The sequence below is a fragment of the Schistocerca gregaria genome, chromosome 3 (genome assembly GCF_023897955.1).
Source record: "Schistocerca gregaria isolate iqSchGreg1 chromosome 3, iqSchGreg1.2, whole genome shotgun sequence".
Classification (NCBI taxonomy): domain Eukaryota; kingdom Metazoa; phylum Arthropoda; class Insecta; order Orthoptera; family Acrididae; genus Schistocerca; species Schistocerca gregaria.
The window spans coordinates 454,290,534-454,434,712 of record NC_064922.1 but is presented as its reverse complement, the minus strand read 5'-3'; the positions used below and the strand labels follow the sequence as shown (position 1 = coordinate 454,434,712).

The following is a 144,179-nucleotide window of genomic DNA, read 5'->3' as shown; positions in this document are numbered from 1 at the left end:
CCTTTGGACCGCACTAGAACGCCCGCTAATTGACTCGCACTCGCCCGCACGTAATAACTGTACAATCGCTGTGACGCCGCCCATTATGCGTCACACACCCTCTATACACGCGACGGACATAGCCTTCTGTAAATACCTGGAAAATGACTCTTTATTTCAGACATTACGGTCATGCAGGTGTGTCCCAACTGACTTCTACATGCTCACACAGCGACACTCCAGAGCGCAGCTGACGTACGCACGGCCGGCTGAGCCCGCTCCCTGGCTCTCTGACGTCAAGCACACCCCCACGGCCAACGCGCCAGGTAGGCAGCGGCGAGTAGCGCCTGAGGGTCCCGCCATAAACGGTCAGCCGCGCCCGCGAGCTCTTAACGCTGGACACGATGGAACCTGTAGACCGTGTGCCGTACAAAGGATACGTTTGGCGCCAGAGTTTGACCGACTGTGGAATTCACCATGACCGTATAACAGCACATTTGCTCGTCGCTAATTCACTCCCACCACCCCGCTATATTAAATAATTCCATTTACAATTTCATATACATATTCAAACGTGTTCAACTCCCTAATTTCAACTACTTTTCGAGGATCACATCGCAACCTCCTCCTCCTCCTAGGAACCAGTGCGAAGTTTGAAATCTGCCAGTAAACAAAGCTCACTTGCGCTTCCGCCACCAACCTAAGAAAATTGTTTCAAACTAAGCCACCAGCACTCAACCTCTTCCTACACGTTTCTGGTAAACGGACTCGCCCTGCACTACGTCCAGGGATGGAGGAACGAATTTACTTTATTTAGGAATGGAGTATTTGTATCACGCCGACATGTCCCACATCATACAGACCTGCAAAGCACTCCTCCATAACTCATTTATAATGTTCTAAACACACGCTTGCTAATTGTAAACAGTCTAAAATAACTCATAGCACAGCCTACAGACATGCAAACCGCTCGTAAATAATGCAAAACATTTACCTCCAAATAGCCAAACAACTGCTAATTTTCGGAAATAATTTTAGTGCATAGGCTAATGGAAGGAGGAACGAGTGTACTTTATTTATTTGCAACATATCTTTTTGAAACTTTTACTTCTCATAGGTTTCGATATGTAAGGCTGACATAAGGCAGTTTCTGAACTCCAGTAGTGCACTACACTTGGCAACACAACCACACCCATCAAGATATTATTCCAATCCAGACATGTAACTCCTCTACAGAAAAATTTGTTCAGTTATTTGTCTACTCACTCACATTCTGACCAGACTGCCGTTATTGCGCAAAAACAGCTCAAACTGCGCTGTGCTGCTCGGCGAAGTAAGGAAGGGCTACACTCTATTTATTTGGAGCCCTTTTTTTAGTCGTGGAGTATATTTGTCACAAAACACCCGCATTGATCCCACTGTGGTCATCTGATACAGGCCACAAACACGTAAACAACTCATAACTTCACGGTACAATACCAAACAGCTCTTAAATAATGCAGTACACAGTATCAGCAGACGAGGTCTGTACTCTTAGACTCTCCAAATAAAGCACCGCACAGTGCACAGACATGCTCGCAAAATAGTCCAACAGACGCGCCCAAACACCACCAGCTGCCAAACCAACTCTGCTCGGCCTTTACAACATTTTTTTAAAAAAATAAGATCTAATTTACACCTCCCACCGCACCTAACCTCACTCCCGTCCCACCATCAACATTCGCAAACGTCCTCAACCCTATCTTGACACTCATATATCACCCCACAAAGCATGCCTGTCAATCAATTTACCATTCTCATCCCCTCTTTTCGAATTACAAACGTAGCCTCTCTCTAAACACCAATCAACTCATATTTCTCGCACTTTCAACAGTAAAATTAATTTTACACACACCCAGAAATACCAAACGCAATCAAAGAGTCATACTGTTATACAGAGCATCAATCATATACGACAATATTCAAAGCCTGGTCCATATTTATCACCTCCACCTTCAATTAAATATTATTACCATTGCCCCAACATTCTGCCAGAGCTCGATTTGTACCTATTTTTCCGCTCTTAACTGTTGTCACTAGCGGTCGAATACCACCATCTATAGTTTGCATAAATTTCCACATAAAAAAAATCTCGCCCCGCCGTTTAGAGACTCCTATATCCGAACACATAGCATCATTCACTTATCACTTGCTCTTATCTAATAACTCATCCATCAGGTCTGGGGGCAAGGTCATCCCTTTCTTTCTTTCATTTCTTTCTTTCAGCAGCAGACAGCCTTTTTTTTTTTTTTTTTTTTTTTTTTAGGCGGCATCAACTTAACATCACCATTCGCGAAACATATCTTCAAATACGTAAACACACTTACTCAATTACACACTTACTCAATATTACAGTTCTTAATCCAATAACCACCGAAACAAGTACTACGTGCTGAAACAAATCAATAGCGCCTTACAAAGCGTGTGTCCGAACGCCGCCGGCGGCATGTCAAAGCCACATAGCTGTCCATCTAAACAGTGGGCTCTCCCTATACCTGCTCTCCAGCTATTGTCTAACGACATACAGTGCACAAATGGATTCCTGAATAGCGCAGATCACTGTCCCCCCCCCCCCCCACCAAACGAGTGATTTGCATGTCTATAGGCTGTGCTATGAGTTATTTTAGACTGTTTACAATTAGCAAGCGTGTGTTTAGAACATTATAAATGAGTTATGGAGGAGTGCTTTGCAGGTCTGTATGATGTGGGACATGTCGGCGTGATACAAATACTCCATTCCTAAATAAAGTAAATTCGTTCCTCCATCCCTGGACATAGTGCAGGGTGAGTCCGTTTACCAGAAACGTGTAGGAAGAGGTTGAGTGCTGGTGGCTTAATTTGAAACAATTTTCTTAGGTTGGTGGCGAAAGCGCAAGTGAGCTTTGTTTACTGACACATTTCAAACTTGGCACTGGTTACTAGGAGAAGGAGGAGGTTGCGATCTGGTCCTCGTAAATTAGTTGAAATTAGGGAGTTGAACACGTTTGAATATATATATGAAATTGTAAATGGAATTATTTAATATAGCGGGGTGGTGGGAGTGAATTAGCGACGAGCAAATGTGCTGTTATACGGTCATGGTGAATTCCACAGTCGGTCAAACTCTGGCGCCAAACGTATCCTTTGTACGGCACACGGTCGACAGGTTCCATCGTGTCCAGCGTTAAGAGCTCGCGGGCGCGGCTGACCGTTTGTGGCGGGACCCTCAGGCGCTACTCGCCGCTGCCTACCTGGCGCGTTGGCCGTGGGGGTGTGCTTTGACGTCAGAGGGCCAGGGAGCGGGCTCAGCCGGCCGTGCGTACGTCAGCTGCGCTCTGGAGTGTCGCTCTGTGAGCATGTAGAAGTCAGTTGGGACACACCTGCATGACCGTAATGTCTGAAATAAAGAGTCATTTTCCAGGTCCATGTCCATGTCCGTTGCATGTATAGAGGGTGTGTGACGTATGAGGGGCGGCGGCGCAGCAGTTGCACAGTTATTACGCACGCACAAGTGCGAGTCCATTAGCGGGCGTTCTAGTGCGGTCCAAAGGTGCTGTTATATAGTCATGGCGGTTTCCACTGTCGAGTAAAAGTGTAACATTGCGTTTTCGCTCGCACTGGGCCACGTGGCGAACGGCTGTGTGAGGTCGGCATCGACAGGTTTGAACGTGGTGCCGGAAATGTTGCAGGGAAACGGCCGACCGTTGTGCGATTCAGCTCCGAGATAGACAATTTTGGCGGGAAACGTGTGGACGCGACGCATGCACGTGGTGAGCTGACAAGGGGCCGCTGTGACGTCAAACTCGACAAGTTCCAGCGTTTCCAGCGAAAACATTTTTACGATGTGGGAGCGATCGCTGGGCTCGCCCCCCGCGCTCTTGGCCGGCCGCCTCATGTGACAGGCGTAGGCAGCGCCTTCGCGCGCTGGCCAGGGGGTGGCGAGGATTTTAACTAATTCAGTTAGAGGGTGGACGTCTTGGTGACTGTACTGCGATATCAAAGATGTGTGTGCTGGCTGTGTTGAAGAACAAGTGATGACCGTACTGCGTGAAATAAAGTCTTCAGTCCCATCCCCCTGCAAAATTAAAGGACATGAATTAAGTTACTATAAGTACAGTTTTTATTTGACGCGATCATGATAAGCTACCGGTGAAAAAAGAGATAAGTGATGGAGAAAGCTCGTACATGTGATCAATTATGGTATTGGGGAATTGAACTTGTGATAGATTTTTGTTATGGATGTAAGGAGAATGAATTTCTCACGGAGGAAATTGGACATCTTGAACAAATAATAAATGATAACAATACACAGAAGTACAGTTTCCGAGAGAATATCGTGTTGGAATTTGAATTTGGAGCAATTTTCTAGTGGAGGTAGGCCTATAATAATAAATTATAATAAATGATAATGAATGATAATGAATGTTAATAAATGATAATGAATAATAATAAAGAAAAATAAGGTTTTGCAGCCATTATCATGTTGGAATTTGAATTTGGAGGGAATTTTCTAGTGGAGGCAGGTCAATAATAATAAATGATCATAAATAATAATAAATGATAGTAAATGATAATGAATGATAATGAATAATTAACAAAAGTCAGGTATTGCAGCCATTATCATGTTGGAATTTGAATTTGGAGAGAATTTCCTTGTGGAGACAGGTCAATAATAATAAATGATAATAAATAATAATAAATTATGATAAATAATAATAAATAATAATGAATGTTAATAAATGATCATCAATAATAATGAAGAATAATAATAAAGATAAGTACGGTTTTGCATGCATTATCCTGTTGGAATTCAAACTTCCTGCCACTTCTTTTCTTCTGGAGGCTTAGGTTAGTGGATGTAGCAGAATTGGACTATTTTCCCGCCAAAATTCAAACTTCCTGCCATTTTTTCTGAAGGTTAGGTTAGTGGATGTAGCACAATTGGACTATTCTTCCGCCAAAATCCGTCATCTTGGATGACGTCATGCGATGTTGCCAAGTCTACATGCCGCCATCTTGGATGACGTCATCGCCGCCATGTCGAATAAATTTGTCAACAATGCAACGTGCGCTGGCGCGAAGGTTGTCCCCCTACTGTGGTGGTCACGAGAATATATGGTCGCAGGAAGACCGGACTCCGCTCGGAGAGGTGGCACTACCGAGCAGGAAGAATGTGTATGGCTCTTGCTCATCATACTGCATCTGCAGCAGCAATTTGAACAGTAGTTAGCACCACAACGAACTACAAGGACAGATCGGAGCAGGACGCCCTGTAGCGTACGTTACATTGTCCCCAAACCACCACCATTTGCAACTTCAGTGGTGTCAAGTGAGAGCTCATTGGATGGCAGGGTGGAGGTCTGTTGTGTTCTCTAATGTAAGCTTGTTCTATCTCGGTGCCAGTGAAGACCGTGAGCTGGTGAGGAGTAAGCCAGTTGATGGCCTGCAACCAACTTATCTGTACATCAGACACACTGAACCAACACCAGGAGTTATGACCTCGGGTGCGATTTCATATGACAGCAGGAGCACCCTGACCGAAAATTTGTTCTTCAGTCTGGTGATTCGACCTGCTGCGCAGCCATTCATGAACAGTATTCCAGGAGGTGTTTTCCAACAGGATACTGCTGTCCCACATACCGCAATTGTAACCCAACATGTTGCCTCGTCCTGCTCAATCACCAGATCTGTCTCCAGTCGTGCACATATGGGACATCACGGGACGACAACGCCAGCGTCATCCACAAATAGCATTAACTGTCCCTGTATTGACTGACCAAGTCCAACAGGCATGGAATTCCATCCGACAAACTAATTCCGGCACCCGTATTACATGGTGCTTACACGTTTGCTTGCTTGCATTCAACGTTTTGGCTGCTACACCGGTTATTAATGTAGCCCATTTCATATTTGCAATGGCTTATTCGCATTTATAGTAATCTGTGATTTAGTAATGTTAATCACTTCCCGAAGTTTCATTTATCTATATTAGTTGTGTTTCTTTGGCCAACATCGAGCACCTAAAAGTAATTCAGTCACAAAGGTCTGATTATTATTAGAGTAGCATATGTGTGATATATGTGCTGAAACACATATAGTTTCCTGTGTAAACAGCCTCGGCCTGTCTCGTTTGCCCTGATATCGGAGTGGCTGCTTCAGTCGCCAGTATCGCGGCCATCATTCCGACGCTAGTAAATCTGATGCAGTATATGTCAAAACTACAGAAGTATGAAAAAAACGAAACAGAAACTTAATGGGTTTTCATCAATTATTTAGGCGAATGGCGCCGTAGCCATAACAGAATGCTTGTACAGGCAGAAAACATTTCATTAAATGGATTTCCGGCATGCTGGATTAATTTCACAACAGAAAATTGTGTTAACCAGTTCGATATAGAAACAGCCAATGTCGCAAGATACCCTTTTTATTTAATTTACGACTAGTTTCGGTTTACCGGAACCCATTTTCAAATCATCCAGAGAGACAAAACATAATTTCCTGAAATAGCATACAAACCATGCCACGATTATACGTATACGAAGAACAAAGTCCGGTTTAACCATGAGTGGTGATGAGTATATACCGTTATGTCAATGTTCGTGGTCATTTCAGAAAATGCTGTTTTGTCTGTCTGGATGATTGAAAATGGGTTTTAGGTAACTGAAAACTAATCATAAATTAAATAAAAAGGGAATCTTGAGTCGTTGGCTGTTTCTGTATCGAACTGGTTTCTTTTAACTGTTTCTATAGCTCATGAGCCGAATCATAGAGGCTGATAATTAATAATGAAAACAGTGACATTGCAAGGGTAATGCCGGACTTAATTTTAATAACAACTGTACTAACAGCCCTAACAAAAGAACGCGTTGCTTCACCCTGTGTTAGTATCTTGTTCTCTATTATTCACTGTAGCTCTCTTATGACAAGTTTCGACTGGAGTCTTTCCATTTGTTCAGTTCTGAGCGTCTTATTGATCTGTACTCGTATTCGTCCATTTCAACGTAGTCTAATGACACTGTAGTGTTAGTCTCTAGCGTAGAGAAACTGTAAGAATGTATGAGAATTTGAAAGTAGTCTTGAAAATCAACGAAATTGCTCAAAATAATGTTCGTAGGTCTGCATCAACGCAATGACAGAATTTCTTTTTTTCTTGTTTTCGCTACTCTCTCAGTCATAATCAAAGGAAGTCGCTGTTTAAGGGCTGTAAGAGTAAAGCGGCATTCTCAGTGTACTTCAGCAGAGGATAACGTGTCTCGAATCTTAAATGGAACTTTGCAACGGTCTCGGCCCACACTGTTCAGTCTCTCAACATACATCGCTGGATCTTTTCAAACTTAGATTTTACATGCCTTTTTTGCACTACAGTAAGAAAGATTGTCAGTACAGGAAATTCACGTCTCACTGGTGTACACTACACTGAACTGATTGAAACTTTCAACCGCTATCAAGAGACATAAAACATTGAATATCGGCCTCATAGTGGTCGCCTGCGGTCAACAACACCCACAGATAACCTACAAATTATAGCACATAGGTACCATGAGGAGCATGGAACAGAGCTGCACATTACCAAATGGGAGGGATCTCTGAACTGAGACAGTGTACAGTTCCCCACAAGTGATGAACTTGACCTCTAAGAGGTCATCACGAACAAAAGTAGAAACACCTGTCAACATATTGGTGCGCAAAGAAAGTGACAAGGGAACACCTGGAGTGGAATCTGTATTAATGGAGTCGGTGTCTCTTCATCGTCGAGTGTTGGGTTTGTGGGAAACCTGATCGTCATCCTAGAAGAGCATGAAGACGGTCAGACAGAGTGTCCACAAAGTACTGGGTGGTTATAATTAAAGTGCAGCTATTCACGGAAGTCAAGTGTGTGCTATAATTATCGTATGGCAGCGAAACTTGGTAGATATGCTAGTGCGTTAATGCGGAACCGGTTAACGCTGGAAAGATTTACTTCCATTTTTCGCCACCAGATGCAAATCTGGCGCTGGACACTGTTTGTATGTCGATAAGATGTTCACGCTGTTATTTGACAAGCCATAATGTGAATTAACAGTATAGCTATTGAGAAGAGAGACCGTGCACTGTTAGTGAAACTGTTTTAGGTGAACAGCAGTAATTACAGTGCAGCATTGAGAGAGTATCTTAGGAGAGGCCCTATATTACAAATTCGTTTAAAGACAATGACAACGAAATTCGAAAACACGACTGAGCCTGATGCGGCACCTGGAAGAGGAAGGCGTCCTATCGCGGTGGAAGTTATTGACGATGTTGCTGTTGCTGCAACTAACCATGCAGTACGTGGTTTGGGTAGTGCTAGTGCTCGTGCAGTGTCACGATGATCTCAGTCCATATGAGTATTAGCTCTGGAGATGTGTAAAAGACGTATTTACAAGGGACACGTGCGATCTCTATCTGATCTAACGACCAGTATACAGTAAAACGTGCTCAGGTTCCACCAGAACTGCTACGAGCAACTGTTTAGCACGTCGTTTTACGGACCATCTTGTAGAGGTCTCCGGTGCTTATATTGAACAAACTGTGTAAGCGGTGATTGATAATAAAATCAACTTATGCCTTTTTCACTTATTTTACCTTTTCTGCCCACGTACCATTCCTAATCCATTACATGTGGAAACATCCCTATAGGTCTTTCTTGCATACACAGCGCCAGATTTTCACCTGGTGGCTAAAACTCCAATTTTTTCAGCGTAAATCGGTTCCACGTTAACATATCTACCAAGTTTCACTGCCATACGATATTTACAGCCCATACTGGAACTCTGTGAGTAGCTGCACTTTAATTATAACAGCTTGGTCCGTACCTGCACGGATGATGTGGTAGGGGATGCGATAATGGTAGTGATGGGGACTTCGTTGCGAATTATCACCGCACTACAGGAGAGGTCAGTTCGACCTTTAAAGCCCATGCGCAGAAGTATATCTTGCATAACTTGTAGGTTAACGCTAGCATCTGTAAAGAATCATGTGAACAGGTTACGTGAATACAATCAGTAATTCGACAAATATAGACGTTAAAAATCAATAGTTTCTCACTACAGCACCAAAATCGGAATGTAACTTAAACAAAGTATCAACCAAAGCATAGACAGTTCGAGCATCCTCTACCAGAAGGAAATGTCACAAAACAAAAGAAGGGTTAAAAATGGAACAAAAAAAGATTAAAAATGGAGTGTAGCAGACAACGTTGCTTACTACTGAGCTGTAAACGTAAACTAGAGAAGCCGCGAAGAGTGGCCGTGCAGTTTGAGGCACCATGCCACGGATTGCGCAGTCCCTCCCGCCGGAGGTTTTAGTCCTCCCTCGGGCATCGGTGTGTGCCTTGTTCTTAGCGAAAGTTAGTTTAAAGTAGTGTGTAAGTCTAGGGACCGATGACCTCAGCAATTTGGTCCCTTAGGAATTCACACACATTTGAACATTTTTAAAACAGAGATGTATGTAAAGTGTATATTATGTGTCAGTTCCCTGATAATCTGTATGTGGAGCACGGAGTGGCCGCTCGGCTTAAAGCGCCATGACACGGATTGCGCAGCTCCTCTCATCGGAGGTTCGAGTCCTCCTTCGGTCATAGGCGTCTATGTTGTTCTTAGCATAAGTTAGTTTAATTAGTGTGTAAGTCTAGAAATCGATGACCTCAGCAGTTTGGTCCCTTAGCAATTCACACACACACACACACACACACACACACACACACACACACACACACACAATCTGTCCGTCAATCTGTATAAGTAAAAATATTTTTTTCTTTATATGTTTGACCTCTATGCGTTAACCATTCATCCTATTGCGATGAAACGTTTGTGAGCTGTTCCGAGTACACCCGCGAAGGTTCCCAGCCCAAAATGTTCACGAGATATGACGTCATACAGTAAGATGTCGCGTGAAAATAGCCAGATTTATTCATCCACTATTTGAATATGAGAGCACTTAGCAACTGGCAACAAACTTAACGTAATTTATAATTTCAAACCATTACGAAAGCTTTACTCGCTGACACTCTCCGCAAAATGATGAAAGGAAAAACTGTTATCGCTTACCACATTTTCACTGTACCTACTGTAAGATTGCCGCATCAGGCATGACGTTTTAATGTATCACTTCGTCACTACTAACTCTATTCACAATATATTTTGATACAGTCCCTACATGTATCACTAAATATGTTGACAAACTGATACCATTGTACGACACATAGTTCAGGAGATACAACGTCTTAAATATTGAGATGCGTGGGCAAACGCCGCGTCAGGCCTGACGTTTTGTTTTATTCCTTCTGTACTACTAAAGCTATTCGCAACACATTTCGCAAATGTATTAAGGGGAGCTGGAATGATCCATCTCCTCCATCTTAATTTCAGCAAATAGAAGGAACATTTTTTCTAAAACCATTAAACATATTGCTCTGAAATTTGGACTACTTGTTCAGTGAATATTTCTCTACAAGGTTATGATGCCATTTTAAGAAATGTTTATTGGTTTTCGTTTTACAATTTTTTTCTAAAATTTTGCACTTTTTCTTCTATAACTCTCGAATTATACAATATTTTTTTACAATTTGTTATAAAAATGAAGGAAAAGAAGTAAACAATATTGTGTATAAATTTCATTGATATACTGTTAGCAGTTTTTGAGAAAATGTTCCTCAAAGATGAAAATTTTAAAGTTACTTGAAATGGCTTCCAAAGTTTTTTAACACATTCCTGCCCCATATGATGGGTTATCAGCATCCGCTTCTTTTTCCATTGTTAGTTTCCTTATCACTGGTCTTTTCTTCCATTTTGCTGCATGTTGTAGGCTTTTGTCTCTTCTTCCTACACCTCTGAGCTCTGAGCACTATGGGACTGAACATCTATGGTCATCAGTCCCCTAGAACTTAGAACTACTTAAACCTAACTAATCTAAGGACATCACACACATCCATGCCCAAGGCAGGATTCGAACCTGCGACCGTGGCGGTCGCGCGGTTCCGGACTGAGCGCCCAGAACCGCGATACCATCGCGGCCAGATTTCTTCATCAATTAGGTTCATTGTGGAAATGGTGTTGTGCCCCGGTTGGAAACCTAAGCGTTTCATCACATCACACTTGATAATGTTTTCTTCATTGTATTCTGCCACTGCATCATACACTCCAAAATGCAATGTTTTTATCTGTACAAACACTCTTTTGGGAATCCTAATCCGAATTAAAATATTTGCACTTTAATTTGGATTTTGTGTTTTTCCATGAAAATACTTTTCCAATAAACTTGGCTGTGATAAATCTCTGAATATGGGCTTAATTACATCAATTACAGCATTTGGCAAACTGTTTTTATGGGCATATTTCTTTCCTGATTGGTACTTACACCATGAGTCATCACCTGTGGGTCACAGTGCATGTTGTGGGTGTTCATTTGTTGATGCGGTATAAACGTTATACCCATACTGCTCTCCTCATATGCTCAATGCTTCTTGTAGTTTGCCTAATTGCACACCTGTAATAACCTCTGCAATCTATGGATTGCTTCATCTGTCAATCTTCCTCTTCCTCCAAGGGTCTTACCATCACTAAGCTTCTGGGATCCTAATGTCTACTTTAGTTTGCGCAAGCAAGCCCCCATGTGCTTCTGCATATGTCCAATGCACTCCTGTTTTTTAATGTAAATTTCGTTGCCATAAGGTTTGAGTTCCCCTAAAGCTTTATATCCCTTAGGATCACCATCTCCTAGATATTTAGTGTATTGTACATTATACCACTCCTGTGACCTGGAAAAAATTGCTTTCACTCCCTGTACTTCCATCACTCCACTTGTGCCGTGAAAATTTGCTTCAAAACTTTCACTATGTTCGTCCTTGGTATTGCCATTACATCTACAATGTTTTGAGAGAATAGCAAAATCAATTACTTTGCAACTGTCTCCACAAGTAGCTGTCACAACTACATTTAGAGATTCATGACCTCTACATTGCCATGATCCATCTAAAACAACAGTTAAATCTCTACAATTCCCATTATCTGTCACAGCTTCTTCAACTGCTTTCTTCATTGTTGCTTGAGCAATGTCTTCAGCAGAAAATCCCACCAATTCATTATAAAATCCAAACTTGGTTGATGGTTTTTGCAAGTTTATAATTCCACATAACATTGTCCCTGCAGCACTGCCCTTGCCAATGCAATGCAAGCCATATACTAGCCTAACACTTACATCATACACCTTCTTTCCACTGTTACCACTAAGAGGTGTTAGAATTAGACAACGAAACTTCTGGAGCACATTTGTTACACTTCAATTACATTTTACATGCCAAACCAATGTGTGAAGTTGTTTTCAACTCCAGTCCTCTTTCTTTGCAAACTTGGCATAATACATTATGTTTCAAAATGTTAGAGAGCAAGGAAATGTTAGTTATTTCAATCACATCATTACTGTCACTTTCATAGTTTCCAAATTTTTCTTTGCTTTCACAAATTTTCATGCTGGAAGAAGTTCTATCACATTCATTTGGAGTAGCCGGTGAAGCAGTCTGAGCAGCATCTCCCTTTGAAACGACAAAAGATTTCTTCTTCTACTCATTGTGTCTTTCCTTAAACACTCAATTGCTGAAATTGGGCATATTGATATCCACAAACCAAATACGTAAAACAGGTATGAGCAAAATTCATCAAATACACAAAATTGAACAGCTAAACAACACAAAGTAAACTCCACAAGTCAACACACACGGTATAGCGTTTATGTTCACCGATATGAACAGTTCCTTGTCACAGAGATAAAGCCATACAACGCTGGAAAACAAAACACTGTCTTATTCCGCAAAGATACCCTGCTTACAGGCAGTGAGTGGCTTCGTCAGAGGTGACACACCAAGTCGCTACAACCGTTTATGCGGCGCGTCAACTTTGCAGTGATAAAAAACACACTTAGAATTCACTTATAAGGGTGAAAAATGATTTGTTTTATTCAGGAAACTCCAAATAATTTTATAATGAAAAAACCCAAAAACCTTAATTTTGTCATTTTCATCATTCCGGCTCGCCTTAAAGGAAGTATATAAATGGCGGGCACATTCCAATGCAACTTTGCGTCAAAATTTCAAATCAATTGACCAAGAAACTTCCTGAAAGATACCATTAAGAGCAAATGAACAGAAAATATAAATTTCCTAATCGCATCCCAGTGATTCCAGTGATCTCAACAACAATAAGATAGCACGAGAGTTACAGTAAATTAGCAACTGTGCCTCGGAGACGGGTTATTTGACACCCAGAAGAGGTTCCATCGTGAGACTGGTGCTAAATTCCAGCAGAATTCTCATAGAAAGGTACTCACAGAAATACCCCAACAATGTCGACGATAGACTTGCAGTAAGCCCGCAGCAGTGTTACAGAGAGGCATAAATGAGCGCCAGAACGATTGTCATATTAAGGCGTCTGCAAAATGTCTATCGTACTGAAATGGCGAAGCAATTACTAAATCACAGGAGCAATGCGATGGGGAGAGAGTTACAGAAATCCGTGGCAAAAAAGTACTGGACACCAAGAAGAGATTCCATGGTGTGACCCTAGCTTGATTCCAGCAGCAGAATGATAGAAACAGGCATGCAGGATGACTCCAGCAGTCTGATACACACGCTCGGCAACTGTGTGATGGAGGGGCAATTCCTGGGGGGCCAGCATTAGTGTTCAAGTTCAAACGCTTGCAGATTTCGGTGCGACTCCCTCAACAAGGGGCAAGGACAATCACCACAAATGTGTGGACTAAATTTGGAAAAATCTCACATGGACATATGTAGCATGTTCAAGTGTTGGGAAACAGTTTGACTTGTTTGTGCAGGCACCAGATGGAAAAACCAAAAATATTGTGGATCCTGAAGCATTTCAATAAACAAACTGTAAAACGAAAAACACTTTTTTTTCTTTCCATGGCATTGCAACACATGTCGGGTACAGCTAGTATTACATACTAATGAAATGTTCTCTTTCCTCCGTGTTTTTCCTGAAGTAGTGAAGATTTGAGAACAACTTGTAGCTGTGATTTACACTGCCTTGTTTATTTTCTTTATTTGTAGATTACAACAGTTAATGTTTGCTACAACCCCCCCAGGCACAGTATTTAGTGAGAAATTTTTAACCTGCTCGCAGGGGAACCTCTTGTCTGGATGTACCCCAAAAAAGACCTTCTTTTCCTACCCATGACAACAGGTATTTTACCATGTGCGGGCCGAGGTCCACTCCCTATACATTCATGAATCCGCTGTACCAATCTTCCCTTCCCAGTCCTGTTTAGGTGTAGGCCATGCCTAGTGAAACACTATCTGCTGATAGTCCCAATAAGCACCAGAGAAACGAGAGCAAAGTTGGCTGTCCTCAGAGCCATCCCTAAACCCACATTGATTGGCCTCACAGCTCCATCAAGGTTTGGTCGATTATGACGCCGAAACAGCGCAACAGAGTGTATGTTGGTGTCATGAGTCAGGGAAGTTACCTTGTCCTGGTCACCACCTATGTCATATGCCCCATTCCTGTCCAAACTGTTTCCTGCCCCACTCAGTGTCACTACATGAGCCTCTTTTGTAAAGTCCTTACATAAAGACGTTAACTCCTCTATCACATGACTTAGCCCTGCATTTTGCTTGAAGACACTGGTGGCCTGGTACGCTGCCCCTAAACTTTCCTGTAACTGAGGGCCTACACCTCGCCCATGGCTACTATCTAGCAGCAGCACTTTCTTTTTCCTAACACCTTGTATATTCCTAGGTTTCTTGGCCTCGGTTGAAGTGTGCTGCACGTTTGCTGCTCCTCATTCAACCTGAGGCTCTTCTTAACTCTGGCAGTAGTAGGTACCTGTTTCTTGTGTTGATAATAAAACTGTTAGATCGGTTCTCTTTCTTCCTATCCTCCTACCAGCTGTCAACCACCCTCCTCCCCTCTAGCTCTGTTGATCCTTATCAGCTCCTTCCTTGCTAAGGCTGGTATTACACTATCAAATTTCTTTGTCAAATATCTTTATCAAAAATCTTTGTCAAAGATATTTGATGGTGTAATAGGAACTTTGTCAAATGTCGTCCAAGATTTGATCAAATCTAGGGCCTCGCTGTAGATTTGATCAAAGAAATAGCTTGTCTTCTGTTCACTGCAATGTGATATGCTACCACATGGGGCGCTAGCATCGCTTGCACCGTTCTGTCGTCTGTAGTGTTTTCATAAACATTGGCGGTAAATACAGTTGGTGTGTACCGACAACTACAAAATTAATAGAGATGTATGAAGCTGATGAGAGGCTTTACAGAGTTAGGCACCCTGAATACGAAAATAGGTTAAGAAGATTGGAGACCTGACGTAATCTAACCTAACATAACCATCTCCTGTAGCAAGGAATCGGAGTGTTACAGTGAGCCTGTCTTCTGAAGATGTAGCAGTTCTTAAGTAAATGTTGTGCTTTGTGATATGAGGATACACTTCACTGAGCACATACTGAAATGTATGCTCATCCATTCTTAAGTAATTGATGTACGACTTGACGTCTTCCACTGTAAGCTAACGTAACAAGTTTTGTTGAATGCTTTTATCGTGTCGTCGTAAAACCCACGGCTTCACCCACATTAGATTAATTTTTCGTTCCATAGATCCGTGCTGAGGAAATCCTCGTAGATGTGGGACATGTCAATTTTTTAAAACTGAAATAACAATACTAGTAGTATGAATAAATACAATACAACATTTGTTTCTATTAAAAATTTCGTCAATCGAGTAGCAGTTGGCCACTAGTAAGTCTTCCAGGCTCCTTTTAAACTGATTTTTATTTGTAACTAAATTTTTTATGTTTGCTGGCAAACTATTGAAGATGAGTGTTCCTGAGTAGTGGACCCCTTTTTGAACTGAAGTAAGTGCTTGTAAGTCCTTGTGCAGATCATTTTTGTTCCTGGTATTCTATGTATGAACTGAGTTGTTTGTTGGAAAAAGAGATATATTATTTAGGACAAATTTCATTAAGGAGTAAATATGCTGAGAGGCAGTAGTTAGTATGCCCAGTTCTTTGAAGAGGTTTCTGCAGGACATCCGTGTATTTACTCCACAAATAATACATATTACACGCTTTTAACTCTGAAAACTTTTGTTTGACTTGAAGAGTTACCCCAAAATATTATACCATATGACATTATGGAATGAAAGTAGGCAAAGTATGCAAGCTTCTTTCATTTTTATGCTGCCTATGTCTGCTAACACTCGAATTGCAAATACAGATTTGTTAAGGTGTTTCTACCCATGGTCTAGGGGTAGCGTCTTTGATTCATAATCAAAACGTCTTCTGTCCCAGGTTCGATCCCCGCCACTGCCTAAATTTTGATAAATAATCAACATTGGCGGCCGAAGACTTCCGGCATAAGAAGTCAGCCTCATTCTGCCAATGGCCTTGGCAAAGAGGGCGGAGGAGCGGATAGAGGTTCAGGGCACTTTCTTGTCCTAGGGGTGGGAAATTGCCCCTAAAGGCAGAAGAATCAGCAATGATCAACAACATGAGGATGCAGAAGGCAATGGAAACCAATGCATTAAAGACACGTAGCATGTATCCGCAGGACATGTGGCCTGTAGTTGAAGAAGTGTCATGATGATCTCTCCATTGACAAAAGATTCCGGAATAGTCCCTCATTCGGATCTCCGGGAGGGGACTGCCTAGGGCAAGGTTACCATGAGAAAAAGATTGAATAATCAATGAAAGGATAATGTTCTACGAATCGGAGCATGGAATGTCAGAAGCTTGAATGTGGTAGGGAAACTAGAAAATCTGAAAAGGGAAATGCAAAGGCTCAATCTAGATATAGTAGGGGTCAGTGAAGTGAAGTGGAAGGAAGACAAGGATTTCTGGTCAGATGAGTATCGGGTAATATCAACAGCAGCAGAAAATGGTATAATAGGTATAGGATTCGTTATGAATAGGAAGGTAGGGCAGAGGGTGTGTTACTGTGAACAGTTCAGTGACCGGGTTGTTCTAATCAGAATCGACAGCAGACCAACACCAACAACGACAGTTCAGGTATACATGCCGACGTCGCAAGCTGAAGATGAACAGATAGAGGAAGTGTATGAGGATATTGAAAGGGTAATGCAGTATGTAAAGGGGGACGAAAATCTAATAGTCATGGGTGACTGGAATGCAGTTGTAGGGGAAGGAGTAGAAGAAAAGGTTACAGGAGAGTATGGGCTTGGGACAAGGAATGAAAGAGGAGAAAGACTAACTGAGTTCTGTAACAAGTTTCAGCTAGTAATAGCGAATATCCTGTTCAAGAATCACAAGAGGAGGTGGTATACTTGGAAAAGGCCGGGAGATATGGGAAGATTTCAATTAGATTACATCATGGTCAGACAGAGATTCTGAAATCAGATACTGGATTGTAAGGCGTACCCAGGAGCAGATATAGACTCAGATCACAATATAGTAGTGATGAAGAGTAGGCTGAAGTTCAAGACATTAGTCAGGAAGAATCAATACGCAAAGAAGTGGGATACGGAAGTTCTACGGAATGACGAGATACATTTTAAGTTCTCTAACTCTCTAGATACAGCAATAAGGAATAGCGCAGTAGGCAGTACAGTTGAAGAGGAATGGACATCTCTAAAAAGGGCCGTCACAGAAGTTGGAAGGGAAAACATAGGTACAAAGAAGGTAGCTGTGAAGAAACCATGGGTAACAGAAGAAATACTTCAGTTGATTGATGAAAGGAGGAAGTACAAACATGTTCAGGGAAAATCAGGAATACAGAAATACAAGTCGCTGAGGCATGAAATAAATAGGAAGTGCAGGGAAGCTAAGACGAAATGGATGCAGGAAAAATGTGAAGACATCGAAAAAGATATGATTGTCGGAAGGATAGACTCAGCATACAGGAAAGTCAAAACAACCTTTGGTAACATTAAAAGCAACGGTGGTAACATTAAGAGTGCAATGGGAATTCCACTGTTAAATGCAGAGGAGAGAGCAGATAGGTGGACAGAATACATTGAAAGCCTCTATGAGGGTGAAGATTTGTCTGATGTGATAGAAGAAGAAACAGGAGTCGATTTAGAAGAGATAGGGGATCCAATATTAGAATCGGAATTTAGAAGAGCTTTGGAGGACTTACGGTCAAATAAGGCAGAAGGGATAGATAACATTCCATCAGAATTTCTAAAATCATTAGGGGAAGTGGCAACAAAACGACTATTCACGTTGGTGTGTAGAATATATGAGTCTGGCGACATACCATCTGACTTTCGGAAAAGCATCATCCACACAATTCCGAAGACGGCAAGAGCTGACAAGTGCGAGAATTATCGCACAATCAGCTTAACAGCTCATGCATCGAAGCTGCTTACAAGAATAATATACAGAAGAATGGAAAAGAAAATTGAGAATGTGCTAGGTGACGATCAGTTTGGCTTTAGGAAAAGTAAAGGGACGAGAGAGTCAATTCTGATATTAAGGCTAATAATGGAAGCAAGGCTGAAGAAAAATCAAGACACGTTCATAGGATTTGTCGATCTGGAAAATGCGTTCGACAATATAAAATGGTGCAAGCTGTTCGAGATTCTGAAAAAAGTAGGGGTAAGCTATTGGGAGAGACGGGTCATATACAATATGTACAACAACCAAGGGTGTAAGACAAGACTGTAGCCTTTCGCTCCTACTCTTCAATCTGTACATCGAGGAAGCAATGATGGAAATAAAAGGAAGGTTCAGGAGTGGAATTAAAATACAAGGTGAAAGGATATCAATGATACGATTCGCTGATGACATTGCTGTCCTGAGTGAAAGTGAAGAAGAATTAAATGATCTGCTGAACGGAATGAACAGTCTAATGAGTACACAATATGGTTTGAGAGTAAATCGGAGAAAGACGAAGGTAATGAGAAGTAGTAGAAATGAGAACAGCGAGAAACTTAACATCAGGATTGATGGTAACGAAGTCAATGAAGTTAAGGAATTCTGCTACCTAGGCAGTAAAATAATAAATAATACTGGCCTTAATTTGAGGAAGAAATTTCTGAGGATGTACGTCTGGAGTACAGCATTGTATGGTAGTGAAACATGGACTGTGGGAAAACCGGAACAGAAGAGAATCGAAGCATTTGAGATGTGGTGCTATAGACGAATGTTGAAAATTAGATGGACTGATAAGGTAAGGAATGAGGAGGTTCTACGCAGAATCGGAGAAAAAAGGAATATGTGGAAAACACTGATAAGGAGAAGGGACAGGATGATAGGACATCTGCTAAGACATGAGGGAATGACTTCCATGGTACTAGAGAGAGCTGCACAGGGCAAAAACTGTAGAGGAAGACAGAGATTGGAATACGTCAAGCAAATAATTGAGGATGTAGGTTGAAAGTGCTACTCTGAGATGAAGAGGTTAGCACAGGGGAGGAATTCGTGGCGGGCCGCATCAAACCAGTCAATAGACTGATGACCCAAAAAAAAAAAGGCGTTTCTGCAGTTCTGTGGTATGCTCCTCCCAACTCAATTTATTATAAAGTTGTAATCCCAGGAATTTAAGACTGTCAACCTCGTATGTATGTGCTCCTCCCAACTGAATTTATTATCAAGTTGTAATCCCAGGAATTTAAGACTGTCAACCTCGTATGAATGGTTCCCTTTTTCCCCCACTTCTTTTCCACATGTGCACACAATGCAATGGAACAATGATGGAATATTTGATCACATCTTTGATCAAATCTTTGACAAAGAAATTTGATAGTGTAATACGGGCCTAACTCCAACTGTGCCTGAAGGGCACAGATTTTCCTTTCCTGTTCCCCAATCAAAATATTCCTACTGCATACTCTGCAGTTCCAGGAGAGAGCCTCTTCTCTTCTCCCGAACATTCTCTCCACTGCATCTCCCCCAGTGAAAATATTTCCTACAAGTTCAGCAACGAATTCCTCTACTCACTCCGACATTTCTCACTCATAGTCTGTTTCGAAAGAATAATTAAGTTTAAAAAATGTTTTAAATTTGTCAGTGATGTGAGATTGGCACGACACAAAGGTCTTAAGTGTGGTTATTGTTTTTGTGCTGATTTAGAAATACAATGACAGAAGAATGAACTAGTAATTACTTTTCTTTCAGAGAATTTACGTTATCAAGCGTATTTGCTCAGGTTTTTAAACTTTTATAACTCTGAAAATATAGGCCTAGATCACGGCTATCTAACGAGTAAACAATACGAAATGTGTTAGTTAAATACGTTTAGAAACGTTTAATTACAAAGAAAATTTCATTTTGACGCTATTTCCTCTTAAATAAGTTCTTTTAGCGGACGAAGAAATTACCTGTGATATCACTCGGCGGTCATCTTGTCATGTCGTACTACCAGAATGTGTCCTATTTCAGATTCAGTTATCATTGTGCCTTCAGAAAAGCTATAAAAACCTTTACCGCACATGTGTGTTCGATCGTTTCTACACCAGTGTTGCAGTATTCAGACTCAATAGTAACTCTGTAAAGAAGATTTGCTTTCTCAACAACAGTGTGTGAACTGTGAAATATGGCGGGGTTTGGTAATTACGCGAAGTTAAATTAATCTCAACAGAAAAAAGAGTTGTAGAACTTTTATTCTGGAAGCCATTCAATTCCTAATGAGATTTACTACTGAACTCTGTGATCATGTAAAGGAATCTCCACAGCATTCTCACTTCACCACGGCAGCACTCCATGCGTCAGTTTCGTTATGTCCTTGCCATCTGCCGGTGGATCTAGAAACTCTGCCGCCGAGAGGGCAGCACCTTTCGCGCACGTATAACCCAGAACTTCTGCGAGCCCCCTGGTTAACAAACATTTATATGAGAAACATTAGTGGGTCTGGGTCGTTTAGAAATGACACCTCGGCATCTTCGGTGTTACTGAGATACAATATGGTTAGCTGGTTACTCTACTCTCAGTTCGCATTTAGTTTATCATCTGTCTTTCATATCGAAACTACTATAACCCTTTTAAAGCAGTTACGTATGCACTTCGTTTTGGCTTCTAATACTTCGTTAAAAGTGGAGTACTCAGATACAATAAATATTAATTTTCAATTTCATACTTTTTGTAAAATAGCTCGAAGGCCTTTGACCGTAGTCGCCTAGCACAATACGGCTACTTCATTTATTCACTGGTCTCACTCAATCGCGTTGTACTACAATTTCCTTTAATGGTTATTATTAAAGCAAAAGCATAAAATATAAAACTAGCTCAATACTACGCGATTACTATAGAATAAGAAAACAGATAAATTCAGTAAAACAGACAGTACAGTACTTGTTAGTGCCAGAATGATGTGGTTGAGGCCTACTATTTGAAAAGCCTCCTCCGGACAGTGTGGAGCGTCCTAAATGTATGGCCTACTGAAAAGCTCTAATGTAATACGTCGTTTGATTTTCAACTCATAATACTATCGCTTCCGTGGCATGATGGATTGAACTTAGGCATAATATCTTTCTTCATCCACATGCGCTGTGAGCCAATGTGAGGACAGTTCCTCTCGAGTGTGGTTCTTGGCTCAAGGAGTGTAGTCAATATAACGCAGAGGTGTTAATCTTGTGGTCATGATGCAGCTCTCCATCCTAGCCTATCTTCATCTGCGAATAATGACTACACCCTACAGACATTTACACCTGCTTACTGCACCCACACAAACTCACAAACACGCACACCTCTCATTACCAAATTGATGATTCTTTGATGCCTCGGGATGTGTTCAGTCAATCGATTCTTTCTTTTAGTCAAGTTGTGCCATCAATTTCTTTTCTTCCCAGTCCAAATCTGTACATATTCATTATTTATCTTATGAATACACCACCTAAAATCAGCATTCTTACGTATCTAAAAGCTTCCAGTCTCTTATTTTCTGAGCTGTTAATCATCTGCGTTTCATTCCTGTACAAGGCTACACTCCAGACGGATATATTCAGAAAAGACTTCCTAAGACTTCAATTTATATTCGAAGTTATCAAATTTCTCATTTTCTTGCGACTGCCAATATGCAGTTTATATCATCTCTACTTCGGTCACAGTCACTAAGTTTGCTACCCAAAAAAACAAGATTTCATTACTGTAAGCGGGCGCTTCGCTAAACTGATTCCCTTAGTATCGCGTCAAGTGATTCCACTGCATTCCATTGCCCTTGCTTTATTTTAGTTGGAATCTTTTCAAGATACTATTCATTCCGTTCAACTGATCGTTTGCCGTCTCTAACAGGATCACTATGCCATCACTTACTCCTTGAAAACGTCCTTTTGCAGTACTCTTCCTCGCTAAGGTAACCACTGTTTCATTATGACGATTCCTAACAAAAGGCTTAGTCCGTATTAGGAATATGTTTCTGATAATTAATCTTGGCAATCCACATTTAATTCGAAATGCCAACTACATACTCATTAATTTGGCAGCAGTTGTTGTGATCGTTCAATGTATGAAGTGCATTTATTTGACCCATTAGCACTAAAATTTTTGGAAATGTAACATCCATATTCCATAGCTGCCTCTCTCAACAATATTTCAGATGTATATAAGGAAAACTACGTGAGGAAGACACACAGGATTAGTATATTTCAGTAGAAGGCATTTCCTACACCATTTTGGATGTTATGTCCATCGGTATACATTTTCGAAGGTGTTGCTAAATACAAAGTCTTTGGCAAAATAGTTCTAAGAACTGTTTTTATAGTCATACGGAAAAACTAGAAGATTACAACCTTGTAAAACAAGCTGTATAATATAATGCTAATGAAAGGATTTTAGCTAATAAAGGCACTCGTGTGGCTGATCTTCTGACTTTCTAGTGTAATATTATTCCCAGTTTTCTAATCATTGTAAGTGCAGGTTTATTAATAACTGTGGATTTTGTAGAACAAATTCGTAAGGCAATAATTTTCGTCATATAGCATGCGGCATTTCTTTCTATGCAACGAGTATGACGTTAACTGGTATAGAATGCATTACACTGAGACACAACCTAACTGTTCTAAATTGCAGTTCGTCCAGTATACATGAACCAGATGGGTTGAAATATCAAATTAAATACGGCCATATTAAGAAAAATTTATGTAATTATACCCAATTAGACAGTTAGAAGGACCACGGATTTGTGTCACAACCTACACGTGGCGCAGCTCGTAATAGAATCGGTGATCTTCCAGTCATTGTTATCAGCTATCGACGTAATCACCAAAATTAAAAAGAATTTATTTCGGCTGGATTAAATAATGACCCAATGGACGATAGGTGACGAATAAATCATTTGATTTCTAGTGCCTATGAACACTGAGGACTTTACAGATGTATGTTTGGTTATTAGAGACCACTTGTCAAGATTATTTGTTGCGTTATCAAGAGGTCAAAGAGCAATCAATCTTCAGAGACAGTGATGACATATAATTGTGGTGAGGTATAAATGCCCCTGATAGGTGCGCGCTTTCTCATGTCGCTTGCGGAATTTGGTAAAGCACGTCGGCTTCAAATCGTATCCTCCCGGCGGATTAAATAATGAGGGCAGGTGTGTCAGCCAGCTTGTGCGTGGTTTTCAGATTGTTTACCGCATCTGACTAGGTAAGTATCGGGCTGGTACCCACGTCCTACTTCAGGAAACCTACCAATGACCTGTTGAGTTTATGCCACGCACAATCACTGCTGTATTGCATTCCAGAGGTGGAGCAAGACACCATTACGTAGCCGGCCATAGTGTTTCAGCTCACCAAGATTTTATGATTGAGAAAAACGTGAATGTACAATCACATTGAGCAAGCACTCCAAAAGCTGTCTAAAACGATCTGTTTCCGAACTAAATTTTATCCAACGACAGCAAATTGACGATCTACATCTAGAGCTTGTAATGGTGCAATTTTTCAGTTTTTATAAGATTTTGAAGCTTTTTGATTACACACTAAATGTGCTTGTGCGTTTATATATTTCTCTTTGGAAATATGTTTCCCCTCCCATGTCACGTCATGTACGTGTTCTGGACCACTCCTGTACCTAAATCATAACCACCTGAAGGTTAGGCAGACAAACCTGAAAGCAGTAACAGTGCAAAAAAATGAAAAGTATGTACAAAGTGAGTACATGCAGCTTTCATACGTATTATACTCCCTAAAAAGTAATGTTTAGTCAAGAAAGAATAAGGTGTAATGTCTCGACGACACATGCCTTAAAAACAGCCAAAAGGATGAGATAGGAAATAGGCTGTTGTCTTCATGAGGTACCATTTCGCATCACGTGGGTAAGCCATAGTCATTGTAACCAGAAGGGGCTCTGACACCCACTGCTCCTAAAGAGGAGACCAGTATCTCAAGTCTGTTCTGTAAATTTTAAACTCCACAGACATGTTGCGGATGCCTCTGGAATGTTAGACGCCAAGGAATGAGCAGCGGTACGTACGTGCACAAATAATAGTGAAAGGCGATGCTCCGAGTCACAACCTCAGCAAACAACTTGTCTGTTATATATGACCATAAGAAGCTAAGAGCAAAGAGCGACTGTTGACCTGTCGAGATAAGGTCCAGCTCTCCTGCCTGTCAGTTAATTATACAGCAGCGTTAGATAGGAGCTTGGCACGACTGCCAGAAACACTGAACAAACGTCGCTGGATCAGGCAGCGGAAAAAAAACCACAGATATGTCAGCAGTGTTGAAGCGTTACACGAATACAAACAGGAGTTTTCATCGAGTTAAAGAATGGAGTACTATTTCGCAGGAAGAATTTAATTAGAACTTATCTCGTTAAATATTTTTTGCGCAGTAGCTACAGTAGAGAGTCGACTTGAAAGAGTATAACGCAACGATTAATATCGTACCTACACGGCCCTGAGGAGTCTGAAGAACTATGTGTGGTAAAATCGTTGCTGCGTGGATGTCTAGTGCATCTTCTTGCATAGGTACTCCCTTCCCGTGGAAACAGGAATGGTTTTGGCTTTGTTTCTTCCTTCACTCAGGGTACATTTTGATATTCATGGGTTTCTTTAGTTCATCTGTCATGCTCATACAGAGAACGCCTACTTTGGTACGTATTTTGTACCAGCGGCATATCACTGTAAAAGTAAATAACTCAAGAGTGTAAAGCATACACAGATCTCATTGTTACAGCACTGAGAAATTTAATTTTCATGTGTTTAATTCCAGTATCTCTATTGCGTTAATTCAGCTGTAAAGTAACATATAATTTAAGGTTTGAAATTTCTTTACCATCAGTACTTTGATGCAGCCGAAGATTATAATAGGTAGTATGTAACCTAAATCCTCTGCTAGATGTAAGTCAGAAATAATATTTGTTTAATGCTCTTATTTTTACATGAAAATCTAGTGTCTGTAACACAGTCTCAAGAGTGCAAGTAAAATTTAACAAGCCTGAAGTTAAAAAATATCTATGTATGGAAGGTTTATTGTATAGAAGGTTCTACTAAACGCTGTCATTCACTGGAAATAGTGTGGGGCAGGGTTTGGTTGGAGTTTTTCTGGGGATTGTGCGAGCGTCGGCTTATAGTAAATATATTTCTTCATCGCCTTAGAAAAGAAGTCTTTCAGGGGACCTGTGTCCATGTTGGCACTAATGGTATGCACTTGTCTTGGCCGCCGATATTTTTATTATTATTTCATTCTCAACTGACCCACATTCCCACCTAGCGCCACCTATCCACAGTCTCCGTCCATGCCCTCCATGCTCGCTACTTTGAGTCTGAGTTTCCCATACAATGTCAAATGAACTTGTGCATCCACACTGAAAGTGGAAAGTTTATTGCCCATCGAGACAAATCAGTTACATAAGTCCGTGGCATCCATTCTTTTGGATATGTCTGAAAGAACGGGCATTTATATAATCACATATTTTCATAGTGCTGTGAAGATATTTTTACTCTATATAAATCTCACAGCTGAACTGTAATCCTTGTAAAAAAATGTGAAACAGCGTTTGTAAAATGTGCAATAAGAATTGTAAGAAAGTGCAATGACAACTGTAAAAAGGCGCAATGACAACTGTCAATAAAAAGTGTGACGAAAAGTGTAAAAAGAGTGCAGTAACATTTATTAAGCATTCCATGGGAAACTTAAAAAAATTTACTGAATGTTAAAGCATCTAGTCAACAAACTAAATATTTTTCCTCATACATTCTTGTTCATATTTTACAAACCATACCTTGAGTCCAAAGCCCTATCACAATAACTTATAAACCGATGTATTATTATTAAATGCATATGCTACATACAGAGATGAGGAATGATGTGAACCACTTGAAACATGTAATGGGTGCTTGTTCAAACCAACTGGTACAGGACTATGGAAGTATGATGCCCACCCAGCTAGCCATGCGGTCTAACGCACTGCTTCCCGAGTGGGAAGGCGTGCTGGCCCCTGGTAAGAATCCACTCGGTGGATTAGTGTCGAGATCCGGTGTACGAGCCAGCGTTTGGATGGTTTTTAAGGCGGTTTTCCACCTGCCTCGGCGAATTCGGGCTGTTTCCCCTTACTCCGCCTCACATTATGTCAGCGATTGCTGCACAAACACTGTCTCCATGTATGCGTACACCATAATTACTCTACCACGCAAACACTGGGGTTACACTCGTCTGGAATGAGACATTCGGGGAGGGGGGGGGGGAGGGAGGGGGGGTCCACTGGCGCACAATAACCCTAGGCTCGGTGTGGGGCAGTGATGGGGTGAGTGGACTGCTGTAGCCTATTGTGGGGTTGTGTACCACTGGGGGCTACAGCAGGGACGAAGCCTCTCCATTGTTTCTAGGTTCCCAGTTCAATATATACATACATACGTACATTCATGGGAGTATGGTGGGATAGTGTGAGCAAGCTGAAACATGTAGCAAGCTTGTTCAAACCTATAAGTCCAAGAGGGGAGTGACAGAATATGACAGGTCTCTTGGGAAACAGCAGAGTTTTGAGAAAAAAATACCAAAGTTCTTTAAGGAAACAAAACACTGTCAGCATTGTAGACCACAGTTTCATAGCTTTTCAGCATATAATAAGCAAACTATCTTGGAATGTGTAGGCTTCGGAGGGGATTTAAACGTAATACAATTTGCAGGAATTGTTTTAACATGCTGTCGTACCATTTTATGCTTAGGGTAACTGGGTTAGGTCCACCATCTTGAATTCTAATATTACCTTAGTTGGGTAATTGCACATGGGGGATTTTCCCTATATTTTTAAAATTCCTTGCATTTTATACACAGCCCAATTGGGTTGTGATATCATAGGAATTAGGGAACTAATTTAGAGCCAGCACAGGTTAGCTGAGATTTCCTTGTGGGCAAGGTCTGCCATCTCATATTGCCAAAAAGGATTGTGACATCATAAAGGCCGCCATCTTGGTAGGACAATTAGGCTGCATACGCCATTTTGGCTCTACTATCTTGAATTGGCAGGTGACCTTGACCTTGGAGAGAAGGGAAAAAGGGAGTTCGAGAGGTTAAAAGATCATTCTGGGCCCAAAGTATAGCCCCATTGTACTCACAAGAGGTTAATAAATCATCTATTGTTCAGGGTGTCAGAGAGGGAGAGGGGAACTTAATCAATCTTCGTTCAGTATGACAGTTCATTTCCATAATTCTTTTGTCTGGCCTGGTACATACCCAGACACCCTGCTTCAGTCGTCTTGTCCAATAACTACACTTACATTCTCACAAAATGTGCACCTCTTTCGGTGTCCTTAGGATGCAGGTTCAGTAATAGTTTGAGTCTGTTCCGGATCCTCTAAATTTGCTTCTATAAACTCTTATGCAGTGTCGATGTCAACTGTCTGTAATGATGTTTGAACACTATGTAGAGATCTTCCATGCACTTTTTGACTGTATATTCACTTGCGCTGGTCCCTCAGCATACTTTCCTGGATGAATAATTTATTTTCTGTAACATTCCTACTCAAACCATCTTCACCCTGACGTCACTGGAGAAAGACAATGTCCATATTGTCAAATAAGGGTCCATCAACAAATGGAATGGTAGTGTGAAAACATTTCAAATTGTGGCATTCATGCCAACAACCGACGGAACGGAAAGTGAACGTCGTACCACACCACAAATACTTGGGAACAGTGCTTCGACGCTGATGGGATGGCAAAAAGTGTCGAATCCAAGACACACAGAACTGCTACTGAATTGCCTTCCAGGACTGGACTGACATGCTTTAAATAGGTGGCTTCAATGCTTTGGCTCGTCATTTTATTTCCTGGTAGATACTACACAGCTGGCCACTAAAACTTTCAGGATATCAGGAAGGACTGCGAATAACGAAATTTTACATGGTGTGCTTGCACAGTGTAGTAGCAAGCATATTTAGTTAAATTTGTAGATGATTCGACGTTGTAACGGAGCTAACTTAAGAACACAGAGTGTCAACTCTGGTTCTAGCCAAGCTGAGTATTGAGTCGACTGAGCTACAGCGGTACATACAAGTATATCTTCCAAGCTCCTTCTACTTCTTCCCTGAGTTCATCAATGGCAGGGGCTGGCGGATAGTGGTGTTTCAGTCTCTCAGCAGTCCATGAGCAGGTGTTTTCAGTGGGCGAGACATCTGAAGAAGCGCCAAGGCCAACAGATGAATCGTGGTAGATCTTGTTGAAAGATGACGTCATGGAAATTTCGATGATATGACATAGCCACCGGCCTTAATATGTCATCACTGTAGTGTCTGCCGTCGAAATTAATGTCCATAAGAACAAGAAGTGATCGTGTTAAGCACCCAGCGCTGTACCATTATGCCAAACGTTATGCCCATATGACAGTGACGAATACAATGCGAAGGAAGTATGGAGCCAAAAGTCACAAGGTCGACTATGTTAAGTCAATATGCGTAAAAACGTTTTTGTTGCTGATAATTCAGATGTATGTACGGGTGTGTAAGAATCACTTCCCCAATGTAGCAGGTGAATCAAATAAAAACTTAGCTTCTACAGGAATCCATTTAACTCTCATAGAAAATGCCTGTCCAAGACTGCAATACGCTTCTGTGATACTGACGATGGGAAGACTGAGTTAATGATTAAATCGCTGAAGACTCAGAATACTAAAGCAATGTGTTGCATATACTAGCCTAGTAAATAGCCATATTTGTAATTTCTCTTTTGGAATGGTCATTTTCCTAAACAGTTAAAATACCCAACAGTGAAACAGCCTAACAAAAAAATCAGAAAGGGATAATACAGACAAATTTAGATCTATTTCTAGGCCCCCAGCGTTCGTTAAAGTTATTGAAAAGGCTGTATCCATAAGGGTAATTTATCATTTTAGTTCACATAATTTGCTGTCAACCAAACAGGTTAGTTTCAGAAATGGTTTAACAACTGAAAATGCTGTACACTCTTTTCTCTGCGAGAACTGGACAGATTAAATAAAATGTTGCGATCCCTATGGGACTTCTTTGATTTAACTAAGCCGTTTAATTGTGTTTATCACAAAATATTACTGCAGAAGTTGGACCATTATGGAATAAGAACAGTAGCTCACAACTGGTTTGTCCCATACTTTGAGAACAGACAGCTAAAGCTCCTTCCACACATTAATGAGGGTATGTATGATGTGGAGTCTGATTGGGGCATAGTTAAGTGGTGTGGAGGAGGTCGTGGAATGGCAGTGCTGCCACAAGGTGAGTGTTGGAACCACTACTATTTCTTGTGTGTGTGTCTGTGTTTGTGCGCGCCTTCTAATATGACGGATGATCCTAAAATATTCCTGTTTGTTAATGGCACTAGCTTGGTAGTTAAGGATGTTGAGTGCATAATGGACGATGTATCAGATAGTGCAATTCAGGGCCTAAGTTCATAGCTAGTAGAAAATCAATTAATGCTTAATCACAGCAAGACTCAGTTTTTACAGTTCCAAACACATTAATCAACTAAAATGACATTTTGATTACACAGAATGGCCATATGGTTAGTGAGTTTGAACAATCCAAATTCCTGGGTGTTCAGATATACAGTAAGCTGTCGTGGGAAGCCCATGTATAGGATCTTCCTCAAAAAACTGAATGATTCTACCTTTACCATCATAACAGTATCTGCAGTAAATGAGAGCCCAACACAAAACACGGCTTTTGTTATTTTAATTCGCTTGTGACAAACGACATTATATTGTGGGGTAACTATTCCCATTCAGAAAGAGTAATTTTGGCTCAGAAGCGGGCAGCTCGAGGAATCTATAGTGTAAGTTCACGAAATTCTTGTCAACCCCCTATTCAGGGGTATGGAAATTTCGACATTAGCCTCTCAATATATATTTCCACTAACATCATTTGTTGTTAACAACTTGTGTTTGTTGCCAAGAATCAGCAGCTTTCACTCGATTAATACTAGGCAGAAATCCAGTGTGCATTTGGAGTTCACCTCCATGATTATTGTGCAGAAAAGCAAGCAGTATTCTGCTGCATTTATTTTCAATGAGCAACCATAAGAACTAGAAAGTCTTTGTGGTAATCTACGCATTTACAAGTTCAAACTGAGGAATTTCCTCATCGCTCACTTCTTGTATTCTATTGGGCAGTTTCAGGAAAAAATTAAGCAAAACTCTTTGTTAACTGGTTTATTATGCTAGTATGTACTCAGCAGCACGTCGTCTGCATAGGATTTGTGTAAATTTTATTTTATCTGTTGTTAACTTTTCAGGTGTTAACTTCGTGTGCTAACTCATTCCATAACCATGGAGGCTTGATTCTAAACCTGGTCAGATGATGCAAATGACTCTAATCTTATCTTCATGGTCTTTTCACGAGATATAAGCAAGAGGAAGCAATATATTGGTTGACTCCTCTTTTAAACAGTAGACCCTAACCATAATGCAGACCGAATCTCTTACAAAGTCTCCCACTAAAGTTTGAGCATCTCTGTGACGTTTTCGCGCTTACTGATTGAAGCAGTAACGAAATGTGCTGGTCTTCTACGGATCTTCTCTATTTCCTGTATCAATCCTCTCCCGTATGTGACACTGACTGAAGAGCAAAATTCTAGTTTTGTTCTTACGACTGATTCGCAAGCTACCTCCTTTGTTGATAATGATGTCACCTGGTTGTAACCTGAGAGCGTTTTTAAGTTGATAAGATGTTGTAAGAGAGGTCGTTATCGCTCATAGCATCTGTGGAGTAGGCGGTGTTTGTATACTGCGTCTTTTCTCCGACGAAAACTGATGAATATGTGAAAGCAGTTGAATGTGAGGGTGTGAAATGCTGAAGCTACAAGCTTGTTATAAATCAGTGCAGTACTTTTTTATTTGTTTATTGGATTTTGGTAGCGGCAGGTACCATCGAATGACGGAAGTAAATACAGAAAGCCCTAAAAAGTACGTAGGGACGTAGCGGTATAAGTCTGTGTGCAATGCCTAAATCTCAATTTTAATTATCCGGTAGTTGGCTGCCATGTTGGGTACGAAAGAGCTTCTGTGACCAAAACCTAATCCTTTGTTGCCATGGTCTGGTTCTTATCCTGGCGCTAATTGCTAGCAATGCGGTAAGAATAATTGTACAATATTGTCCTATAAAAGTTTATCTTGAAAAAAATCCATAGCTCAAGAAATAATGAACTTAAGAAGTTTAACTTTATTCCATCATGTGCTACGATGTATTGCCGTTCACGTGATCTATTAACATAACGGTATTCCTACAAATCGTTTCCACGTGCGTGCAAACGCTGCAATCGCATAGTAAGGTGTAAGCCTGCACGTTAAAGGGGACACAGTCGCGAGGGAACTCCCGTAAGGAATCAATGCTAAAACGAGCAAACGTCAGGTACACTTTCTGAAGTAACTAATGAAGATAAAGACCTGAAACTTTTACAGTGTACAGCTGAAAATCATTCTCAAATCACATAAAAATGGTTAATGTAATTTATATATTTCAAGAGTAATTAATTTTTTTTCTATAAGATAAAAAATTAAAACTTTTCTAAACACTTTGGCGCTTGTAAATCTGTTCTTTTTATCACCACTGGTCTATTTTTTATCTAATTAATCATCGTTGTATTAACAAGAGATACTGTAAGTCTGATGTCTGTAGCAGTCATAGTTTTTGAGAAAAGTGTACCGGAAGGTCAAAAAATGTAGTTTTGAGAAAAATGGTATTTAAGTTTTACATGCAAGAAAGTAATGTACAATGTCATACAGACACACTTTTAAAACATTCCAGGGCTATACTGTGGCTCAACTTCTTGATCTTTATCTTCTTTTCTTTGATCTTCTGGCTATCCTGGCCTCCTTGGTAGCATTTCCTGCACAAATATCAGCATAACGGATATGGTCCATGTCAATCTTTTTCAGTCCACTTTCAGTATTGATACCATCCTTTCTTCCCAAGAGTCTTAATACATCAGTCTCTTTGACACACCAGCATTGAAGCACATCACTGCATCGTGAACACCAAATATTAGTGATTCTTTTCTAACGAAAACAGTTTTTGGTAGCCTTGTCCAAATGACAGAATTCAAACTTCCATTTGGGTTTTGAGTTTTTCCATGGAGACACTTTCCCAAGAGCTCTTGTTGGCTAAGGTCTATGAAAATGGATTTCACAGCTAGCAGGATGTTTTCTGGAATTGTATGTTTGTGCTTATAACTGGAAAATGTAGCTGGGTTGTTGAATTTGCACCAGCTGTCAGGTTCCCGTGGGCAAAGGTTATGTTGTGGCTTCTCATCTGTTGAAATTTTATGAAAGAATATAGCCCAGATGGCTCTCCTCATTGCTTCTACATTGTACCATAATAAGTCTGGATCCTGTCTATTTCAGCCTTTCATATCTTTAGAAGTCGTGATCCCGTTCTTTTCTGTACATGTCCTACACATTCCAGTTTATTAATTTTGACTCTAGGCCCAAAAGGTTTATCTTCTACCACTTTCTGATAAGCCTTACTGTCCCCGTCCCCAAGACAGTCTGTATAGAGGATACCTCTTGACTGCACAGACCTTTTGAAAATGTTAGTAACACCAGCCACTTCCATGCTTCCACTAGAACCATCATAGTCCTTTTTGCACACATGTTGTATAGTGGGATTTTTGGTACAGATGTCACAGAACTTAGTAATAATTTCAATATCCAGAACCTTCCCAGTATCAAAAGAAGTTGTTGACACAATGCCATTTAGGGATGTATGCCCACGTTTCTGCCAATTGCAATCAAAACCAGCAGAAATTTGCCTTGGGTCAGATTTCGTATCATTCAACTGAACTGCTTCTTTGGCTGCTTTCAACATTGTAAATTCACTTACCTCAGCTACAACTGCACCAATAGACTTGTTGTAAACATCAATCTTTCTTGGAGGTGGAGGAATGTTCAGCACTGCACAAAGAACAGCACCTGCACTTCGCACTAATCTTATATTGTTTTCATACAATCTGATTCTTGTTACGTGGGATGACATTGTATTGGAAGTACAGCTACATTCCGAACATGTCAAAACTAAATTACAAACAATTCCCTTGGTTTTCACCACATCTTCGTTGCAAAGTAACGTTTCCACCACAGTTGTTACAATTTATGTTTTTTTTTCGGTAAGTTCACGTAATAACCTCATGGAGATCAGAACGTTTGTGTCAGTAACAACATAAACACTGTTCACACCACATATTGCACTGTCAAGCATTTGAGAGGCACTTGGAAAACCGGCAGCACCTAGAAGCTTCTTGCTTGAAGCACTGACACTCGCACTGACTTCACTTTCAATATTACTTTCTGCCCTCTCTTCAAAACTAGCAGTTTCGCGGTTTATTTTTACATATTTACTTCCACGAAACTTAGGCTTATATCCAAGCTTCCTTATTCTACCCATTGTGTTATAACGTTTCACAAAATCATTACATTCGTATCACCAAAACGTAAAAAACTAGTATGAAGAAACTGACAAACTATAGTCGACAATGCAGACAGGCTGGCAAACATCAGAATAACAATTCTCTCTTGAAACCCAAATAAAGAGTATTTATATCCGTGGAACATAAATGATTGTTGTAGTATAGTCAATGCTGACCACTTGCCAAGACACAGCAAAAATGGACGTGGCGCTAGTTACCACGCTTCACGAACAAATTAATAACTCCGAATCTAATAATCAGATTAGTATGGAACAAACGGCAGTTTGTAGCCAAATAATTGGAGCATAGATTAAGACTAAAAAAATTCGATTTTTTGAGCCTGTTCGCGACTGTGTCCCCTTAAGTGAGGTAGAACTGCGCAGTGCGTAATTCACAGTTGAAACCGAATCTCTCCAGGTCCAAGTACCTTAGACCCCCCCCCCCCCCCCCAAAAAAAAAATAATTCCTTTCCAAACAGAAAATATCTCCAAGACAGAAGAAAGGGAAAAAACCGGAAATGGTATCTGGAACTCCATAAAAAACAACTTCAATGTATAGAACAAGAAAGAAAGGAACCGAAGCGAAACTATTCTTACAATGCAAATCCAAAACCGCAAATGTATAATAAAAAATTACTGCCCATCTATAAGCCAAAACTGCAATAACCCACCCACAGAAGGGTGAATTTAATGTCTAATAGTGAGAAGTGGTGTCGTGAGGCTTACTCTTGTTATTTAGGTTTTGGACAATAATTTTTTCACGCCTGTTAAATATCATTTTTTCTTATTGGAATATTTTTCCATTATTTTGTGTGATTTACTCTATTGTTCACAAGCTTCAGTACTGTTCATTAAATAATTTTTTTTGATACCATTAACTATTATTCTGTGCTAAGAAACAAACAGAATCCAAAAGTGTACCCAAAACCAAACAAAGAAGAAAAATGAATAACATGCTTTTTTCATTTTAATAATAATGCGCCAATTTACCCTACTAGAAACACACCTTTACTTCACTGTTGTGTAAGACTGGGCATATACATCACCTTTTATTTTACTTAGTGTTTATTATGTTTTAAATTTTATGTATCACTTTCAAAATCTGTTGTGTAATTGTCAAAAATCAGACGAAGTATCAGTTAAAATTTTGTTATAATTCGCTAAGTTTGCTTCAGTATATCGCTTTTTATCAAATAATACCTCAGACATGGTTCTTGTTAATTTGCTGGTCAGAACAATCTGTTACATGCTATTCTATTTTCAACGACTTGTGTTTCTTTTATTCTTTCTATTCTATACAAATACAGAGTTTTGCAGATACACGGCCTTTATATGTAGTAGAACACACACATCACAGCATTGAATCTATTATTATTATTATTATTATTATTATTATTATTATTACGTTCTCGGTGTCAGTCATCAGACCGTGGTTTCTGTGATTGTGACATACACAGCACACATTGCGTTCTTATACCGGTTGTCCCCATTCCTTCACCCGCCTTTCATATTTTGCTCTGTCACTACACAACGTAGTAGTTGGTCCACCGAATGGTTCCAAGCAGCTCATCGGATTACTGTCCACCATTATCTTGCTTTATAGTATTTTGAGTTCCTAAAGCCATTTCGGTTCAGTCTTACAGACTCCAAAGAACGAATAATTTTGAATGTTCTGTGTGGGAACGGTCTCAATATACGCAGTAAATAACCCGAGCTTAGGGCTAAGCACGCATGTGCTACGCCATCACGTCCGACTCAGATCCCCATTGACAAGAAAAAGTATAATATCGATATTGGTTTTTCGACTCTAAGGAGACCGGTCAGTGAGGAATGGGGATGAATTTCATATGATATGCTAAGCATAGTGTTCGAAGTAATCGCCTCAAGCTTTTTGCAGGATGATTTACAGTGCTGTAAAAAAAAAAAAAAAAAAAATAAAAATAAAAATAAAAATTAAAAAAATCTGTTCCTCTATATTTTCACGTTGTTCTGTTTAATACGTCGTGAATTTTTGTAAGTGTTTCATGAATAAAATCGCAGAGTAGTGATTGCTTAGCACTGTCATAATAAACTTTTTGTTCTGATATTTCATATTACGCCTTTCATAGAGCGCCGATAACGAGGAGTTTCAGCCTCGAGAATATGAGCAGCACGTCAGAGACCTGTTTATAATTAAATAAATTTCAGTATTATAAAACTGGTGGTTCCATGAGAACGCATTTTCTGCCGTTCTGATGTCACATGGAAAGAATTTTGTCTACGTAATCTGCTATAATCCCTAGAGCAGCTTCTGCATATCCATAATCCGATTAGTTCTTCATAATCTTTATAAGCCGATTGCCTTTGCACGCTGACGCCGTGACGTGTTCCCTACTGATGACAAACGCTGTTGCTTGCTTGTGAAACTGAAAGCGTCGGGTGGGACGACATTTATTGCTCCGCGACTTGCTTTAGCCTAACTCTCAAATTACTTCCGAAGCTGAATAATTTCATCGCTTTCTTCATTGGTAAAAGTTCATTCTCACTATCGTTTTAAGCGTCTTTGTCAGAGACCTGACAGATTCTTGCAATTTGCTTACACGTCTAACGGAGTCGCTGCCACCTTTTATCTCTTTACTGTGCATACTATAGCCCTTTCCCTTAGCTTAAGATTCAAGATATCTTCCACCACCTATCTCTAACCTCTAACACATTGGGTGATGATTCTGGGTTTGTTGTATCTTCCTACTGCTACGTAAACATCGACACATTTCTTTCACTACTTTGTAATTTAAATTTTTGACGAAATTTACCTTACATAATACAAGAAATTACTCAAGACTATTAGTCAATATGTGAACTAAGATACTGTTGACAATGTGTTTTACAAACGGACTCTTTTTATCAGCTGCTACTGTAGTTGGATTCGCAGGACCACAACCCCTAGTAGTCACATTTGTAATTGTTACGACAGTAATACGTGTTTGGTTTTGAACCTTTTGTATTCCCACCTTACGAACTTTGACTTTTTTTTCTTTTTTTTTTAGTTAAGTGTCGTTCACACAGCTGATGAGATGACTAAGTCTACTTCGCAAAATGCCATCAAAATATTAAAATGATTATAAAACTTTACTTTTCACATAAAACTCGTTCCGACACCCATCACAGATTATTTCTTGAAGTAATAATGATAGTTACTGAGCTCTGTAAACTGACAAATCGTAAGCACATGTACATCTACATGCTTCAGAGAAAGATCTGATACACCAAATGCACACAATCATTTCATTTACTCCAAGGTTGTGTTTGTCTATACATCTCCATTTAGGTCCATAATTAACCATGGAGAAATGAACGCATAACACCTAGAAGTTCACCCATTACTATGCCATTTGTGGCCAAGCCTCTTTTCTGTGTTCTTTTCTGTAGTCTTCTAACCCTTTTCATGTTCTTTATTTAATTTTACTCAGTTTACAAGACATTCTTGTATTTGTACTGCTCACAACCTCTGTCTCCCTCTCTGACTCTACATAGATTGTCTATTTTGCAACTTCGTACTCGTCGCAGAATATTGGTGAGTGATACCCACTGGGGTAAACAAATAAGACAAAAACACTTTTAGAAGAATTTGAATTGTACATGCGAAACAACTGCGTAACCTACTCTTATGCCGTCACCAGACTGTAGGCGATCATCGGTGGGCGACTGTCTTGTTCGTCATGTATTTGCCTTATTTGAATGGTAAGTACTGCTGCATTCAGCAGGTTCAGACGACCCAAATCGCAACTGCACAACAGCCCTCTGATTTTCCCCATCCACCCAATGACCACACAAATCCAACAGAAATCAGATTGATTTAAATATTTACGCTCAGTGAATACGACTTATGTTGACATCAAAACGAACAAGATGTTATGACAAAGCGTGGCTCTCTGGCTGAAGTAATAAATACAGCTGTAACAGACTCTATCCCACTAAGGAGACACAAGCATTGGAATCCCATTTCTGTGGTGTACAAACAAAAAGAGGTGGTGGAGGTAAAAAAAATCGCTAAGAGGCAAAATAAATTAAGCTGGAAAAATGCTGTGAAAGTCTGCGAGAGAGAATACCAATTTCCAAATGTGAAAAGATAAGTTCTCTCGACCCAGATCCGTCTACGTGAGCGCAGAAGTCAAATATGATATTGCACCTGTGACAGCAAAGCAAGACCAATTCACGCCGGATGTGGACGTAGTTTACAACACGTTTCGGCAATACCTGTCGTCGGTCACAGTTAACTGTAGTTGAAGGCCAGGTGGCAATGATCGTTAGAACATCACAATTAACTACCACCATCATCACCATTTGGATTCAGGAGAGGAAGAAAACTCTTCACAGTATTAATATTCGCACTTCTTAAATTTACCAAGTGCATAATGAGATCTTTACCAGCTGTTTATTGTGAAACAGTTGTAACCTCATTCCATTAGCCTCATCTCAGTGTCTGCGCCCTTCGTCAGGACACTTGCACCTTCAAGAGCCATTATAGATTTCATAAGTCCTCCACTGTCTTTAGTAAATCATTTCTGTAGGCCGAGAAGCAATGCAGCTTTTCTGGGAGCAAGATAAGACATTTACATCTACATCCACTATCTGGAAACCACTGTGAACTGCATGGCAGGGGATGCTTCCCATTGTACTAGTTATCACGGGTTTCCCCATTTCATTCGCGTATGGAAAGCAGCAGGAATGATTGGTCAAACGTTTCTGTGCACGTTGTATCTTGTGTAATCCTGTCCTCATGGCCCCTACGCGAGCATGTCATGGTTTGCGCCTGTCTTCAAGAGTCTGCACATTCAATTCTTTCAGCATCTCCGCGAATCTCTCCTATGAGTCAGACAAACCTGGGACCATTCGTGCTGCCCTTATCTGTATAAGTTCAACACCCCCTGCTAGTTTTATTTGGAACGCTCCCATCCACTCCATCAGTATTCTAGGATGGGTCGCAGCGAATGTTTTGAATTGTTAACTAGTTTTCGAGCGACTGCAGGCTGATCAGCTGGAGGCGTTACGGGACGATATATTCTGGACGCTGTGCTGCTAGACGCTAATGTTGTCCACGCAAACACATAGCATTTAGGTGCGTCTAAATACTGTGTGTTTCTGTGTGTGTGTGTGTGTGTGTGTGTGTGTGTGTGTGTGTGTGTGTCTGAACCATTAAAACCAGCATCTCAACTTTTCTCTACTTTTTATTAATTTCATCTCGAAGTTTTATGGACTGAGGAATTATTCTGAGCAAGTCTCTTCATCTCTTAATAACTGGCGCTTACATTAGTAAAACCGAGCTGGGTGGCGCAGTTGTTAGCACACTGGACTCGCATTCGGGAGGACGACGGTTCAAACCCGTCTCCGGCCATCCTGATTTAGGTTTTCCGTGATTTCTCTAAATAATTTCAGGCAAATGTTGAGATGGTTCCTTTGAAAGGGCACGGCCGATTTCCTGCCCAATCCCTCCCTAATCCGAGCTTGTGGTCCGTCTCTAATGAACTCGTTGTCGATGGGACGTTAAACACTAATCTCTTCCTCCTCCATTAGTAAACTAGCTTTTCCTTCATGCCTCAGGATGTCTCTATCAACCGATGTCAATTCAAAGTATTCACTTTAAAATACTCTACTATCTATATACTTTCAAGATGGTATGCTAGTTCCTGGAAGAAATGCAGCAGAAATCAGGAAAAGTGTGTGTTCGACGTATAAAAAGTCTGTCTGTGTTGCACGTAAAGTATGTTTTATTGCAAAAAAGAGTTGCGTTGCGGAAAGAAAAAAAATGCTGTGACACAAAATCACGAAAAATTAAATCGCAAAAGATCAAGTGTATTGTTGCTACTGCAAAACCTGTGCTGTATTTCACATGTGTTAACATAAATCCAACGGGTAAACTACGATCTTTAAAAAGGTGTAATCAGTAAAATCTAGAGAAAACAATACACCAGGAGGACAGCAAAATCGAAATTATCGCCTCGTGTTGTAATGTAAGAGGTGTCAAAACTCCGTACCTCATTTATCAGTGGTAGCTCAGCGCGTTCGGTAAAGGGACTGGCCACCTTCTGTAATAAAAAGAATTGAGTAAGGGTGCCAACGTTAGAAAGTGAAAGATTTTACTCGACGTCCACATAGAATCGATCACCGTGCAGAAGAAAAACAGCGAAGAAAACGACCGGAAAAAAGTGGTCAGCTTGTCTGGCTTCTATAGAACTGTTCGCTTCCCGGTGCTATCAGGTATTTTTCCTCGATGGGAAGACTGGAAAGGGGTGCACTCACCCTCGTGATGACAACTCAGGCGGTATTTGAATGAGAAGTCGGGGCTCCAAGGTCAAGAAAGCTGACAACAACTGGGAGTGCGGTGTGCAGACCCCACGCCCCTTCATACGGCATCCGAACGACGTCATTGGCAGAGGATGACACGGAGGTCGGTCAGTCCCACCTGGTGCGTCTGGGCCAGAACTCAGAGCTTTGCTTTGCTTTGCTGTTAGGAGAGGTAAGGGTTGTATAATATAAATGTGACGAACTCGATCAGTAAAGCAGTCATGTTAACAATAAAATAAACAATGAGCTGTTGTTGGTTACAAGGACTTGTGAAAACAAATGTGGTAACCTTTGTAAGGAAAAGTGGGAAAACCACGTCAAGGGTTACTGTGTTCGCCACGTACGACACAAAATTTGAATTCCGATGTGGAAAGATCAACCTGTCATCAGAAGGACACGAAATATTTGTGATAGGATAAATATAGCCACCCCGAGAGACGTCACGGTAAAGCAGGGTTTTCTTAGGAGCCGAACTGGAAAGGTCGTTTTGCGACAGTAGGGAGACGAAATTTAAATACGTTGCGCATTCGTGTTTTCCCAAAAAATGGAACTACGAATGCATTAATTATTCAGTCCACAGATGCTGTCTGGGAAGAGCGTTCAAAGTGCTTTTACCTTAATGAAAGCGCTAATACCGGTTGATCAAAAAGTCAGTATAAATTTGAAAACTCAATAAACCACGAAGTAATGTAGATAGAGAGGTAAAAATTGACACACATGCTTGGAATGACATGGGGTTTTACTAGAACAAAAAAAAAGTTCACAAAATGTCCGACAGATGGCGCTGGACAGCAAAACGTCAGTGGCTGCGCATGACACTTTCGTCATGCTTGGCCTTCCAGGTCACCAGACCTCAGTCCGTGCGATTATTGGCTTTGGGGTTACCTGAAGTCGCAAGTGTATCGTGATCAACCGACATCTCTAGGGATGCTGAAAGACAACATCCGACGCCAATGCCTCACCATAACTCCGAACATGCTTTACAGTGCTGTTCACAACATTATTCCTCGACTACAGCTATTGTTGAGGAATGATGGTGGACTTATAGAGCATTTGCTGTAAAGAACATCATCTTTGTTTTGTGTTACTTTGTTATGGTAATTATTGCTATTATGATCAGATGAAGCGCCATCTGTCGGACATTTTTTGAAGTTTTGTATTTTTTTGGTTCTAATAAAACCCCATGTCATTCCAAGCATGTGTGCCAATTAGTACCTCTCTATCTACATTATTCCGTGATTTATTCGTTTTTCAAATGTATGCTGACTTTTAGATCATCCGGTATACTGATAGTATTGGTGGATCGTGTGTGAGGAAACAAACGCAAACTCTTGGGCTTGCTGATAGCTAATAATGTGCGATGAAAAAGTGGCTTCTTTGCTCAACACTTACGCAATGTGCAGAAAAATTATAAGGGGCATTAAAATGAAACCCTTCACTAGAGCAAAGTAACGTTAACGGTTTTATTAACTCAAAAATGTAGTTGTTCACAGTTAGCATCCTCAAAAATAGTTGCCAAAACTGTTGACACCTTTGTCCCATTGCGACACTAGCAGGTCGATTCCATCCTTGAAGAAGCTAGTAGGCTGCTGTCGGATCCAGGCCTCGACCCACTCACCCATTTCGTCGTCCGTTGCGAGTCGATGTCGGCGTATAGCTTGTCTTAGAGGTCCAAACACATGAATGTCGCACGGTGAATCACTTCCGCAACCATTTCCGGTGTGATAACACGACGAGCCAACCAGGACGAGCATCGTCTTCCAGTGACTCACGCCGCTCAAGGAATCGTTTGCGCCATTCCAGAACACTAGAACGACTCAGACTGTACTCACCGTACACAGCCTTCATCCGTCGGTACATTTCACGGTCTCCAACTCCCTCCACCGCCAAAAATCGAATCACTCCTCTTTGTTCCTGCTTATTCGCCTGAAAATTCGGTAGTGGACGATAACTTGTGTAACCACCTTCTCTTCGGCGTGAAACCACACTGGCGCTGTTCCACCAATAGATGGCGCCACCATACCCACAGTTACGTGGTGCCACCTTACATGTAAGGCAAATGTAGACACACTGACCACGTTTCGTTTGAATAAACCTCATAGTAGCAATGTATTTCTGACGCAGTTTTTCTTTCTCAGCACTGTCGCGCACTTCGTAGCCATTTGACGCACGAACTTTATCTGACTTGCAGAAATTGCTTCACTAGAACGCAGCGTACAACGCACTAGACCCGTCCGAAAACAGCCGGGGCTGTTATGCCTGATGTGAAGCGCTGATGCACTACGCACTGCGTTCTGTTGGAAAAGACCTTCACTACATTGTCGCTGTCGAGGGGACGACTCACTACGACGGGCGCCTCACGTATTACACGGCGCAAAACTCATGGTCCTAGGAAAATCCCGTTTAATATATGAGTCTTCATAGTACCCTCAGTTCAGCGAGGAACCGAGACATGTTCTTTGGGATGTGTGATTAAGATGACCAGTCGAGATGCAGTAGATTCTCTGAGTGTTAGTCTATCCAGATACTTAAGTGTGCAGCCCTGTGAATACGACTTTTCATCTTGGAAGATGGGAGTGTCCTCGCCATACTCATCATGGCGGCACAGAAAAAGGGCAGCGCATGGCAGCTTTACACCCGTTCGGAAAGTACATTCGTTTTCAGAAAAAAAAAAAAAAAAAACAGAATAGCTTGAACTACTAGAGGTAGGAAGTTCATATTGGCAGGACATGTACATTGGTATGTTCTGCAAAAATGATTAGCAATTGAACCATGTCAGCCCGCGAGTTCAAGGTCAACATTGATATAGCGGCACAACACCTACCGGTAAAATGTGCCTAGGGCTGGCTCTCGTTATCGCTGTAAACCGAAGGCAATGGCTCAATATGACTTGAGCAGAGGGACTGATGACCATGGCTGCTCAGAGTGCTCAGAGCCATTTGAACCATTTTTTGACTTGAGCAGATGTGCAGGAGGCCTCACAGAAGTATGCGCCAAACGTATCGTCAGATCAGTGAGTGTGAAAGAGGCCGCATTATCGGCATGAGAGAATATGATGCTTCCACCCGGGAAATTGCTGCTGTGTGGGACGTGTGTTTCGGCTGTGCAACGGATGTGTGCAGAACGGTTCATGGAAGGCCGAAGAAAACAATGAGATAGATGGACCAGTGTATCACGTTGTACGCTATCAATGGTAACAGTCTGTGCCGTTTATTATGGGAAGGGTTACGTGCGTTTCGTCCACTTGTCCATCTACGTTTGACAAATGTGCAGAAAGATATCAGATAGTGTTTTCGGACGAATCCATTTTCTGATTGTTTGAAAATGATGGTCGCATTTTGGTTCGCCGCAGACACGGGGTGTGGATCACAGTGACTGCATTCGCACAGGACACACAGTGCCAACTGAAGGCCTTATGGTGTGGGTTGCTATTGGCTACAACCACAAATCACAGTTGGTGCGTGTTCAGGGCACTGTGACCAGTGTGACCTACGTGAATGACATCCTGCGACCTGTAGCCATACCCTTTTTGAACAACACCCTAGACGCCAGTTTTCAGTAAGACACTGCAGAATACAAGAAATACAGTAGAAGAAGAAGGGTAGCTTTGAGGGATGAAATAGTGAAGCCAGCAGAGGATCAAGTAGGTAAAAAGACGAGGGCTAGTAGAAATCCTTGGGTATCAGAAGAGATACTGAATTTAATTGATGAAAGGAGAAAATGCAGTAAGTGAAGCAGGCAAAAAGCAATACAAACGTCTCAAAAATGCGATCGACTTGAAGTGCAAAATGGCTAATCAGGGATGGCTAGAGGACAAATGGAAGGATGTAGATGCTTATCTCACGAGGGGTAAGATGGATACTACCTACAGGAAAATTAAAGGGATCTTTAGAGAAAAGAGAACCACTTGCATGAATATCAAGAGCTCGGATGGAAACGCAGTTCTAAGCAATGAAGGGAAAGCAGAAAGGTGGAAGGAGTATATAGAGGGTCTATGCAAGAGCGATGTTCTTGAGGACAATATCATGGAAATGGAAGAGGATGTAAATGAAGATGAAATGGGAGATACGATACTGCGTGAAGAGCTTGACAGAGCACAGAAAGACCTAAGTCGAAACAAGGCTCCTGGAGTAAACAACATTCCATTAGAACTACTGACAGCCTCGGGAGACCCAGTCCTGACAAAACTCTAGCATCTGGTGGGCAAGATATATGAGACAGGCGAAATACCCTCAGACTTCAAGAAGAATATAATAACTCCAATCCCAAAGAAAGCAGGTGTTGACAGATGTGAAAATTACCGAACTATCAGTTTAATAAGTCCAAATGGTTCAAATGGCTCTGAGCACTATGGGACATAACATCTGAGGTCATCAGTTTCCTAGAACTTAGAACTACTTAAACCTAACTAACCACAGGACATCACACACATCTATGACCGAGGCAGGATTCGAACCTGCGACCGTAGCTGTCGCGCGGTTCCAGACTGTAACGCCTAGAACCGCATGGCCACTTCGGCCGGCGTTTAAGTCATAGCTGCAAAATACTAACGCGAATTCTTTACAGACGAATGGAAAAACTAGTAGAAGCTGACGTCGGGGAAGATCAGTTTCGATTCCGTAGAAATGTTGGAACACTTGAGGCAATACTGACCCAACGACTTGTCTTAGAAGAAAGATTAAGGAAAGGTATACCTACATTTATAGCATTTGTAGACTTAGAGAAAGTTTTTGACAATGTTGACTGGAATACTCTCTTTCAAATTCTAAAGGTGGCAGGGGTAAAACACAGGGAGCGAAAGGCTGTTTACAATTTGTACAGAAACCAGATGGCATTTATAAGAGTCGAGGGACATGAAAGGGAAGCAGTGGTTGGGAAGGGAGTGAGACAGGGTTGTAGCCTCTCCCCGATGCTATTCAATCTGTATATTGAGCAAGCAGTAAAGGAAACAAAAGAAAAATTTGGAGTTGGTATTAAAATCCATGGAGAAGAAATAAAAACTTTGAGTTCGCCGATGACATTGTAATTCTGTCAGAGACAGCAAAGGACTTGGAAGAGCAGTTGAACGGAATGGACAGTGTCTTGAAAGGAGGTATACGATTAACATCAACAAAAGCAAAACGAGGATAATGGAATGTAGTCGAATTAAGTCTGGCGATGCTGAGGGAATTAGATTAGGAAGTGAAACCCTTAAAGTAGAAAAGGAGTTTTGCAATTTGGGGAGCAAAATAACTGATGATGGTCGAAGTAGAGAGGATATAAAACGTAGACTGGCAATGGCAAGGAAAGCGTTTCTGAAGAAGAGAAATTTGTTAACATCTAGTATCGATTTAAGTGTCAGGAAGTCGTTTCTGAAAGTATTTGTGGAAGTGAAACATGGACGATAAATAGTTTAGACAAGAAGAGAATAGAAGCTTTCGAAATGTGGTGCTACAGAAGAATGCTGAAGATTAGATGGGTATATCACATAACTAATGAGGAAGTGTTGTATAGAATTGGGGAGAAGAGGAGTTTGTGGCACAATTTGACTAGAAGAGGGGATCGGTTGGTAGGACATGTTTTGAGACATCAAGGGATCACCAATTTAGTACTGGGGTAAAAATCGTAGAGGGAGACCAAGAGATGAATATACTAAGCAGATTCAGCAGGATGTAGGTTGCAGTAGGTACTGGGAGATGAAGAAGCTTGCACAGGATAGAGTAGCACGGAGAGCTGCATGAAACCAGTCTCAGGACTGAAGACCACAACAACAACAACAACAACAACAACAACTGCACAACCACATTTTGCTGCAAGAACACGTATCTTCATGGTGTCACATGACGCCAGCCTTTTGCCCTGGTCCGCTAGATCACCAGACTTGTCGCCAATCGAAAATATGTGTGATATGGTGAAACAAAGGGTGCAGCACTGTGACCCAGTGCCAATCACCACAGATGAACTTTGGAACCAGGTGAATGCAGCACAGATGGCTGTACCACAAGATGTCATTCATGCCTTATACCCGATGATGCCATCACGTGTGGAACAACTTATCAGGGCCCACAGCGGACCCTGTGCCTTTTAGGCAACAGGACACATGCTGAACTGCGATGACTGAAACGGTAATCATTTCAGCAGAACATGTCCTATGAATATGAACGTCCTGTCTTTAATCGTTCAAGGTGTTCTGTTTTTCCAAACCTGAGTGTAGTTGAAATGGAGCTGCATTCCCTGACAGCAGCAATTCCCTTCTTATCTGAAGCGAATTGTCAATGACAAGGCGACACATTTGTCTCCAATCCTTCTCCGTTAGAATCTTTCACGGCCACCGATTTCACGCCGTGATACAAGGCTGCAAGTGGTACCCCATTCCTTGTAGACATATTGCTACAGCAACAAATCGGGCAACTTCACACACAGTATGGTCGTAGACACGTCCAAAGAGGATAGCCCCTTTCTGTCGTTCTGTCACGTCTCCACGTCTACCCTCTTTAACATAACTGACTATTTAATACACCTGACTGCCATGACATACGTAAGCGGTGTAGGATCATATGACCACTTGATACTAGCACTACACCACATATAGCAGTCCGATGCGACCAGTGTGCTCTTTGAAAAGGTTGACCAATATTTCCCCGGTAAAATTAACAATCAGGTCTACAAAAAAATATTTCGTTAACAAACAGATACGAAGTACTCAGTGACATTAGTGCTTCTATAGGTCGTGCTGCAGATACCCAAATACGAGTTCCAATGGTACAATTGGTCTCTGATTTTTACCATCCATCCAACGACTAAACAAATCCGATAGAAAACAGATTGTTTTAAATATTTACGATCAGTGAATAAGGCAGTCCGTCCCCGGTAGCTGAGAGGTCAGCGCGACGGAATGTCAATCCTAAGAGCCCGGGTTAGATTCCCGGCTGGGTCGGAGATTTTCTCCGCTCAGGGACTGGGTGTTGTGTTGTCCTAATCATCATCATTTCATCCCCATCGACGTGCAAGTCGCCGAAGTGGCGTCAAATCGAAAGACTTGCACCAGGCGAACGGTCTACCCGACGGGAGGCCCCAGTCACACGACATTCACATTTAGTGAATAAGGCTTACCTTTGGTTCGAAAAGAATGAAATGTTACAACAAAGCGTGGCTCTCTGGTTGAACTAATAAACACAGCTAATGAGACACATCGAGAAGTGTTTCTAAACTTCAGTATGAAGATATTTGATTTTCGCAAGTTGTCATTTGTGTTCCCCGATACATCCGCCAACATTGCAGTCGCGTGAGAATGTTTGAGTCTAACCGATACTAAAGGTCGTGGGTTCTCTCTTACAGTGTGAATGAAGCGGCAGCTGTGAGGGAAACAGGTGCCGTCAAGTCTGGCGCTTCCCTGTCTAAAATAAGAAAGCGAGTTCATAAATGAGGAGATCAGCAAGTTACCATCGAATGATTTCATTGTACTATTTGGTGGCTCAGACGGTATATTCAGTAAGAAAAATTCAGTAGCCTTTTGAGCGCTTAAGAAGTGACTGAGTTATTCGAGTCACACAAACGTTGCCTACGTGTGCATTCCGTACTGATATGATCTAGCATCTTGGTCACGTGTGAAGGAAGAGATTAGTGCAGCAGATGAACAGTTCTCATATATTCACGATCAGTCTACGAAATTGAGTCTTCCGGATATCAGTGGTGTTGGCCGAAGAAACTACATTACGTATGATGTTCATCTGAATGACCTTGCAAAAAGTTCGTAACACAAAAAAGTAGTTGAAAGAATTACATGGAATCTTCGTGTGTCAAATACAGGAGAAGCAACAAAAAATGCTATGTCACCAATAAAATCTTGTTGTGACTTGAATCAATGCAGTGCCTTTTTTTAAGATACGTTTCATCAGAAACAACTAAAATTAATGAGAAATTGTCATCTACAAATAAGTATTCCAGATTCTTAAAAGTATTAGACAACATTGTTCAGTCCGTGAAAAATAAATTACCGCAATTTGAATTAGTGAATCTTGAATCCAGTTTGATATTCTATGTCTAGCTGAACAGTAATTCGACAAAGAACAACGTGTGTCAACTGCGATTTCTTTATACAATCTCACCAGTTGTTACTGGAAAAGCAATAGTAAATGTAGTGAAGCTGCTATTTTTCTGGAGCGCCACTTTATAACAGCAGAAAAGTATCACAAATTGCCTAGAGACAAATATTTTGAAATGTGTACAATTGATCTTTTTAGATTTTAGTACCTTAGCTCTAACACTTTAAAGGTCTCTGTCTGGAGACTGGAAAATTCCACTGCAAATTTCAAACGACATTTAACAATATTAAAGTAATGTAAATAATCTCGTTATCTGTGTAGACTTCTCGAAGAGGTATGCTGTTGCAGACTTCTACAAACGTCTCCAACTAGAATTACTGCTAGAAGAAAAACTGCTGGTGCCAAATTTTTGAAGATCACATGACCTTAATTGAGACGGTAACGTACTGAATATTGGTTTCAATAACCATGAAGCTCAGATTCTGACAAATTAAGCTAAACATTGACCTGAAATTATTAAAAATAAAATCTTCAATGATAACCAGAGGAGAGTATTTAATTTAATGCTATCGAAGGGAATATGGGAGAATGTCTTCAGTAAAATTGAAGTAAATGAGAGTATGCTTCACAGCTTTCACAATCACATTATTTTGTTATAGCATCTCCAATAAAAAAGGAGAGGATTAAGATAGAGTTAAAAGTAAATATTGGATAGCAAAAGGCAGTATAACTGCCAGTCGAAAAAAAAAATTCCCTTTACTCATTCCTCAAATACAATAATTCTACCTCAGAATTTAGAAATTATGCGAAAATAGAATTAATAATTTAACAAGGTGACAAGAGAAGCCAAAAACTGTAATGATGATAACTATATTTCAAGCTCAAAAATAAAATTTTACAGCAGTAAAAAAGTATCAGAACTTGACTAGATACAAAGCTTTAGAGCTGTACGCAGACGATTTGTCAGATTTTAATACGAAGGCAAGTCAAAAAATTACCTACACTTTTAATTCTACCGTTTATTAACATGAAGATAGGGATGTACGATGCACATCATTTTTCTACGTAATCTCCCTCTTTCTCAATGCACTTGGCCCAACGAGCCTTCCAAATAAAAGGTTTTCGGATGGTCGTGAAGTCACTTTTGCACCGCATTTCGCACGTCCACATCTGAGGCAAATCGGCGACCACGCAAAGCATCCTTGAGTGGCCCAACAAGTGAAAGTCATTTGAAGCAAGGTCTGGGCTGTAGGGAGGGTGTTCCAGTACCTCAGATTTCATCTTGTTGGTGGTTTCAATAGTCTGACAGGCCGTGTGTGGCAGTACATTATCATGCAACAACAAAACCTTCTTCGACAGCAAACCTCGGCGTTTGGTGCGAATTGCTGTCTTCAGCTTCTTTTCCAACAATTCACTATGCCCAGCACTGTTGATAGTCGTTCCCTTTTCCATGAACTCTGCCATTATGGGACCCTGTGACTCATAAAACACGGTTAACATAACCTTCCCTGTGGATGGCCTCGTCTTGATTTTTTTCCTCTTTGGCGATCCAGGGTGTTCCCACTGTATGCTCTGGCGCTTTGACTCAGGCTTGTAGTGATGCACCCATGTTTCATCTCCGGTGACAGGTCTGCTCAAAAATGCATCACCTTCGTTGTTGAAGCAAGTGAGTAAGCGTTGACAGACCCTAACACTGGGGAGCTTATGACCATCGGTAAGCTTTCTTGGTACCCACCGAGCAGACGGAATGGAAACCGAGCTTGTCGTGGATGATGTGATGGGCAGACCCATGGACTATCTCATCGATAGTGATTCACCTATTCGCCAGAACCATCTCTCGAGCTTGCTGAATGTTGTCATCTGTAGTTGAGGTTGATGGCTGTCCCGCTCCCTGTTCATGCGTTACACTTGTTCAACCACATTTAAACTTCTCGATCCACAAAAACACAGCTTTACGTGATAGTGCTCTTCTCCCATAATGCAATGATAGTCTGCGATGAAAGTCTGCCCTTTGACACCCAACCAATAGAGAAATGGGATCACCGCCCATTGTTCTCTTTGGTGCACACTTTTAATGGAGCTGCCATGCTATATCTGCAATAGAAGGAAGAATGATGGTGGAAATAAGATCAGACAGTCACAGCATTACCACAACAGTATAACAATGACATGCGAGGACAGAAGACAATTTGTGCAATGTAACATACATTATGGCAAATAATTTTTGACTTGCCCTCGTACTTTAGTTGTAACACTTGGTAGGTCTCTATCTGGAAGGTAATCAAAGGTAATCATATCAGAAACAGACACAACGAGGTCATTATCGAAACACGCTTCTCTTCTGGTCTTTATCAAAAAACATATTTCTTCCAGTAGAACATTCCAGACTCCCAGACCCAAGAGAATCCAAGGAAACGTTATCCACAGCGACGAGTTTATTAAATGGCTCTGAGCACTATGGGATTCAACTGCTGTGGTCATCAGTCCCCTAGAACTTAGAACTCCTTAAACCTAACTAACCTAAGGACATCACACACATCCATGCCCGAGGCAGGATTCGAACCTGCGACCGTAGCAGTCGCACGGTTCGGGACGACGAGTTTATTAATCCTAAATACAAAATAGTCTTTCCAGGTCGCTGGCAGCTCAGTCGGACCGGCAGTGGACGATGCCAGTCTGTAGCAACAGGCAGCGGTCTGCATGGCAATACTGCTGTTACGTCACGCTCAGTCGGTGTGGCCCAAGGATGACGACGAGCTGATATCGAAACACTGTCGTTGACTTCGAAGACGAGCGCCAGGATACTCGCCCTCCAGCACAACATCACTTATTCATTGTGTAGAGTTCAACCCGCGCGCTCCGGTTTGGAGACATAGGCCGGGAGCATCAGTGTTTACGATTATGGTTTTGTCAGCAAACGTTATCCGCAAAGCTACGTGACTTCGTTGCGAGATAGCAAAGTCCATTTTCGACTAGATAAATTAGCTATTATATAAGATTCAGACGTTTTGTGCTTGATTTATAGCTTGTCTTTACAGTCTTGTGAAAAGTTTATCTAACAGCCGAAATGCTTGCGTGACATGTGTGTAACGGCGTCCAACCGTGTTGGAATCCGTACTGAATAGACGGAGTGTATCTGTATTCGTGTTTTGATCTCCGATTAGGGAAGGGCCACTTAGTAGTAAAAACAAACATACAAATGCGATTGTGTTTGCTTTTGTTGGTGGGTGGTATAGGGAAACTGGCGCAACAAAACGAGGTAAACCGTTGAAAGTTTATTGAAGAGCAACTCAGGCTTTATGTACCGGTATTCAGTTGGCTTACAAATTAATAGGTCAGCACAACGTCTACACCCACCATCAACAATATTTTACAGATATGCTTTCGACTCACTGTAGAAAGAAAATGAACGATAGCGTTGTGCATAATAGAACCAATATTTTTGTGTTCGATGTACCGTGAATAAGAAATTGTTTAACTTCTCTTCAAAGAATGAAGAAATAGGGTTTAATTACCGGTACTACTCGAATGCTTAGAGTGATTGGTACGGATCAGACCACAAAGCTATAAGTATAAAGTGAATAAATTAACAGCGCACTGCAGTGGAGTTGTCGAATACAGATTTGTAATGCCGCCTTAATGTATCAACATTTATATGAGAAATATGCGAAGAAAACTAAACTTAAGAAAAATATTATTCAAGAGCACAAGTGTCAAGGAAGAATATTAACGAATATCTGACACAGGTTTTCAACAATGTTTAAGGACCTAATTTTGCATTAGCCGATTTGAAACAAGACACCGAGCGAGGTCGCACAATGGGCTTGCATTCGGGACAACGACGACTGAAATCCCCATTCGGCCGTACAAATTTAGGTATTCCGTGATTTTCTACGTCGCTCGAGGTAAATGCCGTGGTTGTTCTTTCGAAAAGAGCACAGTCGATTACATTCCCCATCATTTCATAATCAAAGTTTGTGCAGATCTCTCTACCGAGGGGTCGTTAAACTCTTAACTTTCTCCCTTCCTTTCTAACAAGACATATTTCTTTTTATATCGCAGTCTTACGGATTTTATATAAAAAAAAAGGAACAAAGAAGCTTAAACGTGGGAGTAGTAGGGCAGGGGATATATTTTGGGCTCTGGTTGATAGGATATGGCATGAGGTTGGCCTTGGACTGCCATGTTTACGCAGTGCCAACCTCAGCAAACAATTGCGCTGCAGCCGTTACCGAAAGCTTGGAGTGCCGTGCTTTTGTTTTGTATTGAGTGTTTTGGAATTAGCGAAGAGAGTAATCGTGGTCTGTCACGGGTTTCATGTTCGACTCCCATTATACATGAAGGGATCAGCGATCCATAGCCTATGACAAAGCATGCCTATCCATGCAAAGGTCGGTTCGTGACGTCTTCAGATCGCAACCAGAGATTATGGAGTCGCATCGATATGTATTATGGAGATTTCAGCGGGTTATGATAGCACAGTTTGCTTCATTTGGCATTAAGACAACAATTTCCCTAACCCCACGTTTCCTTGTTTTCTGTCAAATCATTATTATATTTCCGAATTTCGATTGCTTCTGTGTACATCCTAGCATAATATTGAAATCTTGGTAAAATTGCAGTATCAGAGAAACGTAGTGCATGATCAGCCACAGTAGGGATACTAGGTTCGGACCAGGATATTATCACATCCGATGTCAAGTTCCACATCCAGTGTCAGGTTACCAACTTGGGGGACTATATTCATAGCCATCCCCAGTCCCGTTCACCTGGGGAACCACAAATCATCGATAAAGGTCACCCAGGGGAGCCCTCAGCTCCTCCCCTCTGGAATAGGTAGAGTCCACTCTGCAACTGAGCAGCTATTATCCTGGCTGTGGCACAGGTGGATCCATCCCAAACATATTCCTGGATGTCTTGCTGGAGCCACACCTAATAACATTCCCCAACATATTGTGTTGTGGATCCACCATTAGCAGCATCCCACATCTAAAGCAAATGGATCCACCCTTTAAAAAATTTCATAGTGCTGCATTTTTTTTGAAGCCTGCCAGATTCCATTAGTCCTTTGAGATGAACCAAAATTGGAATTAGACAGTTTGGAACAAGAGAAAGTGCTTTCATGCACTCCCTTCAGTCAATCAGCTACCCCCTTAGTGGGTGTACATAAGCCTGGTTGCACCGTACACAGGTGTGATGACTTCAAACTTACGGTCAATGCCCAAGTGGAAATGGATACCTATCCCTTGCCCAAGCCTGCCAAGCTCCTTTGTTGCTTGTGGTTACTTCTTTTCAAAAGCTGATCACCAACTTCTGTTGGTCAAGGAGTCGAAGAAAATCGTAAGAATAAAAATGGTTTTTGGCCTTAACAGGTATAATAGACTGCTGCTTGTGGTCATGAATGCATGTGCTCCTTTTCAAAATTTTGATAGCACATATTCTCCAGTGCATCAACTATCTTGATGACAGCCTATGAGTGGTACAAATGAGGAACATCTATGCATTTACATAGAGTTTTTGTGGCCTATCTGAAAAGGGTCTTAAGCACAATTTTTCTGAATGTCAATTTTGTCAAACCTCCATCACTTACCTGGGATATATATCCTGTAGAAAGGGGTTACACCCCACACGGTACTATGTTGAAGTGTTCAAAAATAAGACTGTTTTCCAATCTGTGAGGGACCTTCAGGTGTTTCTCAGAAAGATTACCTGTTATATCTGGTTTATTGCTTGGATAGCTTCTGTTACCTATTATGTCTGGTTTATTCCCTGTATGTCATCCATTACCTTTCCTTCAAATCAGGTGCACAACAAGTACTTTCCTTTTCAATTGCTCACAGCTTGTCAGTAAGCATTACAAACTTTACAAACTTGTTTAAGACTGCATCAGGCTTGGTTTTGGCAAAGGATGCCTCTTCTCATGGCATGGCCCCTTTACCATTCGTATCTGAAGTAGTCTGAAAAGTCCATACCATTATTTTGAGGGTTAAAAACATTATTCAATAATAGAGAAGAAAACATTTGCTATCTTTTTGGAGTGCAAAACTTCCACATTTTCCTTCATGAAAATAGGTTTCATTTAGTTATTGATCAGAAGCCTTTGTTGTCTTTTGTTTGACTCCAAGGCCAAACTGCCACAATGAACAGTTCACCACATTCATCATTGGGCATTGTACATGCCCAATTACCAGTACTCTATACACCATTGCCCTACCCATTAACATTCTCATATACATGCACGGCAGCTCATCTGTGAGTCTCACTGGTGGACCAACAGTCGCCATTATGTGTATTGGCCACAAATGGACAACAATGTCAGATGTGTGGTGCAAATTTATTTGACGTGTTAAGCACATCAGACAGCATCCTCACAATCATATTCCCCTTGGCAGGAATCCACTCAGTCATGGGATCACTTGCAAGTGGATTTTGCCAGACATTTCTTGGGAGCCATGTGACTCATCATTTTTCTCATTTTCTATACCAGAACCCTTTACAATTTTTTTTATTGAAGATACCTCCTATCAGGTCCCCCAAGAAAGATTTTTCCATTGAAGGTTCCCCTCTGCACCTTAGTGACACATAATGGATCACAGTTTACACATTGAAGGTTCCCCCTCAGCACATTAGTCACATATAATGGGCCACAGTTTACGGCAGCTGCCTTCTGGCAATTCTGCAACTGTGATGGCATCAAATATGTCACCACTCCTTAGTTTCTTTCTGTCTCCAACAGCCTTGTCTAACATTTTGTTTGCACATTACAATCCAACTGTCAAAGGTTATGAGCCACATCCACATCAGCTCTCAGTGGTATCCTGGCGTCGTACAGAGTATGCCCATCTATACCCCTAGTCCAGCCAAGGATATCCCCATTGGACACTGCTTTACCTTTTGATAGCCCCACTTGTTCAGTTTGAAAAAGCTACATTTTCTTGTTTGGGCACTCCTGCCTGGATGCATACCTTTGTGTGGGCCCCTGGTTGGTTCTGGGGCTCATTTTCAGTTCAGCAAGGCCAGCACTACATTTATGTGCCTACTGTGTGTGGGTTGCTCCACAGGCATTGGAATCAATTTCAGATGACTCTACCACCCAAAGAGCTTCAGCACAGTTGCTGCCTCCGTGCAATGACCTCCAGTATCTCACAAGGAATGATGGGCATTTGGTCCTTTCAACTTCTCTGTGCCTGGTGGTACCCATGGACTTCCACCCCATTCCCCCACCAGTCAAGTCACTGGTACTTCCAGCATCAAGAACTTGGCCAACAGCTTCTGCCTTTTCACCTCCTATATCATGCCAGAGCAACTATGTCCCAGGCGTACCACCTAGGACCTTGTCTGGCACCAAACAGCTGTCACCATGCCATCCTCTCCCTGCTGTCCAGGTTGATTTTGACACTATGCACCAGTTCAAGGGGGGAGAGAACTTGTAATCTTCTTCGTCATACACTACTGGAAATGGAAAAAAGAACACATTGACACCGGTGTGTCAGTCCCACCATACTTGCTCCGGACACTGCGAGAGGGCTGTACAAGCAATGATCACACGCACGGCACAGCGGACACACCAGGAACCGCGGTGTTCCCCGTCGAATGGCGCTAGCTGCGCAGCATTTGTGCACCGCCGCCGTCAGTGTCAGCCAGTTTGCCGTGGCATACGGAGCTCCATCGCAGTCTTCAACGCTGGTAGCATGCCGCGACAGCATGGACGTAAACCGTATGTGCAGTTGACGGACTTTGAGCGAGGGCGTATAGTGGGCATGCAGGAGGCCGGGTGGACGTACCGCCGAATTGCTCAACACGTGGGGCGTGAGGTCTCCACAGTACATCGATGTTGTCGCCAGTGGTCGGCGAAAGGTGCATGTGCCCATCGACCTGGGACCGGACCGCAGCGCCGCACGGATGCACGCCAAGACCGTAGGATCCTACGCAGTGCTGTAGGGGACCGCACCGCCACTTCCCAGCAAATTAGGGACACTGTTGCTCCTGGGGTATCAGCGAGGACCATTCGCAACCGTCTCCATGAAGCTGGGCTACGGTCCCGCACACCGTTAGGCCGTCTTCCGCTCACGCCCCAACATCGTGCAGCCCGCCTCCAGTGGTGTCGCGACAGGCGTGAATGGAGGGACGAATGGAGACGTGTCGTCTTCAGCGATGAGAGTCGCTTCTGCCTTGGTGCCAATGATGGTCGTATGCGTGTTTGGCGCCGTGCAGGTGAGCGCCACAATCAGGACTGAAAACGACCGAGGCACACAGGGCCAACACCCGGCATCATGGTGTGGGGAGCGATCTCCTACACTGGCCGTACACCTCTGGTGATCGTCGAGGGGACACTGAATAGTACACGGTACATCCAAACCGTCATCGAACCCATCGTTCTACCATTCCTAGACCGGCAAGGGAACTTGCTGTTCCAACAGGACAATGCACGTCCGCATGTATCCCGTGCCACCCAACATGCTCTAGAAGGTGTAAGTCAACTACCCTGGCCAGCAAGATCTCCGGATCTGTCCCCCATTGAGGATGTTTGGGACTGGATGAAGCGTCGTCTCACGCGGTCTGCACGTCCAGCACGAACGCTGGTCCAACTGAGGAACCAGGTGGAAATGGAATGGCAAGCCGTTCCACAGGACTACATCCAGCATCTCTACGATCGTCTCCATGGGAGAATAGCAGCCTGCATTGCTGCGAAAGGTGGATATACACTGTACTAGTGCTGACATTGTGCATGCTCTGTTGCCTGTGTCTATATGCCTGTGGTTCTGTCAGTGTGATCATGTGATGTATCTGACCCCAGGAATGTGTCAATAAAGTTTCCCCTTCCTGGGACAATGAATTCATGGTGTTCTTATTTCAATTTCCAGGAGTGTATTAATGGTTGATGCCATATAATTGATATGCCTCATTACACTTACATCCAGAAGGGTCACTGGGAGTGGTTAACAGTAGAGTATCTCTGGCTCACAGGTCATAGGGACCTGTCAGCAGGCAGATTTAAGGCCAAGTGGCTGCAGTCGCAGTTCCACTTCTGTTCACTAACTAGTGTGTTCCCCTCCACAGCTGATTGAAGTACTGATGACAGCTCTGTACTATTCCTTGAACTGAGGTTATTTGCTCATGACAACTGGAACTGTTTAGGATCTGAGTATCGTGACATCAAACTACACTATTAATTTCTACTTCAGCGGACTGTGATGCCACTTTTACCAAGAGTTTGAATTCACCCTTAAGTGTGAAAGGTTTCCACCACCATAATTAACGTTGTCATCTTGAAACATTCATAGCACAGTAACCATTTTGAACTATGCATAATTTATTCTGTGTTTCGGTGTTTTCAAAAAGGTTTTAACTGACGCTTTCTGATCTAAATTGAGAACTACAATATTACTGATGTGAAAAAATAATATTTTTCCTATGTAAAAGGACACTTTTGAACTGCTACAATATAGCACGTTCTTCCACCAAGTAATTCATTAATTCAATAATTTTCTGCTCTGTGAGACTGTCCTTTCTATCTTCATTTCTACCAGACTATAGTTTCTTTTTTCAGCTTGTTGTATTTGCTACCTTCCTTCAGATCATCCACAAGATCCACAAGCTGAATTCTTTGTCTCTTGGATTTTTCATTTTCCCTTTACATATCCTCAAATAGCTGCTTCAATCAGTAATGAAGCGTATGTAATTTATTTTGTTCTTAAGTTTTACGATTGATATCATGAGGCCAAGACTGGGTATATGTCTGGCCATGTTTGTAGTGATAAACATAGACAAAATATAAACGTGTACGATAGCTGTGCATAGCCACAACTTAATCCATCAACTTGTACAGTATGTAAAATGTTAATATACTAGGTGTACAGCTTTGTTTCCACCATTTTTCTCGAAGTTCGGGTCTTTATCTGAAAAACTTACAAAAAAATTGATTCATAGTATCTCCCATTGCTGGCCACTACATCTTTCGGATAGCATATGAATCCTGTGGTGGAAGAACTGGGTGTCTTTTTGGGGATCCATGAATTTATTCAATTTTGCACTTGTTCATATGACCGGAAGTGCTAGTCAGCCAGACTGTATGCCACTGATCGAAAAAATATGGTAGTCAGAGAGAGCAACACATGGAGAATACAGCGAGAGGGATAGGACTTCTCATTTCAACGTTTCTATGTATATTTTGACAGGTTTTGTGACATGGGGTCGAGCACTGACCAGCTGCAAAATTACCTTCACGTGTCTATCGCTGTATTGTGGCCATTTGTGTTTCAGTGCTGGGCTCTAACGCATCACTTGCTTTCGATAATCATGTTCTGTGACTGTCTTCATCTGTTTCAGTAGCTACAAAAACATTCTGTCTTCCACCACCATGCCCGTCTTTGGCATCAAAGTCACTGTTCCTAAGGCATTGAAAATATTCTCTGCACATTCTTCCACTAATAGTTCTCTCACCACTGGTCTTACCCAGCATTTTAAGAGCCACAGCCGCAGATTTCTTCATGTTAAAGAAGAAAATTAAAACTTCCAGCAAATGGCGAGAAATGGGTACCTAAGTTGACATAAGTAATCGAGAATAGCCTTATGATGCTATCACAAATCAACTAATATTTTTATGGCATTATGTTTACAGATGCCCAAGCTTATTGTATTACACCTTTGACCAACCACCCAAACCCCACTTGCCGTTACTGTGGTCTATTGCAAAATGGCAGAAGCAAAGTTATAGACCTAACAGAAATCATTACTTTTATGCTCTTGCATGTGTGTGTGTGTGTGTGTGTGTGTGTGTGTGTGTGTGTGTGTGTGTGAGAGAGAGAGAGAGAGAGAGAGAGAGAGATCAGTGCTCTGTGTGTATGTACATATTCCACATTTTTATAAGGAAAGGTGGTACAAATATGGTTGTCGGTACAGTACCTTTATTTCTAAGTGTGTGCCTCCAGTCCACTATCTGACAACATTTGAATATTTGTGGACAACATTTGAATATTTGTGTGGTATCATTTTTCAGCAAGAGCACATGCACCACTTTCTGCTTTACATACTAAGTTTTACGAGGAGATGCTTTTTAAAAGTTAATGTTGGAAGCTCTGAATATAACCTGACCTACCAGTATTTAGTAATGCAATTATTTGATATTGTACACTCCAAAGTAAAGTTACAAGTCATCTGATTCCAACTCCCAGGAACTTCTAGAACATATCTTGAAACTGTTGTTGATCGCAACATGTGATTCATTTATGTTACTAAAAGTATCTGTGTTTTATTCGCTGCCATGCATTTTTCAATACATTCAGTCACTTGCGTGTATCAAGTATTGTAAAGTATCCCACTTTAGCCACATTTGAGCAGTTATTCACCCACCCACCCACCCACACACACACACACACACACACACACACACACACACATACATGCACGTTTTAATAATTTTCACATTGCAAGGATCAGACCTGTATGCCCACTGATATTTTTTTCATGATTAATATGGCTGATTTTGTTTTCAAATACCAAACAGCCTCGCCTTGTAAGGTAGCCAATTTACTTTTACAACTGAAATATCTAATAGTCAGACAAAATAATTTGTCACATGAGTATAAATTATTTAACATGCTCTCTCTCTCTCTCTCTGTCGTCTGACAGCTCACTACCAGGTGCAAGTCTTTAGTGGACGCCATTTAGGCGATTTGCATGTTGGTGATGACGAAATGATGATAAGGACAACACAACACCCAGTCCCTGAGCAGAGAAAATCCCCAACCTGGTCAGGAATCAAAACTGGGATCCTTCAGCTGGCTCAAGCCACACTGATCCCACAGCTACCAAAGTGGACATTTAAAGTGCTGATAAATCATGTATCCACAAGGACTACTCATTTATCATAGTCAGTTTGCTAAAGTTGGCTGAAATCTGGAATTTTTAAATGAGATACAGTCCATTACCCAATAATATAAAAGTTAAAAAATATAATATATGAAACTCTTTATTTGCGTTCCTTGAACAAACAAGCAGAGAGTCAGCAGAAACATTTATGAACTCCAGCATAGATAATCCTAAAATATGAATCCAGGCACAGTGTCTAGTGTCCAGGATGTGAGGTCAAAAAGCATCTTCTCGAACAGATACCAGTGCTGCCAGGACTCTCTTACATCGCTCTCATATAGAGAGTTTGATGCAACAGTGTACAATTAATAATATACAACACTGTGGGTCTTTCCAGAATGTTCTCTTCATATTTGACAAGGAGTAGATGAGAATTAGAACTTTTTTGCTCAGTTTTTTATTCAGTATTTATTTTTAATTTCACAATAGAAAGTGGTTAATAAATTACAATAAATAGACACACCAATGCTACAGTTTTCTCTAATCAGTGAAATCTGTTTATAGTATGGAGATGTTTAATGTCTTCACACATTGTGGAAGATTTGAAATGACTGAAACACAACTATAGTCCATTTACACCCACACAAATGAATATAATTACTGAAGTTTCACAGCCAACACTGAAAGTTTTCAGAATTTTCAAATATTGTGGAAGAATATTGATTATAAAAATATACTAGTGTTTTCAAGAATGAAAAATAATACCACATGTCATATCCAGCTTTTGACAATAGCTTCCTACTCACATTTCTGTGTAAATTTTGGATACATTCAGAAAAATCAGTAAGTGAACAGTTCAGATTTTGCAGCTTCTCCTTGATGTATATTTTTGCAGCAATGTCTGTGCAATGTTCCTGTAGCGCTTCATATTTTCCCACTCATATGGCCTTCTCCATAAAGTCTGATTTGGACTGATATCTTTACGATGTTTCACACCTGGAGTGTGTACGAGGAATGCACCGTCAAGTATTACGAAGTTATACTGCATCAGGCACATTTCAGCCATCTGTCAACAGTAGATAAAACATCAGAAGTAAAAAGGGACTCAATCTGTATATAATACAATAAATACAGCGTATCTGCAATACATGCCCTCCTTTTTATGCAGATTCCCTCTCACTCACTCACACTCACTCTCACTCTCACTCTCTCTCTCTCTCTCTCTCTCTCTCCCCCCCCCCCCCTCTCCTACTCTCTCTCTCTCTCTCACCTCACACACAGTGCAAGATTCAGAAACAGTAAGTCATTAATTACAAAATATTCTCAGTTGAAACATACTGCTGTCATGCATAATAATGCCAAACAAATGACATCTCATGTTTCTTCAGTCTCACCGTGATGTGCATGACAGAGGGTACATCCCATTGGTAGGGAGGACATTGGGATAGTTTATATCTATCTTCAAGTGTCTTACAGTTCAGTTCCTTCAGTATCTCTGAGACACTCTCCCAAGGACTGAACAAACCTGTGACCATTTGTGCTGCCCTTCACTGTATAAGTTCAACATCCACTGTTAGTCCTATCTGGTACAGGTCCCACACACTGAGCAATATTCTAGAACTAATAGCACCAGTGATTTGTAAGAATCTCCTTTGTAGACTGATTGCACTTGCCCAGTATTCTACCAACAAACTGAAGTCTACCACCAGCTTTATCCATGACTGAACCTATGTCATGATTCATTTCATAACCCTACAACCAGGTAATTTGTATGAATTGGCCAATTCCAACAATGACTCATGAATATTACAGTCACAGGATACTAAATTCATGCTCATAGATTAAGGATAATGCTGGTACATGGTGAAACAATGCTCTGGTGGGCGGTTTGATGGTTTAAATCACCTTGGTGCATTTGACCTGTGGCCGTCGCACAGTGTCACTGGTAGCACTCCACATACACAGAAGTGTGTTGGTGCATGTCAGAGTATGGTGCAGCGGGTAAATGTGCAGACGTTTTCAGATGTGCTAATGGTGACTGTGTGTTGAAAATGGCTCAAAGAACACATATTGATGACGTTATGAGGGGTGAAGTACCAGGGCGACTGGAGCCTGGTCAAACACAGCAGGTCGTAGCAAGGACTCTCCATATGCCACAAAGTGTGATCTCGGGATTATGGCAACGATTCCAGCAGACAGGAAATGTGTCCAGGCCCTACAGTAGGGACGTACACAGAATACAACACCACAAGAAGACCGATACCTAACTATCAGTGCCCACAGACAGCCATGGAGTACTGCAGGTAACCTTGCGCAGAACCTTACCGCAGCCACTGGAACAGTTGTCTCCAGACAAACAGTCTACAGATAACTGAAAAGACGTGGTTTATTCACCCAAAGACCTGCTAGGTGCATTCCACTGACCCCTGGTCACAGGAGAGCCTGTAAAGCCTGGTGTCAAGAACACAGTACATGGTCATTGGAACAGTGGTCCCTGGTTATGTTCACAGACAAGTCCAGGTATAGTGTGAACAGTGATTCTTCCTGGGTTTTCATCTGCTGTGAACCAGGAACCAGATACCAACCCCTTAATGTCCTTGAAAGAGACCTGTATGGAGGTCATCGTTTGATGGTGTGGGGTGAGATTATGATTGGAGCATGTACACCCCTGCATGTCTTTGACAGAGAACTGTAAGATGTCAGGTGCATCGGGATGTCATTTTGCACCAGTATGTCTACCTTTTCAGGAGTGCAGTGGGTCTCACCTTCCTCCTGGTGGATGATAAAGCACAGCCCCACTGAGCTGCCATCGTGAAGGAGTACCTTGAAACAGAAAATATGAGGCATGTGGAGTGGCCTGCCTGTTCTCCAGACCTAAACTCCATTGAGCACGTCTGGGATGCTCTCAGTCAATGAATTGCTGCACATCTTCAAACCACTAGAACACTTCAGGAGCTCCGACAGGCACAGGTGCAAGGATGGGAAACTATACTCCAGCAGCTGCTCGACCATCTGATCCAGAGTATGCCAACCCGTTGTGCGACCTCTGTACGTGTGCATGGTGATCATATCCCATATTGATGTCAGGGTACATGCACAGGAAACAGTGGTGTTTTGTAGCACATGTGTTTCGGGACAGTTTTCTCAATTTATCACCAATACTGTGGACTTACAGACTTGTGTCATGTGTGTTCCCTACGCTATTAGTGCCAGTTTTGTGTAGTGCCACATTGTGTGGCACCACATTCTGCAGTTATCCTTACTTTATGAGCATGAGTGTACATTCTTTTTTGTTTTGTGAAGTGTAAAATTTTACATTTTTGTACATTTAAAGCAAACTGCCAGTCTCTGAACCACTTTGAAATAATATCATTATCCGAGTCAATTTTTATGTAGCTTCTTTCAGAGAGAAGTTCATTGTTGTTGTTGTGGTCATCAGTCCTGAGACTGGTTTGATGCAGCTCTCCATGCTACTCTATCCTGTGCAAGCTTCTTCATCTCCCAGTACCTAGTGCAACCTACATCCTTCTGAATCTGCTTAGTGTATTCATCTCTTGGTCTTCATCTACGATTTTTACCCTCCACACTGCCCTACAATACTAAATTGGTGATCCCTTGATGCCTCAGAACATGTCCTACCAACCGATCTCTTCTTCTGGTCAAGTTGTGCCACAAACTTCTCTTATCCCCAATCCTATTCAATACTTCCTCATTAGTTATGTGATCTACCCACCTAATCTTCAGCATTCTTCTGTAGCACCACATTTCGAAAGCTTCTATTCTCTTCTTGTCCAAACTACTTATCATCCATGTTTCACTTCCATACATGGCTACACTCCATACAAATACTTTCAGAAATGACTTCCTGACAATTAAATCTATACTCGATGTTAACAAATTTCTCTTCTTCAGAAACGCTTTCCTTGCCATTGCCAGTCTACAGTTTATATCCTCTCTACTTCGACCATCATCAGTTATTTTGCTCCCCAAATAGCAAAACTCCTTTAATACTTTAAGTGTCTCATTTCCTAATCTAATTCCCTCAGCAGCACCCGACTTAATTCGACTACATTCCATTATCCTCGTTTTGCTTTTGTTGATGTTCATCTTATATCCTCCTTTCAAGACACTATCCATTCCATTCAACTGCTCTTCCAAGTCCTTTGCTGTCTCTGACAGAATTACGATGTCATCGGCGAACCTCAAAGTTTTTATTTCTTCTCCATGGATTTTAACACCTACCCTGAATTTTTCTTTTGTTTCCTTTACTGCTTGCTCTATATAGAGATTGAATAACATTGGGGAGAGGCTACAACCCTGTCTTACTCCCTTCCCAACAACTGCTTCCCTTTCATGTCCCTCGACTCTTATAACTGCCATCTGGTTTCTGTACAAATTGCAAATAGCCTTTCGCTCCCTGTATTTTACCCCTGCCACCTTTAGAATTTGGAAGAGAGTATTCCAGTCAACATTGTCAAAAGCTTTCTCTAAGTCTACAAGTGCTAGAAACGTAGGTTTGCCTTTTCTTAATCTTTCTTCTAAGATAAGTCGTAAGGTCAGTATTGCCTCACGTGTTCCAACATTTCTGCGGAATCCAAACTGATCTTCCCCGAGGTCGGCTTCTACTAGTTTCTCCATTCGTCTGTAAAGAATTCGTGTTAGTATTTTGCAGCTGTGCCTTATTAAACTGATTGTTCGGTAATTTTCACATCTGTCAACACCTGCTTTCTTTGGGATTGGAATTATTATATTCTTCTTGAAGTCTGCGGGTATTTCGCCTGTTTCATACATCTTGTTCACCAGATGGTAGAGTTTTGTGAGGACTGTCTCTCCCAAGGCCGTCAGTAGTTCCAATGGAATGTTGTCTACTCCGGAGGCCTTGTTTTGGCTCAGGTCTTTCAGTGCTCTGTCAAACTCTTCACGCAGTATTGTATCTCCCATTTCATCTTCATCCACATCCTCTTCCATTTCCATAATATTGTCCTCAAGTACATCGCCCTTGTATAGACCCTCTATATACCCCTTCCACCTTTCTGCTTTCCCTTCTTTGTTTAGAACTGGGTTTCCATCTGAGCTCTTGATGTTCATACAAGTGGTTCTCTTTTTTCCAAAGGTCTCTTTAATTTTCCTGTAGGCAGTATCTATCTTACCCCTAGTGAGTTAAGCCTCTACATCCTTACATTTGTCCTTTAGCCATCCCTGCTTAGCCATTTTGCACTTCCTGTCGATCTCATTTTTGGGATGTTTGTATTCCTTTTTGCCTGCTTCATTTACTGCATTTTTATATTTTCTCCTTTCATCAATTAAATTCAATATTTCTTCTGTTACCCAAGGATTTCTACTAGCCCTCATCTTTTTACCTACTTGATTATCTGCTGCCTTCACTACTTCATCCCTCAAAGCTACCCATTCTTCTTCTACTGTATTTGTTTCCCCCATTCCTGTCAATTGTTCCCTTAAGCTCTCCCTGAAACTCTGTACAACCTCTGGTTCTTTCAGTTTATCCAGGTCATATCTCCTTAAGTTCCCTCCTTTTTGCAGTTTCTTCAGTTTTAATCTACAGGTCATAACCAATAGATTGTGGTCAGAGTCCACATCTGCCCATGGAAATGTCTTACAATTTAAAACCTGGTTCCTAAATCTCTGTCTTACCATTATATAATCTATCTGATACCTTTTAGTATCTCCAGGGTTCTTCCATGTATACAACCTTCTTTCATGATTCTTAAACCAAGTATTAGCTATGATTAAGTTGTGCTCTGTGCAAAATTCTAGCAGGCGCGTTCCTCTTTCATTTCTTAGCCCCAATCCATATTCACCTACTACGTTTCCTTCTCTCCCTTTTCCTACTGCCGAATTCCAGTCACCCATGACTATTAAATTTTCATCACCCTTTACTACCTGAATAATTTCTTTTATTTCATCATACATTTCTTCAATTTCTTCGTCATCTGCAGAGCTAGTTGGCATATAAACTTGTACTACTGTAGTAGGTGTGGGCTTCGTATCTATCTTGGCCACAATAATGAGTTCACTATGCTGTTTGTAGTAGCTTACCCGCATTCCTATTTTCCTATTCATTATTAAACCTACTCCTGCATTACCCCTATTTGATTTTGTGTTTATACCCCTGTAGTCACCTGACCAGAAGTCTTGTTCCTCCTGCCACCGAACTTCACTAATTCCCACTATATCCATTTCCCTTTTTAAATTTTCTAACCTACCTGCCCGATTAAGGGATCTGACATTCCACGCTCCGATTCGTAGAATGCCAGTTTTCTTTCTGCCGATAACGGCATCCTCTTGAGTAGTCTCCGCCCGGAGATCCGAATGGGGGACTATTTTACCTCCGGAATATTTTACCCAAGACGACACCATCATCATTTAATCATACAGTAAAGCTGCTTGCCCTCGGGAAAAATTACGGCCGTAGTTTCCCCTTGCTTACAGTCGTTCGCAGTACCAGCACAGCAAGGCCGTTTTGGTTATTGTTACAAGGCCAGATCAGTCAATCATCCAGACTGTTGCCCTTGCAACTACTGAAAAGGCTGCTGCAGTTCATTACAGATAACTAAATCATCTGTAAAAAGCCTGATTTTACTATTAATATTGTCTGCAAGGTTATTAATACACAACATGAACAGCAAGTGTCCCAACACCCAAAGTTACTTTTCATCCAAGATAACATGCTATTTTGAAATAAAGGAATACAGCATCTACCTGACTGCCTTGATCCAAAGCTTTCAGTATGTCATGTGAGAAAAGTGCAAGTTGGATTTCACGTGATCGATGTTTTTTAAATCCATGCTAGCTGCCACTGAGGAGGTCATTCTATTCAAGATACCTCATTATGTATGAGCTCAGAATATGTTCTAAGATTCTACAACAAATTGATGACAATGATATTGGACAGTAGTTTTATGGACCACTTCTAATACCCTTCTTGTAGATGAGTGTGACTGTGCCTTTTTCCAGGAACTGGACACACTTTTTTGTTAAAGGGATCTACAATAGAGTTTAGATAGAAGAGGGGCTAACTCTGCCACAAATTCAGTATAGAATCTGACAGGGATTCCATCAGGCCATGGAGTTTTGTTCAAGTTTAACTGTTTCAGCTGTTTCTCAACACCACTGACACTGATACTTATCTCATTCAGCTTTTCAGTGGTAAGAGGCTTAAACCAGAGAGTTCTCCTTTGTAAAGGAACATTTGATGTGGAGTTAAGCATTTCATCTTTTGCTTTGCTATCCTCAATTTCAGTTCCTGTGCTTCGTTCACTAGGGAATGGACACTAACTTTGGTGCCACTAACGGCCTTTACATATGAAAAGAATTTTTTTGGGTTCTGTGAAAGATCACTTGACAATATAATAATACTGAAGACATCATGCATTGCTCTGTTGACAGCCAAACTCGTTTCATTCAATATCTCTCTATCTACAGACCTACGCTTTGTTTTATGCCTATTACACAGTAACCTCTGTTTCTTTAGAAGTTTCTGTATATCGTGCAGGTTCCCTCCCATTAGCAACTGTTCTACCAGGTAATATCTACCCAGTGCATAGTCAATTATTCTTTTAAACCTGAGCCTGAGTTCCTCTATATGCTCTTGCCCTGTGCTAAAAGTTTCAAGTTCCTCACCGAGGTATGACACTACTGATTTTTTACCTAGTTTAGTGAACATGTACATCTTTCTGCTTGTTTTAGTTGTTCTTTGTACTTTGGAAACTAGTATTGCCACAACCAAATCAATATCAGTTTCGATGTGGGCATCCTCAAAGAGGTCAGGTCTATTAGTTGTCATGACATTCAATGTATTTCCATCATGAGAGGGGTTCCTAAAAATCTGTTTTAGTTAGTTTTCAGAGAAGACACTTAGTAAATTTTCACAGGATGTCTTACCATGCCTACCACTAACTAAACTGTAATTTTCCCAGTTGATTCTTGGATGATTAAGGTCTCCACCAATGATTACAGTAAGATTAGGGAACTTGCGTACAAGAGAACTGACATTTTTTCTGAAGTTTTTGTTTACATCAGGAGTTGGGTCTGGTGGGTGATAGAAGGATCAAATTATCATTTTATGTCCACCCCTGATACTGAATCTTGCCCAAAAAACCTCATATGCAGTTTCAATTTCTACCTCAGTGGATTTGAGTTTCTTGTCTACTGCAACAAATACACCACCTCCATTCCCGATTTGCCTATCCTTTTGATATACAATTTAATTTTCTCCAAAAATCTCACTGCTATCAATTTCAACTAGCTTTCTGTACCTAGTATTGTGTGAGCTTCACTGCTTTTCATGAGCTTGTTAAACTCTGGCACTACGTTGCGAATGCTTCAGCAGTTTACCATTTGGATTTTAATATTCTCACCTGTGGCAGCCATTTCTTTTGATCTTACACTGATATATTTGAGTTTCCTACAACTATCATTATCTGGATTGGATGGAGAGTTACCTAATCTAAGAAAAAAAAGAACCCTTGTGTGGATCCCTCACACTGTCAGTTAAAACCCTCTGACGTGTAGTGCAGACATGACCAATTTGGGATGACCCAGCAGTTCTCAAACCTATGATGCATGTCCACGAAGTCACAGCTAGCTTGTCACAGATCTTTCAAAGTCTCTATTCAGTCCTACCACTTGACTGAGAACTAAAGGGCCATGATCGGTTCTGGAAACAATGTTGCAAATATTATGTTCTCGGCAGTAATTCATCTCAGGTCACCAGACATTCATAATTATGGTCCAAAATACTAATCTATATTACAGCTTTGTTACAGTTTTTGAGACATAACACATTGTGATGGTCCAATAGCTTTCTGCTACCGAAACTACACTACTGCCCATTAAAATTGCTACATCAAGAAGAAATGCAGATGATAAATGGGTACTCATTGGACAAATATATTATACTAGAACTGACATGTGATTACATTACACACAATTTGGGTGCATAGATCCTGAAAAATCAGTACCCAGAACAACCACCTCTAGCCGTAATAGTGGCCTTGATACGCCTGGGCATTGAGTCAAACAGAGCTTGGATGGCGTGTACAGGTACAGCTGCCCATGCAGCTTCAACACGAGAGTAGTGCCTGGCATATTATGACGAGCCAGTTGCTCGGCCACCATTGACCACACGTTTTCAATTGGTGAGAGATCTGGAGAATGTGCTGACCAGGGAAGCAGACAAACATTTTCTGTTTCCAGAAAGGTCCTTACAGAACCTGCAACATGCGGTCGTGCATTATCCTGCTGAAATGTAGGCTTTCGCAGGGATTGAATGAAGGGTAGAGTCACGGGTCGTAACACATCTGAAATGTAACATCCACTGTTCAAAGTGCTGTCAATGTGAACAAGAGGTGACCGAGACGTGTAACCAATGGCACCTCATACTATCACGCCGGGTGATGCGTCAGTATGGGGATAATGAATACGCACTTCCAATGTGCATTCACCGCGATGTCGCAAACACAGATGCAAACACAGATGCAACCATCATAATGCTGTAAACAGCAAAAAAAGGACGTTTTGCCATTTGTGCACCCAGGTTCATCGTTGAGTACATCATCACAGGCGCTCCTGTCTGTGATGCAGCATCAAGGGTAACTGCAGCCATGGTCTCTGAGCTGATAGTCCATGCTGCTGCAAATGTCGTCGAACTGTTCGTGCAGATGTTTGTTGTCTTGCAAACGTCCCCATCTGTTGAGTCAGGGATCGAGATGTGGCTGCACGATCCGTTACAGCCATGAGGATAAGATACCTGTTATCTCAACTGCTAGTGATACGAAGCTGTTGGGATCCAGCACAGCGGTCCCTGTTACCCTCCTGAACCCACAAATTCCACATTCTGCTAACAGTCATTGGATCTCGACCAACGCGAGCAGCAATGTCGCGATACAATAAACCACAATTGCGATAGGCATTAATCTGATCTTTATCAAAGATGGAAATGTGATGGTACGCATTTCTCCTCCTGACACGAGGCATCACAACAACGTTTCACCAGGCAACGCCGGTCAACTGCTGTTTGTGTATGAGAAATCGGTTGGAAACTTTTCTCATGTCAGCATGTTGTAGGACTCGCCACCAGCACTAACCTTGTGTGAATGCTCTGAAAAGCTAACCATTTGCAAATCACAGAATCTTCTTCCTGTTGGTGAAATTCGCATCTGTAGCACGTCATCTTCATGGTGTAGCAATTTTGATGGCCAGTAGTCTATGACACAGAAACCAACTCAGCACAAGAAAAATTACGAAGTGAGGTGATGCTATTTCTCTTGTGCCAAACATCCTAAGATAAATCATAGGCATCTGAATAGTAGACACTACATCAGTAACAAGGGCAAGCCTGAGGTTCTGCCCATTTTTCAGGTAACATTAGTCTGGGTGGAGTCCAGGCAGTGAATACTCATAGCTGCTTGCAGCATGTGAAGAAGACCTTAGCCACTCACTCATTGAAATATTGTGCATAAGAATGGAAACAACAGCTAAGCTAAACACCTGAAAGCACATGATAAAGCAAACACCTTGAGAAAATCTGAGAATTTTTACAGAATGTCATCAGAGGAAGATGATTTCCCAAATCTTAAACAATGCTGTAATTGTTCTACTTCACATGTAAGAGGAAACACAAAACATTTTTTTAAAAAAACTACACATCTCTATACTGAAGAATTTATATATCAGTGTCACAACTTGAATTAGACTTCATCAGGATAGTGAGAAATTTAAAGATTGAAGTCAGACACATACAAGGGATATCCAGGAAGTAAAACTGCAAGGTCCATACCTGTACCAGGAAACTGAGTTTTTAACAGTATATGGTAGTGTACACTGAAATGAATAAGTGGTCATGGTCATCAGTAGCATTGCAACTCTCAATGTGATGACAGATAAAGATGAACACTACTCTGGATCCACCGACAAGTGTGAAGTGTGCACTGTGAGCTGCCTGAATGCCAAGGGCATCAGCACCATCACAAATTGCTGCAAAATCATGTCAGAGTATGGGGAGGAGGTTACGTCACAGCAACAGAACTTCACTTTCAGGAAATAGAAATTCACAATGAAGAGAGAAGTGGACGCCCAGTAATGGTGGCTGATGAACTAATGCAACCTGCACTAACTGTGTCCTGAAATTTCTCGTACCGTTGTTCATGAAATCATGAATGATTGTTAGGGTACCACAAGTTGTGTGCACGATGGGTTCTGAAGATGATTACAGCAGAACACAAAATCTACAGAGCCAAGGCTGTGTAAAGTTTCTTGATCATTTTGCAAGTGACTGAGAGACTTTTTTTTTGACTCCATAGTGATGGGTTATGAAATGTGGATCCCAGAGAACAAGCGACAATCAATGCAGTGGTGCCACACTCATTTCCCTTCAACGAAAAAATTCAAAACTCAGCAAACAGCTCGAAAAGTCATGGTAACCATTTTCTGGGACAAAAAATGGATTCTGCTTATTGAATGCCTGCTGAGAGGTGAAATAATCAACTGTGCATGGTAATCAGAACCCCAAGGAACTCTGCAGAGCCATAAAAACCCATGTTTTGGAATGCATCCTTCATGACAATGCTAGCCTGCCCTCCACATAAGGACCACACAAGTTGTTGACCTCATTTGGTGGGAAATGTTTTCCACCACCCCACTCAAGTCCCAATCTCACACCTACACCTAGCAACTATCATTTGTTTCCAGAATGAAATAATACCTCTGCAGCGAAGTGTGCACTGATTTGAAACTTCCTGGAAAATTAAAACTGTTTGCTGAACTGAGACTCGAACTCGGGACCTACGCGTTTCACGGTCAAGTGCTCTACTGACTGAGCTACCCAAGCACGAATCATGACCCGACGGGCGCTTGGGTAGCTCAGTCGGTAGAGCACTTGTCCTTGAAAGGCAAAGGTCCCAAGTTTGAGTCTCAGTCTGGGACACAGTTTTAATCTGTCAGGAAGGTTCATATTTTTTGTTTCCTAAGTTGAAGAAATATGTGGGTGGAAAACACTTTTCTGATGATGAGGAGGTGAAAATTAAAGTGGGGAAGTAGTTTAAGGAGTTGGTGGGAGATGTCTGTGATGCAGATATTAGCAAACTCATCCCGTGGTTGACAAAATTCACTAACTTAAATGGAGATTAGTGGAAAAATCATGTAATACCTATGGTCCTGTTCCTGTGTGTCTCTTTGATATATATGCATTTGTATTTGTATAAAAAATCTTGTAACCTTACTTTCCAGACATCTGTTGTAGGTTCATTATCACCAGTGCTACTCTTAGCAGCCCAAGAAGACATTTTCAGATTCTTAAATGACAAAAACAAAGAAAAAATACATGTTAATGGATTATATCTGAACCATCTTTATTTTGTGGATGACTCTGTTCTGTTTGCCTCTAGTACAGACAAATTCCAACAATGAAAGGAAGAATATTACAGAGGAAGCTCATTATTAGTCCTCAAACTCAATTATAACAAGAGAAAAATAATCTGTAATCAGCATACTGAAAAGAAAACAGTAGAAATTGACAATGAATTCACAAAATTGATTCCTGAATGTTTGTACTTAGGGCAACTGAAGGAACAGCAAAAGAAATAAGCAGAAGAGCAAAAATGGTCTGGAATCCTTTTTGTAAACAAAACAAAGTTCTTGAAGTGAGAGTTCAAATGTGCCTGAAAGTTAGAATCAGTATGTGTTACCAGCTTTGGTATATGGTTGTGAGACAAGATTATTCATAAACTGGAGGCTGCTCATTAAGGAACGGAGATATACATGTTGAGAATTATTAAGTAAGACAAGAAAACAAGCAAATATATCAGGGAACACAAAGGTGTGGAAGATGTAATTATAGCTGTAGTCAACATAACTAGAAAAGGATTGGATATGTGGCCAAGTAAATGGATGGTAGATAAAGCAAAGTAGATATTTGTTCTATTCCAAGACATAAGAATAGGTCCAGATGATTATCAAATGGAAGGTAGATGACATTAGAAAACATGGACATATATTTTTGAAGAAGAAGGAGAAGATGATGATAATGATGAACTCACACATTAATAGAAAAAAAATACTTAGACCAATATAGTGTACAAACAGTGTGTTACTTTAGTTCCTGACAGACTGTACAGGATATCCCACACAATCACATGACACATACCAAAATGTGCAACTACAATCTAACTAGAATTACTTGTTAGTTAATGTGTGGTATATAACACTACAGTCTTTCCACAATGCTTGTCAGTTTGCCTTGGTCGACCCTTTGATCCCCAGTGATTTCTGTCGCAACATACCATTTTATTTATTTTGTTTTGAAGTACCAATGCCTTTAGCATGAAACCTCTGATGCTATGAGAGCCATGATTAAGGACTTTTGCAGAATCGGTGATTCGTGCTAAAGGCACTGGTACCTCAAAAATAAGTAAATGGTTAGTTGCTGTCCATGCATCAGCACGGCTTTAGAAAGCATCGCTCCTGAGAAACGCAACTCGCCCTTTTTTTACATGATTTCTTGCGAACCATGGATGAAGGGTAACAGACGGATGCCATATTCCTTGACTTCTGGAAAGTGTTTGACTCGGTGCCCCACTGCAGACTCCTAACTAAGATTCGAGCATATGGGATTGGTTCCCAAATATATGAGTGGCTCGAAGACATCTTAAGTAATAGAACCCAGTATGTTGTCGTCGATGGTGAGTGTTCATTGGAGGTGAGGGTATCATCTGGAGTGCCCCAGGGAAGTGTGGTAGGTCCGCTGTTGTTTTCTGTCTACATAAGTGATCTTTTGGACAGCGTAGATAGCAATGTGTGGCAGTTTGCTGATGATGCTGTGGTGTACGGGAAGGTGTCGTCGTTGAGGGACTGTAGGAGGATACAAGATAACTTGGACAGGATTTGTGATTGGTGTAAAGAATGGCAGCTAGCTCTAAATATAGATAAATGTAAATTAATGCAGATGAATAAGAAAAAGAATCCCGTAATGTTTGAATACTCCGTTAGTAGTGTAGCGCTTGACACAGTCACGTCGATTAAATATTTGTGCGTAACATTGCAGAGCGATATGAAGTGGGACCAGCATGCAATGGCAGTTGTGGGGAAGGTGGATAGTCGTCTTCGGTTCATTGATAGAATTTTGGGAAGATGTGGGTCATATGTAAAGGAGACCGCTTATAAAACACTAATATGACGTATTCTTGATTACTGCTCGAGCATTTGGGATCCCTATCAGGTCGGATTGAGGGAGGACATACAAGCAATTCAGAGGCGGGCCACTAGATTTGTTACTGGTAGGTTTGATCATCATGCGAGTGTTACGGAAATGCTTCAGGAACTCGGGTGGTAGTCTCTGGAGGAAAAGAGGTGTTCTTTTCGTGAATCGCTGCTGAGGAAATTTAGAGAACCCGCATTTGAGGCTCACTGTAGTACAATTTTACTGTCGCCAACTTATATTTCACGGAAATACTACAAAGATAAGATAAGAGAGATCAGGACTCACACAGAGGCATATAGGCAGTCATTTTTCCCTTGTTCTGTTTGGGAGTGGAACAGGGATTGAAGATGCTAGTTGTGGTACGAGGTACCCTCCGCCACACACCGTATAGTGGATTGCGGAGTATGTATGTATGTATGTAGATGTAGTTGTGGCAGAAACCAATGGGCTCAAAGGGTTCAGATTGAGTCAAACAGGCAATTAACTGCTAATGTGGACAGCTTGTGTTGTTGCCAAATGTAATCAGCAATAGTCAAAGAAATTGTGTATTTTTTGTTGTGGTTCACTGGAAATGAGGGACAGTTTGTGTGTAGTTTGATGGGAGAAACAATTTCAAGATTTCAACCAACAATTTATTTTTGGCATACTGTAAATATATCATCATCCACAGCCAGACAGAATAATTAATCAAACAAGAGTTTAACTTATTTATCATAGAATAAATAGTATTTTGTAAAAAGTAGCCAAAGTCAGCTTGTTGCTCACAATATGGTGAAGGTACTTCAAAAAGTTTAGAGACTACTTACTTAACGTAAATGACATAAAAATCAAAATAGAGACAATTTTCCTGTTAATGCAACTTTTGCACAAAGCAAAAATTTTAAAGATGTATTTGAGAGCTCCTGCATCAAAAAACTAAAAAGGGTGAGGTCAGTACATAAGAGATTTTATGATTAATTTGGCAGTGGACATTAGTAGCTTTTTTTTTACACTTGTCATTGCCAATATGTACTTCACTTTGTAAAAAACACCAACTTTAATTTTCTCTAATCAATTTAAATTGTCAAACAATGGAAATTCCAGGTTGGAATATCAACAATATTGTGAAAAGAATACAGTGCTACACACCATGAAAGTTACATGTTGATTTGCAGACGAGCACAACAAAAAGACTGTTATACCCTGAGCTTTCAGCCAAAGCATTATTCAGAAAAAAAGGAAAACACACATACATTCATGCAAGCAGGCACACCTCCACACACACACACACACACACACACACACACACACACACACACACACACACAACTGCTCTCTGTGACCAGACAAGTCTGCCAGAGTGGCCAGATATAGCATTTGTGAGTGTGATGTGTGCCTGCTGGTGAATGTGTGTGTGTGTGTGTGTGTGTGTGTGTGTGTGTGTGTGTATTTCTTTCTTGTCTGAAGAAGGATATGGCCAAAATCTCAGTGTGTCTGTCTGCATCTCAACGTATCAGCTTTATGGTTGGTAAAAGTTTATAACACTTGATACACTGAAATGAATACTCATGCAGTTATCCATTAATTGTTTCGTACTGAATGAAAGCAGCAGCACATTACAAAAGAATCAACATAATGTCATTATGCACATCTTACTTCTGGAACATGCTGTCTTTGTATGATAAAATTATAGCACTCAAGTGATACTTTCCTCACACTCAGGGTTATTTACCCACCTGGTACTCTGACATTGACTTCATGCCACCTGTAAATGTTCAAAGTACATCACTGGTAAAAAATAAGTTCCTCTCTAGTGTTAACTTGTAGCAACCACTAAACTTTGGAGCAGAAATTAATATTCTACTGAGCAACATCTGTCCGTTACTACCTGAGTCATTTTGTCTTGCTGACCTTCCCATGTCAGTATCTCACTATAAAGTGGTTCACTGTTGGTTCCAATGTAGATGGGTTCCCATCGATGATATGGATATTCACGATGCACGATGAGGAATGGCTGTGACACAAATAAAGGCTTCAAACATGTGTTCCATTATATTCAGAATTGAAAGTTTGATACAAAACAAAAACAAATTCAACAATTAAAAACAAATTTAATAGTAGAAATTACAGGAAAACAAAGTGTCTGGCAAGTACTGAATTTTAGGAGCTGATTTCCTAATACTGTTGACAAAAACAAACTGAATGTTCTTTCTTCAGGGAGGAAAGAGGCATTGGTTTGGGGAAGGTTGGTGTTGGAGAGGGGATGGTATGAGAAGGTTACTCACATTGTTAGTTGACAGGAACCCACCTGGAGTGAGGAGAAACTGAGGTGCCCTCGTCCCCAGAACAGGCATGTCCCTCTCAAACTGAGGCCTTAGTGGTCTTCTCCAATTTACTACCTTCCCTGTCTAATCCATCTCTCTTTCTTGAAGAAGCATTCAGTTCCAAAAGCCCTTACCTGAAGAAGCATTCAGTTTCAAAAGCTAGAATTAATATTTTCTACAGTGTTTCCACTGGCAGTACTAAGAACTTTGGCTTCTAAAGGAAAGTACTAGCCACACATCCTGTCTCCTTGTCATTTTAAGTTTTCTGAATTGGTTTCCTGTTTCACACAAGAGCTAGCGATTGCATGTACTGGGAGTCTGCAGGTTCCCCTTTTTGCTGAGAGCAAGCTGGAGAGATATCAATGAAACTTGAGCTTCCGAAACAGAAATGACTTCTTTTGATTATAGGTAATAATAGTACAAAAGGTACATTTAAGTGACACTTTTCGTGAAAGCAATACTAAGTCACTCTTGGCCTTAAATTACGAAATAAGAACAAATGAGAAAATGATTCTGAACTAAACAACACTGTTAAAATTAAAAATTTGGAAGCTATCACTATTACTTGTGTTCAGTTTCTCTGCTACTTGGAGTACTGGGAGGCTGTTTCTGTGGCACAAGCTTATGCTCATCTCATATCCTTTCCTTTACCCATATTTTAACTGCTTGAGAAATACCATGTAGAACACAAATGATAGATTAACATATTAGAGTGTTGTTAACTCTAAGTGCCTGTGGAACATTGGCACTCTGTACAGATATTGCATTTTTTTCTCATGTGAAGTGTTATTCAGGCAGCATCAATTGACATGAAACGAAATATTAAATAAGAATGATCATCTCATGATAACAACACCAGGTGCAAATCATATAAAGATAAATAGTTCTTGAACTTCTACAATTTACAAATAATAAGTTTTACAAATATGTTATTGTGACATGGTGATAATAGCAATAACCAAATTCTCTCAGAAAAATTCATCTCTTTATAAATACATAAGCTTTATTTTACAGAAAATATGATTTTCTCTCAGTGAGTTTTTACTATAAACTAATAAGCATTACACTGATTGTATCAATAGTGCATAAGCGCAACACAATGATGTAGCATGCAAGCCATCCTAATCCTGTGTCTCACTCTGTATACAATTTCTAAAGCACACTATGATTACTTCCACAAAACATAAAATTAATTATTTTGTATAAACTATGAGTGTAAACCACACACTGTTTTAAAGATCAATTTTCTGCTGCTATGATCACAGTGTTGTTTGGCAGTACAGGTATCTTTGACATTTTACTGGCTAGAGGACTGTGAGTGAAGCTTAGGGTAAGTATGGTCTATATAAATTACAAAAGAAATGTTAGTACTGCAACAAAATATAAATGGAAGAAAGATTTTGGCTTGACATCCTGTCAATGATGATATCATTAGGGATGGGGCACAAGCTCAGTTTAAACAAGAAAATGGAAGGAAATGGGCCGTACCATTATTAAAGAAATTATCCTGTCATTAATGTTAAGTGGTTTAGGGATACTAGAAAAAACTTATATACAGATGGTTGAATGGGAATTTAAACCCCAATCATCTAGAATGTGAAGTAAGAGCTTAAAATGTTGCAACGTCTACATCTGTGTTAAATCCGTATGCTTGAAAAAAGATATGAATATGTCATGAATTATGAACAGACCAAGCCTCAAACCAGAATTTTCTGCTTCTTCTGTTCATGAAAAAGAGCTCAAGAGTCTTGCTCATGCACAAATTTTTGTTAATAGTGTGTTGTGGATTCTGCTTTCCTAAACCATTCTCACTAACACCACTGCATCTTCATTGGTTTCATTTAAATCACCCATTCATTTCATTTCAGCAAAAGTTGCAAATGGATTTTTAAGTTATTGGTGATTCTTGAAGGTGAATTCAGTTTATTTAGAGCATCAAAGTAATCATCAACTAAAATGATATAGGGCAGCTTTTGGAGAAAGATGAATAATGGAGGTACTAAAAGTAATCATTGGTTGGAGTAGTTGAGTGTGATGCATAGTGGAATGGGAGGGAGAGATAGGATAGAGAAAAAGGGAGATTGTGGAGAAGAGGGTGTGAGCATAACATGATTGAAATGGGTTCATGGGGACAGATGTGGAGGTTGGTGTGGGACAGGGGCTAGGAGATATTGAGACTAGGAGGAGTCCAGGATTGCAGTATGAATTGTGAGGACAATTTCCATCTAGATAATCAAAGAAGCTAGTATTAGGGGTATGGGACCAGATGACATGGAATATGAAGCAGCCTTTGATATCAAGGATGTTGTGCTTCGAAATGTGTTCTGCTCATGGTCATCGTTTGGCAGTGGCCATTCGTCCAGGTAGTCTGCTGAGCTGTTAGGACTTCTTTCACAGATTTTGTGTCAGACACCGGATAAGATATGCCTGTGATGGACCTAGAGTAGGATATATTGGGTAGGAGCATTATACTCTTCTTGCACCTGGGTTTTCCACAGGGGTATGGCCTGTGTGGCAAGGGTATGGGAGAAGGTGTGGTATAGGTATGGATTAAAATATTTTATGGGTTGAGTGGCTGATGAAATACCACTTTAGGAGTGATAGGAAGGATTGTGTGCAGGGTATTCCTCAGTTTCAGGTATGAAAAGCTAGCAAATGATGTGATCACATTGTTCCAATGCAGGATGATATTCAGTGACAAGGAGTGTGTTCCTTTGTAGCTGGTTCACAGTAGTGGCTGGAGGGTTAGGGGTGTACGTGCATGTGGAAAAAGAAATCTGTTTTTGGCCTATGCTGGTCCCCTGGTCTGCAAACAGATTTCCCATGCCATATCTGCGCATGCCTCTAAACATCTGATCATCCACAAGAACCAGCCACAAGCCCCCCACCCCCAACCCCTATCCCAGTCCCCCATCTTTTCATCATCACCCCAGACTACAAAAACTGAACCCTATCCTTTCTCAGTGCAGCTGTTAGGACTTCTTTCAGTATTATTGCACGTAAAAATGAGGAAGCCCATATCCCCAATCCATCCCAACACTTCCAAACTGGCATTCAGCCATCCATCCAGTCTACGAAATTGACAAGTCCATTCCTAAACCACACCTAATTCCAACACCTTGTGACAGGGGTCATACTGCTGTGGAAGATCCACATATGAGACCTGTCCAATGTAACCATCTAGCAGATTCCACTCTAGTGCTGTCACAGGCATATTCTATTATATCACAGGAAGGACCTCCTGTGAAAGCAATCATATCATATATCTGCTTTGCTGTAACTTCTGCACAGCATTTTATGTAGTTATGACCATCAAACAGCTGTCAGCACTGAATGAATGGCCACTCCCAAATTGTGAGGACAAGAAGAATCAAGCACCCAGTAGCAGAACATGATGCTCAAGACCATCATGCCATATGGATCCTTCCCCTTCCGTACTAGCTCCTTGAATTATGTAGATATGAGAATTGTCCTAGTAACACTTCCTTCAATCCTGCATTCCTCTTATTCTCCCACTAGGCCTGGTCCTACACCCACCTCGATCCCTGCCCCCAATACACTCATTCTACATACACATCTTCTTCTCCAGTGCGGCTCTTCCTTTGATTTCTCCTCCAAGTCCACTTCTCCAAGGCAACATGTATCACACACAATTCCTCCTACATGTGCTAAAGAGTTTACTGGTGCCACAATCTTATCTTGTCAATTTGCCACCTCTCCCTCTCAGCTGAAGCCATTGTTCCATTCAACTTTCCTTCCCACTTCCACTCCATATCCCCCACTGCTCAATTCACCTAACACTAACTCCCACCCCAGTAGAACTGCAGTGCACATACAATGTTGCTGGTCAGGATGATATAGTCATGCAGGAGCATATGTCTAGCAATGAAGATGAATTCACCTGAAATCTTAGCAACATTCCCAGCCTCATTCATATGCCTGTTGAGTCTATGCCTCCAACTATACAGTCTTTGCTTTTACTCCTTCCATTAATTACAAATTGAATAAGTAAAAGATCATGAAAATGTGTATTGACACCATTTAATAAACCATAAACTATGTCTTCCTGAAATACTTATGAACAGTAATACTAAAACGATGATTGTCAGATGATTACATTCATTGGCACACCAACAAAATGCAAAAAACACAATACAGCTGAAAATTAATTTCTTTTAGTTGTGCCCACTCAGCTTGTATAGCTCAATCAATATGTCACCCAATTCTCTCTCTCTACACACACACACACACACACACACACACACACAGACACACACACTACATTTCATATATCAATTTAAGATTTTTACTCAACATTGTGTATACCGCTGTTCTCTCAACTATTGATCTGCATAATCTGAGTACTGAAGCATAAAAAAATGGAGGCAATATGTTGAAGCAATTAACTGAATTTCCTCTGCATTGCCAACTAGCCTATGAATTTCTTCTGCTCAATTTTTGATCGTGTTTACATGGATTTCTTCCTCTTAATTTCTCAGATGATTTTCCATTGCTTACACTGGAGTATGAAGTCACTGTTGCAATATTGTGGAAATGTTGACGATTGTCTCCTCAGCACCTTTGTAATCACTCACTATGCCTATCTATTTTGTGATATGTGATCTGCTACAGTTTCAGATCTATTTTCTGATATGTGATCTGCTACAGTTTCAGATCTATTTTCTGATATGTGATCTGCTACAGTTTCAGTCATTCTTCACACTGGACAATAAGGTACCAAATATGAAAGGAATATGACAACAATTATTCATATGCTTCATTATTCTGTTTTTACTTAATTTTTAACAATATGAATGACTCCAGAGGAGTGCAAGAATATCAAGAACTGAAAGAAAGACTAACATGAAACTAATAGGAATGAAATAGTGGCAAACAAAATTCTAAGCAGATTGTTAAGTTGGTATGGATGTATGTTGACAATGCCAAAGCAACATTGGCCAAAGAAGATATTTGAATGAGAGCATCTGGGAAACACATGTGGGGAAGACATGCTCATTCTTAGCAGGACATCAAGAAAATAATGGCAAATTGCAGTTTGCTAGAGAGGAATACGATGAACAGTGGTTTACAGCATGTTAAATACTATTACTAACTGATTATTGTTATCAATTAATTCTGCATTTAATAATAAAAACATAATATACATGAGAAGTTATAACCCCAAATTATATTAGTGCAACAGTTTGCCTTTCAAAACCCTAGAGACAGCCATATTTACTTTGTTAATAGAGTCAAGGAGGAAACATTAACTTGTCATTACAGTTATAGACCATATAAAAGCCTCTGTTTCTTTTTTTATCAGGAAATATTGTTTAAGATACTGAGTCTCATGATAATAACAGAATAAATTTTCCATGTAATAATCCTGCCTGAATAACAAAAAACAAAAGTTCACTCTATCAGTTTAGAACAGGATACAGAAACAACGCTAAACCAAGTTTTAGGCTGCAGTTCACACTGATAGGATACTAGGAAAATACATTCAATCTATAAAGGAGACTGCTTACAAAACACTTGTTGACCCAGTCTAGAATATTCATTCAAATGTGGGGGCCCTCTATCAGACAATGGAAACTCCAGGTAGGAATATCAACAATGTAGGGAAAGATAAGACTGCTACTTACTGTGAAGAAGGAACATCAAGTTGCAGACACGCACAATTAAAAGGCATTTACATAAAGCCTTTCGGCCACAGTCTTCATCAGTAAAAGAGTGACACACATCATTCACACATGCAAGCAAACACATCACACACACACACACACACACACACACACACACAACTGCCAACTCCAGCATCTCAGGTCAGAATGCCATATCAAATAGACTAACAAAGGTTACTGAACATATCTAAAGGAGAGAAACACAAATGGTGACAAGGAGAGTGTCAGAGAAATGCTGAAATAGCTGAACTGACACAGCCTTGAAGATTGGTGTCAAGTATCATATAAAAGCCTAATCACAATGTTTCAAGAACCAATATTAAGGGAGGGCTCCAGAACTATTTTACAGCCCCCAATATGCTGTTCCCATAGGCACCACAAAGATAAGGAAAATTTCAGCATGCACGGACATATATAAGTAGTCATTCTTACTACACTCAATACGCACATGGAGTGGGAGAAAACTCTGATACATTGTTAATGGGAAGTTCCCTATCATACAATTCACAGTGGTTTGCAGATTACGAATGCAGATGTAATTATACTAGAAAAATTTGCAAAGTTAGTGTGATTATCTACTTTGCAATATCCAGGATTAACCTACAGATGAGTGAAAATCCAAGCAACCAAATCCATGCAAATGTTAACTAGTCTCCTAAAGTAGACTCATTGTATTGTTCTGGAAGAAAAAATACATCAACATATACATGGAAAATGAGCTAGCCACGAAGCACCATTGCTACAAACAACACAGAATATTGATGTAAATCATGGTGTTTGAAAACAGCTCCAGTGCTGAAACAATACAGTAATGAGGAATAATAGGGCATTAGACATTCAGCCAGTTGTGGAAAAATGTTGGTACTCATCAGTCCAGCACTGTCCATAGCGTACATCAAGGAGATCCCTCATATCAGGTGCACAGCCTTTTTAAAACCACACAAGGCTACAAAAAAATCAGTTGCACATCTTCTAGTAAGTTTGGGGAGGCATGCAAATAAACTTTCTGTAGAGGTTACCATTCAATCTCTCTCTGTGGGGCCTAATGTCAAAATAATTTAAAGTTTTAGGGGTAGTCATATGAAAACCAAACACCTACCGCAACAGGACAATGGCATGGTTACATAGCCAAATTGCGTGCTCTAATCAACATAGACACTCCAACAGTTACAATATGTTGGCAACGTAATTCCATGATTGTGTTTATAGTCTGTGCATTGCCACTAATAATAATTTCTTTGTTTTTAATACACTGTGGAAAAGTAGTATGCAGTGGCTGCCTCAAGATTGTCATTCAGATTGGTGTTTATGGAGTACAATGAATGGATGGATGAATGTACTATCATTGTACAGTCAGTTCATCGTAATTTTGCTGTGCACTCCCATTACATCTCAGATAACCATACACAAGGTGTATATCAGCTGCCTCTGCGTACATGGGTGCAAAAATTCTGCCAGAAAAAGATTCAGTACAGACCTGGACTGATTAGTGGAGAACAAAGAAGCAAGTGAGCACTGAACAACATTATGAGTCACTGTATCTGTTTTACACTCATGGAAATGGAAAAAATAACACATTGACACCGGTGTGTCAGACCCACCAGACTTGCTCCGGACACTGCGAGAGGGCTGTACAAGCAATGATCACACGCACGGCACAGCGGACACACCAGGAACTGCAGTGTTCGCCGTCGAATGGTGCCAGCTGCGCAGCATTTCTGCACCGTCGCCGTCAGTGTCAGCCAGTTTGCCGTGGCATACGGAGCTCCATTGCAGTCTTTAACAATGGTAGCATGCCGCGACAGCGTGGACGTGAACCGTATGTGCAGTTGACAGACATTGAGCGAGGGCGTATAGTGGGAATGCGGGAGGCCGGGTGAACGTTCCGCCGAATTGCTCAACACGTGGAGCATGAGGTCTCCATAGTACATCGATGTTGTCGCCAGTGGTCGGCGGAAGGTGCACGTGCCCGTCGACCTGGGACCGGACTGCAGCGACGCACGGATGCACGCCAAGACCGTAGGATCCTACGCAGTGCCGTAGGGGACCGCACCGCCACTTCCCAGCAAATTAGGAACACTGTTGCTCCTGGGGTATCGGCGAGGACCATTCGCAACCGTCTCCATGAAGCTGGGCTACGGTCCTGCACACCGTTAGGCCGTCTTCTGCTCACGCCCCAACATCGTGCAGCCCGCCTCCAGTGGTGTCGCGACAGGCGTGAATGGAGGGACGAATGGAGACGTGTCGTCTTCAGCGATGAGAGTCGCTTCTGCCTTGGTGCCAAAGATGGTCGTTTGCATGTTTGGCGCCGTGCAGATGAGCACCACAATCAGGACTGCATACGACCGAGGCACACAGGGCCAACACCCGGCATCATGGTGTGGGGAGCGATCTCCTACACTGGCCGTACACCTCTGGTGATCGTCGAGGGGACACTGAATAGTGCACGGTACATCCAAACCGTCATCGAACCCATCGTTCTACCATTCCTAGACTGGCAAGGGAACTTGCTGTTCCAACAGGACAATGCACGTCCGCATGTATCCTGTGTCACCCAACGTGCTCTAGAAGGTGTAAGTCAACTACCCTGGCCAGCAAGATCTCCGGATCTGTCCCCCATTGAGGATGTTTGGGACTGGATGAAGCGTCGTCTCACGCGGTCTGCACGTCCAGCACGAACGCTGGTCCAACTGAGGCGCCAGGTGGAAATGGCATGGCAAGCCGTTCCACAGGACTACATCCAGCATCTCTACGATCGTCTCCATGGGAGAATAGCAGCCTGAATTGCTGCGAAAGGTGGATATACACTGTACTAGTGCCGACATTGTGCATGCTCTGTTGCCTGTGTCTATGTGCCTGTGGTTCTGTCAGTGTGATCATGTGATGTATCTGACCCCAGGAATGTGTCAATAAAGTTTCCCCTTCCTGGGACAATGAATTCACAGTGTTCTTATTACAATTTCCAGGAGTGTAGTTACAAACACAGCACACCTGCCATTCATGCTCATGATACTGATTCATTTATGGATTCTTCCATTACTTCTTGATAAAACAATTCCATATCTGAGTTTGAGTAACATCTACACTGTTCTACTGCTTTTTGTTTATTTTTAACATATTTGTGCACAGCATAAGTTAAGAGTGCTCAGTTTGTCAGTTTCTCAACCAAAGTCAAGATCTTATAAACACCCTCACCTGTAATACTGTAACATTGTGAAGTTTAATTATTTACTGCACTTAATATTGTCCATTGTATAAAGTGTAATTTCAACATTAAAAACAAGTTTTGTGCACAACATTCTGTGCAAATAGATTGTATCTTTGCTGATAATGTTTGGTTAGCTCAGTGTAGTGTCTCTCGCAAAGCTAGTCATTGCTTTCTGAAGATGGTCTAATACGCTGAAACAAAAATCGGTAGAATAAAAAATGTGTAGTTGTTATGCAAACTGAAATACTGAGAAAGGTTGTGGGGAAAAAAAACTGAATAAAATTGCATTATGCAGTTAAGGGAATTTTGAACTATGGTTTATTCATGTCATGACATACATTTGCTGTCTATCTGATTTGTGTACAGGAGATATATCAGAAATTTACACTACAGTTACCAAGGTCATACCCAGGATCTGAACTGGGGAGGGGGGGGGGGGGGGGCGGCAGGTTATACTAATCTCAGGAAACAAGGACTCGAGACAACATACAGCACACTTCTTATTAAAGAAAACAGTAAACCAGTGAAAAACTGCTTTTAATAAACATTTTAAATACAAGAATGCACTTGTACAATCCGAGAAAACATGCAGCATTTCTTATTATTAAATAAAACAGTAAATTAGTGACAAAACGCGAATAAATTCTAGAGAGGGGGGGGGGGGCAGCTGCCCCCCACCCCCCTGCCGCTCGCTGGGTACGCCCATGACAGTTACAATAATTTATCCACTGATAAATAACAATTTAACACTAAAATGGTATTTCTCTGAACAACCAGATATACTTAGTAGAATATGTGACAAGTTGTGCCCAGATCAAATTACCAATTCATCTAGCATGAATTTGTCCACTGAGTTACAGAATTTCAGTATAAGTACCTCGTGCAGCCTTCTTTTGAGTGGATCTAATTTCATCTGCATTAACTGTTTACTTTTTGAGTTATTATACATTTTCATTTTTGCAGAGAAGGGTGAGTCTTACTATTTTACTATTTTTTGGTCTTTTGGGTGAACAGGAACGTGTCAAAACCTGTTTTTGATCTACAAGAATAAAAAACAAAATTCATCTAGTTAGAAAAAAGTTTTGATACTGCACAAATTGTAATTTTTTATTCTGCTTTGCAAATAAAAATGTTTATACCTCTAATTTCCTTATTGTAACATTAAATATAACATTAAATAGGTGGGCTTGATTTGTTTGTTAATACATTAACTCTAATACCATATTCTCAAACCATCTCCTTGACTAAAAAATGACTCCTCATCTGTTACACATGTTCAATTGGCCTTTTTTTTTAAAAAAAATTGTCTTCTAAGTACCAAATTTTACATGCTAGTCATAGTAAAATCTCCTGGGATGAGAACGGTGCCCATTTTCATCAAATTCTTAGCCTTCTTCTGAAGAAACGCTGGTGATTACTGTTTCTATTCACTCCACTAATTCCAAAACCACAATCCTACATGGTTAATGAAAGGGAATTGGAAGTTTGCTTACCAAGTACTTAAATTTTAAAAAATGCAATTTAGATTGGTACTTGCAAATAAATTGAAGAAAACAAAAAAATTAAACCCATATGGTCAGTTGTGAAGGAAGCACAAGGTCGATGATATAAAGTCAGTTCCAGTAAAAATATTTCGGTTACTGATAAATCAGATATATGTACAGTATTTAACAATCATTTTCTGAGCATTGTTGGTGAATTAAATAAAAATTTAGTTTCTACAGGAAATCATATAACTTTTTTGGCAAATGCCTTTCCGAGATTGATGTCTGAAATACTCCTCTGTGGTACAGACAAGAGGGAAATTGAGTCAATAATTAAATCACTGAAGACTAGGGACTCTCATGGTTAAGATGAAGTGTCTATCAGAATATTAAAGTACTGCGCTGCACATGTTAGTCCTGTATTTGGCCATATTTGCAATTTTTCCTTTAGGAATGGTCAGTTTCCTGAGCAATTTAAGTGCTCAATAGTAAAGCTGCTTTATAAAAAGGGAGAAAGAGATAAGGTAGATAATTTTAGACCTATTTCTATGCCATCAGTGCTTGCAAAAGTTATTGAAAAGGCTATGTATATAAGGATAATTGATCATTTTATATCACACAATTTGCTATCAAATGTACAGTTCGGCTTTAGAAGTCGTTTAACAACTGAAAATGCTATATTCTCTTTTCTCTGTGAGGTTACTGGATGGGTTAAACAAAAGGTTTTGAACGCTTGGCATATTTTTTGATTTAACTAAGGCATTTGATTGTGTTGAACACAAAAGATTGCTCCAGAAGTTGGACCATTACGGAATACGGGGAGCAGCTCACAGTTGGTTAACCTCTTACCTTAGCAACAGGCAAGAAACAATGTTGATAATGGCTGTGATGTGGGGTCTGAGTGGGGTACTGTCAAGTGGGGGGTGACCCAGGAATCAGTGTTGGGGCCCCTCCTGGAAAGAAACTTCCACATGGGAAAAATATATTAAAAACAAAGATTCCAAGACTTACCAAGCGGGAAAGCGCCGGCAGACAGGCACAATGAACAAAACACACAAACAGAATTACTAGCTTTCGCGACCGATGGTTGCTTCTTCAGGAAAGAGGGAAGGAGAGGGAAAGACGAAAGGATGTGGGTTTTAAGGGAGAGGGTAAGGAGTCATTCCAATCCCGGGAGCGGAAAGACTTCCCTTAGGGGGAAAAAAGGACAGGTGTACACTCGCACACACACACCTATCCATCCGCACATACACAGACACAAGCAGACATATTTAAAGGCAAAGAGTAAGGGCAGAGATGTCAGTCGAGGCGGAAGTACAGAGGCAAAGAAGTTGTTGAAAGACAGGTGAGGTATGAGCGGCGGCAACTTGAAATTAGCGGAGGTTGAGACCTGGCGGATATCGAGAAGAGAGGATATACTGAAGGGCGAGTTCCCATCTCCGGAGTTCGGATAGGTTGGTGTTGGTGGGAAGTATCCAGATAACTCGGACGGTGTAACACTGTGCCAAGATGTGCTGACCGTGCACCAAGGCATGTTTAGCCACAGGGTGATCCTCATTACCAACAAACACTGTCTGCCTGTGTCCATTCATGCGAATGAACAGTTTGTTGGTGGTCATTCCCACATAGAAAGCGTCACAGTGTAGGCAGATCAGTTGGTAAATCACGTGGGTGCTTTCACACGTGGCTCTCCCTTTGATCGTGTACACCTTCTGGGTTACAGGACTGGAGTAGGTGGTGGTGGGAGGGTGCATAGGACAGGTTTTACACCGGGGGCGCTTGCAAGGGTAGGAGCCAGAGGGTAGGGAAGGTGGTTTGGGGATTTCATAGGGATGAACCAAGAGGTTACGAAGGTTAGGTGGACGGCGGAAAGACACTCTTGGTGGAGTGGGGAGGATTTCATGAAGGATGGATCTCATTTCGGGGCAGGATTTTAGGAAGTCATATCCCTGCTGGAGAGCCACATTCAGAGTCTGATCCAGTCCCAGGAAGTATCCTGTCACAAGTGGGGCACTGTTGGGGTTCTTCTGTGAGAGGTTCTGGGTTTGAGGGGATGAGGAAGTGGCTCTGGTTATCTGCTTCTGTACCAGGTCGAGAGGGTAGTTGTGGGATGCGAAAGCTGTTTTCAGGTTGTTGGTGTGATGGTCGAGGGATTCAGGACTGGAGCAGATTCGTTTGCCACGAAGGCCTAGGCTGTAGGGAAGGGACTGTTTGATGTGGAATGGGTGGCAGCTGTCATAATGGAGGTACTGTTGCTTGTTGGTGGGTTTGATGTGGACGGATGTGTGCAGCTGGCCATTGGACAGATGGAGGTCAACGTCAAGGAAAGTGGCATGGAATTTGGAGTAGGACCAGGTGAATCTGATGGAACCAAAGGAGTTGAGGTTGGAGAGGAAATTCTGGAGTTGTTCTTCACTGTGAGTCCAGATCATGAAGATGTCATCAATAAATCTGTACCAAACTTTGGGTTGGCAGGCTTGGGTAACCAAGAAGGCTTTCTCTAAGCGACCCATAAATAGGTTGGCATACGAGGGGGCCATCCTGGTACCCATGGCTGTTCCCTTTAGTTTTTGGTATGTCTGGCCTTCAAAAGTGAAGAAGTTGTGGGTCAGGATGAAGCTGGCTAAGGTGACGAGGAAAGAGGTTTTAGGTAGGGTGGCAGGTGATCGGCGTGAAAGGAAGTGCTCCATTGCAGCGAGGCCCTGGACGTGTGGGATATTTGTGCATAGGGAAGTGGCATCAATGGTTACAAGGATGGTTTCCGGGGGTAACAGACTGGGTACAGATTCCAGGCGTTCGAGAAAGTGGTTGGTGTCTTTGATGAAGGATGGGAGACTGCATGTAATGGGTTGAAGGAGTTGATCTACGTAGGCAGATATATAGTACTACGGGTAACTCTAAAATATTTATGTATGCTAATGACACTAGCTTGGCAGTAAAGGACGTTGTGTGCAACATTGGCTCGGTTTCAAATAGTGCAGTACATGACCTCAGTTCATGGCTTGTAGAAAATAAACTAACGCTAAATCACAGTAAGATTCAGTTTTTACAGTTTCTAACACACAATTCAACGAAACCTGACGTTGTGATTTCACAGAATGGGCATATGCTAAGTGAAACTGAACAGTTCAAATTTCTAGGTGTTCAGATAGATAGTAAGCTGTCGCGGAAAGCCCACGTTGAGGATCTTGTTCAAAGACTTAATACTGCCGTTTTTACTATTCGAACGTTATCAGAAGTGAGTGATCATTCGACACGGAAATTAGTCTACTTTGCTTATTTCATTCACTATTGTATGGTATTATATTTTGGGATAACTCTTCCCATTCTAAAAGGATATTCTTGGCTCAGAAACAGGCAATAACTGGTGTGAGTTCATGAACCTCTTGTCTACCTCTGTTCATGAGTCTGGGTATTTTGACATTGGCCTCTCTTGACCTTGGCCTCTCAATGTATGTTCCTTATCATCGTTTCTTGTTACCAATATTAGTTTATTCCGAAGAATAAGCAGCTTTCACTCAGTTAATACGCGGCAGAAATTAAACCTACATTTGGATCGGATTTCCTTAACTCTTGTGCAAAAAGGGTGTGCAGTATACTGCTGCATCCATTTTCAATAAGCTGCCACTCAAATTCAAAAATCTCAGCAGTAACCCACACACTTTCAAATCGAAACTGAAGAGTTTCTCATGGATCACTCCTATTCTGTCGAGGAGTTCCTTGAAAAATTAAGCTGATTTGTTATTGTATTACTGATAGTGTTTACTTAAACTTATGGACTGGCTTTTTTAAGGTTCATGAACATTTATTTTTATCTGTTATTATGTTTATGTTGTAATTTCCTGTACTGACACATTCCATGACCTTGGAGATTTGCTCCTCTGGAACTCGACGAGTAAATAAAAATAAAATTCAGTATCACATCCAATGTTTGTCATAGAGTGAACAAAATGTCAACTGAGAGGGGAGCCAACTTAAAAATTCATAATTCCCCTGTTAGATTGGTTCGCTATCAACCTAGACAAACACATCTTTAATGATATTCCCATGTCTCTTCTGACACAACAGCATGGAACTTGTTTTGGAAGTTTTGTTTCTAATTGCCTCATTTTATGGTAACACTTTGATTCTGACACTACACTTTTTAAAGTTTCTGTGTGTCTTTAACTGGCCGTACTTTTTCAACTGACCTTGTATTCCATCTCTTGTGACCTCAATTCTGAACCGTGTACTAAACTGAAATCTTGCTGTTAAAAAAAAAGTAAAAATATCTCTGTTTTGTCATTTATTTAGATAGTGTACACTTAGGGAAATAAGTGATTGCAGAAAAAGTTGGGTAGGTTCGGGGAAAAATGTGAGTGCAGCAAAAGTTGGGTAAAAAAAAGCAGGAGGTAATGCAGAAAATAACTGAAGGTAACATGAGATCAAAATTGTCATGAAATTTAGAGGACAGCATGGAACAGAGAATAATAGCTACAGTGACAAAAAATAACCTTCATAACATGGTGATGAAAATTAATAAACTTTACTGGAGACATAAGCGTCTCTGTTTTCTCAACAGTTAAGTGGCAAATGAACAGGCACAAAGGCAATATTTTCATTTATCTAGTGATAATATATATTGTTGTTCTAGAATAATACTGGATTGTGCAATGTTGCATGTATTTTAATTAATATAACTATATGATGTACGGTACTGTAGCCTTGAGCACAATTACTCTGAGCTGAAATTGTACTTTTTTGATGTTTTATATGTTGTAGATAGTGTGTGTCGCTTAACAGCAACTGTCAACTCAAGACTACATCCATGTCACAGAGACTGCTGATGCAACCCAGTCACACTACTTACTGATGCTGGTGCAGACCACTGGCCCATTTGGTGGACTGCGTGGCGGAATAGCTCTAACTGCTATACGGCTAGACGCAAACATAACATAAACTAACTAGAACACATGACAGGAGAGAAAGTTATATGCTCAGTGCAGTCTTACTTGAACAGTAAGAAACAGATGATGAAGGTAAATAATTGACAGTCAGATTCCCTTCCAGTTACAAAGGGTAGAACAGGGATCTACTCTAGAATATTTTCTGTTTATAAATTATATTAATGATTTATCCATAGTTGTACCATATGCATTCTGATGATGACATGACACTCACTACATATGATTCCAACCTTGAAAATGTGTAACACAGTATTGTGGTAGTGATGGAGAGAGTTGAACAAGTCGGTTAGGGGAAAATGTGCCACAGAAAACTGACAAGATACTGCCTTTTGTGTCTCATAAGAGGATCAGCATAACCTCTCTGCTGATGGCCAAGCTGGAAACTCCCTTGGTTTGTTTTGTTGCACAATAAGAAATAGCACATGTTTTGTTACCTGCATTCTTTGTTTCATGTTGGTGGCAGTCAATCCAGGTCTGATATTTGGTGATGATCACCTTGCTCTATGCACTACAATTCAGAAGAATAGTGACAACTGCATGTTATTTTCACACATAAACACTGTTTGAAACTGGAGCACATCATTCACAATATGGTGTTCTGAACCATGACTAATGTTTCCAATTGCTACCATATGTACCTGAGTGGTTTTTCATCGTGATTGCTTTAACAGCTATATTTTTTCCAGTTGTCACAATATGATAGTACCAAATCCAGATAAGGAGCACTAGACACAGACGTTACACCACTTGCAAACTTCTGACTCCATGAGTAGACTTAATGAAGTGACAACATGCATCACTTAACTGAATGTTCGTTCTGTATCATAGTGAATTTCAATATGTTTACCTTTACTACACAGACTGATGTTCATTCCTGGTGCACATAGCTGTTTGTTCTGTGCCAGTGTTTGTATATTTGAATGCTGATGCAACCTAGTGAACATAATGCACCCTGTTAACAATAATTTTACAAGTCACAGGCTATTGGCACCTCTCCTGCTTATTTCTTACCCAGTTACAGTTTTCATTTGACTTATTTATATTTTCCCATATCTTATTTTCCGTCTTAACTCATGAAGAAAGATGTTTTTAGAATAGAAACTTAACTTTGTTGTATACTTCACTTTCTTTGAATGTTAACGTGAGTCTCAATTTAATTGTGTGTAATCTTTCATCCACCTATCACATCTCCCAACAGGTTTATTATGTTTCCTTTCATTTATTAGTAATATCATATTTGCTAATGCCATTGGTTTTCAAGATACAAGGAAAACGTAAAAAAACATCACCTTCACAAGCACCCCCACACTCACCCCCACCAGACAAGATTTTTAGTATGTTGTTAAGGCACTCCCTCCTATCACTGTGCAAAAATTTGTGACTACATGAATTGTTTCCCATATTTGATATTTTCCAGTCTTCTTTTCGTTAACGTTATACAGTCACGCATGTAAGGGGGTTGGACGTCCGGGCTTAAGGCCCCCCCCCCCCCCCTCCCGAAATGGGAAATTATAGACATGTTTTTATTAGACACCAGCACACAATATCATAACGCTATGGGTAGAAAATATTTAACCGCACGTCTGCTTTAGTACATTTGAAGAAGCGGGTTGTATGCTGTTACAATATGCCAAAAACAGATTGTTTCTGAACGAATCTCTGCAAAAAAGAGAATCGATGATAAATGGTGTAGTTGTATGTTGTGACTGGTTAATAGTAAATAGAGTTTGTTAAAGATTATTTATTTAAGCAACATGCTCAATTATGTAGTAACATAACATGTTTCCATTTTCTTTTAGTACAGCAACACACTTCAGTCTCATAAATGCAAAGGTTATGAGCTCAGTCGCAGCAAATTACAGTACCAACAAATGAAAGTTAATGAATACACAAACGATGTGCATTACAGAGGTGGTGGACACTCTGGAGCATGTACTGACCAGGCACTGTTCTGGTTTGTTTCGTATACGTTTCTTTGTGTTACCAGTGAGTAAACTGTTGAAATGACAGTGTTGTGAAAACCACTGCTATGAAGCTAGTACAGTGAAATCTTTATTTTGAGAGCTAACATGATGCATTGTGAAACAACAAGTGGGAACGTTTTGAAATACTTCTCCAAAACACCATGACTAGAAGAAACTCTGTCCTCTCATGCCGGGAAAATGGATGATCCATCACATATTCTGCCGCTGTAATCAAACAACAGAAGCAATTCACACTCATCTTTGTCGGGTCCTGAAGCCAAATCAACATCTTTCATTGACACATCAAGCTCTAACAATCCACCACCAGGCTGTAAGTGGTTGTTTTCAATTAAATAACAGAAAAGTTTATTACCATATGAAGCAACATCATTTCCAAAATCTTTCTGCACCCAACGCAATTTACAAATTTCTCCTCAGTTTGCAAAGTGGCCAATATCATAAGTTCTACCTAAGTTTGATGAAGAAATATTTTTGGTTGGTATATTCTCCCAAAGAGGACGGTGCCTTCTGTAAGTACAGCGAGTTTTTCGCTAAGACAAATTCGGGTTAAGGTGTTCATCAAAATGTTAAGAGCCCTGGTAACTTCCCAGTTTTCGAACAGCATGGTCTTGAATATTTCAACATTCATGCGAGCAATGCTTACCATAAAGCTGCTGTAATCAATGGTGACAATTTTGCTCACATGACAAGGGACGAGATAATAGATATAAAGCATTGCCTGGACCAAGGCTTGGTGTAGCAGGTGAAAAAAAAGAAGAGTGGTTTAGGGGGACAGGGGGTCTTCAGGCCCATTGAAACTGACAACCAAGATGACAAGAACATGGGTAACTTTCGAGTCATTCTAAACTGTCACACAAAAGGTGACAAAAACCTATGAATAAGTTTGTAAGGATCTGGTGAACACATCAAGTACATTAGTGCCCCATTCCTAAATCAGATCATTAGTTGCATTAATAACGAACTCGTGGGAAGCTAATGCCAAAGGTTTCACGATTCCTACTGAGAAACTGCTTGACACCTCTGAAGTTGCAAATGGCAGTGGTTTGGCATCAGTGGTATGCATGTTAACTGCTGCTCAGATTGCAGCTGCAGAAGCAGTATGACGTGCTAGAGCCCCACGCCGAACACAACGATCATCTCTCATGGTAGTGCCATGTGGCTGCATGGAACCCAGTCTCCTTCTGACCATACATTCTCGTGACCACTGCTGCTAGCAGTCATGTACAGTGGCTACATTCCTGGTAAGTCTTTCTGCAATATCACAAACATCCAATTTCTAGTAACCTATTACACAAGCCCTTTTCAAACTCAGTGAGATGTTAATAATGGCATCTTTGTCACCTTAAAGGCATATGCCACTAATATCAACTCACCATGTCCAACCCCAAAGATAACTAACTATCACCAACTTTACAATGTGTATTTAAAGTGAAATTGAGTTGCATCCTCATAATGGCGCTACTTGCGCCACTGGCACAAAACTGGAATAGACACTGTTTTCAGATGTAGAAACATGCTCACCAACTTTTGTTTATGTCACGCAGCTCCTCCTTGGTGTTACGATTTTTTTTACATCAGTGTATACTATCGTGTTGTTTGATTCAAGAATTGACAACAAGAGCACATCCCTCGATGCCATGATTTGTTAGCAGCCATCACAAAGGGAGATTTTGTCGTCTTTTTCGTAATTCTTTCTGAACTGTTTGTGATGGGTGAAACCATCTGCTGTCAACTTCAGCACCGAGATATAGATTTTGCAGAATTAACCAACATTGCCAAGGATTTCAAAAGGAAACAGCTGGCAATTAGAGAAAATGTTGATGATACTTTCAGTTGGCTTTTCTTAGTATTCGAGGAATAAGCTTTGGCCAATGGAGATGAAATCAAGCCACCACGCATTTCTACCGGGCAAGTACATTGAGCAATTCAGCATACTGAAGATGATGTTGAGGGTTACTGCAAAATGTCTGTGTTCATATCCTTTCTGGAGCCTTTATTAGTTCACTACAGGATTGCTTCTTACCATGTTGTGAGATTTTTAACAGCTTTAATTATCTTCTACCATGAAAAATTGAAGACACGGGTATCAATGATGAAGACAAAGCTCCATTCATTTTATGCCTCTGGTGCATTGGTCGCTGATTTAACAACGAGACGGGCTAAGTTGAAACTGTTGCATCAACATCTTAGTCGACTGGAGTAGTTGCTTCAAAACACAATGGAAGCTTTGTTTGTCCACGATCGTCAGATTTATCCTAATGTGTTTCTATTTCTACAGCTCTTGGCTATTCAGTCAGTGACAATGAATACGAATGAGTACAATTTTTCCACCCTTATGAGAATGAAGATATACCTAATGAGACTCATCTTAATGGGCTAGCAATGATGACAATTCATTGAAAAGAAAGGACTGATGTCTAAACTGTGATATGTCAAAATAAAGAGACTGCCTCCTTTCTTCTGCAATTTAAATTTCTGGTAAATGGTTTAGTCGTTTTTTCTACTTATGTGTATTGAAGTATAAGACAAAAGCAGATTTTATAGATTTCAAGATAAATTAATGTGAGCCTAAACTATAAAAATAGGCAGTTAATAGAATTGGCACAGAAAATACTCTCAGCAACTGGCTTATGATTTATTAAAATTTTTCAAACTTCATAATCCCATAAAATTGATTTCATGGTGTAACCAATAACCTCAGTACAGTGTTTTCACAATGTCATTAGTGTTCTAATTAAACAAATAAAAACCAACATCACTTTTTATTTTCATAATTTTGGACACTAAATTAGCATCGATCGATAAAGTTAATTTTCAATTTGAGCAATTGTAAAATGACAGGCACGGCCGCCACTGTGAGCTTGGTGCCCCAAGCAACATCACTTTACTTTAGAAGGCTTTGCTCCAAGTGGCGGCTTATTACTTTTCGGTCTTAAACCAGCCATGCCAGTGAGGCTAATGAAAGAAGGGAGCCCTGTAAACGTTCTGTAAAACCTAATTAGTTTTACAATTCGATCTGAACTTAAAACTTGAGGGCACAGTTTTTTCGTAGTAAGAAGGCCTGATAAACGAAACTATTTAACTGTTAATTTTACACTGTTAACATTCACAAAATTACAAGATAAATTTTGCCCAAATGTTAACTTTACAAATGACTGAGTGGGCTGCATAATATTCCAGTCAATGAAGACCAAAAATGGTGGAATATTGGAAATCACTCCTGTAATCACAAATTTTATTACAGTGGTAGAAGGGAGTGCCATGAAAAACATACTAAAAATCCTGACTGGTAATGTGTTAGCATGGTGGTGGGTGTGTGTTTGAAGGTCACTTTTATACATTTTTCTTGAATAACCCGAAAACAGTGGCCTCTTGCGAAATTTGTCCCAGTACAAAATTAAACTTCACTAAATTTCATACAAAAAGGACTAATAATTTGTGCAAGGAGAGCAGAAGAACACTGAAAATCTCGCACAACATGCATGCGCTTTAACTTAGGTGGTGGTTTTTGTAGACCAATTTGAGGTAGTTTCTTGACTTGATAGGCCACAAGTGTCCTGCATAAAACCAAGGGTGTCAACATGAAAGTTTGTAGAAGGGGGGGTCTACACCTGGGGCTATGGAATATTTTTAATACTTTGGACATGAATAGCGGCTTGTAAGAAGCCATAAAAAGTTCCAGTTCTGATCCTGTTAAAAATCGGCACAATACCAACTTTTAAGTCATTTTCTTGAAAGAAAAACACCTGACTGCAGTATATATTTTCCTTCCCCTGAAATTTTGGGGGTGGGGGGATGGGCTGCGGGGTCCCCCTAGCTCCTAGGTATGGGCATCCTTCTATCAAACTGTTTGTCTCAACTTCCTCTTTGCCACTATAGTATCAATCAGGGGTGCAATGACCTTGACAGTTGATAATGTGCAACCACATCAAACAATGCAAATAGAGGAGCTCTTGGAATGAGAGGATATTCGGTGAATGGACTGCCTTGACCATTCCCTTGACTTAAATCCCACCGAGCACCGTAAGATGCATTCGGGAGCCATATTGTTGCACATCCGCATGCACCATCAACCAACCAGCAGCTGTCAACCATGCTGGTGGAGGAATCGAACACTCTACCACAAGAACTTCTCATCAACCTTGGAACAAGCTTGAGATTATGTTGCAGATCATGCATCGCCATCTGTGGTGATCAAACACCCTATTAAGAACCATGTCCAACCTTTTGTAATGTTCAGGGCACTATCATGAAACGCGATGACTTACTGTAGTTGTGATTACTGTCTTTCAATAAAAGAAGCATTTCTGTTCATCTCATTGTGTATTTCTTCATTGCCTTCTGTAACAATTGTTTCTATGTATGGTCCATGTTTCATCAAGCTATGTTACTTGGCAGTTACACATCATGCAAAAGTTACTTCCATCCTCAAGTTTCACACAAAGAACATCATCGTTCCAAATCATATCAATGTATTTGATTGTCAGAGAGTGCCTCTGACTGTGTCAAATGTGAACTGCTATTATAGAAAGTGGCATCATTATACCACTAACTAATGTTTGATAGTTGACATCCCAAAAGAATTACCTCACTGTCATACAAGATTGCAATCCAGACATACATTTTTAGAAACTTTACCCTATCAAATGGTTACTTACTTTAAAAGGTTAAGATCCATTTATTTTTATTAAATTTAAATTTTGCTTCCACTTTCCTCACTCTCAACAGTCAGGAACAGTGAGGAGTCAATTCGCTATGTTTGAAGATGATACAATCATTTTGGCTGGATATTTGTCAACCACAGGAAACTATAACCCCCAATCCAGCTCGTCAATTGATTTACTGTCAACCTTCAAACAATGCCACGACAATAAACTTCACTTACTACTTTGTGATCTTCGGTCTGAAGACTGATTTGCTGCAGCTTTCCATCCTGCTCTACTCTGCATAAGCTTCTACATCACTGCACAACTATTTCAAAATATATCCACTTGAACCTGCTGACTATAGCCAAGCATTTGTCTCCCTCTACAATTTTTATTCACCACACTTCCCTCCATAGGCAAACTGACAATTCCTTGGTGCCTCAGGTTGTGTCCAGTAAATTGATCCTTTCTTTTAGTCAAAAATGCCATAATGCTCTTTTCTCCTCAAATCAGTTTGGTATCTCCTATCTAATCTTCAACTGTACGACTTTTCAAACCTTCTGTTCTCTTATTCTCTATGCTGCTTATCATCCATGTTTCATTTTCATATATGGCTTCACTTCAGACAAATAATTTCAGAAAAGTCTCCCTAAATTTAAATTCATATTTCATGTTACCAAATTTGTCTTTTTCATAAGCGCATTTCTTCCTGTTGCCAGTCTGTGTTTCACATCCTCTCTACTGCTACTGTCCTCAGTTATCTCACTGCCCAAAGGAAAACTCTGCAACTTTTGGTGTTGCATTTCCTAATCTAATTCCCTCATCACATTGCGTAATTATATATAGACCTTGACATTTTGATTGTACAGAGCCACTTACATAGTGCACTTTACAATTTAGTGTATTTAAACAAGAGCGTGCTGAAAAGTAATGCCTCTGAATTTTTTATTCTGTTCTCAATATCAGTTGAGGTATTACATGCCATGCATATAACTCGGTTGACTTCCCCACTTCACTGACACAAGTCACAACCTTCTATCACTAGAGGGCTCTGAATTGTAGCATGTAAAATGGCAGTGTGCAACATATCTACATCAGTGTAAGAGAAACAGCATGCTGTACACGAGTTTCAAACCACAGAAAAAGTTTGTCCACACATGGAGAGCCCTCACCTTCAATATGACTATGCCAGACCATGCACTAGTGCTGTGACAGCAGCAGCAATGTGACATCCGGGTTCAGTGTCATCAATTATCCTCCATATAGTCACAACTTGGCCACCTCAGATTTTCATCTTTTTTTCCAAAACTTAAAGAACTTCACTTTGCTTGTGATGAAGTGGTGCAATCAGAGCTGAGGTTGTGGCTCCGTCAACTAAATCAAACATTCTGAAGTGATGATATCAACAAAATGGTCTCTCATTGGGAGAAATGTGTCCATCGCCAAGGTTACTAAGCTGAGAAATAAATGTGAAGCCATGAAGAATAAATATGTTGAATCTTAAATACAATTTTTATTTAAAAACCTTTTTTAAGTGTTTTCGCATAAGAAATTTAGAGATGTTACTTTTCAACATGCCCTCGTAGAACAGATTACATCATAATAAATGGATGACATTTCACAGCTTATAGCTTACTTCCTTATGTATTCTTTTACATATGTTGATATTGTTTATCAAAACAGAATGGCAGTTTCTTTTATTTTCTAGCTTTTGTGTGCATCATACACTTGGATTTACATTCCAATAACCATAAAATTCATTTTAGGAATAAAATGGGTTTTTCTCCAGTATTTCTCTAACTGTGTGCTTAAAGGCATTAATATTCTTTATTTGGCTGATACTGTTTGGAAGGAAATTGAATAGGTATATTCCCAAGTATGTTACACTTTCCTCTTAACAACTTTTCCTTTGTTAAATTGATCTTAGATTCCAACAGTTTCTCATTTTGTATTTAGTGAGATTTAAATGAACTTAATTAATCTCATATTCCCATCTGAAATAAGGATGATCATCATGACTCTAAAAAGAAAACGTTCATATGGGGTGGATAACATATCCAATATGCCACTAAACAGTTGTGGCACTATAATATGTAATGTTCTAAATCACTTATGTAATGCATTATTAACTCATGGTGTTTTCCCAGAAAGATTGACATATGCCATCATCAGGTCTCTCTGTGAAAAGTGTGATTCCACAGATGGCAATAACCACATCATTTACTTATTTTTCTGGAATTTTTGAGAAAATAATGTACTTCAGGGTTGTCACCCACCTGTGTAGTAATGGGGTACCTCATCAATCACAATTTGGATTTCACTCTACTGACACAGCTATTTATACATTTACTGGGCATATAATGAGACTTTTAAAATGACAAAATATCACCAAATGGGATCTTCTGTGACTTTTTACAGGCATCTGATTGTTTCTATCATAATCTATTGAGGAAGTTAAGTTTTACAGTACACTCTAGTGTAGTTCCTATTTAAGAAACAGTGATACAAGAGGAATGCCACATCATCTGCATGGGGCGAAATTACAGTAGAAGTCAATCATAGGTCCACTACTGTTTTTGCTTTATGTTAATGCTCTCCCATTTTATTAGAACCAGGAAGCAGAATTAGTCCGGTTTTCAGAAGGTACAAGCATTGTGTTAAAGCCGAGCAAAGAAGTATATACAGACAAAATAGTAAATGATGTTTTGTGATAGGTGATAGTTACTGAATGGTTTTACATATGTGGGCTAGCTCTAAACTTGAAGAAATGCAGTTCATCCAGTTTTGTTTTGTAAAAAGATCTCACACCTGTTAACACTTTGCCATGCTGCGACACCACAGTAATGTAGTGCGCAAAATAGCGGCCAACGGCACCACAGTGGTGTCGTGAGCATACTGTTGCGCAGTGGCCGGTGACAGCACTTTCGTAACTTTTTAATGCTGTTGGTGTTTTGTTTCGTCAACTAGGTTTTTGTTTTTGTAAGTACTTGTGCACTATCATCATGGCAGACGAAAGAGACGGTACAATTATTTACGAATTAAAATGAATGCCCGGACGTCTTGTCTGACGTTCCGGACGATTTGGCCGACTGGGAAGAAGACATTGAATATAAAAAAAATGAAAGTGAAGCAGAATCGTCGGAAGATAGTGAAATACGTCCAAGAAGAATTCGACGAACGCTACGGTTGCCAACCGATTCGGATGAATCAGACGAAGATGACTGAGGACCAATAATAAATTTTATGATCTCCGGGTCCACACATATTTCCCAAAGATACACAGAGCGTCGCGGATATCTTAGAATTATATATTAAGAACGATCTAAATGAATACATTAGCGACGAAACCAACAAGTATTACAGTCAAAATGGCAATAGAAGGAAACTGGATTTTAAAAATTCTAAATTTGTCGATGTTACGGGACCTGACCTTAGAAAATGGTTTGGACTTGCTATCCTTACGCGAACTGAAAAAAAAAAAAGCTAGGATCGATGATTACTGGTCAACGAATCCGTTGATAGACACACCGATATTTCGCAAAATGATGTCCCGCAACCTATTCAGACATATCGGTACATTAGAGCTGCATCAAACGAGTCTCAGGACTGAAGACCACAACAACAACATCATTTTTACATTTTACCGACAACATCAATAAACCGGATAATGCTGACTGGCTTTTCGAAGTGCAATTCGTAACTGATTATTTTTCCAGAAAGTTAAGTCAAAACATCTCAAATGATGGAATGGTACTGTGGTGTGGACAGTTAAATTTTAAAGTTTACAGACCGTCGAAAATTACGAAATATGGCATACTCATTCGGATGTTGTGTGATTCGAGTACGGGATACATTTCCTCATTCAAGATATATTCCGGTGCTGGGCAACCTTCAGCAAAAACAGTGATGGAACTATTGACACCTTTTTATGAAAAGTGGCATCACCTCTACATGGATAATTATTACAACAGTGTAGAACTTGCAGAGAATTTACTTGAAAAGAAAATTCGAGTTTGTTGAACGATACGGCAAAATAGAGGATTTCCGGAAAAATTAAAGCACGTGAAAGTCAATGTGTTTGGAGCTTGTTCCCAACGGAAAGGTTACAAGCGGACGGCAAGCCAAGTAATCCGAATTAGCGCTGCTGGCGCCAAGCGAATAAATTTGTACGAGACGTGTGGGTGGCAAAGTGTTAATACAATATACCAACAAGAAATAATAAATAGAGCAGAAATTGTAAGTTCTTAGGTGTACATATTGATGCAAGCTTGAACTGGAAAAACCATACAATAGAAGTGCTAAGATGTTTAGGTTCAACTACTTTTGCCATAAGAATAATTGACAACTTTGGTGATACAGAAGTCAGTAAGCTAGCATATCCATATCTTATGGAATAATATTCTGGGGTATATCTTACGGGATAATATTCTAGGCTAACTCCTCACTTGGTTAAAAAAAACATTCATTGCACAAAAGAAAGTAGTCAGAATTACATGTGGAGTTCAAACATGTACATCTTAAGGTATTGTATCTCATGAAATAGCTGGGAATATTAATCAGACTCACAGTACATTTATTCGCAAACAAAATTAGCTATCAGCAATCTAAGTCTGAGAGTAATAGAAATATTCACAAGTACAAGACTAGATGGAAAAATAATCTGCATTAACCTTTAATTATCTTTGGTGCACAACGGGTGAACTAGGCAGCTGTAAAGCTCTTTGATAAACTACCCACAGAAATACAAGTCTGGCAAATAAAAAGTGTTTTCGAATGTAGATTAAAGATGTTTCTCCTTTACACCTCTTATTATACCACAAGGAATTTTTTAGTATAAATAATTAATCATTCTTAAAGATAAAAAGAACTGTGAATCGCCAACATGTACCCACATTTATATTAATTTTGTTGTTGTATGTAAGTGTTCTACGTTTGTTCCGTTGGCATGTTCCACATCATAATGTGTATCATGAATCTGACCTATGGAACAAGTTACTAATTAAGGTAAATTAAACTAGAGATGTACCTCTTCATATTTCTCACACTGGCTCATGTTTTTCTGTGTGATAGGCTACAACCCTATCACACTCCCTTCTCAACTACTGCCAGCTTGTATGTCTTCCAACTCATAAACATAGCCTGGTTTTTGTATATGCAAGTTGTAATATATATCTTGCTCCCTGTATTTTATCCCTCCTACCTTCAGTTTTTCAAAGTCAACACTGGCAAAACCTTTTCCTAAATCTTTAAATGCAATAAATGAGGTTTTGCCTTTCTTTGAGCTATCTTTTAACTAAGTTTTAAGGTCAGTATTGGCTCGTATGTCATTACATTTCCCTCAAACCACACTGTTCTCATCTGAGGTTTGCGTCTACTATTCTTTCTATTCTTCTGTAATTCATTTGTGCCACTGTTTTCCAACTATGACATTAAACCAATGGTTTGTCAAGCACCAGCCTGCTTTCAAACTTGGATTATAACACTCATCTTGAAGGTTGAAGATATTTCGTCTGTTTATATATCTTGCACCCCAGATGGAATTTTAGTAACTCCACCAAATGTGCAAACAGACTATATGGATGTATCAATATGTGTATCACTGCTCATGTCCATCGGAGACCCTGCAGTGTAAGCACTGCCGATATCGCTGGCAGGTCACATGAATTTTCATGTGGCAGCAGTTGCTGTGTATGACTAGCTTCTACAGTGATTTCCAGCCACCACAGCTGTTTACTGGAGTCCATTTAAATCTTTGTGCTTAGTACTTCGACTTGTAAATATGTGGTTCCCACTACCACCAGGCATAATGGAACTTTGTTTAGAATTATAATTAGTGAATGTATGCATAGGGACTAAGGACTTTATTCACACATCAAGAACTATCTCATACTAATTTCTGTCTTGGCTCATATGAATTTCCACCAAGAACTGTTTTTTGTCATCAACTAATGGACAGTTTTCATTTGTTGCTACCCCGAAGTTAGAGTTCAGTGAACGCCATTGACCCTAAATTGAAGATTAAAATATTGGCAATGAGGAGGTTGCAGTTTTGGTCTACGAAGTACTGCTTTGGATGTTAAATTTCTTGAACTGTAGTAACAGCAGCTAAACCACAACCATGAATTGCTCAGGCTCTTGATTAAATAAATGTGGAATCAGTCACAGGTATTGCCAGCCATCCCAGCATTTTGGCCATTTAACAAGGCTCAAGAGCACTGGAAAGGACATCAAAAATGCCTCATGGTGCACTGTTTCAAGACAAATAGTATCAAATGAATAAATCACCAACAGGCCTTTTTGCTGTCGAGGACTCCATGGTTATAATACGAAAGTTAGCCCAGTTATCCAAACCATCTACATTGCCATTGTCTGAAATACTTTATTATTCGATCATTTTATCAATGTACTGCAGGTGGTAGCAGTAAGATTAGTATCCTTACAATGCTGTAAGTCCAGTGCCAGTTACGTATTCTGGATTGTGAGTTTGAAGAGGTTGAGTCAAAAATATAAATTCACTTGAGAGCATGGTAAATAATAAACAGAAAGTTTAATATGTGATGTAGTGATTCACTTAGACCCTGATAAGATGTCCATGCCCAAACCTTAAGACAGTCCAACCCCTTCCATCCTGAAATACTGGAAATGCTATGTGAACTTGATGCAAATGGTGCAACAAACTTTCTCAACAGACCTTTACACTGCCCATGTGGCTTAGAGCAGTTGTGATACAATGCAGTAAATTCCCGTCATAGACTCTACATTGATAAAAAAAGTTCCACTCAGCAGCAGCCACCTGGCCATGTATTCAGCAGTCACAAGCTAGTACCAGGTGCCGTTCATGGCAACATGGTGATACACTTTGTTCCCAAGTTACCAGGATTATTTTTCCTTGCACCCCAGATGGTAATGTCCATATTAAGAGGATGCATGTTATAAGCATTTATGTAGAGGTAGTCCTGCAGAATGCTTTTAGCTTGGCAGGAACCAGGCATCAGTCACATCTGATTCAGACTAATAACATTTCAGGCGGTAATCACATGTAGTTTCTGTGTCCAATTTTGTTACATGCAACAGTGCAAGACGTTCCAGTGACAATGTATCTCAAATGTTGCCATTTTTGGTTGAGGTGGCTCCTACGGTTAGGAACATTTTTTGGCTTTGACATATATTCCACCTTTCGATTTTCATTAAATCATGAAATGGACTCTATTGGCTCGTTGGTACACTGCACCACAATAGATACAATTTGAATGCAGTTTTTGCCACTGTTTGAATCTGGTTTGGGGAAAGCAGTTGACTTTCAGGCCCACATTGTCTTAAAACTAACAGCAAGTCCAGGATTGTGTAAGGCTCACCCAATTCTGTTGACCATCAAAGACGACGTTAAGGCTGAACTAGACAGAAAGAACAACAAGAAATTTGGACCCCTGTTTCCTACAGTCTATGGACTTTCTCATTAAAGGTTGTTGGGAAATGGGGGTTTCCTGTGGCAGTGTGGAGTGTTTAAGCAAACTATTAATGCTCAAGTACTTTGCAATGCTTTGATTCTTCTTCCTTTCCTTCTCCAGATAAACCTGAAAAACTTTTTCAAAGATTGATCTTGCAGAGGCATATTTTCAGTTGGAAGTTCATGAGGACTCAAGGAAGTGTTTGGTCTTGAAACTACCTTTCAGATGGTCTTTGTCTTGGCTAGCCCCCCTGCCACGTTCCTGATCTTTATTGAATCTCATACTAACTGGAGGTGTGCATAGTGACTATGTTTGTTTTGACTTTATTTACAGTTAATCATGAGCTCTCTCATACTCTTTCTATCTTGGCTCTTATGAACTTCCACCAAGAACCATCACTGTTCCATTTTGTGGATTAATAGACAATTTCTATTTGTTGCTAAAGAAGTTTAGCTGTGTTCAATAAGCAGTGTTAGTCCTAAAATGAGGGTTAAAATAGGAATAGTTTTGTAATGACTGGCTCTCCCAATGATCTAAATAATTTTGTCCTTAAGGTGCTAAAAATTTTCAAGTCATTTCTCACATATTTTTGATGCTCCAGTAAGCATTAATATCTTTCCTGTGGGCAGAAGGGCAGTAATGACAGGTCCTCTCCTCCCACTAGATGTCTCTATTACACATATTTCAGAATCAGGTGACCATTACTTAGCTAGGAGTGCTTGTTTTTAAAAAGACAGTTTCATGAATGGAACAGTTTCCAGTTGCAAACATAACAAAACAGCATGCTAAGTTTTTAGCTCAACCAACTTTTATGACTATGATCACACATAAACCCAATTTTTCGAAGACTACATCATCATCCGATTGAAGTTAAGCAACACATGTGCAAATCAACTAAAATAACGTTGGTTTATTTTTTTGTTTACAAAGTAATACAATAAATACCTTAAGAGGAGGTCCTGGCCAAGACCAATGAAAAATTGATTTTTTTCACATAATTTGCATCCCAGTAGTGTATAGATTATGCCTGCAAAAGGATTTATTAATTGTGCAACTATTTTAGAAATTACAGTGTGCTGAATGGAACTCCCAAAGGCCTCACACTTAAAGTTCCCATCTCTGGCTGCAATCCTTCTTTCCATCAGTCCTTATACCAGTTCCAAACAGCACAATCCATAGCCCTCACCCGCCTAATCCTTCACTTATACATCGACTCGGCCAATGAACACACCCGTCAACTCCTATCCCAAATCAAAGTCCTCAATCTTTCCTCTCCCACATCCACACCGGCTGTACATAGCATCCTCCTACAGGCCAACCGCAAATTAGAACAACATGCCACCCTCCACCTCAAAAAACTATCCAATCTCCTGGTTTCCCACCTCCGGAAAGGCAACTCACTCACCCTCCACAACCTTTCCAACAAACCTCAACCTCCTCTCATTGCACACAGACCCAGTCTCTCCCATCTACTCAATCTCCCACTTCCAGCTCCACTCCCCCCAACACCTCAAAATTCTAGTCAACACACCCCAATTCAGTAGTTAACCTTTCCTCCAAACCCCTCTCCCAATCCGAAACCTCTGTCCTATCCAAAGGCCTCACCTTCAGCCCCACTCCCAGGTTCAACCAAACGGCCCTTGTCAAAGATTTACTGTCCTACACTCGTAGTCTCTGCTGGAAATATCACTTTGCCACGAAGAAAAACAATCCTGATCCCACTCCTAATGATCCAACTCCCCAAGACACTATCCAAATTGAACCCTGCCTGCAACAGTTCCGTCCTCCATCACAGCGGGACCCACCTCCTCTTCCTCAAAATCACCCTCTCCAAACCTTCCAGGAATTTCTCACTTCCAGCCTTGCCTCTCAATCTTTCTTGAAAAACCTTAATCCTACTCCCAACATCACCACAGCCAAAGCCCAGGCTATCCGTGATCTGAAAGCTGACCGATCCATCATCATTCTTCCGGCTGACAAGGGTTCCACGACCGTGGTACTTGATCGTCGGGAGTATGTGGCTGAGGGACTGCGTCAGCTTTCAGACAACTCTACATACAAAGTTTGCCAAGGTAATCCCATTCCTGATGTCCAGGCGGAGCTTCAAGGAATCCTCAGAACCTTAGGCCCCCTACAAAACCTTTCACCTGACTCCATCAAACTCCTCACCCCACCGACACCTCGCACTCCTACCTTCTACCTACTTCCTAAAATTCACAAACCCAAACATCCAGGCCGCCCCATTGTAGCTGGTTACCAAGCCCCCACAGAACGTATCTCTGCCTACGTAGATCAACACCTTCAACCCATTACATGCAGTCTCCCATCCTTCATCAAAGACACCAACCACTTTCTCGAACGCCTGGAATCCGTACCCAGTCTGTTACCCCCGGAAACCATCCTTGTAACCATTGATGCCACTTCCCTATACACGAATATCCCGCACGTCCAGGGCCTCGCTGCAATGGAGCACTTCCTTTCACGCCGATCACCTGCCACCCTACCTAAAACCTCTTTCCTCGTCACCTTAGCCAGCTTCATCCTGACCCACAACTTCTTCACTTTTGAAGGCCAGACATACCAACAATTAAAGGGAACAGCCATGGGTACCAGGATGGCCCCCTCATATGCCAACCTATTTATGGGTCGCTTAGAGGAAGCCTTCTTGGTTACCCAAGCCTGCCAACCCAAAGTTTGGTACAGATTTATTGATGACATCTTCATGATCTGGACTCACAGTGAAGAACAACTCCAGAATTTCCTCTCCAACCTCAACTCCTTTGGTTCCATCAGATTCACCTGGTCCTACTCCAAATCCCATGCCACTTTCCTAGACGTTGACCTCCATCTGTCCAATGGCCAGCTGCACACATCTGTCCACATCAAACCCACCAACAAGCAACAGTACCTCCATTATGACAGCTGCCACCCATTTCATATCAAACGGTCCCTTCCCTACAGCCTAGGCCTTCGTGGCAAACGAATCTGCTCCAGTCCTGAATCCCTCGACCATTACACCAACAACCTGAAAACAGCTTTCGCATCCCGCAACTACCCTCCCAACCTGGTACAGAAGCATATAACCAGAGCCACTTCCTAATCCCCTCAAACCCAGAACCTCTCACAGAAGAACCCCAAAAGTGCCCCACTTGTGACAGAATACTTCCCGGGACTGGATCAGACCTTGAATGTGGCTCTCCAGCAGGGATACGACTTCCTAAAATCCTGCCCCGAAATGAGATCCATCCTTCATGAAATCCTCCCCACTCCACCAAGAGTGTCTTTCCGCCGTCCACCTAACCTTCGTAACCTCTTGGTTCATCCCTATGAAATCCCCAAACCACCTTCGCTACCCTCTGGCTCCTACCCTTGCAAGCGCCCCTCGGTGTAAAACCTGTCCAATGCACCCTCCCACCACCACCTACTCCAGTCCTGTAACCCGGAAGGTGTACACGGTCAAAGGGAGAGCCACGTGTGAAAGCACCCACGTGATTTACGAACTGACCTGCCTGCACTGTGACGCTTTCTATGTGGGAATGACCAGCAACAAACTGTCCATTCGCATGAATGGACACAGGCAGACAGTGTTTGTTGGTAATGAGGATCACCCTGTGGCTAAACATGCCTTGATGCACGGCCAGCACATCTTGGCACAGTGTTACACCGTCCAAGTTATCTGGATACTTCCCACCAACACCAACCTATCCGAACTCCGGAGATGGGAACTCGCCCTTCAGTATATCCTCTCTTCTCGATATCCGCCAGGCCTCAACCTCCGCTAATTTCAAGTTGCCGCCGCTCATACCTCACCTGTCTTTCAACAACTTCTTTGCCTCTGTACTTCCGCCTCGACTGACATCTCTGCCCTTACTCTTTGCCTTTAAATATGTCTGCTTGTGTCTGTGTATGTGCGGATGGATATGTGTGTGTGTGTGTGTGTGTGTGCGAGTGTACACCTGTCCTTTTTTTCCCCTAAGGGAAGTCTTTCCGCTCCCGGGATTGGAATGACTCCTTACCCTCTCCCTTAAAACCCACATCCTTTCGTCTTTCCCTCTCCTTCCTGAAGAAGCAACCATCGGTTGCGAAAGCTAGTAATTCTGTGTGTGTGTTTGTGTGTTTTGTTCATGTGCCTGTCTGCCGGCGCTTTCCCGCTTGGTAAGTCTTGGAATCTTTGTTTTTAATATATTTGAACCATGTTCTTACCGATACATAGGTAGCTGTATGTGCTCAATGAATTAGTTCAAGGAAAGATTCGATCAGTGCATCAATTTTTGTCCAATGAAGATTTGCTTAAAAGCTGCATAAATGCCAATACGCAAAATGACGAAAGAGGTTCAACGCATGCATTTGGAAGCTGGTACCAAAACATCTTCATTGTGAGACAATAAACTGTTAAAACAGCAGCATGTATAGCTGCAGATATATTCAGCGAAGGCTATTCATCTAGTCTGAAGACCATGAATGTGTTAGGAATCATCATAGGAATGTACAGCTAAAACTTTGTGGAGTAACCTGATAGAAAATGCATGGCCACCATGGAGCAAGGAATGTCTCAGAAAAGACAATTAAATTCAGGGAGCCTTGGCAAGAGCTTTTTTGCTACTTGAATTTTAAATATTTTTTCAAACAACTGAACTTAGAAAAACATGCCAAGAAATTGTCATGATTTTCAAATATTTGAGTTACCCCACACCCCCCTCCTCTGGTATTTTCCAAACCCCATCATGATAACCACCTAAATTCATTTTAATTTAAGAACCTTCTATGTTTATGGGTTTCAGAAATAGCGAGAAGTCTATGCAATGCGTCGCACCAACCAGGATGCGCAGCAAGGTACATATTTTGACAAGGGCTGCATTTACCATTTTTAATTTTTAAGAGATAAAGGGATGTTTTTCACACAAATTTGTGTACAATAACATTTTAATAAAAACAATACTTGTATGAAAAAATTCTAAGTTTCTCCCATTTTTCGTGCCTCAACCAGAACCTCCCCTTAAAGAAAATGATAAAAATCAAAATGATAGTGGTTCAGCACTCACTCAACTCAGTGGAGACTTTTGCCTGTTCCCTTGAATGAAAATCAACTGACAGGTTAACAGTTTGAGAGCACGTACAGACAATACAAAAATTGCTGGAGGCACTAATCTGTGCCTGGGGATTTTCTCTACCCAGGGACTGGGTGTCTGTGTTGTGCTCATCATTTCGTCGTCATCATCATTCGTGACTGTGGTTAGATTTGATGTGTACATAAGTGGGCCTGTGTGTGTGTACAGGCGCTGATGACTGCACAGTTGAGCACCGCACAAACCAAACATCATCATCATCATACTAACCTGTGCAACTTTGGATGAGTTCAAAAATTGTTTCCAACAAAGAATGAAACATCGAGAGAAGTGAATTAGGTTTTTTGGGCACTACTTTGAAAGTGATACAATTTTATAAACTTGTAGTGAAATACAAAATGTCTATTTGAATAGTTGTATAGAGCATGTCATGCTGGAAGCTAGTCCAGTTTTGAAATATGCTGTGCACCTACTTTCACCAAGAGCTGCCATCCAAAGATATTTTGGGTATGTTGGATGCCTTTCCATGAATAGTGCTAGACAATGATAACTGCTCTAATCCAAACTGCAATATGACTATAACTCTGTAATTCATAATTGTACTCAGCAATATTCTCTACACCTTAGTAACATGGGAGGTATCTCCCCCCCTCTCTGACGCCACATACAAGCAAACTTCATTTCTGGCACACTCCAAGTCACACACACACACACACTCTCTCTCTCTCTCTCTCTCTCTCTCTCTCTCTCTCTCTGTCTCTTTGCATAGAGGCAACTTCTGATGTGATGCACACTATATCTATTTCTGGAGCCTGCCCTATTTGATTCCTTTCCAAATTAAGTTACAGCAGGTCTTGTAGGACCCCTCTTTCTGCTACAGCAATAGATTTGTCATATTTACTTTCCTTCTTTCCTTGGTCCGAGGTGTCCTTTGTCCAGCTAATGCCTGGACAGGACAGGTATGGTACTTCTCTTATATTTTGGAGAAGCAACCACCCCCAAATATAGACTATTATTATGATAGGGTCGCCACTGCCAAAGGCATCTTTTTTAACCCCCCCCCCCCCCCTCCCCACCTTCCTCCTCACAAGGAGGAATCTGTGTGCCCCTTCTGTCTAGGCATAGTTTAGCTACATGGGCTAAGTAACACAGTATGACAAAGTGTTTGCACAATGTTTCAATGTTTGTCTGAGGCAGGACATGGGTATCAGACTGGTATTTCCCAAGGTTCATGTGGAAAACCACCTAAAACCACATCTATGTGGGCAGGCACATCAGCCTGCATAATCATGAGTGAGATTTGAACTGGGGCTGGTGCGCTTCCACGTTTCAGAAGTGGCCGCTTTAATGCGTTTAGCTGTCAGGGTGGGTGAATTTAGCATATAAAATAAACAAGTATTCCAAGCAGTTTCATGATTTTCACAAATCAACGTAAGTATTGTGGCTAATAGTACCACTAGCCACTGTGTATTTTGTATATGTTATTACTGTACAGATAGATATCAGAACAGTGGTATGAGAACACATTGGCCCTGTCAGCTTGTTCTTCATATTCTTTGGCTTGTCATTACTAGTATCTTCTATGGAAGTATGATAAGCATGTGATTGTAATCTCATCTACAGCTAAATAATCTAGATACATTCCACATCTAGGATACTCATTGCTGTATATATCTATCAAGTTTACATAAAATAATAAATCCTGTACTCCCCTCTTCAACTAAGAGATAAAAAGCTCTAAATAGGCATATTGATAATTTTTCTCAGAATACACAGAATCTATAACAAACCTCTTATGAATAATTACCAGTAATACTGAATAGCAAAAATTCACTGTTCACCTGGAACATTCCTTGCAGAATTAGAACTCAAAGTCTTATTTCACAAACAAGAATCTCACTACACTATAGTGTTAGTGAAATAATTCAGCAGCATACAAGAAATTTTTAGAACATACTTAACATATTGCATGAAAAACCTTTTAGCACATTCAGACATCTATGTTTGGTTGTAAAAGGCCAAAATGAAAACTGAATTTAGTTTGTCTACAAGATCAACAGCTCTGCATGACACGGAGACATAATTGGAGGAAGAACTCTCAGGAGATAGGTAAATAATTTAAATAATGGAACATTTACTTTGGGAAAGCACCATTAAAGTGGAACATAACTTGTATGTGTACAACTCAAAAGGTTTAAACAAAACACCAAATACTATCTCGTACAGATTAAACAAACAGGTTGATACAGGATACACTATAAATACCTGAGCACTGAATCAAACCATAACACTATGCTGATCCTTTTCAATTTGAGCAAGGGAAAGGAAATTTCCAGGATAAAGAGTCACTGTAATTCCAGTGATGCTGAAGATTAAATAGGTAGATCACATAACTAATGAGGAAGTATTGAATAGGATTGGGGAGAAGAGAAGTTTGTAGCACAACTTGACCAGAAGAAGGGATCAGTTGGTAGGACATGTTCTGAGGCATCGAGGGATCACCAATTTAGTATTGGAGGGCACTGTGGAGGGTAAAAATTGTAGAGGGAGACCAAGATATGAATACAGTAAGCAGATTCAGAAGGACGTAGGTTGCAGTAGGTACTGGGAGATGAAGAAGCTTGCACAGGATATAGTAGCTTGGAGAGCTGCATCAAACCAGTCTCAGGACTGAAAACCACAACAACAACAACATCCATCAACAGTTTGCACAACATTTAAAACAGTTAGTTTAACAGTGGACACCACAATATGAACTATCGTATGTTGGAACAAAGTGAGTAAACGTGGTTATGGATGCATCATACCTCACAGTTTGTCATTTGCTTCAAGTGCAAACTACACTTCTTTTGCTATTATTATAAACAGTCTTTACTTATTTCACATGCACTTTCACTATGAAATAAGCAGTTTGAAATGCAACAAAAATAGAAAGCAGCTTTGCAATAAATGATATGACACAGAAAGCTACTTTTCTTCTGTATTTCACTTATGAGGGTTGCATTAGCTGTGAGGAAATAAGAACTACAATGTTCTCTTTTTAAGCTGTCCCATGTGTTGTGGGGTACCACTGTCTAACCATGATGTAACTTACAGTAGTTTTAAGCAAACCATCCCAAAAATATCTTCTCAGAAAGTTTCTAGAACCAATTTTAAGTGATGAATCTAGATACATATTACATCCCCCTACGTATTTCTCCCACTGGGACCATGAAGACAGGATTAAATTAATTGGAGTATACACAGAGGCATTCAAGCACTCATTCTTCCCGTGATCCATAAGTAAAACAGGACAAAGTCCTATTAATTGGTACAATGTGACATTCCCTCAGCTGTGAACTTCACAGTGGTTTGCAAAGTGTAGATTTAGATAAAGTTGAGCAGGCAGAGTCGACATCTGAAGAAGAAGAACATGACACGAAAGTTATGCCACCTACACAAGTGCTTGCTTCTTCCAATTGTCAGATTCAATACAATTACAGATTAGAGTTTAATGTTCCATAGTCAACACAGACAACAGAGTCAGAAGTCTCCTGAAGCAGTACGATTATGTGCATGATCATCCAAATAATTTAGAGAAAATATAGCAAACATAAATCAGAAAGGAGTGACAAGAATTGGAGCTACATTCAATCTGAATTTAAAACCACTGTCTTAAATACAAGACTACCCTGCTCATACTACCCTGTGGCTCAGGCTGCCCTTGTAGGCCCCTAATGCATTCTGCTCTAATGACATACATGTAACTATGATAAATATTACAGATTAATACCACATGAAGAAAACTCCCAGTTTATTGTAATCTGGATCCATTTCCCGTGGATAATGAAGTAAACATTGATGATATACAACTCTTCCAACATTCATGCCCCCACCAATTCTTTGTGTTTCCAATAATTTTATTCCAGAATACAAGAAAATGTTTGCAAAAGGGACACTGGTCAAATTTTGATGCGCTTATTACAGAAGAAAGGCATCAAACGTAACAATGTAAGTATCAGTACAGTACCCTCAAAATAAGCCAGCTTTCACAACACACAAGTGATCTCTATCACATTGAGCTACTATGCCACAATCATATGGCAAAACCAAACTTCTAACACTGGTTTTGGAAAATAAATAAAAACTAAAAGAAAAAGTTTCACATTATTCTCACAAAAAAAAAGACAACTTGTCCACTTAGCAGCAGCTGAAAACAAGCATTATAGAACCATCACATATTTTGGCAGGCAGCCATAAAAAAAATATAAAAAAAGAATAATAACAGCTTTAAATGCAGACACATTCCTTTCTTACATGCAGCTGTGTTCATGTGAGACCTGTAAAAGTTTAAACCTGTATCAGTGGTGTGTCTTCATTGTCACTTTTCTTCTGGAGCCATTTCTGAAGGCCTGGGAACCTCTGGCAGTGTAAGCATACCCAGCGATGAAAATACACAGCCCGGTTCTCAGAATACAGTTGTAGAAGTTCTTTCTTGGTGCTAGGAACTTTCAGCACAGTTGCTTCAACTTCAAATACAGGTAACACAAACACATACCTTTTCAACTGAAGTTCAGGTTTTGTTGCATGTGGGCTAACATTATCGAAATGCTGCTTAAATTTCTTGAACATAGACAAGAAAGCTGGTACCAAGTTTGAACTTGGTAAGAGTTCTACATCTGACACCAATACGTGAGTCGTTTTTGCTGCAATTCGCGCTACATTACGGGCCGTATTTACAGGATATGTTAACTTTTGCTGATGTCGAAAGGTCTCAAATCTTCCATTCAGTAAGTTTAGTGGGGCGGAACAGTTTGAAAAATCTAGGTCTTCGAGCAGTTTACTGCCAACTACTGAATAACGGGATTCCATGGGAAAATATTTGTAATGTACAATCAAATGTATTGTCACGCGTGACATTTCGGGGAGGCATCTGCACATGTGATACAGAACACTCAAACTTACGAACAAATCTGTGCCTGGTGCGAACACCGCTACACTCACTGGGCCGTCCCACCGATTCACTATTTCAGCAATGTGGTAAAGAAATTCTGGTGTTGCATGTGTACAATATGTCACACCTACAGTGTTGTCTTCAAATCGGCCTTCTATGAGATTGTACACTACTCGGTAAGGTCCATTGTTTCCTAGCTGTGGTGTTGCTTCGAGAAACAATTCTGTCATGTTCCAAACGTCCGGAAACTTGTAATTGAAGTTGCAATAGCTTTCATTCTTCGGTACCTCACTGTTTAAGAAACTTGCAGGTATGAAAACGGCCTTCCTATGGCTTTCAGGGGATGGTGAAGGCAACGCACTTTGACTATCTCCATATTTCCGCAGCGGTTTCTTCTGTTCTGTAAAATGACTGTTAAGTAAAAAAGCCCTGACTGGAAAAAGTGCTTCTTTGATAACAAGGCCAAATACGGCAGTTATTATTATTGACACTGCTATTTTAGACCTTAAATATTTAGCAAGGCGACATCTCATATTATTGGACAACAAAGCGAAACTCCCGATGTATATTCAGTGCCTTCACATCCTGTCATTTGTTATCGCGTCTACTTGCTGCTCTTACAAGTATTTGCACTCTCTAAACAATATTTTATAAGCATTAATCATAATTATTAAACGTACTTGTTAATCAAATATTTTCTTCCGCAACGCCTTAACGTAGTTACCCACTTCCCGCATGCAGTCATTGATCGAACCAATTTCGTTTTGCCCTCCATGGGTATTATACCAACTGCTTTATTCATTAAATATATTATTGTTATAGCTCTTAAGAACGCAAAACTGTTAAAAGCAATTTTTTTCTTTTTTGCAGTACATAACATCTCACTAAAATGTTGGTTTAATTATTTTAGGTTTTCCAAAATATAATTACGACTTTGAAAAGGATTATAGGGGGTAATTAACAAGTTCATATCTGATCGCTCAAAATACCAAGCAAAATTTGTATTTTATGAAGTAATTCGTCGTACTCGCGTGGCAGAAACATCTGTCATCTTGTCATGGAACACTAACATTGTTACTGCGGATTTAGGGTCTTTGACTGTGTAATCTTGACTGCGAGATAATGAACATGTGTCAGAGGATGTGTTATATATAACAGACTACAATCAAATCTCCTGTCATTCCCAAATCGCCAGTTCAACCAACACACCAGGATGCCGCTGAAGGTTTATTTCGTTTTATTAGTAGTTGGCCATAAATATGCAACTTCTTTTTTACTGTTGCTTAATTTTTTTTGAATAGGTTCATGAGTTTACTGTCGATATGGCATGCGGCGGCTGTGCATCTGCAGTCGAAAAAGTTCTGGGAAAATTGAAGGGTAATGTATTGAATATTTTTCCTACGTTTACGACCCTTTTACGAAAAAATTGACTTGTTCAGTTTCAAATTTATGTACCTTATTCGATGTCGATGGTCTTTCTTTCGTTTTTGTATTGTGTTGTGAGTTAGTGCGCAACAAAGTCGGACGTGCCTTAGTGGTTCCTATAATTGCAGCGAATATGCACACGATAACGTAGCAGAATGAATTTACTGTCTACGAGGTATCACATAACAAGCCAATGTATTTCCCAATGGCTTCGTTATTTATGTACAATAAAGAATTGACATGTTTACATATTTATTTAGTTGTTTTTAACCTTTTTATTTTTCCTTAGTTTCTGTAGATTTCTACCTAACAACTTATCATTGATGTCAATGGAGTAATATTCTAGGCAATACAAGTTAACGAGATTTTCATGTTGCCTCTATGCTTTTGATCAAATTTGCACCAAATAATCCATAGCAACACGAAATTTTTTTTTTTAACGTTATCGTACTGTATTTAAAAAGTGATCATAGTTAAGGATTTCATTGTTCAAAAAGAGTGAATTATAATGTGATAAAAAAGTCACTAAGAAGTTCTGTTTACACAAAATCATGAGGTAAACAATGTGAAGAAGTTATCAATCAGACACTATTTTTATCATAGTAATATGGGTGTAGGACAGGGAGAGGACCACTGCTGGTTGTGAAATCTTCTCACTTTCAGTTTTTTCCTTTCTGCTAGTCCAAGATGCGCTTACCTTGAATTTTTTTTATCACTTTGCTAACTTAACACTTCTGTAATTTGTGGTTGAATGTTTATCTGTCTTGTAGAGACCTGTATGAGTGTTATGCCAGCATTCTTCAGGTCTTTTCTGATGTCAATGATCCACTTCATGTTCTAAATATTTTCTATCTTCTCCAAGATATAGTTAATTTATCAGGTGTCCTGCTATCTCTCGATATGCCAGTAAAATTACTGTCAACTTTTCTTCATGTCATGAACTGTGTTGTTCAGTCTCTTGTCCATTTTACAATATGTAGCCTTCTGCCATCATGTTGGCCCTAGGATTTTGGTGATGATTCTTCTCTCTAGTGCACCTTTCTGATGCAGGACCAATGTTTCTGATTTGTATGAAGTTTCTGGCTTGATGGAGTTGTGATATAGCAATTTTGTATTATGTGATAGGCATGATTTACTGTAGAGGTTTACAGTCTTAGCTAATGCTTGAATCATCTTTTGATTTCTCTGTTTGTGAGCTTCTTTCTATATCCCATTTGTCTGTATCAGCTGCACTAAGTTTATGAATTTGTTGACTCATGATCTCACCATATTTTGTAATACCTGTAATCTTTTTTGCTGCATCTTTTTGATTTGACACTTATTCTGTTTCTTCGGTGGAGATCTGTAGTCTGACCTTTTCAGTCTCGCCTTACGTTATCTCAGTTTGCTTTATTGCTGTTTCTGTGTTATCTGTGACTATTGCCAGATCATCACCAAATGCCATAGAGCTAATATCTAATCCTTCGTTTCTCCTTACAAGCCTGATTGATTTATAAAGTCCTTGTATCTTCAGTTCTTTTTACTATTCCCTGAAAACTTTGTCTAATAATATGTTGAACAATAATGATAAAATACCATCACCCTGTGTAACACGTGTTCTAACCTCGAAGGACTCTGGTAACTCTCCTCGTGAATTTAATTTTGGTTTGATGTTTATTAGTGTCTACCCATAGTGTTAACTGTCTTCTCATTGAGGCCAGGCTCTCCCAGTTCTTGGATCAGTGATAGGCTATCTATAGGGTCATACGCCATTTTCAAATCTATGAAGATGCACATGGTCTATTTTCTTGTTGTCGCTTGGCATCTCAGGACTGTCTGTAAGTTGAAAATCTGTTCAGCAAAGGATTTTACTGGTCTGTAACCTGCTAGGTATTCTCCATCTTGTCTTCCTGTTGGAACTGTATCCTGTCTAGTAGGCTCTGTGATAGATAATTTTCTGCATGTGTGAATAACACAACTGCAAGTATGTTAAAGGAAATATTGAAGGTTTCCACCCTGGCTGTTTTTCAAAGGTATTCATTTTATTATAACTTACATGAATGGCCAATTTCAGCCTTACAGTCCATTTTTCAAGCACAGGAGGTGTCAGTGCATTGCACAGTCATCCTGTTCTTAAATGGCAGATGTAGCTGTTATGAAAGTGAGCACATAGCGTGTAAGCATCAGAATTAAAGGCAGAAGGCTTCCTGCGTGTAATAATAGTCATCTTTGTAACAAATGACATGTTGTAGACACGTATGTGCTATAATATGGCATTAGCTATAAAGTTGACTATTACTGCGCACAATTAATTTTCTCCTATTAATTCTACCTCTCGCACACTATGTGCTTGCTTTCAGAACAGCTATATCTACTGTTTAATAACAGGATTATTGTGCAACCTATCAACACCTATTGCACTTGAAAATGGCCTGTAAGGCCAAAATTGGCCAATCCTTCAAGATATAATATATTGAATACATGTGAAAAACAGTCGAGGTGGAAAACTTCAGAATGCTCTTCCACTGTGATAGAATGTTGTATGTGGCAGATAGTACAGATATCCCTCTATAATTGTTAGCATTGGTCCTACCCCCTTTGTACACAATTTCTAATTTTCTGGTACTACTACCGTCTCCCATATGTTTTGTATGATATTTGTTATTTCTCTGTTGATCATCATCAACATCATCGTCATCATTAATTCCCCCTTAAGGAGAGTGCTAAACACAATCAATTTTCATGGCTTTTTTTCTGTCTCTTTCCTTTTTCTTCCCAAAAACCTCTCTTATATTCACTGCGTTTCTTCTTCCTGTCTTCTGTCCACTTTTTTCATGTTTGCTTTTCATTGCGCATTTGCTGAAATTTCTGTTATTTGATTTGTTTTCTCCGTATTTTTCCCTGTCTGTCATGTCTTCTGTGGAATTATTATTATTATTATTATTATTGATGATGATGATGATGATGATGATGATGATGTTGTTTCCTCTGTTGTGTGGATCCAAGAGCCTTCAGTCCGGCTATTACAGAAGCAAATAAGGTGGCACATTAAATTTTGAAACTTGCTGCACATGCATACTCCTTTACTTCTCTGCTGAACAGCTATACCTCTTCTTTTCTTTCTTTGTTTAGGCCATAGATATCAGTTCTCTATTTAGTTCACAGATTTGACATGTAGGAATGGTTGGGCATTTGCAGAAGTTTCACTGCCATCTGCTCTCATTTTTCTACTATTGTTTCTGTATAGTGGATGCATGGAAGAAATAGATGCCTTTAGAATCTTTTACAGATACATACTCCCAGAACTTACAGAGCAGCAAGTCACATATTAAATAACACTTTTTCTTTTTTCATTCAGTAATGCATTTCCTTGTACCATATCCTACTTAAATTTATGTAACAGCTCCCTAACCTTCTCGAAGCAGCCAAATTGCATCTTGTAGGCTCTAGTTTTTTAATTTTTTTTCCTTTTAAATTTAATTAATGAGCTTGGGATGACAGTAAATCCAAACAGGCTCATTGTGAGTCACAAAACAATATTAAAAATGCTATCTTGAATTCAGAATCCTCATGCTTAAATGTAGTTCGCTACTTGACTATTTGCTACGAGATTCATAGTCATGCCCTTACTTGCCACTACAAACAAAATGAATTAGATATTTAAATTGTGTCATTTCCTTTGTTGATTTATGTGTGGACATTGAATCTCACTGAATACAGGTGTTCAACTTTACTCCAAAAATTGTTCTTGATTTTAAAATATTTCCCATCTTCATGTATATTTCACACTTAACAGAGCAGCAATAGAACAATTTTTATAAATGGAAAAAAAATTCTAAGAAATTTGATTCATTCTTGCCCAGCCTTTCATTTGCTGTCATTTTTTTGTTGCACCAAATTCATGAAAATTGTACTGGACAGATAATTTTGATTCACTGGATTGCCACAATTGTGATAAAAAAGGCTCAACATTCCGTAATATATATATTTTTAGTTAGTGTTCCACTTTAAAATTCTTGAATGCTTATCACTTATTTTCATCTGATGCTGAAGGCAGCGGAGTGGACACATCTTATTCGGGTATTGTAATTTGGTAGACACAGTGAGAGGGACAATAGGGTACTGAGGGAGGCAATAAGGTACTTTTGCTTCAGTTCACCGTTCATTATTGTTCATTGATAAAAGCCACAAAAGAATACATACCCTTTCAAGTTGCTACCATCACTGTTGGTTTTCCACTCACCGGAAATTAAAAGCTCATTTGTCTTTTCCATTTGCCCTTTCAATATATTTTTGGTCTGTCAGTTGCTTTTACAGTGCTGAGCATAGATAGTACTGTTATTTATTTTTGCCACATGGCCATCTAACTGGATTTGTTTGCTCCTCAATATATTTGTTGTCTGCTGACCACCTGACTTCCCATCGTGCCACATATCTCTTCATTATGTGTTGACCCCATACTTCTCTATGAACCAATCTAGGACTAAATTGAATGCACTGGACAGTGTGTATTATCCAGTCTCTGAACTGGATTTCACTTCAAAATTCTGATACCCCTGCGTGATTCAGCACTGCTGTGGGCTGTAATGGTGCACGCTCTCAATGAGCGGTATGTACGTATTTTTTTATATTCACAGTATTTTTTTGCACAGTTGTCTAATTGGAAATATATTGTCCTCTGCAGTTACCTGCGTATTAATCCCCCGTATTGTTCTAGCAGTTTTTTTTTTTTTATTTCTGTTGTCTAACACTAATGTGGAGAATATTTTAGAAAGAATATTGTATGAAGTAGATATTTGTACATCTTGCAGAAGCCTTTTTAATGCTCTTGAATATTCGTATAGACTTTGCAATACCTTTACTCCATAACGGTTTCTGTTACTGATATTAAAAATCAGTTTCAAGTGAACTATGATATACACAATTGGAGAACAGGACACAAAAATATATTTCATGTCGGCATTGCTTCCTTGTTCAGGGTTATGTACTCCAGTGGTACGATATTCAGCAAACTCCTATCTGCATTAAGCAAGAAATAGGGCATCTCTACCAGCTCAAAAGAAAACTAAAAACTTATTTTGTTAGCCACCCTATCTACTAAACATCTGAATATAAAATTTTAAAATTGTAAGCCTGATTTAGATCTTTACACAGTGCATTTCAAACACTTCCCAATCTTAAATAAAGAAGATTTTCCAGGCATAAAAACAATTGTAAATTAAAAAATCAGATTAAGTGTAAAATCGTCAAACTGTTATCTTTAAGACTCCAGTTCCATTGTGTGTGTGTTTTTCTAAATCCAGCACCTATAACTTCTTTGTTTTTTGATAAAATGTCATCTAGTGGAAATTTTTGTTGGATGTAACTACATGAATTGACTGCATGAGATATTTTCATAAAATTTTACAACATATTTTTCAGACTTTGTATGGTAAATGTATCTTTTAACTTCGACACCAGTGATAATATCTTCATTGCCCTTCTGTTTTTATTATATTATATATATTTTTTTTTTAAATTTCAGTTCTAGCAGACAGCCAGAAGCAGGTACTGCAGAAAGTTTAATAAATCTCGGACTGAAATCTGTAAATAAGAGTTTAGGCTTTGAAGTTTATGAATTAATAGCTCTTGTTTCTGAAGGAACACTGTGGCTTTGGTAAACAATGAAAGATTATTATATAGTTTGGTAACTGGGTCATTTTGAATAGGGTGCACTCCATTTAAGTAAGAGTTGTTTATATAGGTTTTGAAGCTTCCTCACTGAAAAAATTACGAGAGATTCCCACTGTTTGATTGGAGAAGAGAGAGCAATCTTGTACGTACATACATACTTCAATATTTTATATGGTTTAGGAACATACACAGGGTGTTTGGAAATTCCCATTACAAATTTCCAGGGCTTGAGAGGTGAGTGAGTACATAATATTCTGAATAGGAACCTATGTCCAGAAATGTAACATTTATGTTCTACAGTGGTTTCAGTTCAGATGTGTAACTCATCCATTTTAGCTGGGGGAATTGAATTAGGCATGAAATAATACAATTATTTAGTAACAATTCTAAACTAAACACAACAAAACACCCATTTATTACTTACGCACATTTGTCTGTGTTAACACTTAATCATTAAGTGTTTACATTATTCCAAAACAAAAAAGAACACAGCATACTGTATGTGCAGAACAGTACTTACGCACTACAAAAGCGGATCGATGTGGCAACCACCAACATTGTTACAGATTTTGTACCTACGAAGCATGTTCTGTTACACATTCTCATCCCTCCTGATATCTCTCCAGTTTCTTGTGCAGTGCCCAGAATTCGTGCCAGCTGATCTTCCTCTGTCTCTACAAGAGGACCTTAAATTAAACTTTGCATGTGGCCCAACAAGAAGTCTATAGGAGTTAAATCTGGCAATCACGATGTTCATACAGTTAAACACCTTTCACCATATTATCTGTTGGCTTGTCTCCAGACAGCACGTGAAAAATGAAGTGGTAAACCATCGTGCTGAAACCTCATTTCCTGACTGACGTTCAGTGGCACAGCTTGCAAGAATGTGTCCAATACTTTGGTAAGAAGATCAAGTGTGCGGGACGAATTAACTTGAGTGGGAGGTGGTATGGCCAAATCGCATGACTGTCCAGAATATGTGCCTACCTCTTAATACCAAACAGATGCTGTAGTACCTATGAACAAGCATGGTATAAGGGTTTCCATCTGCCATATTGCATACCAGGACAAGCAACTCTGAGACTTTCCTCTTTCCCTCAGCAGATGTGGACACATTACCCATCAGAATTGACACCATCTTAGATTCGAAACTGTATGTTTCCGGACATTCATTTCTATTCAAGATATTAAGGAATCATCACTCTTTTCTACAAGTCTTTCTACATCCATCTGCACATACACAGACACAAGCAGACATTTTTTGCCTTTACAAATGTCTGCTTGGGTCTGTGTATGTGCGGATGGATATGTGTGTGTGTGTGAGTGTACACCTGTCCTTTTTCCCCCTAAGGTAAGTCTTTCCGCTCCCGGGATTGGAATGACTCCTTACCCTCTCCCTTAAAACCCACATCCTTTCGTCTTTCCCTCTCCTTCCCTCTTTCCTGAAGAAGCAACCGTTGGTTGCGAAAGCTAGAAATTTTGTGTGTGTGTTTTATTTATTGTGCCTGTCTACCGGCGCTTTCCCGCTTGGTAAGTCTTGGAATCTTTGTTTTTAATCTATCGTAAATTCATGGTGACAAAATTATTCCTAGACAGATTTCTACATGCTCAGGAAGAAAATAATTCCAATTAAGGTGATATATCCGTAACAATTCTGGACAGTCTATAATAGTTGGCAGCCATATTGTTATGAAGCTGTATAGTAGGTAATAATGTACTGTAAATAGGTCTGAGCATTGAAAGTTTTAAAAATATTTTCTTTGAGAAATACCATTGTAATCAAGTAGCTATTTAGCTGCTATTAGCAAAAGAACTATGCATATATAATGAAACTAAGGAGCAGCAGCTTTTTCCCTCAAAGTAGCAGCTTTCTTACTAATTTATCTGATAAAATTTAGATGACATAAGCATGAATGGCTTTAAGAGGCATAAAGATAGTTTATTAATACTGTGTACAGATTAAGTTTCCATTATGTCTTTGTCTCGTGTTAATGCATATCTTGACGTATTCCATACCTATGAAGGTTCTCCTCGATGGGGTCTATGGAGCATGGTGAATGAATGTTAAGTAGTATGTAGTTACTTGAGTCATAGTGAGCCCTCTTTGCAGATTGGTAGCATCATTGCTCTTTTCTAACTTCTAGACATTTTCTTTGCATTATAGATTATGTCCTTTAGATGAATTTTCTGCAGATTCAACATATCTCAAGCCTCTTTTACCAGCTCTGTCTCAGTTCCATTCTCACCCATTACTTTGTTGTTCTCAAACTTTTTGATACGCTTCTTCACATCTTTTAAAATGAAGTTAATAAGTTGCCTTCCTCTTTGCCTTCTGGAAAATCTTGGTGTTGTGGGGTAGTGAGATCACACACTTGTTTAACACTCTCATATAATTTAAGCTAACCTGTTTTTATTCCAGGACAAGGTGTTGAAGATGTTACCATTTCACTGGAGGACAAGAAGGTGAGAGTGACTTCAACACTAACATCAGACCAATTGCTGGAAACAATTAAGAAAACTGGAAAGACTGTGGAATATATTGGAACCAAAGAATGATTTTTTAGACAGTGACCTTTCTTTCATTTGACACTAAATCTTTACCATTGGAATGTGGAAATATGCATGTGCATAATACTGACATTTTATTTGCCAATGACAACTTTATTCCTAAGTGATTGGCAGCAAAATGCTATTGAAATTGTTGGAGTATATTAATAAAACTGTATAAGTTTTAAATTAAACAGTTGATGGTATCTGGTCCCTCTTATTGAATATCTTTGTATCAAATTTCAAAGTTCATGTACTAATACAAAGAGAATGGTGTGGAAAAGCTGTAAATGTTTTCTACCAGTAGCTGGAAGTCAGAATCCAGTTGACACGTAACATGCTTGTTATATGCATTTCAGACTAGTGCTGCTACTACTGCCACTACCACCACGCTGCTGCTACTACTGCTACTTTGTTATACTGTATGATGTGACAGTCATGCAAATCTAACAGTGTTATTCTTTGCTAACATGTTTCCCTTTATAGTTGACGGATTGTAGGTACTTCAAACACAAGAGTACTGCAGTTAAAAGAAATGCCAAACTTGAGTTATTGACATTGGAGCATATCTAACAAGCACAAAAACTGTCAAAGGTTTGTGATTTATCAAGGAAGGATAGTATATCTTACATGTGTGTGTGTGTAGGGGGGGGGGGAGACTCGTTCTCTTTATATATGATTTGGTACGGGTTGCCTGTATGTTTCAGGATGATGGAAAATAAGGTCAGAAAGCAGTATTCCATAACAGTTTTTGTACTGGTTGCCTGTATGTTTCAGGATGAGGGAAAATAAGATCAGAAAGCAGTATTGTATAACAGCTGTCAAACGGCTTCATATGGCATACTGTCTTGTAATTGGTGCAACTGTTACAACAATATGATATTTACCAATGTATTTTACCTAATTTAAATGCAGAGCTGCTACATTCTTGTATTAAATAACACAGCATAGTAACTTCAGGAAAAAAGTTCAACCATACCCCACAAGTATCAATAGATATTATCAGTAGAAACTTAACAGACCACAAATCAGGGAAGGAAGGGCAGGATAGCTTGCACAGACGAAAAACTCTTTGAACTTCCACATTTATTTATCACCACCAAATTAGAGTGAAGATGTGCTGCAATGTAAAATTTTTCTTTAAGCCCTTGAGTCCATTAAGCTTCATTTGATGCTCGGAGGTGTGTCTGAAGAAATGCTCCCCACAATATATTATTCTTATTGACATGATAATGAGGAGTTCGTGTGTATTGAAAGTAGAAATGAGTGTAGAATATTTTCCCTGTAATAGGTACCGTGCTGTTCTTATATTTGCCCATTACTTAAAACACTGTAATGTATGAGGACATTATCACATTTACACTACACATTTTTGTGGAGACATCTCTATCCTGTAGAGATAATGTTTTCATTTACTGGAAATGAGGTGGCAGATGTAAAGAATAATAAATTCTGTGTATATATAATGCAACTGTGTTTGTTTTCATTGAATTGTTTAGAGCTGTTTTGTTTACTACACTTCCCACTGTACTCACAAAAAGCCAAAGGTAATGAACCTGACTGTTTTTTTCCCCATGTAAAATTTTGGAGAAAGGAGAATGATGCCTGTTACAACAGCATATGTAATGATTAAAAAGGATGGACGCGCGCGCGCGCACACACACGCGCGCACACACACACACACACACACACACACACACACACACACACACACTCTGTAAGATGGTGGTGTCATGTTGTTATTTTCATCTAATTTTTAATTACAGCTGCTATGTATGGCTACAGTTTTTTCACTTAATTTTGGATCCTCTGTGTAAGTAGTTAGCAGCATTGCCTACAATGTCCCATTTTTCACAGTATGGTAGCATCATGTGATCAGCTACATGCGCTGTATGTGTTCATCAGATGATCAGTAGCACTCTGTTCAGAACAGCCTTAAGTTTTTAAGACCTATTGTAATAAAGTGGTCATATTTTGATGCCATTGTGTATCTTGGCTTCTGAGATAGTGTGCAGGACAAAATGAAAGGTACATCACATGTATACTGTATTACATGCTGTCCAAAGGTGCACTACATGTATACTGCATTACATATTGTCCAAATACAATGCATAGATGAATGAAAAGACTATTGAATATATGTGGTGGCAGAAGTTTTGGTGTCACTTAAAAAACAGTGGAAGTATGTACATAATTCTAAGTAAGTATCCATATAACACAGCAGAACTAAAGAACTGGAGCAGTTCTTTAAAACTGAATACAACTACTTACTACAAAGACATAGAGGGTCTGATGGAAAAATATGTTGCATATTTCTGATCAGTGGCAACTGTTAGCTTGCCATTTGAACACAAGTCATCCAGCAGTACTCCTACACAGTGGTGACAAATTCTCTTTTATTTATAAACATATCCAAATATGAGAAACATTCATACAAATGTAGATTATTCAAGATACCAGTGAGAAGCTTGTGATTGTTTTAAAGTTGTTGTCATAGTGTGCCTACACCTAGTATTGTTTCCTGTGTGAATGGAATGCCTAGGGACAAACACTACTTGTGGGGAAAATTGTCTGAAGGGGTAATTATTTCGTCATGGAATGAAAATCTTGTAGGTGAATCATTGATAGAGCCAAGCAGTGTTTTGCTTCCAGTGCTGCATATAAAATTGGGAATCAAGGAATTTTGTAAAAGCTTTTACTGTAAATAACTCTGGATTCATTTACTTATTTCAGAAGTTTTCCAGTTGCAAGTTTGAAAAAATGCAACCATGTTATTTATCAGTTTAGAGATCAGAGAATTTTTTAAGGACACTTAGTCTTTAACTAAGGGTATAAAGTTAGAAGAAGACAACATTGCAATTATTTAAGAATATTAGAAAATTTCAAACAACTTGTGAGTGATATGATAAAAATGTATGAACAACAGAAATATACTGTCACTAAAGACATAGTTATCAATCACATGTGACATAAGTATTGTCTCCAAGTTGCAGTATAAATTGACTGTAGGTACAAGTGGAAATGGAGTGTTCCTATGTTAAGTGATTGTGACTGGATGATAAAAAGGGGCACTCCTGCAATACGGCACCAATGGCAGAATAAAAAAGGATACTTGTAAGATATTTGATATTATTCATCATTTTAGTAAGACGTATACAGTAATAATCACTATCCCAAAAGAGAGATAATCAATAAAATTAAGTTATATTTTTATGTCCTGTGACTCTTTGGACAAGAGTGGTTTGATGCAGCCATCCACACTATCATAGATTTATCCTATGCAAGTCTCTTCATTTCTGTGTATTACCACAACCTGCATCAACTTTAATGATGGCTGTCCCCAAGTTTTGGCTTCCTTATGCAAACCCCGCACTTCCCTTTATTATCAAAATAACTATTTCTTGAAGCATCAGGAAGTGTCTTACCAATTGATCCCTTCTTTTAGTCAAGTTGTGCTGTGAATTTCACAAGATTCTGTTCAGTATATCTACACTATTTGGATGAAATATTAATCTAATCTTCAGCATTAGACAGAGGTAAATCCAGGTTGGAACACTGACAATATTACAGGAAGGATAGATGCTACTCACTACAAAGAGGACTCATTGATTGCAGGCGGGCACAAGGGAGAGATTGTTACACATAAAGCTTTCAGCCAAAGCCTTTATCAGGAAAGAGAAACACACACACACATTCACACAAAGTGATGTGTGCTTGCTTGTGTGAATGCATGTGTGTTTCTCTTTTCTGATGAAGGCTTTGGCAGAAAGCTTAATGTGTAGCAGTCTTTACGTTGTGCCTGCCTGCAACTCAGTGTGAAATCTTATGGTGAATAGCAATTTATCCGTTCCATATTTGTTTATCTTCAGCATTCTTCCCTAGTGCCATGTTTCAAAAGTTTCTGTTGTTGTCTGTCTAAACTAATTATTGTCCACATTTCACTTTCGTTCAAGGCTAAATGCAGACAGATGTGTTCAGAAACGACTCCTCAACACTTGCATTTTTATTAACGTTGTTTGTATCTCTCTAGAAAAGATTTTCATTCTATTGCAAGTCAGCATTTTATATTCTCTTTCCTTATGCTATCATAGTCATATGCTCCCCAAACAGCAAAAGTTGGCAAGTAGTTACAGAGTATATTTCCCAGCCTGATTCCCTCAGCATCACTTGATTTGAGTACATTGTATTATCCTTGTTTTCCATTTTTTATGTTTATATAACCTCATTTCAAGGCACTATCAATTGTGTTCAGCTGATTTTCCAATTTGTTTGCTGTCTCAGCCCTAAAAACAGTGTAATAAGCAAACAGTAATTTTTTATCCATTGGATGGCCTGAAATCACAGAAACTTCCATCCTTAACTGATATTTTGGTTGTATACAGCCATCTTCTGTGTGAACTGACAGACTGCAGCTATAGCACTCACTTCTGTCCTTTTTAAACTCGAGAGCTGCATCACTGCAGATGTGATCAGATGCAGAAGTGCCAGAGATGCTTCATGGTGAAGAATTTTATATTAACTAAATCTTTGCTTTAAGGTGCCAATAAAGGCACATTGTTGCATATACACTACTGTCCATTAAAATTGCTACACCATGAAGATGGCGTGATACAGACGCAAAATTTAACCGACAGGAGGAAGATGCTGTGATTTGCAAATGAGAAGCTTTTCAGAGCATTCACACAAGGTTGGCACCTGTGGCGACACCTACAACATGCTGACATGAGGAAAGTTTCCAACCGATTTCTCGTACACAAACAACAGTTGACCGGTGTTGCCTCGTGAAACGTTGTTGTGATGCCTCGTGTAAGGAGGATAAATGTGTACCATCACATTTCCGACTTTGATAAAGGTCGGATTGTAGCCTCTTGCGATTGCAGTTTATCGTATTGCAACATTGCTGCTCACATTGGTCGAGATCCAATGACTGTTAGCAGAATATGGAATCGGTGGATTCTGGAGGGTTATACAGAATGCTGTGCTGGATCCCAACGCCCTCGTATCACTAGTGGTCGAGATGACAGGCATCTTATCTGCATGGCTGCAATGGATCCTGCACCCATGTCTCAATCCCTGAGTCAACATATGGGGACGTTTGCAAGACAACAACCATCTGCATGAACAGTTCGACGTCGTTTACAGCAGCACGGACTATCAACTCGGAGACCATGGGTGCGCTTACCCTTGATGCTGCATCACAGACAGAAGCGCCTGCGGTGGTGTACTAAACGACAAACCTGGGTGCTCAAACGGCAAAACATCATTTTTTCGGATGAATTTAGGTTCTGTTTACAACATCATGATGGTCGCATTCATGTTTGGTGACATCGTGGTGAACACACATTGGAAGCGCATATTCGTCATCCCCATATTGGCGTATCACCCGCTGTGATGGTATGGGGTGCCATTGGTTACACGTCTCTGTCACCTCTTGTTCGCATTGACGGCACTTTGAACAGTGGATGTTACATTTCAGATGTGTTAAGACTCGTGGCTGTACCCTTCATTCGATCCCTGTGAAACCCTACATTTCAGCAGGATAATGCACAACCGCATGTTGCAGGGCCTGTGCAGGCCTTTCTGGATACAGAAAATGTTCGACTGCTGTCCTGGCCAGCACATTCTCCATATCTCTCGCCAATTGAAAACGTGTGGTCAATGGTGGCTGAGCAACTGGCTCTCACAATACGCCAGTCACTATTGATGAAGCTCTGTTTGATTCAATGCCCAGGCGTATCAAGGCCTTTATTACGGACAGAGGTGGTTGTTCTGGGTACTGATTTCTCAGGATCTATGCACCCAAATTGCGTGAAAATGTAATCACATGTCAGTTCTAGTATAATATATTTGTCCAATGAATACCCGTTTATCATCTGCATTTTTTCTTGGTGTAGCAATTTTAATGGCCAGTAGTGTATGATGACTATAGGCATCAACTTAGTTATTCTGGGACTCTGAGGTGATAGAAACATAAAATTTATTTGATGAAGTTTATTCTGTTTCTGTATTATTCATCCTTCCATGTTTTTTGTAATTTGTTATAGACTGTTATAGATTGAAAACTGTTGAGGAAGCCATGCGAGTTGAGACAGCCGTTTCAGCGTGGACATAGCATAGAATCCAGCACTTTCTTTGACCAGCCTGCAAAGTCTTCACTATAATTTAGTTCCCGTTGAAGCATCATATCCCAGCATGGATCAACTTTCTAATCTCAGATTCAGTTCATTTAAAATTATTTGCTGTCATAGAACATCTCTTACCATTATGTATCTGTGATCACGTGTACCATGATGTGGTCCTTGGGTTTAAAAGGATGGACGTACATGCTGTAAATTCAGGTAACCTGTTCACTTGAGAGATATCCGAATGGTATATAACCAAAATATCGGTTGAAAAAATGAATTTCTGTAGCTGCACACTTAAAATTGTTCTAGATCAGTCAGTGCTCCACAAAAACATTAAGATTTACTTAAAGCTACCTTTTGAACTTCAAAGAGTGCATCATAGTCAGCGGTGTCAATAGCTTCCCATAAATCAACAAATGCTCTAAATGTATGTTTGCTGTTCTTCATTCTTTCTTCAAAAATAAGTCTTAGGATCAGAGTTGGTTTGGTAATATTCTCACCTAGCAGCAGCTGCCTGTTAGGAAATTAAGATAATTACATACTTCTTAAAGTCTAAAGGTATACTCCCACCCCCCTCCCAGAGCCCAACCAGTTTCTTCAAAGTTATGAATCCATGTTTTGGTTGTTTGTGATGTGTGAAGAAAGAAGTTGCACCCTTGGTGCATCTGTTACACTGTAACCATGCCAGTAGTAAATGTTCATGACAAAGGCACACGCATCACCCTGTCATTGCAACTAGATGTCTATTACTATTTGACAGTTTGATATTTTTCTGCCATTTATTGAACATCTATAGGGCTGCCAACATCAACTTCATGTTCACATTTCTGTGCACCGTGTCGTCTTTATGTCTGTCAGGTAATATGCTCTTAGTTGTTGATTGGCAATGGTAACTTAAGGTTTGCTCTCAGTTTTCGTCTGATTACAAAGATAGGTTAAGGGTACTTGTACCAAGTTTGCATAAGATTTGAATGCTGCAAACACCACCATAACCAGAAGAATTACTTTTTTTTTTAAATGACTTTATAAATTTTGTAATCTCTTCAGAGGCTGTATTTTTGAAAATTAATGCCAAATTTGGTGCATGCAGTTTTTTCCAAAGTAAATGTAATATATTGGTTTTTGGTTGTTTATTGGTAGGTGCAATTTCTTCTGTCTTTGTGAGAAAGTGTAATTGAATTTGGCGGTCAGTGATTTAAATGAGTCATAATTACTGTGTCAGCTATTTTTCTGGGAACTCAATTTTATTTTCTAATTCGTAAAACGAACTATTCTTCCTAAGTAGAAATGGAAAAAAAAATGTTTCAGATGGTTGTGGGGTGGACAATTTCCTGGATTTTCTTGTGTATCTAGGAGCCACTGTTAATATGGAATAATTTAACTGGGGAAATCATTGAATATTGTGGCTATAGTCCTAAAATTATAACTTCAGATAGTACATTGATGAGCCATAACATTACGACCGCCTGCTGAATAGCTTGTTTGCCCATTTTGGGAACAAAATACATCACTGATTCTGTGTATCAGGGATCCTACAGCTTGTTGGTAAGTTTGTGGATATATGTGGCATTAGATGTCTATGCACAGGTCATGTAATTCACGTAAAAGCAGGGTACGCAGTGATGGCGTCCTATAGCAACTCAGATGGCTTCCATAGGACTTACATCAGGTAAATTTGTTCAACCAGAGTTCATCATAATGCTCCTCAAATCACTGTAGCATGGTTCTGGCCCTGAAACATAGACAATTATACAGAGAAAGATGACATCGCTGTTGGGGAAGACATCAAGCGTGAAGGAATGGAGGTGTTTCGCAGTTGTCAATGTGTCTTCAATTATTATGACAGGTCCCAAGCAAGTGCAGAAGAATGTCTCCCATAGCATAATACTGCTCCCACTAGCATATGTCTATGACACGCTGCACATTTTGATCCATCGTTCGCCTTGCTGATGGCTTTTATGGAGACAACCATCAACTTTGTGTAGTGAAAATGTGATTCACCGGAAGAGTCGACACATTTCCATTGATCGACTGTTGAATCCCGGTGGCCCCATGCCCACTTCAACCATAGTTGATGTCGTTGGCTCAACATGTGAACATGTAGGTGTGGACTACTGCAGAGGTCCATGTTCAGCAATGTACGATGAACAGTGTGCTCCAAAACACTTGTGCATGCACTAGCATTGTGCTCTTTCAGCAGAGATACCGCAGATCACCATCTATTCAACTTTAAAGAGCAGACAAGCCTCTGAACCCTACATTCTGTGAAGTCGTGAATGTCCAATCAAATAGCCCCTTGTGATACTTTCACTGTCCTCTTTCCGTAGTTGCTCACGACAGTAGCATGTGAAAATTAAACCTTCTTTGCCATTTACGAGATACTCGTTCACAGGCTCTGCATAATAGTAATAATGTGCCCTTTGTCAAAGTCACTTATCTCAATGGATTTCCCCATTTGCAGCCAATATCTTCACTAGTGTGATCCCCTGTCCATGTCTGCTCCACTTCCATACTTTTGTTATTGTGTCACTTGCCCGCATTGACACTACGCAGCACCCAACATCACGGTGGGCAGTGCTCATAGTGTTTTGGCTTAACAATGTACATTCTGCTTATGTGAATAACTTGCACTGATATTCCACTTACTAACACAGTTGAATGACAAAGCAACAAATGCACTTGTCACTGATCTCAAAAATACGCACTGTATCCTGGAAATGAAGGACTGAATTAAGCTGAGATTCAGTTCAGGTGGCTGTGCTTTTATTAAAAAGGAGGGAGGAAGTTTAATATCCCATCCGAGATGGGAGATGTCGTTAGAGATAGTGGAATTGTATTGCCATTCAGTCCAACAAAAAAAAAGTTCCCTCCCCCCATGACTGATTTGGCGTGGCCCACGACAAATTCCTCACATGTGCTAACCTCTTCATCTGAGAGTAATTCTTTCACCCAAAGACCTCAGTTGTTTGTTGGATGTATTCAAATCTGTGTCTTTCACTAGAGTTTTTCCCTCTACATTTCTCTTTAGCACTGTGGAGGTTATACCCTGATGTCCTAACGTGTCATATCATCCTGTCCCTACTTCTTAGTGTTTTTCATATGTTCCTTTCTTCTCAAAGTCTGTGGATAACCTCCTCATTCCTTATCTAATCAGTCTACCTTACTTTTAGCATTCTTCTGTAGCATCACATTTCAAATGAAAAATGTCGAATCAAAACACCTTCAGCTATCTAGATTTCCATTTGTTATTTTATTTGAGTAACTAGTTTCAGCGCCACATTATGCCATCTTTAGGCCCACTGACCTACATGTAGGAATTATCCCAGCTTTGGTCCAGTCAGAATAGTGGCCAGCATTCAGCAACTGGTATCCGTAGATATTTGACACAGTGATCCCTTTGATCATCACTAGCTGTGCTTGTTGCTCAAATGAGATGAAATAATGGGAGATTTAGATGGCTGAAGATATTTTGATTTGACATTTTATATTGAACCACTGAGGTCCTGCAACCATCTTTATTTAGATGGACTTACAGGGACATCTCAAATGCTTCTATTGTCTTCTGTTCTGTTCCCCCCGCCCCACCCTGCTGTATATGATCCACAACCCCACAGTGCTGTGCTCCAAATGAACATACTCTGAAATTTCCTTTTCAAATTAAGGCCAATGCTTGATACCAGTAGACTTCTTTTGGCCAGGAATAACCTCTTTGCCTCTGCTAGTGCGCTTTTTATGCCCTCCTTACTTAGTCCATTGTGGGTAATTTTGCTACCAAGGTAGCAGAATTCCTTAACTTCCTCTACTTCTTGATCACCAATTTTAGTAAGTTTCTTGATATTCTCATTTCAGCTACATCTCATTACTTTTGTCTTTTTCCGATTTACTCTCAATCCATATTCTGTACTCATTAGACTGTTCGTTCCATCCAACAGGTCCTGTAATTCTTCACATTCCCTGAGGATAGTAATGTCATCAGTGAATATTGTCATTGACATGCTTTAATCCCACTGTTGAACCTTGCTTTCATTTCTGTCATTGCTTCTTTGAGTATGGATTGAACAGTAAAGGAAAAGTTTGCATCACTGTCTTTCATTCTTTCTTTTAAATCCAAGCACTTTGTGCATTATCTTCCAGTCTTATAGTTCCCTCCTGGGTTGTATACATACTGCATATTACACAATCTATAGCTTATTCAATTTTTTCTTAGAATTTCGAACATCTTGGCCCATTTTAGTGTCAAATGCTTTTTCTAGGTTGATGAATCCTATGAGTGTGTCTTGATTCTTCTTTAGCCTCACTTCCATTATCAGGCACAATGTGGGAACTGCCTCTGTGGTCAAGCCAAACTGATCATCTAACTGATCCTGACATTTCTTTTGCATTCATCTGTATATTATTCTTGTCAGCAGTATGTCGCTAGTCTAATGGATTTCACACGCCAAGTAGAATAGTCATTGCCTGCCACTTCTTCTAGTGATTTTAGGGATCCCTAGAGAAAGTTATCTATCCCTTCTTTCTCACTTGATTTCAGGTCTTCCATATCTCTTTTAAATTTTGATTTTAATACTGGATCCCATATGTCATTACTGTCAACTCCAGTTTCTTCTTCTAAAACCATCAAGACAAATTCTTGCCCTGTTAGAGGCCTTCAGTGTGCTCTTTCCAGCTATCTGCTCTCTTATCTGTGTTGAACAATGGAATCCCCATTGCACTCTTAATATTACCACCCATGCTTTTAATTTCATCAAAGGTTGTTTTAACTTTTCCATATGCTAAATCAGTCCTTCCGACAATCATTTCTTTTTCAATTTCTTCACATCTTTCCTACAGCCATTTTGCCTTGCATGCCGTCCATTTGCTATTTATTCCATTCCTAAGGGTTTGTATTGCTGTATTCTGGTCATTCCCTGAACATTTTTATATGCTATTCTTTCGTCAATTAATTGAAGTGTTTCATCTGTTACCAAGGTTTCTTCGCAGTTACCTTCCTTGAACCTGTGTTTGTCCAACATCTGTGATTGCCTTTTTTTTTTTTTTTTTTTTTTTGTCTACTCTTCATAATTACTAGATTGTGATCTAAGTACACATGTGCACCTGAGTACGTCTTATAATCCAATGGCTAATTTTGGAATCTCTGCCTGACTATTATGTAATCTAACTGAAAGCTTCCCATATCTCTCAGCCTTTTCGAAGTATACCTCCTTCTCTTGTGATTCTTGAACAGAGTACTAGCTGTTACCAGCCGAAATTTATTGCAGAGCTCAATTAGTCTTTCTTCTCTCTCGTTCCTACTGCCAAGCCCATATTCTCCCCTAACCCTTTCTTTCTCCTGCAACCGCATTCCAGTCCCCTATGATTTAAATTTTCATTTCCCTTTACATACTGTATTATCCATTCAAGATCCTCATATGCTTTCTCTCTTTCTCCATCTGCTGTTTGTGATGTTGCCATGTATACCTGACTGTTGTTGTTGGCGTTTGTTTGCTGTCGAATCTGATGGGAACAACCCTATCACTACACTGTTCACAGTAGCTCACTCTGTGCCATACCTTTCTATTCATAACAAATCCTACCCCTCACCATGTTATACCATTTTCTGCTACTGTTGATAATATGCTAACCTCATCTGACCTGAAATCCTTAACTTCTTTCCATTCCACTTCACTGTCCCCAGTACACTTTGATTGAGCATTTGCATTTATCTTTTCAGATTTTATAGCTTTCCTACTACTTTCGAACTTCCTACGTTCCATGCTCCAACTCATAGAATCTTATCTCATCGTTAGTGAGTCGATCTTTTTCTTTTGGTCAATTCCCCCTTGGCAGTCCCCACTTAGAGGTCCAAATGGGGTCTAGTTTGGAATCTTTTGTCAATGAAGAGGTTGTAGACACTTTTTTCAATTACAGTCCACATGTCCTGTGGATACACAAGATGTGATTTAAGGGTGCTAAAAACCTGTTGCTCAGTGGAGTTAATTGGTAGGAAGAAGCATTTGTGGAAAGCATGAAAAGAAGTTTCTGAAACATCACTGTGTCCTTTACTAAAAGTGGTAAATGGACAACAAATAGATTGGATATCAATGTTCAGTAGAATATATTAAAAATGGGTAAATAATGTAAGATTTACTTATTTTGCATATTTTAAATGAACACTTAATTTAGAAGTTTAAAACTTTCAGTTGCAAAATTTTGTCTTCATCTTGTATGTAATATTTTAAGGATTTATTCAAAATAATAGCTGATATCTTTGGGAGACACATTGTATTTCCAGCTAATGTATCCCTTTCCAACTATAATTTTCAGTGTTATGAGATAAATAAAACAACAGTTAGGTGTGTGTGTGTGTGTGTGTGTGTGTGTGTGTGTCCGACTTTTTACAGTCAGTTGCTTCATTCTTGTTGTATTTATGTCCATGGAGCAGATTGTGCTGGATATGAGTCCTTTTTTAATTTTTGTATTTTTGTCCCTTTCCACACATCCTTGTAAATGTATTTAAATTCTTTCATGTTTTCCTTGTTCATACTTAATCCAATTTCTTTTTCTATATTCAATTATATCCAGTAATTGCCTTTCTCCTCCTGTTATCAACAGCACATTTTCATGTCACTTTGTCTACACATTTTATTTTTCCCGTTCTCTGCCATAGCTGAACTTCAAAACTGCAACTGCTTTCAGTCTTGCATCCTTGTAGTTGGATTTCCAGCACCATACACTAACAGAGTGGTGTAGTGCAGTGGTTAGTACAATGGACTCACATTCAGGAGGACAACAATTCGAACCTGCGATGGCCATCTTGATTTAGGTTTTCCGTGGTTTCCCTAAATCCCTTAAGGCAAATGTTGGGATGGTTTCTTCTCCATCCTTCTCTAATCCGAGCTTGTACTCGATCTCCAAGGACCTTGTCGATGGGACGTTGAACAGTAATCTCCTCCTCTGTACAGTAGGATGCTCCAGTCAGGACACTTCAAAGTTTTCCACAAGCCAATTTCTTTACTGGTGCAGAAATTCCTCCTCTTCTTACAGGCAGCTAGTTTTGCAATTGCTATTCTCGGTTTAATATCTGGACTGCTTCTCCCATCTCTTTCTGTTTTACTTTCTAGGAACTTAAAATCTTACCAATGTTCCAGTTTATTTCCATTCATAATTATTTTTACTCTTTCAGCTTGTTCTGTTGGCATTGTTTTCATTTTCCTTTTGTTTATTTCCATTCGATAATATTTGCCAGTAGTTTCAATATCATCTTCCATTTTTAGAGCTGTTCTCTTTCCCTGGTTGGAGGGACCATATTGTCTGTGAATGTCACAACACTATATTCTTTGACCACCGTAACTTACCACCTTGTACCTAAGTTAACAGTTGCGATTGCCTTGCCATCTCCTCCACCAAATATGCATGTTAGATCGTATCTAATTGCGGTTTTGGTTACCTTTTTGGAGGCTCCTTTCTGATCAGTGACTGAGCTGACTTAGTGTCGTTCTGGAAAGTTTATGTTCGTTTCCAGCCTTAGCTATCTAACAGTATTTTGTGCCATAGCAGTAAGTAGCCATTGTCGATCAAATGCTAATTCATGTGAGGTATTGTGTGCAGTGGTTGTTAAGAAGAAGCTATACATGGTCCTTCTAGCAATTCACTATCAACTTCCATGTTACTTCTGTGGGACATTAATCCATTACAAGTTTGTTTCTTTTATATGCTATAAGGTGATAAACTGTGCAATCTTTACAGAATTATATCATATATTTATCCTAGAGGAGCTTGGCTGAATCACAACCAAGAACTCTTATGGTTGATGATGATAATGTCTTTTTTGGGTACCACATTTTGTGCATTCATCTACAAATCCTAATATTTAACTTGTTAAAATAAAATGTTCTTTTTGATGTCTGATGTTTGTATCATTCTGTAAGACAGAAACAGGAGCATGGCCACATACAAGCAAACAACAGTTGAGAACAAAGACACAACCATAGAAACCACCCAGGTACTGATACAAGCAGTTGCTGACAATAAGTATGAATACAGTATGAGAGTGATTGCCTGGTGCGCTATGCTTTTAAAGAGGAGGGCTCTGGAAGACGGTGTGGCAGGTGCCATGCCATATGCACAACTCGTGGCCCACCACAGGCAGCCTCTGGTGGCCAGCCCGTGCAAATGCCATTAATGGAATATTCAAAGCGTTGAGCCTTAACAATCATTTCTTGAGTATGATACTGATTTTGACTTTTGGTCCTTATTTCGTGGGAAAACCACAAATTGATTAACAATTTCAGTAAGCATTTTTATTGTTCACCATTCTGTTTTAGATTGGAGATCACATTGGGCATTCTCTCTGTCACTTGTGTTGCAAATAATAAAAAACTCAATTTGTTACCTCTTGACAAAAACAGTGACAGGTAACAATTTATAAATCACAACATAAAAGAAGAGCAACTTTGCCGTTGCCAGTCCACACCCTAGATTCCAGAGGCAGATGGGAAAAATTAAGTTCAGTTTGTCATGTCCTTTGTACTCATTAGTTTTCATGCTATTTCTAGTTACAGCATAGATCACACAAGTGGAAGACTTGGTGCTGTGTGAAGTCAGACTGCATTCTTTTCATAGTACTTCAGAAGTTCTAGTGGATTCCCTTCCAGGTTGCAAGATAGTGACTCTCTTCAGGGTTTTTGGTATACTTTACTGAACCTGGTTTCACTTCAATAATGAACAGGGTGTTTTGTTTTCGGCCATGGAGCTCTGAACCGAGGTTGTGTTTGAGAGTGATTGTACAGAGATCTGGGAGGGGGTAAAATTGATAATCAGTCTTCTTGTGATACCAAGATACAGTCACTTACACCTGATAAATGTTCAATGATCAGTGGCCCTCCCATCATCTTCACCGTGTCAGAATCTGACATGACATTGTCATAGTTGCTTTCCCACCCTTGACATCTTTCTTATTCCACAGTAATGGAATGGGCAATATAATTCAGGAAGTCACTGCTGGGATCCTCACCCTCCTTCTCTACTTCTATGCATTCCTTTTTTATTTTATTGTTATTATTTTTTTTTAAAGAGCTGTGAGTCTCTGGTTGGCTCTTGAATTTACACATCACACATCACTGCCTTTCTGAACTGTTGTCAGCATTTCACCAGGTGAAGGCTCCTCTTTAGATGGTTATTTATTTGTTTGCTATTTTCTTTTAGTTTTATTTCTAATGTGTTGGTAATAACTAAGCATTGTGCTGAAACTTCCTGGCAGATTAAAATTGTGTGCCGGACCGAGACTCGAACTTGGAACCTTTGCCTTTTGCGGGCAAGTGCTCTACCTTATGAGCTACTCAAGCATGACTCACGCCCCATCCTCACAGCTTTACTTCTGCCAGTATCTCGTCTCCTGCCTTCCAAAATTTCATTCCGGTAAGCATTGTGCTGTTTAAGGGGATGGGGGAATCTATGTAGAATATGTACATAAAACACAATTTGGCTATCTGGCAGACAGATGTCGGTTCATCTGGAATCATGAAGGCACATGCTACTGATCTGTTATACTTTGCAGTATTGGTAGATCACAAACTTTATAATTCTGATGTATGCTACTGCAGCACAACACTACACTACTGTACTTGGTATCAGAACCAAGTTGGATCTCTCATGCGCTGAGGTGCAACTCAGAATTCACAGGGGCTCTGCCACCCAAGGCGAGGAGATGAGAGATGGCTGTCAGGGTCTCAAGAAAGCCTTCTTGGTCCTCTCTCAGATTGTTTCCTCACAGCTTCCAGAAGATTGCTGTAGGTGGGTATTCTGCCATGGCATGTCTTATTATCATGGTGTATTGTCTCTTCTTGGTTGTCTCTCAGCCATGTAGACTTGCAGTTCATAAGCTGATAACTTAGCTGTCAGTGAGTTCTGCTTATGCCATGGTTCCTTATTCCTTATTGTATTATAGACTGCCGCTTTTCCAAATACATTCCTGTTCTGATCTATAACATCTAGTCTAATGGCACACTCCTAGACTATGACCGAGTGAGGTGGCGCAGTGGTTACCACACTGGACTCGCATTCGGGAGGACGACGGTTCAATCCCATCTCCGGCCATCCTGATTTAGGTTTTCCATGATTTCCCTAAATCGCTTCAGGCAAATGCTAGGATGGTTCCTTTGAAAGGGCACGGCCGATTTCCTTCCCCATCCTTTCCTCACCCGAGCTTGCACTCCGTCTCTAATGACCTCGTTGTCGACGGGACGTAAGTACTTGTCATTGTCAATAAACTTCATCAACAGCCATATACTGTACAATACACTAATCTCCTCCTCCTCCTCCTCCTAGACTATGTGGCTGTGGCACACTGTCATATTGTTAGTAAATAGCTTGATACCATGTCCCAACAGGTAGTGTGCAGCTCTTTTGGTCGGTAGGAAGTATATCATTCTCGTTCTTTTATTATGTTAGGAAGGAACTGGTAGATTCCTCTTCCTGTTTCTGTCCTGTACCAGATTTCGCCATTTTCTGTCAATGCATGCCTTTATGTCCTTATTCAATATAGCTCTTGTCCCCAGTATCTCCTTTATTTTATCTCGTTCATGTTTTTTGAGCCAGTGTTTTGCATTTCCGTATGTTACTGCTAGGTGTAGAGGTTGCAAGCCTAATATGATAACTAGTGCTTCTGTCGGAGTTGTTCTGCATGTGCTTGGCAGGTGCAGGACACTTAGTAGAACTTGTGCTGTCCTTACCTTTCTGACTCTGTGAGCCCAAACACTTAACCCATAACCCACAACAATAGTAAGAAAGATTGTGTTGTCGTATGTTCATATTGCACTTATGTGGCAGCTGAAAACTTCTTTCTCTGTTGGACCATCAAGGCTGGGGGACATCGGCTGGTAAGTACTTGTCATTGTCAATAAACTTCATCAACAGCCATATACTGTACAATGTTTTATTTTATTCTGAAAGCAATCAGTTTTGGCAATTCCTTTTGCCATCTTCAAGCCCCATATGCTTCTATCCAAATAAACGATCTTATCATATAGTGCCATAAAACACTGGATGTCATGAGCTTTAATTATTGTACAAATGCTTCATACGAAGAATGACAGCAACTGGATAAAAGCGTATGGGGCCTGAAGATGGCAAAATGAATTGTCAAAACTGGTTACTTTCAGAATAAAATAAAATATAGTAAAGTACACGGCTGTTGGTGAAGTTTATTGACGCCGAAAACTTCTTTGGCCAATTGTTGCTATTTTATGTAGGATTTTAATGCCTCTTTGGCGTACGATTTCTACATGTGCATGAAAGTTTCACTTTTCATCAATGATAATTCTAAGGTACCTACATAGTTCTTTTTTTCACTGGTTGGTCATTTATTCTGAGTGTGGGATTTCTCATTCTTGATAATGTTGCCTTTAATATCATATAGACTGCTTTGTGCACTGCTATCTTTAGTTTGTTTTCTACACACCAGTTGCTTAGTTATTAAAGAACTATCCTACTGTTTCCTATAATTGAGCCCTTGCGTTAGCGGAGACTATAATTAACAGATTGTCTGCAAAGGCGATGCAGCCTGTAATGTTTGTTGCAGTGGCACTATGCAAACATCCCAGAACTCAGGAACACAAACAGAGCCCTGTGGGAAGCCTTTGATGATGTCTTTCACAATTTTTTATCCAGGACATTTTAATTGCAGCTGCCTGACAGTGTAATAATCTTGTAGACTGTTATAAGGACAACTGGGGCAGTCAGGCTGTGTCAGTCTTTTGAATAGAGCAGTCCGCCATAAATTGTCAAATGGTTCAGCCATGTCAAGCATTATGGCTGTAACATACTTGACTTGTTCACATTATTCATTGCATGATTTGTCACACTCTTGATGGATTTCCCTCTTCTTAAACTGTACTGCAGGGGTCTCACACCTACTAACTGTCTGTGGTCCCTCAGGCGGCGGGACAAAAGCTTCTGCTGTACATTGGCTGGAGCATTTACCAAACAGATCGGCCTGTAAGATTTTGGTTCTCTTGGACCTTTGTCTTCCTCTTTTTTTAAGTACAATGAAGTTCGAGATTTTGCAGATAATGGGCAGCTGCCCTGCAAAAGACTTTAGTTTCATAACACTGTTATATGTGGAACAATTTGCTCCATTGGCTGATGCAACACTTGTGCCAGTATTTTATCTGGTCCTGGTGCTTTCTTCTTCTTTAATTTAATTATTGTCAGTCTCACTTCCTCCTGTGCAAATGGAATCACAACACTGTTATCCACATGCTGCTCTAGCAATTCAGAGTAAAGGTGCTGATGGAACTTTTGTGTCTTTCATTGTTGTATCGTTCGGCAACAAAGTTCTGAGTAAGTACTGCACTGATGTATCTCACTCTGTCATTGTCATGCCATCAGATCATCTCAGAGTTGATAATACGGTGTGTGACCAAACCTCTTTTGTTGTTAGTTTTTATGGAAAACCCCAGATGTCTGTTACCTTTGGGACATTTTTCTACTATTGTCTGATGCAGGAGTTCTAGAGGTGGTTACAGCAGTGGCATAATGAATGATACCTGTGCTGTGGCCCATCATTTGCTGGATAT

General features: G+C 40.1%; 2 protein-coding genes across 4 annotated transcripts; one reads left to right on the top strand and one right to left on the bottom strand.

The window, feature by feature from the left end:
• Positions 1 to 60,100: 60,100 nt before the first annotated feature.
• LOC126354001 (beta-1,4-glucuronyltransferase 1-like) lies at positions 60,101 to 116,670 on the bottom strand. Of its 3 annotated transcripts, none has more exons than XM_050003310.1 (4): positions 116,557 to 116,670; positions 115,279 to 116,276; positions 76,041 to 76,166; positions 60,101 to 61,024 (listed from the first exon to the last, which is right to left on the bottom strand). In XM_050003310.1, exons 2-4 carry the CDS (start codon positions 116,104 to 116,106, stop codon positions 60,815 to 60,817), a joined length of 1,164 nt encoding a protein of 387 aa, XP_049859267.1. In that variant the 5' UTR covers positions 116,107 to 116,276; positions 116,557 to 116,670; the 3' UTR covers positions 60,101 to 60,814. The 3 variants fall into 3 exon arrangements, 2 of the variants coding, with proteins under 2 accessions (XP_049859267.1, XP_049859268.1); XM_050003311.1 differs by having other exon boundaries at positions 115,888 to 116,276; positions 116,557 to 116,666; XR_007565253.1 differs by lacking the exons at positions 60,101 to 61,024; positions 115,279 to 116,276 and having other exon boundaries at positions 76,078 to 76,166.
• Positions 116,671 to 116,963: 293 nt separating this feature from the next.
• On the top strand, positions 116,964 to 125,706 carry LOC126354002 (copper transport protein ATOX1). Its single transcript, XM_050003312.1, has 3 exons — positions 116,964 to 117,101; positions 117,178 to 117,253; positions 125,373 to 125,706. The coding sequence occupies exons 1-3, from the start codon at positions 117,090 to 117,092 to the stop codon at positions 125,507 to 125,509; spliced, it is 225 nt and encodes a 74-aa protein (XP_049859269.1). The 5' UTR covers positions 116,964 to 117,089; the 3' UTR covers positions 125,510 to 125,706.
• The last annotated feature ends 18,473 nt before the right edge of the window (positions 125,707 to 144,179 follow it).

Coding starts and splice junctions, on each gene's coding strand:
- LOC126354001 (XM_050003310.1), bottom strand. CDS start 116,106: ATGACAGAATTGTTTCTCGAAGCAACACCACAGCTAGGAAACAATGGA. Junction 76,167..115,278: donor AAGACACACCACTGATACAG/GTTTAAACTTTT, acceptor TTTGTGTCACAG/CCATTCCTCATCGTGCATCG. Junction 61,025..76,040: donor AGCAAGACAAAATGACTCAG/GTAGTAACGGAC, acceptor TACTGTTGACAG/ATGGCTGAAATGTGCCTGAT.
- LOC126354002 (XM_050003312.1), top strand. Junction 117,254..125,372: donor AGTTCTGGGAAAATTGAAGG/GTAATGTATTGA, acceptor TTTTTATTCCAG/GACAAGGTGTTGAAGATGTT.